This window comes from Dipodomys merriami, unplaced genomic scaffold, assembly GCF_024711535.1.
Source record: "Dipodomys merriami isolate MVZ:Mamm:240054 unplaced genomic scaffold, mDipMer1.0.p SCAF_19, whole genome shotgun sequence".
Classification (NCBI taxonomy): Eukaryota; Metazoa; Chordata; class Mammalia; order Rodentia; family Heteromyidae; genus Dipodomys; species Dipodomys merriami.
In genome coordinates this window covers 22,860,452-22,972,570 of record NW_027203270.1, presented here as the reverse complement: position 1 = coordinate 22,972,570, position 112,119 = coordinate 22,860,452, and the positions used below count along the sequence as shown (strand labels likewise).

The window sequence follows — 112,119 nt, the reverse complement described above, 5'->3', positions numbered from 1 at the left end:
GGTTCCATTCCTTAGTACCACATAAGCAGAAAAGGCTTGTAGTGGTGCTGTGGTTCAAGTGGTAGAGTGCTCTTGAGCAAAAGAAGCTGAGGGGGGCTGGGAAGGTGGCTCAGTGCCTGAGGCCCTGGGTTCGATTCTTCAGCACCACATAAGCAAAAAGAAAAAAGCCGGAAGTGGCGCTGTGGCCCAGGCCCCACGACCAGACCCCCCCCCCCAAAAAAAAGCTGAGGGACAGTGTCCAGGCCCTGAGTTCCTGCCCCAGGCCTGGCGCACACACATAAAATGCTTTAGCTACTGCCCTACTACATACTGGACAGATTCAAAGTACTTCCATATTTAAATGCCGCTTTGTAATGCATGTAAGAAGTTAGGCAATTTCAAGCACAGCCTTCTCTCAATTTCAAAGAACTGCTAGGATATTTGTAGTTTCTGCTGTAATCAACCTTGCTTTGTGAATTTACTCTTTTGCTGCTGAAGCATCTTGTTTTGAGAATGAGAAAATTTGAGGCAGTATTTTAGAATGTTAAAGCAGTAGGGAAGATCAGTGTTGTGAATAAAATAGAATGAGGTTGGTCAAGTACTGACCAATTTATAGCAAAATCCAAATAGTTTCAGCAGCCTCATTTGATCATTCCCTATTTGGATGTAGCTGAACTCCTTCCTCATCTTGGAAGCTAGGGCAGTAGAAATCTGTGTCCAAGTCAGAGCTGGAGAAAACGTTTGTTTTTTTTTAACTTGATAAATCCACTTTTGGAACTTTCATGCAAGCTGAGTAAGTCACCAAAAAAACTACTGCAACATGGTGTAGTGATGCAGACTTGTCATCACAATAAGGGTAGGCAGGAGGATGGAGGATCACAAATTTGAGGCCAGCCTAGGCTATAGAGAAAAAGATCCTAAATATTGCCATGTCTGTTGAGTTGGTATGCGTCAGTCTCTTCGACCCTTAACGATTGAGTGAGGTGTTTTGTGGTTTTGTTTTTGCGGTACCCTGGCTACCTGGGGTTGGACCCAAGGCCTTAGGCTTGCTAGACCAGCCTGCATCACTTGAGCTTTAGGCTCAGCCCTCGACCCTTTATTGAAATTTACTCTTAATTCCCTTTCTTCAGAGGGGTGGCGGCTCCGGGAACTTTTGAACCCTGTAGGCCGCAGCAGTGACAGGGAACCAGCACCCACCAAAAGAAGGAATGCCCAGGAGGAGGCTGCAATGCTTGATAAGAAATGTACTCATTGCGGGGAGGGGGGGGAAGGAATAGGATTGGGATGGGGGGGAGGGGGAAGGCTGGGAAGGGATGTGAAGGGTAAACAAAGGAGGAGGCTGCAATGCTTGATAAGAAATGTACGCATTATCCTGCCCATGTAATTGTAACTCCTCTGTACAGTATGTTCACAAATAAAATTAAATTTTAAAAAATGTACTCATTATCTTGCCCATGTAATTGTAAACCCTCTGTACAGTATGTTGACAAAAAATTAAAATTAAAATTAAAAAAAAGGAATGCTCAAAGGTAGACGCAAAGCTGAGACCGGCAACAGTAGCAGAAAACGACTCGACTCTCCCCGCAGCAGCGTCCGAAGTTCAAGGCGCCAGGTATTAGACTTGAGGCCTGCTGAGATTCTGCGCCTGCGCGAGCCAAGATGACGTCTTATCCTTAGGACCGGACAGGAGGGCGGGGTCCGCTGGTGGGTGGGGCGGAGCGTGCAGGGTCCCATCACTGCGCATGTCACGCTGCGTACGTCCCTCCCAGCAACCGGCCTGGCGGCGGCGCGGCCACAAAATTGAGGAGGCGGAGCCAAGACTGGGTCGGTACTGCTCGCTAACTCCAGCACCAGGTACCGGGTGTCGGGGCCGCCTGCTGCGCTGCGCGGATCTGTCCCTCCCGCCCCGTCGCCGTTTCCATCTCCTCAGGGGCGGGCCTTCGAGGCCATCCAGGCTCATCTTTGCCCTAGTCGGGCCCGCTTTAACTCGCGTCCTGGTTTCCCACGATGAGAGGTTGCAGCCGCCGAGGACAGGCTTGGGCCTGGCCGGGAGATACCGGAGTTCTCTTTCCCACGTCCCATTGGGGCTTCCAGATGGGGAGCCTGGGGGCCAAGGTGTCATCTTGTCCTGCTCCAGCAAAGTAGCAGCAGACCCTAGTGTCCATCTCATCCCTCTCGCCCACTGCCCTTCACCCTCATGGGCGCTGCTGAACAGGCAGAGGGGCACCCCCCCCCAAGAACCCAAGAGCGGGTGACCCCCTCAATTGCCCCAAACCTGAACATTCATGTACATGTCTCTGTGAACATATGTCTGAATTTCTCGAGGAGATAACAGGAGTAGTAGTTTTGGCTTGGTTAGGTTTGATTTGGGGTTAGTTTTTTGTTGGTTGGTGGGTTAGTGCTTTGAAGGGAGAGGAGACAGACCTACCTGCTGTGCTCCAGTTCTTACAGAAATTCATTCATTCTTTTCACTATTAGTTAAGCCTGGGGCTGGGAAGGTGGCTCAGTGGTAGAGTGCTTGCGTTGCATGCATGAGGCCCTGGGTTCGATTCCTCAGCACCATATAACAGAAAAAGCTGCAAGTGGCGCTGTGGCAGAGTGCTAGCCTTGAGCTGAAGAGCTGAGGGACAGCGTCCAGGCCCAGAGTTAAAGTCCCATGACCGACAAAAAAAAAATGTTAAACCTTAGCGTGTGTGTGTGTGTGTGTGTGTGTGTGTGTGTGTGTGTGTGTGTGTGTGTGTGTGTGTGTGTGTGTGTGTGTGTGTGTGTGTGTGTGTGTGTGTGTGTGCGCACATGAGTGCTGGTCCTGGTTGGACTTGTGGCCTGGGTGTTCTTTCCGAATTTCATTTTCATCAAGGATAGCACTCTACTACCTGAGCTCCACTCCCAGCTATTTTGGTAGTTTTATTTGGAGAATCCCAGAAACTTTACTGCCCAGGCTGGCTTTGAACCGCGATCCTCAGATCTCAGCTTCCTGAGTAGCTAGGATTACAGGCGTGAACTACCTGTGCCCCATTACCTTTATGCTTCCTAAATAGAAATTCCTTTTTATTTCTAGTTGTCTGAGAAGGGTGTTTTTCTCTGCCAGTCCTGGGGCTTGCACTAACAACCTAGACACTGTCCCTGAGCTGCTTTTGCTCAAGGCTTAACTTTCTACCACTTGAGCCACAGCACCACTTCTGGCTTTTTCTGTTGATGTGGTATTGAAGAATCAAACCCAGGGCTTCATGCATGCTAGGCAAGCACTCTGCCACTAAGTCACATTGCCAGTCTGTTTTTTTTGGGGGGGTGGGGTAGAGTGGAGAGGCAGTTGAAACAGGAAGATTATTTAGCCCAGGCTGACGTTGAATTTATGATCTTTTGCCTCAGTCTCCAAGTGTTGGGATTACAGAGAAATATGCCTGGTACTGGGATTGGATTTTGTCAGGTGCTTTTCTCTATCTTTTGAGATAACTATATTTTTTTTTCCTGTTTACTTAACAAAGATAAAATTAAATTGATTTTTTTCAATCTTGGGGCTTGAATCTAAGTCCTCACACTTGTTGGGGGTGGGAGGTGTAACTTTACCACTTGACCTATGCCTCCAGCTCCCCTTGTTATTTTGAGACAGTGTTTCACTAACATCCTTTTTGCCTGATTGGCTTCAAACAGATCCTCCTATCTGCCTGTCATCTACCTGGCCATCCATTTACTTTTAACTTTTTGTTAGCTTTTCCTAACACTCTATTTGGTAAATCTCTTGGAACATACTATTAAGCTTAGTTTACCACTAGCCTCTACCAGTGCTAAAGCTAAGGATATTATATATGACATATACAAAATATTTCTCCATTTTATTGTAGCCTTACTTATCCCCCAGCCAATATATTTATTGCTTTTTTTTTTTTCCAGTTGTGTGGCTTGAACTTGGCCTGGGCACTGCCCCTGAGCTCTTCAGGTCAAGGCAAACACTTTACCACTTGAGCCACAGTTCCACTTCCAGTTTTCTGGTGGTTAATTGCAGATAACAGTTGCACAGAGTTTCCTGAATGGTCTGGCATTGAACCACGATTCTTAGATCTCAGTCTCCTTAGTAGCTAGGATTACAGGTGTGAGCCAGTGATGCAGGCTTGTTGCATTATTGATTTATAACTTTCTTCTTTTCTTTAGCTATCAAGTTCAGGAAACCACTTTCACTGCAGAATTTTCATGTTGATCAGGGAAATTTGAGTCCAGGCTTCTGGGCCGTGGTCATTCATATTTGGCTCAGAATAAACCATTTTCTTTAAAGCATGGTTATTATTTCATATTAACAGTACCTTGGAACCTCAGCAAGAAGCAAGTGAAGCAATTATTAACTCTAGGGGGAAAATAAAGTATGCAAGAAAGGCAGTGGGCTGAGGGCAACGGTAGTTATAGCATGTGGGAAGCCACCTGGGTTACATTTGATTTGAGAGGGGGGCATTGTCCTTTTCTACTTGCCTCAGCTATGAACCATATTTGCATAGTCACAGTAATGTAAAAATGAGTTATTGATTTAACCAGACATAGCAGAACAATGTGGGGAAGGGTAGGGAAGTGATGTGGGAGCGTTTAGTCTTCATTTATCATGGTAGATAAATGTCTAAGATTAATAAGTCGTAACCATATATACATTATTCAAAAGTAATTTGTGTGTGTGTGTGTGTGTGTGTGTGCGCGCACGCGTGCGCGTGTGTTAGTTTTGGGGCTTGAACTCAGGACCTGGGCACTGTCCGTAAACTTTTTTGCTCAAGAATAGGGCTCTACCACTTGAGCCACTGCTCTACTTCTGGCTTTTTTGGTAGTTAATTGAAGATAAGAGTCTCACAGGCTTTCCTGCCTGAACTGGCTTCAAATCGGGATCCTGAGATCTCAGCTTCCTGAGTAGCCAGAATTATAGGTGTGAGCCACCAATGCATGGCTAGCAAGTTTTTTGGGTTTTTTTGTTTGTTTGTTTGTTTTTAGAAACAATAAATAGCTAGAAGAAATGAATAGCTTCTGGGAAGAACTCAGTCAGGCACTGGATCAGGAGAAATTTTAAAATTAATTTAAAGACAGCCATAAAACCAGGCATGATGCTTGGAAGGCTGAGGCCAGAGTACTGAAGGTTTGAGCTGGGAGCTGGTTGCTTACTCCAATAATCCTAGCTACTCTGGAGGCTGAGATCTGAGGATTGAGGTTTGAAGCCAGCCCAGGCAGAAAAGTCCTTGGGAGACTTTTATCTGTAGTTAAGTACTCAAAAACCAGAAGTTGAGCTGTGGCTCAAAGTGGTAAAGCCCTAGCCTTAAGCAAAAAGAGCTCAGGGACAGCACTCAGACCCTGAGTTTAAGCCCTATGACTGACAAAAAATAAAATAAAATAAAGAAGGTTTGAAACCAGTCTGGGTTACATAGCAAGATCCTGACTCAAAAAACAAAAGAAGCCAGGTACCAGTAGCTCACACCTGTAATCCTAGCTACTGAGGAGGCTGAGATCTGAGGATCCAGGTTCAAAGCCAGCCTGTGTAAGAAAGTCTTATCTCTATTTAACCACCAGAAAACTGGAAGTAGCGCTGTGGTTCAAGTGGTTCAGCCTTGAGCTGAAGAGCTGAGGGACAGCAATACTGACCCAAGAAAAAAAGGAGTATGAGGAAGACTAGGAGAAAAAGTAGAAGAAATAACAAACTTTTCTTCTTTCCTTTTTTTCTGCCTCACCCTCTGCTTTTTGTTTTTTTTGATAGAATCTTGCTAGGTAGCCCAGGCTGGCCTTGAACTTGCAATTCTCCTACCTCAGCAGGGATTATAGGTGCTTGACACCAAGCCCAGCTCCAAACTGTTCATATAGAAATTTCAGAATTTCAGCATATATTTTTGGTCTTAGCCAATGTATATATAAATCTCACTGAAAACCATAGAAATTTCAGAATTTCAGCATATATATTTGGTCTTAGCCAATGTATATATAAATCTCACTGAAAACCTGAGTACTGGTGAATCATGCTTATAATCCTAGTTACTCAGGAGATTGAGATCTGAAGATTACAGTTCAAAGCCAGCCAGGGCAGGAAAGTCTGTGAAACTCATCTCCAATTAACAATTAGAAAACTGGAAGTAGAGCTGTGGCTCAAAGTGGTACAGTGCTAGCCTTGAGCAGAAAGAGCTCAGAGACAGCACCCAGGCCCTGAGTTCAAGCCCCAGGACCAAGAATAACAAAAGAAGTTTCTCCAAACAAATATTTAGAATCTGCTCTTATAGGTCTAGTGTGGTGCTTTGAATGGTGGATCCATAATTATTTTTCAATCAAGAGCTATTTCTATAAAAGGAGATTTGACTAACTTAACCTGTTTCTATTTTACTTTTAGGTTTAAGTTTTTCACATTGAAGTAGGTCTACACATTAGGAACTCATGTCTTTTCTTGTAAGTAAACCAGAGCGAATTAGGGTGAGTGTTTTCATTCTCCTGGCTTTACTATTTTCTTTTCTAAAAAGTAAAATGTTTGTGTAGATGTTGTAGGTATTTTTTTAATGTGATACTCAAAATCATGTAGAAGTAAGGTATGTAGGAAGTAAGGCAGGTATTGTGGCCTCTACTCCTGAGGAAAAAGAGCTTGCAGGCAGAGACTGACTTGAGATCCAGAATATCCCACAAGTTAGTCTGACAGAAAGAAATGAGGACTGACTTTATAAATGAATGTTAGGCATACATTAAATGAGTTGACCCTATTCAGTGTAGATTCATAGCTGCCAATGAGCTCTCTATTTCCTATTTTTGATGGGGTTATATTTTTAAAATCTGTACCAAATTGCAATGCAAATCAAATGTAATCATTAGTATTAATTGAACAGTTTCAAAAATTAAACCTGAGGGCTGGGAATGTAGCTTAGTGGTAGAGTGCTTGCTTAGCAGGCATGAAGCCCTGGGTTTGATTCCTCCATACCACATAAGCAGAAAAAGCCGGAAGTGGTAGAATGCTAGCCTTGAGCAAAAGGAGCTCAAGAATTATGCCAAGGTCCTGAGTTCAAGCCCAAGAACTGGCAAAAAAAAAAATTAAAAACAAATATTGGACTTAGTATGTTAGCTCTCCTGGTTTCACAAAATAGTATATATTTTGTTATTAAGTATTAGTTCATAAACACAGTAGTAATTATTAGTATTTTTTAATTTATTTATTTTGCTGGTTCTAAGGTTTGAACTCAGGGCCTGCTTGGCTGGTATTCTACCACTTGAGCTATACACCCAGCCTTATTTAAAATTTTTAACAGCATATAAGTACTATGACCGGCCACTGGTGGCTCACACCTGTAATCCTAGCCACTCTGGAGGCTGAGATCTAAGGATCGTACTTCAAAGCCAACCAGGCAGAAAAGTCCCTGTGAGACTCCTAGCACCAATTAACCACCCAAAAAACAGAAGTGGTATTGTTACTCAAAGTTGTAGAGCACTAGCCTTAAGTGACAGAGCCCAGGCCCTGAGTTCAAGCCCATGACTGACAAAAAAAAGGACTATGAAACAAGTATTTACCACCCATTTCTTCAAGTATTACAGCAGGAATTCTATTTTATGGGTATAGTGCATATTAAACTTTTATATTTTTAACTTATTTTTTAATTTATATATTTTAAAAAGTTAAGTGGTAGAACCCTAGCCTTGAGCAAAAGAGCTCAGGGACAGCACCCAGGCCCTGAGTTCAAGCCCCACAACCGGCCAAAAAACAAAAAATGAAAATGAAAGACGGGGTGACATTGACCAGGAAGCATTGTACTCATAACCTGACTTATAAAACTGTACCCCTTTGTACAATTACTTAATATAACTATTTAATAAATTATAAGTTAAAAACAAAGAAAAAATTAGCCAGGCACTGGTGGCTCATGCCTATAATCCTAGCTACTCAGGAGGCTGAGATCTGAGGATCACGGTTTAAAGCCAGGCAGGAAAGTCCATGAGACTCGTATTTCTAATTAACCACCAGAAAACTGGAAGTGGCGCTGTGGCTCAGGTGGTAGAGCACTAGCCTTGAGCTGAAGAGCTCAGGGACAGCACCCAGGCCCAGAGTTTTCAAGCCCCACAACCAACAACAACAACAAATTATTATAGAAAGCACAATGATTCAATAATTCCGATTGAGAATCCATAGCCAACATTTTTTAGAATGTTCCTTAATCTTCCTTTTTCTTATATATATAAGAACAATTTATATTGTAAAGAGTAAACAGGTGTTAATTAAGATGAGAAAGTGAATCTCTTCTTAGCCTATACTCTGCTCAGCGGAAAGAATGCCTCTATGCCAAACTTTAACACTAGTCCTTAAGTGAAATACAATCCTGATTCCATTGCTTTTAAATATGAGCTACTTTCTTGTTTTAACCTAGCCTGATTCAGGTGAAACCAAACCACTGATAAGTATAATAGAAATCTAATACTCATTTGAAATAGGCTGGTAAAGAGAACCAGAGGGTTGACCTACTAATTTTGGTCGTTGTGAACTTGGTAGAAAATGTAAACAGTGATGTTTTTAGAAATTCTTTATGGATAAAAGAATATTCCACTTCTGTGTTTTTACAGACTAATGGAAGCTTATGAAAAACTGCTGTTTAATTCCTATTTTTTAAAATTCCTATAATATTTTTCACATTGGCATTAATGATCCAAGGCAGTAGCAGATTCTTTGCAAAACTTTTCCTTAGGAATATATTGTAACTGAACTGCATGATTCTGTTTTTCTGTAGTCATAGTTTTGTCTTGTCTGCCTAAAGGTTTATAGCTAATTCATTATGGCTTGGAAGACATACTAATTCTCTTTGGGGTTTTCCTCTTTAGCGGTGGGTCTCGGAAAAGTTCATTGTTGAGGGCTTAAGAGATTTGGAACTATTTGGAGGTAAGTACAATATGGCACTCAGCCATCATTCAGGATAAATATCACTCTCCCTCTGTTGACTACATCAATTTATAAAAATTAGCAATTTAAAGATCAAGTGAAAATTGCTCTTCTTCCTGTTAGAGTTGAATTCTTTTTAAATCCATTTGTTTCCCAACAATTAATGGACTAATTTAGCAGGTGTCTTTGGCCTGTCTTGATTTTTAGAAAGCCAGTGCATTGCTTACTTACAGGCACATTCACTTCTTCTAAGTATTTGTCCAGTTGAAATGCATATTGTTAAAGGGGGAAAGCTAAGTATTGAAAAAAATGTCTGCCTTTGAAGATTGCTTTAAAAAATCTCAATAGGCCAAAGATAAAGGTAGCAATATTATTATAAAAGTTCTATTTTTGTTGATCTATCTTGTTAACTCATTTTTCCATGGCAAAAATTTGAAACTTAAGAGAGCTAAGGGGAAAAAAATCTTATCAAGAAAAAACATACTAACTTCTTGTTAAATCTAAATGTCTACTTCATAAGTAAAGTAGATTGCAACTGGGTTTGCAAGGACTACAGGAACTGGTGGCCCATGCCTGTAATCCTATCTACTCAGGATGCTGAGATATAAGGATTGAGGTTTGAAACTAGCCCAGGCATGAAAGTCCAAGAGACTCTCACCTACAATGAACTGCCAGAAAACTGGAAGTGGCACTGTGGCTCAAAGTAGTAGAGCCCTAGCCTTGAACGAAAAAGCTCAAGGACAGTGCCCAGGCACTGAGTTCAAACCCCACGACCAATGACAACAGCAACAACAAAAGGCTTAGACTTTTCCTTTTTGATAGTTTTCAGTAAGGCTTTTATGGAATAATGATTTTTTTTCTTTTAAATTTGAACTCAGAGCTTTGTGCTTGCTAGGAAGGCCTTCTACACTTGATTCAGAACAAAGAAAATCCTTTCTATAAAAATTATATTAGGAGAGGAACAAAAAGGCATAATACCTAATACTTATTGAAATGAATGCCAAGAAATGGAAACAAAATTATAATAGTCAGGGGCTGAGATCTGGGAATTGAGGTTTAAGGCCAGCCTTGAATCCAAAGACAAATCCAAAAGACTCTTAGTGCCAATCATCCAGTAAAAAAACCAGAAATGGAGTTGTGGCTCAAGTGGTAGAACACCAACCTTAAACAGAATAATTAAGCAAGAATGGAAAGCCTTGAATTCAAGGCCCCTCAATATATATTCTGTTCTTTGAGTCTGAATATTGTGATACTATTAGGATTGGTTGACTGATCCATAGTGTCCCCAAACAGGCTAAATAATTGAAGTATCAAACTTGTGATATCTACTGATTTATTTTCCCTAATGCATCTCTGAGAAATGTGGAGTAGTAGCATTTATGAACTTTGTGAAGACATTTTAGACAGATGGAAAATTAGGGGAAAAATGAGTTATTTTTATCTCAGTTAGAATGGTTAAACATTAGCTTTACATAAAGATGAACAACAAAAAAGCTGTTCAGCTTCTTAGTTTCCCCATTTTTCATAGATTAAGATAGCTTGAAAGTAAGCATTGGCACTAATGGTGCAAGGACAACTTACAGTTAGCTCATTGCAAATATTTCAGTATATATGAATTGAATGAAGGATTTTGTATTTAGTATCTTGACTCTACAATCAAGATCCTATGATCTTGGCTATCTTTTGATAGGTCCTACTGTCTTATAGTAGGAGGGTTAAAAAAGTGACTATGTATTGTTAAAATTTGATGAAGTCTGTATTACCAAATTTTATACAAACTGGAATTTTAGTTTCTATTCAGGAATATTGAGTTAGATTTCCTTTAATCTGTTCACCTGACTTCTTAACCTTAGACTGTCTTAAGCAACCACTTCTGCTGTCGTTTACCAAAATGCTAATGTCTAAAAGGGGGGAAACTCCTATTTTGATAAATTAAGGCTGATTTACTCTGCAGTTGATCTTCTTTAGCAATATAGCTGAGTACTGTAATATAGCCTATAAGAAAGAATTTTCCTTAGTGGTAGACTTACACCTTTGATTTCGTATAGGCATTTCTCAGAAGTGTATAATTGCTCCGAGTCTTTATAGTTTACAATTCTTGTTGTTTTTTTTTTTCAAGCAGGTAGTACAATTCTTGTTTTTTGCTTTTGCTGTGCTAGGAATGAAATTCAAGTCATGCTAGGCAAGGCTTCTACTCTTGAACCATCTCCCTAGCTTCCAATATATGGTTCTTACCACCTTTACAAAATGAGGAAAATCAAAAGCATATAAGAGATTTGTGTGATTCATGGACAGAAATTTGTTTCAGTTGTTGTGTGATATATTCATCTTCACTGTGAGTAGCTGAATACTAAAAACCCCTTGTTCGCTGGTGGCTCATGCCTGTAATCCTAGCTACTCAGGAGGCTGAGCTCTGAGGATCTCAGTTTAAAGCCAGTCCAGGCTGTGAGACTCTTATCTCCGGTAAACCTCCAGAAAACCAGAAGTGGTGTTATGGCTCAGTCATAGAGGGCTATCCTTGAGCTGAAGAGCTGAGGGACAGCACCCAGGCCGACAAAAAATAAAAATAAATAAAAAATAAAAAAATAAAAACCCCTTGTTCATTTGCATTCAGAATAGGAAGTATCTGACTTTGAAAAAACAAATTTGGCAATGATCCCTTGTATATAAATATATAAATATATTTTTTTTGCCTTCAAGGCAAAACACTTCCTGGGAAATCGCTCACCTTATTTGTGACTTTAAAATGAATTTTAGGAGTTTGGGATATAGCTCAATAGTAGTGCTTGCCTAGTAAGTATTTGATTCCCAACACAGAATCAGGAGTAGAAGGGGAGGGATGGAAGATGAATTTTTGTTCACAAAGTATAAGACTGAAACTGGCCTATTCAAAACCTCATTGTGTGTTGTGCAAATGTCAAGTAAATGTATGAGCAGATCTGCAGCAGTTACATCATACCCTGTAAAGAAGCCCTGTAGAACAGAAGCCTGGGCTTCCTGTTTAAAACCCCATCTAGCTGCAGTGTTTTCACTGTAGGTCTCTGTGTGTGTCTGTGTTTCTGTGTAGCACTGTAGGCACTTACTGCTGTAACAACTCAAGTGGTTTCTATTAATACCTGTAGTCTGAAGTGTAATAATTACTGTTCTGAATGTGGGTGTGTCTTCTGTTAAACAACAAAATGCCAACAATCAATCTCTCTACTTCAGAGCAGCCTCCGGGTGACACTCGGAGAAAAGTAAGTGACTATGTAGGCTCTAGCACTATGGTTGTTGCATGGAGATCACTTCTTGTGGAAGTTTGTATTTTTTGTTGGCATATCATTTTATGTTTATGCTTCTCTGCCACTGAGCTTTATTTGTAGTATAATTCTGTTACTTATGGGAGTTCAGGTTTCACCCTGGAAAGACTGATGGGTAGTTTTAAAAGCCAAAAAAAAAAAAAAAAAGTTTCTGGTACTTGTTAACCCTCTTCTGGAGATTAAGGTCTCTTTCTCTTCCCAGCTCTTCTAATTACCCATTGTACTTTCTCACCACAAAATAAGTTTCACCATTCTGAAATGTGATTACCTTTTAGTATCTGGGATTTCCAATATATCTCTCTTTAGTCTATTAATAATAAATTTCAAGCTGAGAATGTGGCTTAGTGGTAGAATGCTTGCCTAGCATGAAGCCCTAGGTTCAATTCCTCAGTACCACATAAACAGAAAAAGCTGGAAGTGGTGCTGTGGTTCAAGTGGTAGAGTGCTAGCCTTAAGCAAAAGAAGCTCAGGGACAGTGCCCAGGCCCTGAGTTCAAGTCCAGGACTGACAAAAATAAATAAATTTCAGTCCACAGAGATAATATGTATCTCTGTATATGTCATAAGGCAGGACCTCAAGCTACTTTAAAAACAAAATGAAAATTTAAAAACAGATGCTAAAGGTGTGGCTCAAGTGGCAAAGTGTGCACTTGGCAAGCTTGAGACACTGAGTTCAGTCTCCAGTCAAAAAAAAAAAAAAAAAAGTAGAAAACAAAGCTGGGTGTGGTGATATATACCTGTAATCCCAGCATGCAGGAGGTAGAGCAAGGATCATAACAAATTCAAGGCCAGCCTGGGCTATAATACATTGTCTCAAAACAGCAAATAAATAAAATGAAACAGCACTTGAGAGACTGAGGCAAAGTGATTATAAACTCAAGGCCAGCCTGGGCTACATAGCTGGATCTTGTTTCAAATACCCCTTACACGCCTCCAGGAAAGCACAAAAACAGAAGATTGACATTTTCCATTGTCAGAGGCTCTAAAACTTTCTGTTTCCTCTTCTTCCAGTTTATTTTACCTAAGTAAATAGCACCAGATACACCCAGTGTGCCAAGCTATTTTGGAAAACATGAATCAGTGTCTTATAGAGAGGGAATAAGAAGATCTAAAGTAAGTAGCCCTTGCTCAGCCATGCTTTTCACAGGCAGCCCTGGGCAAGCAAAGGATGATGATGCTGATGAGGAATTTTTCTTTGAATAAAGACTTGACTGCTTATAACCTCTGCTGGTCAGGAGCATCTCTTTATCACATCAAATGTTTTCCATTTAAAGAGACCAAATACTTTCCCTATAGGATTGTGTAGATGTTTTGGTTTTTTTTCCAGAGTAAAATGCCAACTGTATACAATTTTCATATAATCACACTTATTGATGTTGTACCAGAAACTATCCTGTGTGAAACCTGTAGAAAGTTAGTTGTGTTTATCCAGTAGCATTTCGTATATATTGTCTTCATATGCTTCATTGTATTTTGTTTTAAATTCTTTTTACAAAGTTATTGTTTTTTTTTTATCATTTCTGGATGTTAATAGCTTGTGTATTTTTTCAAATGCTTCAGAATGAATAAAGTGGCTTTTCATGGCATGGGAAACTAACAAAAGACTTTAATAGAATTAGTTTCTTTGCCTGAGAAATTTGACATTATACATGATAGTAATAACATTATGGGGGGGGTCCGGTTGTGGGGCCTGAACTCTGGGCCTGTGGGCTGTCCCTCAGCTCTTCAGCTCAAGGCTAGCTCTCTACCACTTGAGCCACAGCGCCACTTCCAGCTTTTTTCTTTTTGCTTATGTGGTGCTGAGGAATCGAACCCAGGGCCTCAGGCATGCAAGGCAAGCGCTCTACCATTGAGCCACCTTCCCAGCCCCAGTAATAACATTATGTCATGCTGTGTTTAAAGAAAATAGGCTAAGCCTGGCACTAGTGGCTCATGCCTGTAATCCTAGCTACTCAGGAGGCTGAGATCTGAGGATGGCAGTTCAAAGTCAGCCTGGGCTGGGAAGTCCATGAGACTCTTATCTCTAGATAACCACCAGAAAAATGGAAGTGGTGCTGTGGCTCAAAGTGGAATACCACTAGCTTTGAGCAAAGAGCCCAGGCACAGTGCCCAGGCCCTGAGTTAAGCCTCATAACTGACAAGAAAAAAAAAAAAAAAAAAGAAAGAGAAATGGGCAAAACATTACATTCTTTCCATCTGAATTTGGACTTTCAAAGATCTGAAATAGGCTTGGTGGCTCACACCTATAATCCCAGCTACTCAGAAGGCTGAGATCTGAGGATTGTGGTTGGAAGCCAGCCCAGGCAAGAAAGTCCACAAGACTTTTTCCACCCCCATCCCCACTTTCCCCCCACATCCACCCCCCTCTCCCCCACCACCCAGTCGTGGGCCTGAACTCTGAGTCTGGGCGCTGTCCCTCAGCTCTTCAGCTCAAGGCTAGCTCTCTACCACTTGAGCCACAGTGCCACTTCCGGCTTTATCAGCTTATGTGGAGCTGAGGAATTGAACCCAGGGCCTCATGCATGCAAGGCAAGCGCTCTAACACTTAGCCACCTTCCCAGCCAGAGACTTTTTTTTTTTTTTTTTTTGCCAGTCCTGGGACTTGAACTCTGGGCCTGGGCACTGTCCCTGAGCTTCCTTTGTTCTAGGCTAGCAATCTACCACTTGAGCCACGTCCAGCTTTTTCTGTTTATATGATACTGAGGAATCAAACCCAGGGCTTCATACATACTAGGAAAACACTCTTCCACTTAGCCACATTCCCAGTTGCTCCACGATACTCTTTATCTCCAATTAACCAGCAAAAAGCAAGCTGGAAGTGGAGGTGTGACTCAGGTGGCAGAGCTTTAGCCTTGATCAATAAAACCAAAGCAAGCTTGAGGCCTTGAGTTAAATCCTGGGTATTGAAACAGAAACAAAAAAATCTGAAACAAAATAATAAACTAATCTTCTGCTTCTGTGTCAGTGTCAAATCAGACCTCTTCCTTTCACAATGATGCCTTTGTTTCCTGGCCCATTTGTTTTCCTTCCTAAGTAAAAGTTGTCCCTCTGACCTCTAAAATAGCCATAGCAAGCACTGAACTAGTCCATAGTCCATCCTGTTCCACATTGTCTAGGAGTCCATTTTCCCAATTATCAAAAGAATTTTATTTTCTAAATATTTTTTCTTTTCCTCGCCCCCTTTCTGTTGCTCCCCCTTCTGTCTCTTTCTCTTTCTCTCTCTGATAGTACTGGGATTTGAAATCAGGGCTTCCCACTTGGTAGGCAAGTATTCTACTGCTTAGCCATGCCTCCAGCCCTTCTTTTTTTTTTTTTTGTCGGTCGTGGGGCTTGAACTCTGGGCCTGGGCGCTGTCCCTCAGCTCTTCAGCTCAAGGCGAGCGCTCTACCACTTGAGCTACAGTGCCACTTCCGGTTTTTCTGGTGGTTTATTGGAGATAGGAGTCTCACGGTCTCTCCTGCCCGGGCTGGCTTTGAACCGCGATCCTCAGATCTCAGCCTCCTGAGTAGCTAGGATTACAGGCGTGAGCCACCAGCGCCAGGCTCCAGCCCTTCTTTTGGTCAGCCATGGGGCTTAAACTCAAGGCACAGGTGGTGTCCCTGAGCTGTTTTGCTCAAGGTTAGCACTCTAGCACTTTGAGCTTTAACACTACTTCTGATTTTCTGTGGTTAATTGGAGATGAGAGTCTTACAGACTTTCCTGCCCCTGCTGGCTGTGTACTACAATCCCAAGATCTCAGCCTCCTGAGTAGCGAGGCTTACAGACGTGAGCCACCAGTATCCATCTTCTCCAGCCCCTTTTTATACAAGTTGTTGTTGGTAGTGGTAGTAGTAGTAGTAGTAGAAGTAGTAGTAGTAGTAGTAGTATTTGTAGGTCATGGACTTGAACTCAGGGCCTGGGCTATGTCCTTGAGCTTTTTTGCTCAAGGCTAGCAGTCTACCACTTTGAGCCACAGCACCACTTCTGGTTTTCTGGTGGTTTAGTGGAGATAAGAGTCTCACAGACTTTCCTGCTGGGACTGGCTTTGAACGGTGATCCTCAGATCTCAGCCTTCTGAGTAGCTAGAATTACAGACATGAGCCACCAGCACCTGGCCTGTGAGACTCTTATCTCCAATTAACCACCAGGAAACTGGAAGTTGTAGTTCAAAGTGGCAGAGTACTAGCCTTGAGCAAAAAGAGCCCAAGGACAGCACCCCAGGCACTGAGTTTAAGCCCCATGGTCCAGGGAAAAAAAATTTCATAGGTTTTAACTGTCAAGTCTATTGTTAGAAAGGACAAGCAGATTGGCAGTAGTCTAGAATAGGCCCTTGTCATTCCCCCACAATTTGTAGGTATCATCAATACTTCCTCGCTCTGATGTGAGTACTGGTTCCCACATTGAACCTGTGGTGTTTTATTTCTCCATGAAGAGAGCAGGTCTTGTTTCTTTGCTACAAAGCAAGGATGTACAGATTTGTCCCGATGACATTCTCTTCATGGGTCTAAATTACCACCTCCACCGCACTCCTATCTCACCCCAAGGTTTCTTGGTTAACCTATTTTTCTTTTTCCTTAGACCAATGAGGCGAGCTCAGAGTCGATAGCATCCTTCTCCAAACAAGAGATCATGAGTAGCTTTCTGCCAGAGGGAGATTGTTATGAACTTCTCACCATTATAGGTAATGTTCAGGAACCCCTTTGCTTTTCTGTTCCAGGGGACTGCGGTAGCTTTCTCAGCTAGTTAGTAGGATCCACGGTGACAAAACTGGCTCTCTGGGTCTTCTTTGGGCTGGCTTTGAACTGTAATCCTCAGTAGCTAGGATTACAGACATAAAGCCACTGGCACCTAGCTGGGAGAATTTTTTTTTTTCTGATTTTCCTTTTGGGGCTGGCACATATGGTTCCCTGGGCATAGTCAGTTAGAATAGTTGGCTGAGAAGAAACCTATTGAAAAAAGTAAGGATGTGTCAAAAGGAAGAGTAGTAAAAATGTAACTATAATTTTTGGTTGCAGTCAAGTCCCTTTTCCTTTAAAGGAGACATGGTTTGTGGAGAGATGCAGCCAACCAGCAAAAGCATCAGATTCGGAGTTGAATCCCCATCTTGGAGGATGGGGGGGACAAAGGGGGGAGGAAGGGGAAGGGAAGGGAGACAATAAAAACCTTTGTAGCTAGCCAGGTACCAGTGGCTCACACCTGTAATCCTAGCTACTCAGAAAGCTGAGATCTGAGGATCGTGGTTCAAAGCCATCCTGGGCACGAAAGTCCATGAGATTCTTATCTCCAATAAACCACCAGAAAACTGGAAGTGGCACTGTGGCTTAAGTAGTAGAGCACTTGCTTTGAGCTGATGAGTGCAGGGACAGTGCCCAGGCCCAGAGTTCAAGCCCCACAACCGACACACACACACACACACACACACACACACACACACACACACACACACACACACACACACACACACACACACACACACACACACACACACACACACACACACACACACACACACACACACACACACACACACACCTTTGTAGCTGTTGTTCTTTTCTTTTAGGCAAAGGATTCGAGGACCTGATGACAGTGAATTTAGCAAGGTACAAACCAACGGGAGAGTATGTGACAGTACGAAGGATTAACCTAGAGGCTTGTTCCAATGAAATGGTGACGTTTTTGCAGGTAATAAAACATGACTGTAACACTTAGAGGGTGAGCTGTGGTTTCATAGTAATCGCAAAGCATCTCTTACTTTAGTCTTGTGAACATTCCTGGCAGGAAACAAAAATGGTTTAGACATCTATCATGGAAGCTTTCAATAGGAAGCCCTTAGGCATTTCACACTGAGGAGTGAGCCGTAATGCTGTACAGCACAGCATTTATTCACTTAGTATTCACTTGGTCACATGTAGCAGCAGAGGCAGAAGTGAGACCCAGGCAGCCTTGTTTGAGATGTTGGGCCACCTGCTCTGCCACTGGCTTTTAGTATCCTGTTTGTCTGAGGTTGATTTCTGTTCAGTGAGCAGAAAGCTGGTCTTTTGTTAAACTGAAAGAGCTTGAAGGTCTAGGACTCTACCAGAGGCCAGACTCCCTGTGGCTGATGCTACTTGGACTAGAACCCAGCTCTGTGTGTATTGGGTACAGTTGCTTGTGGTCCCTGTCCCTTCTTCATCTACAGTGTTTTTCTGAATGGATGCTTATCTAATGGTGCTGTAGTTCCAATTCATCTGTTTGGACTAGTGTGGATTATTTTATTTTAATTCTTAAACCAATTTTTTTTTGCGGGTCCGGTTCTGGGGCCTGAACTCTGGGCCTGGGCGCTGTCCCTCAGCTCTTCAGCTCAAGGCTAGCACTCTACCACTTGAGCCAACAGCGCCACTTCCGGCTTTTTTCTTTTTGCTTATCTGGTGTTGAGGAATCGAACCCAGGGCCTCAGGCATGCAAGGCAAGCGCTCTACCACTGAGCCACCTTCCCGGCCTCCAATTCCTAAACCAATTTCTGAGCCAACTACTGTTGTTGGCTTTTCATTGGGACTGGGATTTGAACTCAGCACTTCGTTGTTGCTAGGAAAGTGCTCTACTACTTGAATTACATCTCCAGGCCCAATTTAGAGTAGTTTGGTGGGACTGAAGATGAAGCAGAAGACCAATCCCAGCTTAATTATTTGAGGGGAAAAAAGCACATCCAAGTTTGTTCTGGATCAGGTTAGATGCTATGATTTTCTGAATTTTATTATCTGAAGCATGGACAGAAGGTACAGCCTTCTGGCTTTAGCTATATCCCAGAGCCCAGGATCCTGGAATTCTTGGGTTCTTTTATCTTTATATATATATATATATATATATATATATATTTTTTTTTTTTTTTTTTCCCCCCTCCTAGGGCTGCTTCTGAGAAAGGAATCAATCTCTCAGTTTGAGGCTGCTGGAAAAATGCCTAATAATATTTAGTAGTTGTTAGGTTTTTTCTTTTTTTTTTTTTTTTCTTGTTTTTTTGGGGGAGGGTCCGGTCGTGGGGCCTGAACTCTGGGCCTGGGCGCTGTCCCTCAGCTCTTCAGCTCAAGGCTAGCACTCTACCACTTGAGCCACACCGCCACTTCCGGCTTTTTTCTTTTTGCTTATGTGGTGCTGAGGAATCGAACCCAGGGCCGCATGCATGCAAGGCAAGCGCTCTACCACTGAGACATCTTCCCAGCCCCAAGTTATTGGGGTTTTTAAGCAATATTTTCTTCTATTATTTTTTATATCATAGAAAAATAGTTTTGTTTTTAATCCTTTAGCATCACTTAGTTTTACAAAGTGATGTCATTTTGACATGTCCATATATGTATATTCTATGTGCCTGATGAGACACTCTTTCTGTTACTCTCCCTCATCCACTGCTACCCTTTCTAAGTTATTACCCCCTTTTGGTTTGTTTTTGAGACAGTGTCACTATGTAACCCAGGTTGGCCTTGAACTTTTGATGCTCCTGCCTTAGACTCCAGAGTGGGATTATTTTCTTTTCTTTTCTTTTCTTTTGAGGGGGGGTCTGGTCGTGGGGCCTGAACTCTGGGCCTGGGTGCTGTCCCTCAGCTCTTCAGCTCAAGGCTAGCACTCTACCACTTGAACCATAGCGCCACTCCCAGCTTTTTTTTTTCTGCTTATGTGCTGAGGAATCGAACCCAGGGCCTCCTGCATGCAAGGCCAGCGCTCTACCACTGAGCCACCTTCCCAGCCCTGGGATTATTTTCTTACCTCAAAGAGTCATCCTGTACCTTGGCCTTTGAAGTTGAGCTAACCCTATAGCTTCCTGGGGCTAGTCAGCAGTTTGTTTTCCTCATCTCTGAGGTGGCAGCAGGGACCTTCCACTGTGTTGAACAGCAGTTTGTGTCTGGAGAGGGATTGTTCTTTGAGGCTTTTGAGATTGGATGGCAAGGTCACCAGTGGTCTAAGTGCACAAAGCAAGCTGGCTCCCCTAAAGGGAAACAGCCTAGTTTCTTCTTTGTTGGCTGCACCTCCTTAGACTGCTCTCAGGACTCAGAAGAACATCCAGAAAGAATTGAGTTCCCATCTTCATGTCTTCATGGTGAATGTCATTCTTCAGTGCCCCTTGATTCTGACTTCAGCTTTACCATTGCTTTCAGGGGGAGCTTCATGTCTGTAAACTATTCAACCATCCCAATATTGTGCCATATCGAGCCACCTTTATCGCAGACAATGAGCTGTGGGTCGTCACGTCATTCATGGCATATGGTGAGTAGGAAGATGTTCCTGGTAGAGGGTTTCTCACAGCCCCGTTAGCAGATTGCTTGTGTACTGTTTTCTTTTCCTTTTCTTTCTTTTTGGTGTTGTGTGTGTGTGTGTGTGTGTGCGTGTGCGTGTGTGCGCGCGCGCGCGCGCGCACATGCGCACGTGTGCGTGCAAGCCACTACTGGAGCTTGCACTCAGAGCCTGGCCACTGTCCCTGAGCTTTTTCACTCAAGACTGGCACTCTACCACTTGAGCCACAGCTCCAGCTTTTTAGTAGTTAATTGGAGAGAAGAGTCTTACAGATTTTGCTGCTCAAGCTAGTTTCAAAATGTGATCCTCAGATCTCAGTCTCCTGAGTAGCTAGGATTAGTATTACAGAAATGAGCCACCAGTGCCTGGCATTATGTGGGTTTTTCTTCCTTTTATGCTTCCTTTCCTTCAGGTTCTGCAAAGGATCTCATCGGCACACACTTCATGGATGGCATGAATGAACTGGCCATTGCTTACATCCTGCAGGGGGTGCTAAAAGCCTTGGATTATATCCACCACATGGGCTTTGTGCACAGGTACATTCTTAAGTGACTTCACCTTTTATTAGTGAGCTCTCCAGTTAATAGTTGAAGGTTGATTGGAATTATTGAAGCTAGAGTTTAAAATCTAGATCTGCCCAGGTTCCAGTAGCTCACACTTAGAATCCTAACTACGCTACTCATTAGGCTGAAACCTGGAGGATCACGGTTCAAAGCAAGTCTGGGCCGAAAAGTTGGTAAGATTCTATCTCCAAAATAACCAGCAAAAAGGAGGGCTGGAGGCATGGCACAAGTAGAAGAACACCAGCCAGGCAAGCCAACCCAATGAGAGGCCCTGAGTTGAAACCCCAGTACCACCAAAAAAAAAAAAAAAAAGAGTAAGATCTGGATTTTGATCTTGCCATAGCCTATCAGTGCTGAAGCCATGAACGTCCTCTTTATTGAGTATTTGGTCCTGAGTATTGTATGATTTGCTGTAAATAAAATGCATATGTTCATGTATTATACACCCTGGATGGTTGGGATCTGAAGGTATGTAGTGTGAGGGGCTCTTGCCGCCTATGATAACCCTTCTGGGCTCTCCACAGGAGTGTCAAAGCCAGCCACATTCTGATCTCCGTGGATGGGAAGGTCTACCTTTCTGGCTTACGCAGCAACCTCAGCATGATCAGCCATGGGCAGCGGCAGCGTGTGGTCCATGATTTCCCCAAGTATAGTATTAAGGTTCTGCCATGGCTCAGCCCTGAAGTGCTCCAGCAGGTATGTTCCCCAGGGCCTAGGCACCCCCACCTCCCACTGGTACTTCTCTACGTTTGAGTAGATGAGAGGATCATTCAAGGAGGGGTTCCTGTTGGGCAGGGGTACCTGGGCACCCACTCAGCGTGGCCATTACCCACCCACTAGGGATAGATGTGGTTTTTAACCTGCTGGGTTCTAAAACAGTGCTGGACACTATTTCAAGTCCCTTCAAGGATTCTTTTCCCCGCTATGAGTAGTGAATGTTATAGAAATACTGGGTGCTGTCTAAATCCCCATGCTGAGCAAGAGCACCAGCTCCAAACACACCTTCCTATTTATTAAATAGTGATTCTAAACATTGGTTCCTTGTCAAATAGCCGTTGATCTTCAGCAGAATGGTAAGGGGACTTGTCCGAGCTAGTCATGACCATGGGACAGGCATCCTTCTCCTCCTCTGTTTTGTTCCACCCTTCTTTTCTAAACAAAGACCAAGGCTACAAATGGAGTCATCCTTAGCTTGTTTTCTCCTGACTTAGAACCTTCAGGGTTACGATGCCAAGTCTGACATCTACAGTGTGGGGATCACAGCTTGTGAACTAGCCAATGGCCACGTCCCCTTCAAGGACATGCCTGCCACCCAGGTAAGCCTGCAGCCCAGTGTTTTCCTTCGCGCCTGCTTGCCTTCCACAAATATTTGCTGTTACTGCCACACTCAGAGACACTGGCTGTAAGATCAAAAAGTTTTAGCAAAGGATTTTAGTATAAAGGTTTAAGGTAGGGAGAAATGGAAAAAAGAAACATTTTCTGCTCCCCCACATAGAAAATGGGAGTTAAAGGCTCCCAAAGGCAGCTTTTTCTTCAAGAGCTGACCCTCCTTCAGGCCAGTGGAGGGATATTTGTAATTCTTCTCTGTGTGATAAATGCTGTGGCCACAGATCAGTGCAGGAAGTGGTGGCAGGGTGGTGGGAACAACAGTGTGGATGGAGGCCCACTGTAAAACTTGCAAATCAGGTAAGCATATTTATACATTTATCAGATATTTCCTGCCTTCTCACCTAGCTAAGAATACCTAGAAAGTCAGTTTTCAGATCAGAGTTTTGTGCTGTTGTATACTGGCCTGCACCTTTGGAACCATTCTTTTTTTTTTTTTTTTCCCCTGGTACCAAAGTTTGAACTCCTGAGTGCTATCTCTTAACTTTTTGTTCAAGGCTGACTCTCTGCCACTGGAGCCACAGCTCCACTTCTGGCTTTTTTGCTGGTTAATTAGAAGTAAGAGTCCTGAGGACTTTCCTACCCAGGCTGGCTTTGAACCTCAATCCTTAGATCTCAGCTTCCTGAGTACCTAGGATTATAGACATTAGCCAGCCACAGACACCTTGCTCCAGGAGCAGACATAGCCACCAGAGCCCAGGGCTGGAGCTTCTGTTATGCAAATTCAGCTTCTATTTCCGTCCCTGCACACACCTGCCCTTTGGCATCCCTCTGCCATCTCTCTGTCCTGGAGTAGCACAGTCTTTGCTTGGGTGGACAGATCCAGACAAAAGGCATATTCAGGCCCCATTACATTCAGGAAGTGGAATTGGGAATCATCTGGCAAAATGATGCCTCCACTGGGGTTCCAGATGTTAGGAATTTGGTCTAGAACTGGGAGAAGGCAGGTAGAGGCTCTGAATAAGCCTCTCCCTCCTGGACACAGACTGCTTGCCCTGTGTAAAGGGGGAAGCGAGGGAATGGGCAAAGGAGACATCTAGAAGAAGGGCCCAGGAAGGTTTTAGGGAAGGGCAAAAATTGGCCTATTGTTGTTTGTTTTTTTTGGGGGGGGTCCAGTCGTGGGGCCTGAACTCTGGGCCTGGGCACTGTCCCTCAGCTCTTCAGCTCAAGGCTAGCGCTCTACCACTTGAACCACAGCACCACTTCCGGCTTTTTTCTTTTTGCTTATCTGGTGCTGGGGAATGGAACCCAGGACCTCATGCATGCAAGGCAAGCGCTCTACCACTGAGCCACCTTCCCAGCCCATGGCCTATTGTTAAGGGCAAATAGTTCACAATGTGAAAAGCAGAAACAGAAGCTAACTCTAAGACCCAGGGCTAAGAAAGAATAGCATCTACCTGGCATAGTGGTTCAAGCCTGTAATCCTCACTACTTGGGAGATGGAGATCAGGGGATTAAAGTTTGAGGCCAGTCCAGGCTAAAAAGAAGTTCACAAGACTGCAACTCAGCCAATTACTATACCTGTCATCCCCAATGATTCAGGGAAGCATAAATAGGAGGATCATGGTCCAAGCTAACCTGAGCACAAAGCAAGACCCTACCTCAAAAATAACCAGAGGGCATCTGGCTCCTGTCCCCAAGCATTTGGCTAATTGCTGGAGGAGCCATCAAATCAGATGTATGCTTTTTTCAGGGTCACTGTAGTAGATGTATTGCATCTGGTAGAATAGTTAAGAGGATGTAGAAATGAGGAAATGTATCAGGAAATCTAAAAAAAGAAATTCAGCTAATGAAGAATGCTCAGGAGAGAGCTAAAAGGCTATTTATTGTGAACAAGAAATTCAGATCCAGAAGTAGCACTGTTTGTCAAAAGTCTGCAGTGCTGGAAATGAAATGTTCCCACCATGCCGTCCAACATGGCAGCCACTGGCCACCTGTGATTGAGTGTTTAAAACGTGGCCAGTGAAATCTGTACTGGTGGGTCCCTCAGGAGATGGAGATCAAGGGGATCATAGTTTGAGGCAGCACAGGAAAATGTTTGCAAGACTCCATCTCAACTAGCAGTTGGTTGGTATGTACCTGACATTCCAGCTAGCAGGAAGTATCAATAGAAGGATCGTGGCCCAGGCGAGCCTAGGAAAAATGTGAAATCTTATTCAAAAATACCTAGAGCAGGGCTGGGAAGGTGGCTTAGTGGTAGAGTGCTTGCCTCACATGCATGAGGTCCTGGGTTCAATTCCTCAGCACCACATAAACAGAAAAAGCCAGAAGTGGCGCTGTGGCTCAAGTGGTAGAGCACTAGCCTTGAGCTGAAGAGCTGAGGGACAGCGCCCAGGCCCAGAGTTCAGGCCCCATGACCGACAACAACAACAAAAATATCTATAACAAAAAGAACTGGAGATGTGGTTTGAGTAACAGAGTGCCTATCTAGCAAGTGCAAAGCTCCAGGTTCAAAACCCAGTACCCCCCAAAATTAGAGCCAGTGAGATTGAGGAACTGAATTTTAAGTGCTACGCGGTTTAAATATAGTCACACACACTAGCAAGCCCTAGGGGGATTTCCAGATTTCTGGCTTAGACAACTCTTTAGGTTCATAAGGACAGCAATTCCAGGAGCAGCGGGGCTGGTCTCCCATGCACTGAGTTTGAGAGCATTGGAAACAGTCCTGGTTTGCTACTGGACAGACTGTGACTGGGTGGCTGGATACACTGACAAACCAGGATGTGACACTGTAGGTGTGCATTGTAGACCCCAAAGTAGCACCTGGGCCTGGCAAATTGGGACTGGGCTTAAAAGATGGTGACTTGGCGGCTGCCTCCACCCTAAGGGGAGGGCTGTAGAGTTCAAAGCCTAGTAAAGGGGGAGAGGAAACAGCCCTTCCTTCCAGCCATGGAGAAGGGGTGCGTCTTAACCTCCCTCTTCTCCCTCCCCCCAAACTCCCAAGCCAGTAGCCAACATCCCTTTGGAAAAGTTACTTTGATTTCCCTTCCACCTTGGCTCCTGAAAGATGTATTTGTTGAGGAGGAAGAATGTGTCTGGGAGGAAACTCCTCCAGCTCAGGCCTGGCTCTGCCCCTGCAGATGCTTTTGGAGAAACTGAATGGCACAGTGCCCTGCTTGTTGGACACCAGCACCATCCCTGCTGAGGAGCTGACCATGAGCCCCTCGCGCTCAGGGACCAACCCTGGCCTGGGGGAGAGCCTGGCATCCAGCACCTCCCGGCCCTCCAATGGTGACTCACCTTTCCACCCCTACCACCGGACCTTCTCCCCTCACTTCCACCACTTTGTGGAGCAGTGCCTTCAGCGAAATCCTGACTCGAGGTATCTACTGACCTACAGCCAGGCTTTGGCGGTATGGGGGGAGAAGTGAGGAGTCTGGAGTTGGGCCAGGATTTGAGAGGATGAGTACCGCTAAGTACCTGGGAGGCGGAGGCATAGCAAGAGAAATCAGCTTCTTGTCTTGTGGCTCTGGCTGTGGAATTTTGGTGAGCTGGGGGAAGGTCTGGAGGGAGGGTGTCTGAGGGTGCGGCATGAGCTGCAGTGTGTGGAAAGCCAGGCACAGGCATTATGTGAGTCTCTCCCCTTCCTTTCCAGGCCCAGTGCCAGTGCCCTCCTGAGCCACTCCTTCTTCAAGCAGGTATAGTTAGGCAACCGTGGTTCTAGCTGTGGGGTTCCTCCTGTTGCACTGGAGGAAGCCTCAGGCTGTGCATCCTGCCCCATGGTGTCCTGGGACCTGAGCCTCAGGCTATAGCTCCTAACTGCTTCTCTTCCCCAGATCAAGCGGCGTGCCTCCGAGGCTTTGCCTGAGTTACTTCGTCCTGTCACCCCCATCACCAATTTTGAAGGCAGCCAGTCTCAGGATCAGAATGAAATCTTTGGCCTGGTGACCAGCCTGGAAGAGCTAGAGGTGGACGACTGGGAATTCTGAGCAGTTGTAGACTGTGCTCTAGGCCCCCGGGCCCTTCCTGAGGGCTGGATGCAGACTGGGTAGAAAGGAATTCTGCCAGTCACAGCAGAGTACTGGCTGGTTGGAGGGACATTCCAGAAGAAACCGCTGGCAGAAAGCTTCAAGCTCAGTGGACCTCAGAAGGAAGAGATGCTGCTCATACCCCGAGGCTGAAGTCCAAGCCCTGGGTTTGACTCGTGGACCAAGGGAACCGTCACCTCCTTTCTTCGCCTCCTCTTCCCACCGCTTGTTCTGCTGCCGTTCTTTTCCTTTCTCCCAAGTTCTATAGGCCAGCAAAGAGGCAAGTTACAGGGAGCCTGCCTCCTTGACCCTCAGGTCTCAGTGATTATTGAAGGGCAGGGTAATGCTGTCATCTTAAACACCAGGTTAAAAGCTGGGGCAGATCTTCCTTGCCCTCTTATCTTTTGGACACTTGACACCTGAACCCTTCCTGTAGCTCATCTGTTTAGCTTACTCCTTTCCCCAGAATCCATCTTAACCCTCCTGCCAGCTGCCTTGGTGCCTCTTCCAAGGGCCCTGTTGTCACGCCTTTCCTGAGGGCCTAAGTACCTGTGCTCTATTAGTCTTGTTTTAACAAATTAAAATTTTCAGAGACTCTGGTGGGAAATGTAGTATGTGTCAGCATGCTTCCTTATGTTTGTGCTTCTAAGAATGACCAGACAGGCTCAGACTACCCTGGGTTCTCCTACTAGAATTTTTTTCTTCCCAGTCATGGAGCTTGAACTCAGGCCCTGGGCTCTGTCCCTGAACTTCTTTTGCTCATGGCTAGTACTCTGCCACTTGAGCAACTGCACCATTACAGGCTGTTTCATGTTTATGTGGTACTGAGGAATCAAACCCAGGGCTTCATGTATGTTATGCAAGTACTCTACCACTAAACTACATTTCCAGCCCACCAAAATGTTTTGTTTTTGTTTTCTTTTGTCAGTCCTGGAGCTTGAACTCTGGGCCTGGATCTGTCCTTGAGCTCTTCAGCTCAAGGCTAGCGCTCTACCACTTGAGCCACAGCACCACTTCTGGTTTTCTGGTGGTTTATTGGAGATAAGTCTCATGGACTTTCCTGCCTGGGCTGGCTTTGAACTGTGATCCTCAGATTTCAGTCTCCTGAGTAGCTAGGATTACAGGTGTGAACCACCTGAGCGCCCGGCTCAGAATGTTTTTTTGAGACAAGGTTTCTCTGTGTAGTATAGCCTGTCTTCATAATCATTCCTCCTTGCCTCAACCGTCAAGGGCTGGAATTATAGGCATGAACCACTATGCCTGGCTTCAGACATTTTTTGCAAAACCCATAATAGTCATTTAATTATCTAAAATTTAAAGACTGTTGTATTAAATTTTTCCTGATGTCATCAAATCACTTGAAGCTGGAATGGGCTAGATGCAGGACACCAGCCACTGCACGAACAGGACCACTTTTGGGGTCATTAGGGCTTCTGTCTTCAGCAGGAAAGGATAGAGGAATTTGTCTTATGACAGGACTTGCTGAATGTCCTCACATTTGGTACCATCCTTCAAACCTGTCATCCTGGTGGTAGCCAGTGAGGTCGGAACAAAAGACCCATCTTAACCTGGGCTTCTGCCTCCAGGATCTCCTGCTCCTGCCAGGAGCTTGTGTATGCATAGCCCCAGCCTAGCCTCTTTTTTATTGTTGTTGTTGGCTGTGGGACTTGAACTCAGGGCCTAGGCACAGTCCCTGAGCTCTTTTGCTCCAGGCTAGCGCTCTCCCACTTTGAGCTACAGCTCTAATTCCAGTTTTCTGGTGATTAACTGGAGATAAGAGTTGTGGGCTTTCCTGCCTGGCCTGGCTTTGAATCAAGATCCTCAGATCTCAGCCTCCTAAGTAGCTAGGATTACAGGCCTAAAACACCGGTGGCTGGCCCAGCCTAGCCTCCTTCTGCTGCTGTGACATTCTCCAATTTGAGGGCTCTTCTCCAGTCTTCAATGCTTCATTAAGGAATCTCACCCCCATCTCCTCACTGCCTGGTGGCTGCTTAGAACATCATTTTCCATTTCCTCAGAAAGAAAATTAAAGAATCTCTCATGATGAGGTGGGGAAAGGATAGATCCCAGTTAGCCCCTATACAATTCTACAATTCTTTTGTTGTTGTTTGAGCTTTGATCATTTTCCATTTCCTCAGAAAGAAAATTAAAGAATCTCTCATGATGAGGTGGGGAAAGGATAGATCCCAGTTAGCCCCTATACAATTCTACAATTCTTTTGTTGTTGTTTGAGCTTTGATTTTTTCCCCCAATGGCTGTGTGTGTGTGTGTGTGTGTGTGTGTGTGTGTGTGTGTGTGTGTGTGTGTGTGTGTGTGTGTGTGTGTGTTGTGTAGCTTAATATATTGCTCAGGCTGGTCTTAAACTCCTGGGTTCTAGGCTAAATGGATTTTCTTCCCACAGCCTCCTGGTCAGGAGCAAGGATTATACATGTGCCCCTGCATCTTTACATCTTTTCTTTTTTCTCTTTCTTTTTCCTTGTTGTTTGCAGGGCTTGAAGTCAGGGCCTGGGTGTTGCCCCTGAGCTCTTTTGCTCAAGGTTAGTATTCTACCACTTTGAACCACAGTGCCACTTCCAGTTTTCTGGTGGTTAACTGAAGATAAGAGTCTCACAGACTTTACTGATCCTCAGCTCTCAGCCTCAGTAGTAGTTAGGATTCATATAAGCTACCAGCACCCTGTACCCTGCATTTTTTCAACAGACACTACAGAACTGGTTTTGTGAGACAGTGACTGGCTCCCTATGTTGCTCAGGCTGTCCTGGAATTTGAAATACTCTTCTTCCTTCAGAGTGCTGGGATTGAAGATGTGCACCACCAAGCTTGGCTCCATTTTCTCTCCTGCCTTTTTCCTTCCCGTCAGCCTATCCTCAACACCCAAACTGCTTACTCTGGTAACTCCCTGAAGTTCAACCTATCTATGGTCCCAGAAGGACAATGGACCTAAGATAAGGGCCTGGGACAGTGCCCGGGAGCCTGCTGCTGGTGTCCTGAAGGTGTCACTTTTTTTGCATCAGCCATCTCCTTAGGAATACGGATGACGGGTGTGCACATGTCCTCAAGAGAGCCACACAGAGCACAGATGTAGAGGACTCTCACTCAGCCCACTGCGCAGGCAAAACATTCTCTAAAAGAGAAAAGTGAGGCTCTGCGTGGGTGTGCACTGGGCCGTCAGTGAATTGGTTGGGGGTGGGGGGAGGTGCTACCTCTCCGCTCCTCTGCCAGGCAAGAGGCTTGGAGCTGTTCTGTTTCCTGACACGTGTGTGGGCCGGCTGTGGAGCCACCAGCTCTATTCCTGCCAAGTGTGGGTACAGGCTGGTGAAGGCTATGCTTTCTGAAAGTGCCTCCAGCCTGGCTTCAGGCAAAGCCAGTCACTTGCTGGGGCCCAGGAAGCCCAACCTGCAAGCAGAGGTCCAGGACAGGCCATGAACCCTCCTCCCCCCCTGCTGGGGCTCAACCCTCCAGAGTGACTGCTGGGCACTGGTGCTGTAGAAGCTGCAGGGAGCAGCCTGGTTGCACTAGGTTCCTAAACCAAATCCCTTCAGCAACCTTTTGTGGAATGAGGTTTGGGCGGACATCCTCCTCCCGAGGGCATGCCCTGGGCGTCGGCGGAGGCTGGTGATCTCTGAGTCCAGCCCAGAAACCGCCTGGGGAGGCCTAGGCAATGTGGAGCTGCAGGAGCAGCACTGGGTGGTGAGCAGGGACACAGGCCACCAGAGACATGAGGAGGGGTCCCGCCCCGCCCTCCCAGGACCCAGGCTGCTCAGCCTGGGGACCCGGTGTGGCATGGCATGACCCCGCGTGGTCTCCATCTTCCTCCGCAGGCCATGCGAGGGCCCTAGGCTGCAGGGTGACAGAACGGGGGCTTGAGCCGGTCCAGGGGACCCTCGGGTCTGCCCCCGGGTTCTCTCCAGCCGGATCGCTCTTGCTGCGGGGCCTCTACAGCATGTGGCGGGGGACAGGGACCTTTGAAACCCGAAACTACAAGGGCCAACAGGGGAAACTGAGGCAACAAAAGGCGCCAGCACCGTAACCACAACCAGAACTCGCCCCTGCACAGCGCCGGGCGGTACGGGGCGGGGGGGGGGGGGTCGGTCTCTTTCTCCGTCCCTTCCCCACGCGCCGGCGCCTGGAGCCCCTCGCCGTCGGTTCTCCCGAGGCGGCGGCGATCGAGGGGTCCGCGGGCGGCGAGGGGCCGGCGTGGGGGGCAGACAAAGGCGGGGGCCGGCGAGCGAGGGGAAGACAAAGCGCAGAGGAGGGTCGGCTGCAGCTCGGGGCCCCGGAGGCGGCTCCGGGCGCGCGGAGCCAATGGGCGGGCGCGGGGCGGGGGCCGGTGGGGGTGGCGCCGCGAGAAGGCGGTGGCGGCCGCTCGGGGACCACTGGCGGCGGCGGCGGCGGCAGCTCGCGCTCGTGCCCGCGCCCTGCTCGCACCCGAGGCTTCCCCCCTCCCTGAGACAGACCCCCGCCCCACGGCCCAGGCCGGGGCCCGGTGAGACCCTGGGGGGTGGAGGGGAGGGCCTTCTCGGGTGCTCGAAGCGAGGCGCCGCGGTGGGGGGCGCGGGCCGACCCCACCGCAGCTCGCGGGGTCCCGATGCCCGGCGGCTCCGGGTGTTGCTGTGGTCCCGGGGATCCAGAAGCTCGCGTCGGTCCTATGGGGCCGGCCCTTGGCGGGGGCCCCGCGGGTCCGGAGGCCGAGGAGCGGGGCGCGGGCTGCGGCGCGGCCGGGCGGGGCGGGAGCGGGGCGCGAGCGCTGTCCAGGGGCTGGGCGCCCGGGGCCCGCGCCGGGTCTGCGTGAGGTGCGGGTCAGGCCGGGGCAGCGGGTTCTCGCCAGGCCGCGTCCGGCCCCGCCCTCTCCTGACCTGCCCTCACCCCGGGAGGAGCCCCCCCTGCCCCCTGCAGCCGCCGCTAACTTTGTTCTTTCCCCACACAAGGCTCCACTCGGGGACCCCGGCCCCTGGGGGAGCAGCGTGAGGGCCGGCGGCGAGGGGGTGGGTGGGGGGCGGAAGTGGCAAGACCCAGAGCAACAGGAAATGACTTAGGGAAAGTCCCAACCGCAGCCCCCCAGCCCCCTGCCTGTCAACATCCCCACCCCGCAGGCTGGGGGAGGGCCTGCCGGGGGCCCCACCGACCGACTTCCCCTTGCAGAACCCAGCGGGTGCCGCGTCTCTGTCGGGGCCACCATCACCTTGGACCAGCATGTTCCAGGCTGCGGGAGCCGCCCAGACCACCCCGTCTCACGTAGGTTACCAGCGAGGGGGGAGGGGGAAGGGGAGCAGAGAGTATACTTCCCACTCTCTGTCCCCCCCCCCCCTTGAGCGCCCCTCGGATCCAGGCTGGGCCGCTCCAGGGCTGCTCCTGATCGCCCTGATCACCCCTCTTTCAGGAAGCCAAAGGCAGCGGTGGCAGCAGCACTGTGCAACGCTCCAAGGTAGGGCCCGGAGGGTGAGTGTGGGTGGAGGAACAGGTGGGTACCGGTCAGGCCCCTGGCTGAGTGCCCCCGCCCCCTCCTCTCCAGTCCTTCAGCCTGCGGGCCCAGGTGAAGGAGACCTGCTCAGCTTGTCAGAAGACAGTGTACCCCATGGAGCGGCTGGTGGCAGACAAGCTTGTTTTCCACAACTCTTGCTTCTGCTGCAAACACTGCCACACCAAGCTCAGGTGCGCCCCCGCCCCGCCCGCCCCTGCCCGCGCTTCCAGGCCTGACCCTGCCTGACCCGTGTGTTCTGCTTCTGCAGCCTGGGCAGCTACGCGGCGCTGCATGGCGAGTTTTACTGCAAACCCCACTTTCAACAGCTCTTTAAGAGCAAAGGCAACTACGATGAGGGGTTTGGCCGCAAACAGCACAAGGAGCTCTGGGCCCACAAGGAGGTGGACCTGGGCACCAAGACAGCCTGAGCCCCTTCCGCCCCTCCACTCCCTCCGTAGTAGAGGGCCTGGAGCTGGCCAGCGGGAAGAAGGGTGGGAAAGGGGTTGATCTGGGCTGGGGGGTGGGGCAGGGTGGGAAGGAGGCAAGGCTAGCTCAGGCCGAGTTCCCGGCACAGGGCTCTTTGCCCCAGAATTCCTTCCTTCCTCAGTGGGTGGGAATTTGGGAACCAGGACTGGGTTTGCTGGCCACCCTGCTTCCTGCTATCTTCAACCCACCCCCACCTTACCCGTGGCCCCCCCCCCGGGAGGCCAAGCCCAGCTTCCCTATCTAGGTGCCTTTTCTCCAGCAAGGAGTCCGCATGCTATCCCCCCTCAGGGTCCCAAGCTCCCTCACTGCCACCTGGGCCTTTTGTGGGCCCCAAGTCTACCCATCTACCTCTGCCCTTAGCCTGGTCCTGAGCCACCTGAGACTGGGAGGAGAGCAAGAGTGCCACCTGCTGGGCATCATGGGGCCACCAAGGTGGTGGGGGAGGGGATGGGGAAGTGACAAAGCAGGGCCTGCTGCTTTGGGACTCCCATGCACCACAAAGTTAAAAGCCACCAGGCTACAGCCTCAGTGACCAGCGGGGGAATTGTCCCCCAATCTTCTCCATTGTTTCTGTCATTCTGTTGTGACCGACCCTATTTTAAACATGTTTAAACAGATCCCTGACTCTGTATTGTGGCCTGATTGGGGGGGAGGGGCTGTGGAAAGATGTAAAGGCGTATGGCGAGGGGAAGGGGAACCCGGAACCCTCATGGTCCATGGTTGGGGGGGGGGTTAGTGGGTGTCAGGAAACACTGCTAGCCAGCTTGAGAAGATGGGGTGGTCCTTGGCCCAAGCATGATGCTATGCCATCGAATTGACGTCTTTATCTGAAATCCCCACTCTGTCTCTCCCTGCTCACTGTCCATACATTGACACCTCTATCCTGAGGAGTGCAAGTAAGTATAAGCATCGATGGTGCTCAGACTATCTGCTCTACAGGAGAGTGGGATGTAGGGCAGAACCCTTTGACTAAGTCCTGATTTGGCCCCTTTCTACTAGCTGCTCCCAGGTGTCCAGTTCCTTCCTGGCCCTTTGGCTCTGGAAATCTTCAATGATGGGTCCTTGCAGAGCCAGTAAGTGCTATGAAAGGTTTCAGTGACTATGGCCTTTCTTGTTCTAATTCCCTGTGTCTTCTTAAGATTTCAGGAGAGGGGAAGCCTCTCAAGTCAGGTCATCCAGGTAGAAACTGCTCCTCAGAGTCCAGGAACACAGAGGTGACGCTGGAAGCTTCCCTATACCCCACTCCTACCCAACAGAAGTCTGGGTTGTCCTGCCCCAGACCTGCTATACTGACTTCTGCAAACCATGGGATAAATAGGTGGAACAAGGGGCCTGAACTCTGGGCCTGGGCGCTGTCCCTCAGCTCTTCAGCTCAAGGTTAGCACTCTACCACTTGAGCCACAGCGCCACTTCTGGCTTTTTTTAAAAAAATCTGCTTATGTGGTACTGAGGAATCGAACCCAGGGCTTCATGCATGCAAGGCAAACACTTTACCACTGAGCCACCTTCCCAGCCCGAGAACAAACTCTTAGAGAATTTTTCCTTTTGTGTCAGTCCTGGGGCTTGAACTCAGGGCCTGAGTGCTGTCCCTGAGCTTCTTTTGGTTAAAGCTAACACTCTTAACACTTGAGCCACAGCACTACTTCAGGCTTTTTGAGAGTACTTTATTGGTGATAAGAGTCTCACAGACTTTCCTGCCTGGGCTGGCTTTGAACCTCAATTCTCACAACTCAGCCTCCTGAGTAGCTAGGATTACAGGCATGAGCCACCAATGCCTAGCTCCGAGAGGATTTTTTGGCTTTTCAACTCAAATCTTTAGCCCTGAGGGCAAATGAACCAGTGTGTCCTCAGTGTACTCAGTAAGCAGGGGTGGCAGCTAAGGCCTGAGTCCTTGAAGCACAAGAGCCCAGAGCTTCATTTGGAGTTGAACCTCAAGGAGTTCCTTGTGCCAGAGGTCTGCTGGGGACAAGAACTGTCTTTCCTATTCAGTTTAAGCAAGTGGCAGGTGGGCCAGGGAAGATGCTGGAGGGGTTACTTTTGACTGCTGTCTTGCAATGATGAGACTAAGGGATACCTCTGGGCCATTAAGTTCTAATGATCTGGCCACTGATGATGTTCCAGTTAGAATGGCCAATAGTGCCCTCTCAGTAGAGCATGGAAAAAGCAAGAGGGAGGGAGGGGAAGGAGGGACCATCTCAGAGCTAACTGGTACTCGGCCACCAGAAGGGGACCCCACTTCTTGGAGTCTATTCCAGGAGTCCAAGCTTGTTGCCAAGTGAACATTTACTCCTCCACCCACAACAACCACAAGCATGGCCACAGGACCCCTCTGGTATAAATGATCCCTTTTATTGTAAGTAATGTGTGACACTGGCCTGGCTTTGCACTGCAAGCACTCGGTCAAAGTATAGTCAGCTAACTATGGCTGCAGGTTCTTCTGCATGATCCACAATTCAGACACAGAGCTGGGTGGGCTGGAGGGGTAAAAGGGTGGCAGAATGCACACTGATCCAGCCCTGGGCCTTTTGTGTGGTGGTGGCCTGGGCAGATGCACCCCATGGAATGATAAGAAACTAGCAGAATGGCCTCTTCCCCACATCAAGCCCTAGAGCTGCTAGGAAACTGCTTTGAGTCCAGGACCTTGTAGAGCCCCACAACTTTTTATCTTGATGAGTTAATAAGAAACAATAAATTAAAATTAGGCAACAGCTTGGTCCTGAGGATGCTGAGCCATCACGTCCACAGTTTTTGGCACACACAAAAAAATCAGGGTGCTTTTGTTTTCTGGAGTGCAGGATTTGTTGGCTTTTTTGAAAATTTGGTTTTAAAACACATTTCCCTATGAGGTAAGACCCTGGGGGCGGGGCTCTGTGAGAGCCTGAAGATGGGACACACAAAGCGCAGGGTCGTCTCATCTTGTCAGTGGCACCACACTCTATTTCCTCTTGGGGAATGGGCTGAGGAGAGGCCGAGCTACCACTGGCAGCTTTGGTCGAGATGAAGGACCAGTCACCACCCTGAACAAGGGCTGAGATGGCAGGCAGGAGCAGGTGCTTGGTGAACTCTCAGGCTCACCAGCCTCAGCGGGTGATCTGATAGAGGCCCTTGGGAGAATGGGGATGGTACAAGGGCCCAGCCCCAATTGGCACTGTGCAACACACATTTCTTGTAAAAACTAGCTGCTTCCATTTTTCTCTTCTCTCTTGAGGCGTCCATCACCTGTAACAGTCTAGAATTGATATATATAAAAACCATCAAATATGATCTGAGATATAAATTAACAAGTACAAGGCCTCACATTACATGATGTGAAAAGGCTAAAAAACAGCGATAGAAACTACATTCATAAAAGTGCATCGTCAACATACAACGAAGGCTTTGGCTTGTTCTAGCCCACAGGGAAGTGGGCATGGCTGGCAATGAGCTGCCTGGTGCTAGTCTCCAGCTCCCTGGAGACGCCCATCCCTGGGCATTGACTTTTTTTTCCTTTAATGACAACTCCCAAGGAAACTGGAAGTTGGGAGGGAGGAGCTCTAGCAATAGGCACATTTTGGAAGGGAGGGGCCGGAAGAAAGGACCAGCGCCCAGGCTGAGGTAAATTCGGCCAACTCTAAGCTGCTTGGAGATACTGTTTCCCTGACCCCTGTTGCCATTCTTCCTCCAGGTAGGAAAGGGGCCAAGAACTCACTGGGAGGGGCAGAGCTAAGGAAACACAGAGCTGGTGGTATAGGACAGTTGGTGGCAGCACAGGGGCTTTCTCTTCTACCAGGTGGAGTGGGCTCTGGCCAGGCAAGATCACAACTCAGACTGCCAGAGATAATCCCTCCTGATGGGCCCAGTGGAACTCTAGGCACCTAGCTGTGCCATATGCCCTTGCAATATTGTCCACTTCTGTGCACTTGGGGAGCAGATGCCAGGCAAGGAGCACAAAGGCCATCTCATCAGCTCTTTCCAATCCAGCTCAAGGTCCAGGCCCACACAAGCACTCAGAGCCCTGAGGGTACAGTCTCCAGTTTCAAAACTGGATACAGCATAAGAGTGACTCCAAGTTGTAAAACAGAGACAATTAATTGCATTGACAAAACTGGGTCTCCCCGCTCAGTGGGGGGCAGTTCCACATCTCAGACCCCTGCTTGGGGGGACAAGGTCACAGGGGCAGGCAGGGCAGGCTCCTCCTTCCCTGAATAAGGCAGTATACATTTGCTTCATTCATCTTTGGTAAAGGACAGGACTGGCAAAGTGACCTGGGGGCTCTAAGGGTGAGGGCGGGCAGCCTGGGCCCCTGCCTTCTGTTGGTTGGAGGATGTTGGGCTTTACTTTAGGCTTGTGAGGGCTCATCCAGCCCAGAGATACCATGGTGGTCTCGACACTGGGAGAAAAAACAGTAACACTCTGAATGAAAATAACACTATTCATACCCTTGCATCAGTCCTGTGCCCCAGCATCTCCAGACTTCAGTGCTGACTGCAGGGTCAGGGCACATCCCAGGGGTGGGCAGGGCCCACGGCCATCTTGCACACTGTTCCCAGCCCTGTCCCCTCCATGTTGAACATAGGATACTGGGGATCCTGGGTCTGGCAGGCTGGGGGGGGGTTCCCAGTCCTTGAAGCTACAGTAGCCATTGCATCCTGGCTCTGAGCTCTGGCAGAAGGGGTACAGATGAACACTGGCTGGACTGCAGCTCCACCATACACAGCCTTGCCTGGGAGAAGCAGCAACTTCACTGAGCCCCACAGCAGCCCCTTGCCCACACAGTAGGAGGTGGCCGGCAGCAGTGTGGCCTTGAGAGCTCAGTACACAAGCTGTGCAAAGTGGTGTGTGAGCAGCTCCTCAGCTGAAGGTCTCTGACGAGCCTCCACAAAAATGCGCCTCAGGAAGTCCCTGCCATGTTCAGAGATGTGGGAGGGCAGCTGAGGATTGGTGGGCTGGGTGGCAATCTTAAAAATGGCGGCCATAGCTTCATACTCTGCCCAAGGTGGTTTCTCTGTCAGCATCTCCACCACAGTGCAACCTAGGCTCCTGGAGAAAGAACCTCATGTCACACCTCAGCCAGTTCTGGGCTCTCACCTGCCCACAACTCACTGTGATGAAAAGAGATCACACTGAGACAGGATGGGCCAGGCTGAGAGATGACATCACAGTACTGCTTCACTGAAAGATTTCCTGAGACTGGGGGAAAGAACTGCTGAGCACTGACAGAAAGATTTCAACAATATTGGATTACTTTCTTGTTGCTGCTACACCATACCATAAATGTAGTGGCACAATTACAATACAAACTTACTGTCTTACAGTGCAGCAGTCTAAAAATTGGCCTCTCCCTGGGCTAAAGTTAAGGTATCACAGGGATGGTGTTTGTTTTTGTTTTTTCTGGAAGCTGTTTCCTTGCTTTTCTAGCTTCTGGACATCATCTATATTTCTTCTCTTTTCTTCTCTTTTCTCTCTCTCCCTTTTTTTTTTAAAGTCAGTTGTGGGGCTTGAGCTAGCACTCTACCACTTTGAGCCACAGTTCCACTGTAGCTTCTGGTGGTTAACTGGAGATAAAAGTCTCATGGAGCAGGTGCCAGTGGTTCACACCTGTAATCCTAGCTATTCAGGAGGCTGAGATCTGAGGATCACACTTCAAAGCCAGCCCAGGGAGGAAAGTCCACGTGAGACTCTTATCTCCAATAAACCATTAGAAAACTGGAAGTGGCACTGTGGCTCAAGTGGCAGAGCACTCGCCTTGAGCTGAAGAGCTGAGGAGGGATAGCGCTCAAGTCCAGAGTTCAAGCCCCACGACCAACAACAACAACAAAAAAAGTCTCATGGACTTTCTAATCTGGGCTGGCTTCAAACTGTAATCCTCAGATTTCAGTCTCCTGAGTAGCTACGATAACAGGCATGAGCCACCAGTGCCCAGCTTTTAAATGATTTTTGTGTTTTCTGGTGCTAGGGATCAAACCCATAGAACTAAATATATGCTCTACCACTGAGCCACACCCTCAGCCACTTCTACATTTTTTTAACCTCACTTTAGCCTGGTACTTCTATTGCCACATCTCCCACTGCCCACACTGACCTCCTGCCTCCCTGATATAAGAACCACTGTGCCCCACTTAGACAAGTCTTTAGTTGCAGCTACAAAGGCCAGGTTGTCATTATTTTCAGATTCTAGGGTTTAAAATGTAGACTTTCTGTTTTTGGGTCCGGTCGTGGGGCCTGAACTCTGGGCCTGGGCACTGTCCCTCAGCTCTTCAGCTCAAGGCTAGCGCTCTAGCTCTACCACTTGAACCACAGTGCCACTTCCGGCTTTTTTCTATTTGCTTATGTGGTGCTGAGGAATCGAATCCAGGGCCTCAGGCATGCAAAGCAAGCGCTCTACCACTGAGCCACCTTCCCAGCCCCAAACAGTTCTTTTTTTTTTTTTGTTGGTCATGGGACTTGAACTCTGGGTCTGGGCGCTGTCCCTCAGTTCTTCAGCTCAAGGCTAGCACTACCACTTGAGTTACAGCACCACTTCTTTTTTTTTTTTTTTTTAAATCAGTCATGGGGCTTAAACTCAGGACCTGGGTATAGTCCCTGAGCTCTTCTGTTCAATACAAGTGCTCTACCACTTTGAGCCACAGCTCCACTTCTGATTTTCTGGTGGTTAACTGAAGATAAGAGTCTCATGGACCTTCCTTCCTGGGCTGGATTTGAACTGTGATCTTCAGATCTCAGTCTCCTGAGTAGCTAGGATTACAGGTGTGAACCACCAATGCTTGGCTAGAATACAGACATCTTTTGGGGACTGTTATTCAGCTTGACAATAACTGCCTTAGCACAGAAGTTCTCCCCACTCTTGGGTCTTTTCCACAGATAGAAAAAAGTTAAGCAGGGGCTGGGAAGGTGGCTCAGTGGTAGAGCGCTTGCCTTGCATGCCTGAGGCCCTGGGTTCAATTCTTCAGCACCACATAAGCAAAAAGAAAAAAGCCGGAAGTGGCGCTGTGGCTCAAGTGGTAGAGTGCTAGCCTTGAGCTGAAGAGCTGAGGGACAGCGCCCAGGCCCAGAGTTCAGGCCCAACGACCAGACCCCAAAAAAAAGAAAAAAAAAGAAAAATGTTAAGCAGAACATTAGAATGGGCAAAGTCTGCTTTTGTTTAGTTTATAGACAAAGGCCTTTAGAGTAGATCCTGATTTTCAAACAAGTTCAGCAAATATGAGGGATTTTTTTTTTCCCCTTTGAGTTCCCAGCACAGTTTTGTTATTTGGGGTTAAAACATACCCCATTTGTCCTGTGTGCTACTACATGCACCTTCCACCCACATGGAGTCTAAGCCCTGGGTACTCCAGCCCACAAGAGGCAGGTTTTCTGTCTCTCTGCCATACTGCAAAGTGCCTAAGATAATTTCCAACTTAGATCACCTACAGTCAGCAAATCTCAGTGCTCACCACACGTCTGCCTTCCTTCCGTAGCCCTCACCACTGATAACCTCAGGGCTCATCCAGTAGGGTGTGCCAGTGACGGAGCGCATGCCTGTTCCTGACATGCATATGGTCTGTAGGCGTTTGCTGGCTCCAAAATCCCCAAGCTTCACATTGCCAGCAGAATCTCGGAGAATATTGGCTCCTAGAATGTGAACATGCAGAGGTTACCACTTTGGATCTGCTCACGTTTTCTACCATTCCCCACTCCCAGGTCATGGATGGCTGCTGGGAAGGCAGGGGCTGCCAGTGAATTAGACATAGCTGCAAAAAGCCAACAGCACTGTGAAGGGAGGCCTCCGTGACCAACAGTGGCATCTCACTTCAGGGTGTTCTGAAATTGTTAACCAATCTTCACACCAGTACCCTGACAGGAAGGCATCTGAAATGCCACTTTTTTGAAAGTTCAGATGGTTAAGGGGCTGGCCTACCAATAATTAAATCTTGGGGGTTGGCAGCACTGGTCCCTCAAGGACTGACAGTGCCCAGCCCCTCATGGATTGGACAGGGCCTGGCCCGCCTCACCTTTGATGTCCCGGTGCACAATCATGTTGCTGTGCAGGTAGGACACGCCCTCCAGGATCTGCCGTGTGTACTTGCGGGTCACACTCTCCGTCAGGGCTCCATAGGCCTTCAGCTGGTCTTTCACTGAGCCCTAGAGACACAAGGAGTCAGAGAGATCCCCTCAGGGGTACGTGGAAGAGGAAATGAAGCTCTTTCCAACCCCTAGTACTGTAGCAAAGAATGATCCATCCCATTTGTGAAGTGTGGCTCAGCTTGCCAGGTAGCTTGGAGAAAACCATGGAGCAGTTCTTCCCTTAAGTAAATCTACACCCAAATCTAGCAATAGGGGCTATGCTTACTAGACAAGGACCAGCCCTCAGTGTCAGCCCAGGTTAGGTCAGACCTGAGACATTTCTCACTTTGCATACTCACTGCAGCCAACAGGTAGGGCTCTCCTGACCTAACTCCTGCCATTACTTTACCTGGCTCTCCAGAACCTCTGGAGCCTCACTCAGGAGGTCAGCCCTCCCCACACCCAGCCTCAGATCAAACTCTTCCGAGAGCTTCACATGCATTTAAGGCGCACATACCCCTGGCATGTACTCCATGAAGATGGTCAGAATCTTCTCAGCACGGTCTCGCAGGCAGCCGTAGTACTGCACAATGCGTTCATGCTGCAAGTTCTTCAGCAACTGGATCTCACACTCCAGAGCACTCACCTCCTAGGGAGGGGTCAGTGATCACCTGAGTGCCCAGGTCCCCAGGTCTGACCACATGGATCAGTGCAGCCTGCTCTCATCTAGGCCTCTCCGGGGTCTGTCTTGGAAATTTCTGCTGGAAACTGGGACTCAAACTGTCTGGGCCTTGGTCACAATGCTAGACAGCTCTTGACATATAGCACTTCCAGCCTGGGGGTAGGCAGACAGGGAGGAGGGACTGTGAAAGCTGAGGTAAAGTTACAACATATTTGTCCACCTAAATGGAGGTGGAAACTATATGACTCCTTCATTAGGAGTTAGACCAAGTGAGTGAACACTACAGTTTCTTCCTGGGTTGAAGGTGTCTATCGAGAGTTGGGATGGATGGTATCCTTATGGCACTGGTCATCACATGTTAGTTTGGGTGGCTTGGGACTCTGGCATGGACTCAGTGCCCCTTATCTAGCTGCTCATTGCTCTTTGGGTCATCATCCCTTCACTCATGGGCTAGGGTGAACGGCAAGGAAGCTTGCAGGGGAACTGATAGGAAGTCAACCTGTAACACCTCCAGCCATTACTCTGTGCAATAACAATAAGACAGGAATTTTGGTTGGAAGGGAAGAATTGAATTACAGGTCAGAGTATGGGGAAGGCAGGTAGTACCTTGCTTGTCTCAGGACTGTCTGGGTCGAACTGGACCTGCTTGGAAGCAAGTTCCCGTCCTGTGTCCACATCATAGCACAAATAGACCCTGCCGAAGGCACCCTGGCCCAAGAGCTTCCCTCGGCGCCAATTGATGGGGGCACTAGGAGCTAGAGAAGAACAGTAGGAAAGTATTATGCTGTGCAAATTCTTTCTGGGAACACTCCTCATGAGCTCCAGCTGGCTCAGGCTCCCCCCTTATCCAGCACCATCCCCTCTCAATAGAGAATCTCCATCACCTCTGGATCAGTCCCAATGCCCTGGTTGATAGGACCTTAAGGTCAGAATGCTAAGAAGCCAAGGACTGGCTAAAGTCACAGCGAATTGCTCAAATACCTTACTTCTAAGGCTCCTAAACATCTTAACATGGCAGGAATTGAGGGCATGCTCTAAACTTAAATATGGAAATACTAAATGGCTTGTCACACAACAGTGGAGTTTGGCCTATGGTCCAGAGCTGTCCACTGCTACGCCTCAGTGTTCCAGTGGCCCAGCTGAGCTCCTGGCCTTCAGCAAGTGGCAGTCCTTACACTTGGTTGGTACACTCCTCTCCTGCACAGAGAGAGTGTTCTCACTGTCTGCACTCCGCAGGCGCCCACGAGGGTCCAGGTATTGCACAGCCAGACCCATGTTCTCGCCATTTGTGCTCAGGGAACGGCTGGAAGGCACCAGGGTGAATAGGTTGCCTTGATGTCGCCGTATTCGGGGAAATGTTCTTCTACCTAAAAGAATGCAGCAGCCGGAGAAAACAAGGTTAAATGTGCAAGGCAGCCAGAAGGGACACCACCAGCTCCTGCCCATCCTATCTGCCGTCCCACCAGTTTCCTGCCAGGAAGGCTGTTGTTCTAAACTACCCAAGAATCAAAACAAAAGCAGAAATTAAGATGTAGCCTAGGTTCTGGTAGCCCTGGCCACAGCGAAGGAAGAGGGCTGATTCACATGCTCCTTGCAAGGCCAACCCACTGTTTAAGTCTCAATAGTTCTCAACAGTATGCTAATCCTAGCCCTGCTGCTGCTGTCCATCTGCTGCTACCACAGATGAGGGAATCAGAGAGAGGAAGAGAGACAGAGACAGAAACACAGAGAGACAGAGCACTCCATGGACTCAAAGGCAGAATTCCCAGTGGCAGTATGTTGATCCAATACCATCCTCCCTATCTGATTTGGCTACTGTCTCTCACCTCAAATGTAGATCAAAATTTCTCAGAAAAAAAGAAAGACGCCGGGAGCTGGTGGCTCACGCCTGTAATCCTAGCTTCTCAGGAGGCTGAGATCTGAGGATAGTGGTTCAAAGCCAGCCCTGGCAGGAAAGTCCGTGAAACTCTTATCTCCAATAAACCACCAGAAAACCAGAAGTGGCGCTGTAGCTCAAGTGGTAGAGCACTAGCCTTGAGCTGAAGAGCTGAGCGACAGCATTCAGGCCCAGAGTTCAAGGCCCATGACCGACAAAAAAAAAGAAAGAAAGAAAGAAAAAAAAAAAAAGACATGGAGAATACCTAATTTCCCAATACCACCATCACTCACTGGTTTTTTCACCACAAAGGGCTAAGCAGAGTCTTTCTCTAGGTAACCAGCAGAGGGCAGCATGGAGATGCACTTACCATCATTGTAGTCTTTGTGGTGCACAGACACATGATAACGCCGGGGATAGGTTCCTCCTTTGACCCCTTTGTCATAGAGCTGGGTATCACGATCTGATTAAGACAGGAGAGTTACTGGGTTCTAGGTAGGTCAATGAATAAATAAACCACACAAACCCCAGGTCTTTGGAAGCCTTAAAACAGTAGGCCCAAGCGGGTGGCTCATGCCTGTAATCCTAGCTACCCAGGAGGCTGAAATCTGAGGATTATGGTCTGAAGCCAACCCGGGTAGAAAAGTCCGCTGGAGACGTTATCTCCAATTAACTACTCAAAAAAAAAACTGGAAAGTGGCCTTGTGGCTCAGTGGTAGAGTGCTTGCCTTGCATGCATGAGGCCTTGGGTTTGATTCTTCACAGTACCACATAAGCAGAAAAGGCCAGAAGTGGTGCTGTAGCTGTGGTTGAGGGCCAACCTTGAGCTGAAGAGCTGAGGGACAGTACATAGGCCCACAGTTCAGGCCCACAACCGACAAAACAAACAAACAAAAACAACAACAACCAAAACAAAAAACAAAAAAAACTCAAGGACAGAGCCCAGGCCCTGAGTTCAAGCCTTACAACCAACCAAAAAAAGAAAAAGAAAAGAAACAAAAACAAAAAACCACACTGTAGGCCCCATAGAATTACTATACAGTTCTGGCTCCCCACAGCTGTCTGTGGCCCTACCCAGATAGCCCCTACAATGCTCACTCGGGTTCTATGAACTCACCTGAATATTCCTGTCTGTTGTCTGGGAAACTCTGGGCTCGAGACATTCGTGATTTCCGAAAGGATGGACTAGAGAAAACAAAAAGAAGTCACAAGATAGACTTCCCTGTACTTCCAGAGTAGCTGCAGGCAGAAGGCAGGACATCAGACAGTCTTCCCCTTCCAACTTCCTCCCACATCCACAAGACTGGAAAGCAGAGGTGGAGTGGTCATGGGGCTTGAACTCTGGGCCTGGGCGCTGTCCCTCAGCTCTTCAGCTCAAGGCGAGTGCTCTACCACTTGAGCCACAGCGCCACTTCTGGTTTTCTAGTGGTTTATTGGAGCTAAGAGTTTCACAGATATTTCTGCCCAGGCTGGCTTTGAACTGTGATCCTCAGATCTCAGCCTCCTGCGTAGCTAGGATTCCAGGCATGAGCCACTGGCGCCCAGCTTCATTTACCCTTTATTAGTTGGAGGCTCAAGTTTCAAAGGACCCTGAGTAGTAAACCAGACTAAACTCTACCCTGACTTGGTATCTTTTTACTTTTAGCCTTGCTTTTTCTTTATTTTTTTGTCATGGGGCTTAAACTCTGAGCCTGTGCGCTGTCCCTCAGCTCTTCAGCTCAAGGCTAGCACTCTACCATTTGAGCCACAGGGCCACTTCCAGCTTTTTCTGCTTATGTGGTGCTGAGGAATCGAACCCAGGGCCTCGTGCATGCAAGGCAAGTACTCTACCACTAAGGAACCTTCCAAGCCCCCACTTTTAGCCTTTCTTCCTCCTTTTGTTGCAGGTAAATGTCTGCTCCAAGCAGTAGTAACAATAACAACATTATAATTTGCAAAGTGCTACTTTCTTAGGTATTTTCTTAGTTATTTTCTCATTTAATCCTAACAACTCTGTAAAGAAGATAATAAAAATAATATAATAGCAGATGCCAATTACTGAACAGCTGCTGTGTTATTTATTATCAATCTTCACAGGAACCCTGTAAGTTAGGAATAAACATTCCAATTTATTTGTCTAAGGACATAGCTAGGAAGCAAGAAAGCCAAGTCTAGGTCTAGGACCCCAGTCTTTTCCTGCCATCACAACAGGCATCTTCCTCCCAAGCTAATCGTTACGATCCCCTTTAGAGATGGGGAAACTGAGGAACAAAGAAGTTAAGGAGCTTGTCTGAAGCCACTAACGTGTTTGCTGAGCTGGGATTGGGCCTAGGACTATCTTGTTCCAGGTCTGCTCTTTCTTGGATCTAAGAAAGGGACAATAGATAAGCTCTCTGAATTAAAATCAAGCCAGGTGTCAAGGAAAGCAGTCCAGATGGCTAGATTTCATTCCCCAGAAGAGAATAAAGCATTGGAGGGGTGGAGGAAACACCCGAGAATAGCAACTGGGTAAATCTAGCTGTTCTTCCTAATGACCCTTTCTGTGATGGAAGTGCCTTTTAAGAGGGCCACAGTCAGAAACTCTCAAAGCAGTGACAGTGGACTGCCCTATACTTCCTTAAGTGTAAAGAAGACCTCTTGTCTTTACTTCTTAATTCAAAGTTTAAGAGGGAGTCCAAAGCCAATTAGTTCCTACGCTGATAGAGCTCTGAGCCTGTGGAAGCATGTCCTAATACTTTTTTGTTGTTGTTTTGCCAGTCCTGGGGCTTGAACTCAGGGCTTATATCTGAGCTTTTGCTCAAGGCTAGCACTCTACCACTGGAACCACAGCAACACTTCTGGCTTTTTCCGTGTATATGGTGTTGAGGATTCAAACCCAGGGTTTCATGCATGCTAGGCAAGCACTCTACCACGAGGCTACACGCTCCCAGCCCTCTCCTAACACTTTTACCTGTGCCTTCTTGCTCCCCTGGCTGGAGAGCAAACCCAAAACAAGGCTACATTATTCAAACTGACAAGTAACAATCAGTATACCCTATACCACACAGAGGAAAGAGGGCTTATCCGTGTTCAGGTCTATTTAGAAAGACATTATACAAATTTAGCCACAGTCACAGATAATTACACACATAAACAGTTACACTAACAACAACAATAACTCCCCTCCCCCCAAAAAACCCACCTAGCTCCCTAGCTTCTCACCACAGACAAATGTGATCAAATGTGCTTTTAAATGTAGAGAGACTGATGCCTACTCCAAATGCCTTCACTAAACCAGGTGTGGTAGGATTATACATCTGCAACCCCAGCATTCAGGAAGATGAGGCAGGATTGTGATTTGAGGTCAGCCTGGACTACATAGTAAGTTCCAGGGTAATCTATGCTATATAGTGACACCCTGTCTCAAAAACAAAGAAACAAAGCCGGGCACTAGTAGCTCATGCCTGTAATCCTAGCTACTCAGGAGGCTGAGATCTGAGGATCATAGTTCAAAGCCAGTCTGGGCAGGAAAGCCTGTGAGACTTATCTCCAATTAACCACCAGGAAACAGGAAGCAGAGCTGTGGTGCAAAGCAGTACAGTGCTAGCCTTGAGCAGAAAACCTCAGAGACAGTGCTCAGGCCCTGAGTTCAAGCCCTGTGACTGACAAAAACCAATAAGCAAAACAACAGCAACAAAATACAGAAACACCATGGTAGCTCCTGGGTGAACCACAGAGCCATTTGTAAAGGTCAGTACTTGTTTTCTCCCAGAGTATAAGAACAGAATTCTACACCGAGCAAGTAGTATGGTTTGCTAAGCAGTCAACATATTCTGTTTCCTGATTTTCATACCTCAGGTTCCTATTCCATAAGAAACACTTAGAGAAAAAAAAATACAAGTAAATTCATGGGTCAGAATTCAGTTTCACCCTAAAACTTCAACAATCCCTTGCTTTTCAGTCCAAATCATAACAAAGCTAAAAAGTACAAGCACATAATATATGCCAAAAGTCAAAACATATAAACTACTAAGAACAACATTAGTTATAAATGAATTGCTATTTAAAGTTATTATTACATTTATTTTATTATATAACCAAAATATTCTTGTGGTGGTTGAGAAATTAAAAGGCATGTAAACTCATGTAAAGTCATGCAAACTCATTTTAGAAAATCAAAGTTTAAAAGGGCTTTCCTGTAAGCATCATGATTCAACCCTGGGCTTAAGGACATGTAGCTGAGTTGGAGACACAGATGAAGCAATTCTATCCCATCAGTTCCAAAAATGACTACTCCTTAACTCTGAAACCACCCAGAATCCCATACCTGTCTGCTGACCTGTCCAAGGATTGGCAGCTTCCTGACAAGGAATTCTCAGCGCTGCTCAGAGGATCCAGCATCTGTAAAGCAAGCCATACAATAAAACCAGTCCTAACACAAAATCCCAGCCAGATGACCCAGGCTTTATGAACTAATCAGGGCCATGCACATGGTCCTTTTTGTCAAAACATGGAAGGGTGCTTTTCCCATGCAGTACAAATAATGGTTAGCAAGGCACCAATCTCTTGCTTAGCTTCGAAGGAAAGTTTCCAGGAAGGAGAAAAATCCTTGGCTGGCATTCCAAGGAGCTCTGCCAGGAAAGCAAAGCAGAGATACTGCCTCTCTCCTTGGCATTTTCTTGGCTCATCAACATTGGCACCTGGTGCTGGAGATGATACTACCCTGTAGAAGCTTCCAGTGAATTTGGGTGGGATCTTCATGCTTCTGTTCATACTCCATAATTCATAGTTTACAGAGACAAGTATGAACTTATTTCACAGATGAACATTATAGGCTGAGAAAGGTTAGGACAAGTGCCTAAAGTTATAGGACTAGTTGGTTCTCATTCAGAGATAATCAGTATTTATTTAAATATTTATGTAAATATTATAAAAATATTTCTTTGCCCGCTAAAAAACCCCAGCTTAGCTTTAATTAATTCCCTGAAGGTCACCCCACTTTTATTTTCTCTGTACAGGGTCAGTATAGGGTCAGTGTAGGGATGGGAGAGGAGCCTATAATTTCAGAGTACAACTGTTCCTTCATATCCATGTGGGATCAGTTCCAGAATTCCTGCAGATATCAAAATCTGTGCATGCTGAAATCCCTTTTATAAGATAGCACGGTATTTGCATATAATCCACACATACCCTTCCTTTTTTTTTTTTTTGTCAGTCATGGGGCTTGAACTCTGGGCTTAGGCGCTGTCCCTGTGCTCTTCAGCTCAAGGCGAGTGCTCTACCGCTTGAGCCACAGCACTACTTTCTGAGACTTTTTTTTTGGGGGGGGTCTGGTCGTGGGGCCTGAACTCTGGGCCTGGGTACTGTCCCTCAGCTCTTCAGCTCAAGGCTAGAGCTCTACCACTTGAGCCACAGCGCCACTTCTGGCTTTTTAAAAATTTTTGCTTATGTGGTGCTGGGAAATCGAACCCAGGGCCTCATGTATGGAAGTCAAACGCTCTACCATTGAGCCACCTTCCCAGCCCTTTCTGAGCCTCTTATCTCCAATAAACTACTTAGAAAGCATTGAAAGTGGTGCTGTGGCTCAAGTGATAAGAGCACTAGCCTTGAGCACAGAGATTCTCAGAGTTAGAGACCAGGCTTAGAGTTCAAGCCCCCGGCAAGCAAAAAAAAAAAAAAAAAAAAAAGGCCCCCAAACCAACCTTGGCCAATCAAGGTAAATTAATTGCAAAGTAATATTATTAATCTAGAATATCTAGAATACAAGAGATCCCAAAGTAGATGAAATCACCATGAGAAAAAATTGCTCCCAATCCATCAAGTACATACTTGGCAATGTTAGATCAGTTGACAGAAACAAGAATATGGATGAGTGCAATAATAAATACAGCAGGTGTGATGATGGGAGAATACCAAAGGCTCAAGGGAGGCCTTAGGAAAAGCTGCCAAATCCCATGGATGCTTTTGCAAAACATGACCCTCATGAGAGTGCTGCAGAAATCAAAGGGGAAGTAAAGGAAGTGACACTGTGCTGGCAAAATTTCTGTAAGAAAATTAAGCCAACAAAATTAACCTGAATCATGATTTGTTCATTCTAAAAATTAGCAAATACATGCAACTATTACCTAAATCTGATTAAAGAAAAACAAATAAACTTATCTTAGTTTCACTTTTCAAGAAAGTCCCAAAGGAATATTCTTTCATGACATACTATGCTATTTTGGTCCCTTTCAAGTGGATATTTTTTTCCATTTTGGCAGTACTAAGGTTTTAACTCAGGACCTCATATTTGTTTGGCTTGCTTGCTTAGCTTACTTCCAGCCTAGATTTTTTACTGGTTAGTTGGAAATGAAGTCTCACAGACATTTTTGCCCAGGCTAGCTTTGAACCACAATCCTCTGGATCTCAACCTCCTGAATAGCCAGTATTACAGGTACCCAGTCACCAAGCTTCTGAAATGGACCTATTTTGAATGGCGTGTTTGCAGGAGTAATACTCTTCAACTAGGCAGGTGAATTAAAAGTTGGGGAGCCAGGCGCCGGTGGCTTATGCCTATAATCCTAGCTACTCAGGAGGCTGAAATCATATCTTGGTGCCCACCCCATACTCACACACTGCTCATTGGTTTCTGGGATGAATTCTCCCTCACTGTTGATGCTGGTGTAGGATCCCTGTCGGGCAATGTGCTGCTGTCGCTCAGGCACGTAGCCAGGGGGAGGTGAGCTTCGACCAGGGTTCTGGGAGCCTACAACACAATAACCAGGCTTTTAACAACAGAATCCAGAACATGTGCCCAATAGGAGCAGGTATGGAGCCAGATGTAGATACTAGCCCTAAAAGTCATAGTTACAACTCAGATGGGTCCTGCACCAAAATCTTGCATGTTCCAGAGCTTCCTGAGGCCAACAAAGTCCTTTCCCAAAAGAAAGGCTCCAGTGACAGAGCAAGCACTAGAGCATAAATGACCAAGAACGTTGGCACAAAATATAAACCAGAATAAATCCTGTAATAATAATCTGACAGACCAGTTTTTTAATTTTTATTTTTGGTATTGGTACTGGAGCTTGAACTCAGTGTCTCATGCTTTTGCTTAGCTTTTTCACTCGAGGCTGGTGCTCTACCACTTGAGCCATAAAGCACCACTTCCAGCATTTGACTGGTTAGTTGGAATCTTATGCCCAGACTGGCTTCAAACAGTGACCCTCAGATCTTCTGAGTAACTAGGATCATAGGGGTGAGCCTCTGGTGCCTGGCATTAAAAAAAATACATACACACACATATATAAATATATTTATATTTATATATAATGTTAGTTATCTTCATCTTAGAGGACCAATGTTCTTCCTATCCTAGAAAAATGATAAATATAGTAATGCTCCTATATCCTTGGGAAATATGCTCCAAGACCTCCTTAGATGCCTGAAATCCAGGTAGCAGTAAACCTTATATAAATCATGATAAGAAATATAAGAGATGAGCCAGCCAGCGCTAGCAGCTCACATCTGTAATCCTACCCAGGAGACTGAGATCCGAGGATCATGGTTCAAAACCAGCCCAGGTATGAAAGCCCCATGAGACTTCTTATCTCCAATTAACTCAAATGAGGTACATTTTATTTTTTTTATTTTTTTATTTTTTATTGTAAAGATACTTTACAGAAGGTTACAGTTACATGAGTAAGGTAATGAGTACACTTCCTATTGAGCATTGTTACCCTCTCCATTGTTTTCCCCCTACTATCCCTTCCCTCCCTACCTTCTCCGAGGTTCTTTTTTTTTTTAATTGTGATTAAGTGATTACATAATTTCCCAAATTTCACAGTATTGTGGAATAATGATGCTCATTTAAAGTCACAAGCTCATTCTAACTTTCCTGGAGCAAATTGTCTATCACGGTCTATAACATATAACAGGTTACCACATATACACCATACATGTGATCAGCAGCATGGGGATATTTAGTAGTGGTTTGACCAAATGAGTGGAAGTTCTTTGTTTCTTAAGTCCTGTTAATTTTGTCGTATCACCTAACATTTTGGATTTAACATCCACTTATCAGGGAGAACATGTACCGTTTGTCTCTTTGCTCTTGCCTTACCTCACTCAACATGATTTCTTCTAGCTCCATCCATTTCCCTGCAAATGCCATTATTTTGTCATTTCTAATGGCTGCATAATATTCCATTGTGTATAGATACCACAATTTTTGGATCCATTTATCTGTGGTGGGGCATCTGGGTTGTTTCCATATCCTAGCTATTGTGAACAGTGCTGCAATAAACATGGAGGTGCATGTGTCCTTGTATATTGGTTCCTGTTGTTCAGGGTAGATGTCTAGAAGTGGTATAACTGGGTCGTAAGGGAGGTCAATCTTTAGCTTTCTAAGGACCCTCCAGACTGCTTTCCAAAGTGGTTATATAAGTGTATATTCCCACCAGCAGTGTAATAGGGTTCCTCTTTCTCCACATTCCCTCCAGCATTTGTTGTTGGCTGATTTGTGGATGTGGGACATTCTGACTGGGGTAAGGTGGTATCTCAGGGTTGTCTTTATTTGCATTTATGAGGTACATTTTAAACTGATAAATTGGGAATGGGAAGGTGGCTTAGTGGTAGAGTGCTTGCCTTGCATGCATGAGGCCCTTGGTTCGATTCCTCAGCACCACATAAGCAGAAAAAGCCAGAAGTGGAGTTGTGGCTCAAATGGTAGAGCACTAGCCTTGAGCTGAAGAGCTGAGGGACAGAGCCCAGGCCCAGAGTTCAGGTCCCACGACCGGCAAAAAAATAAAATAAAAAATAAAAAAATAAAAATAAATAAACTGATGAATTGATTATATCTGGATTTCTCCAGTTAGTATTTCCTGACTGAACCAGGAATGGTAGCTTGTGCTTGTAATTCTAACTACTTGGGAGGCTGTGACATGAAGATTGCATAAGCCCAGTTTGGGGCCAGCCTGGACAACACAGTGTGACACTGTCTTTTAAAAAACTCTACAGGGGCTGGGAAGGTGGCTCAGTGGTAGAGCGCTTGCCTTGCATGCATGAGGCCCTGGGTTCGATTCCCCAGCACCACATAAGCAAAAAGAAAAAAGCCGGAAGTGGCGCTGTGGCTCAAGTGGTAGAGCGCTAGCCTTGAGCTGAAGAGCTGAGGGACAGCGCCCAGGCCCAGAGTTCAGGCCCCATGGCCGGACCCCCCAAAAAAAAAACAACAAAAAACAAAAACTCTACAAAACTCTACAAGGCTGGGTGCTGGTAACTCATGTCTGTAATCCTAGCTACCTAGCTACTCAGGAGGCTGAAATCTGAGGATTGTGGTTTAAAGCCAGCCCAGGCAAAAAGGCCTGTGAGACTTTTTTTTTTTTTTTTTTTTTGTCTGTTGTGGGGGCTGAACTCTGGGCCTGGGTGCTGTCCCTCAGCTCTTCAACTCAAGGCTAACGCCTTACCACTTGAGCAACAGCGCCACTTCTGGCTTTTTTCTGCCTCTGTGGTGCTGAGGAATTGAACCCAGGGCCTCAGGCATGCAAGGTAAGCACTACCATTGAGCCACCTTCCCAGCCCCGTGAGACTCTTATCTCGAAATAAACCACTAGGAAACTGGAAGTGGCACTGTGGCTCAAGTGGTAGCACTTGTCTTGAGCTGAAGAGCTCAGGGACAGTGCCTAGGCCTAGAGTTCAAGCCCCACAACTGACAAAAAAGAAAAAAAAAAGGAAAGAAAGAAAAAGAAAAAGAAGAAAACTCCACAAGATTCTGACTATAGTTGACCATGAAAAACAAAACTGCAAAGGTAAGGAGGACCCCTGTACATCAGCTTAAGCCTCTTAAGTTTTAGGAAACAGCTGGAATTCAGAGCAAGGTAACAGGATATGCCTGGGCATCTCTCTCTCTCTCTCTGCTGTTTTGTTCCTCCCTGCAGTGGCTCTCTTACTTCCTGTCTACCTGGATCTGGTAAGACTACCCAACTGACTCTGCAGCCAGCAAGAGGCTGCCTCTTCCACTGCTACCTACTTCCAAACTTCCTATTATGAGTAATATTATCTTACACATAAGTAGTACTTCACTTTTGTTGAACATAGTCCTCATCTATACAATAATCCTGAGACATACATAAGCATTTGCTTTACTTAACAGAAAAGAGACTCCACACTGGAAAGCAGGAATTTATCCCTGTTTTACAGTTAAGAGAATACAGAGCCAATATTTATGTGTATGTATGCAGATCCTGGGGCTTGAACTTAGGGCATGGGCACTGACCATGAGCTTTTTTGCTCAAAGCTAGCACTCCATTACTTGAGCCACAGCTCCACTCTTGCTTTTTGATAGTTAAGAGATAAGAGGCTGACGGATTTTCCTACTAAGGCTGATTTTGAACCACAGTCCTCAAATCTCAGCCTCCTGAGTGGCTAGGGTTGTAGGCGTGAGCCACTGGCACCTGGCCCAAATTTATTTTTATTTTCCTTTTTTTTTCTTTTTGTTTGGCAGTACTGGGATTTGAACTCGGCCTCATAGTTACTAGAAAGGTGCTTTACCTCTTGAGTCACCTCCAGCCTCTTTAATTTTTTTTCAGGTAGGCTTGCCAGCTTTTATTTGGAGGTCAATCTAACATTACAATCCTTCTACCTATAGCCTCCCATGTAGCTGGGACCATAGACACACACCACTATGCCCAGCTTCTTGATTGAGAAAGGGTCTCAATAATTTTTTGCCCTGTTCTGGCCTCTAACTGCAATCTTCAGATCCCCACCTCCTGAGTAACTGGGAATATAGGCACTGGGCCACTGCACACAGGTACAGGTAGTTTTGCCACATCAGCTTTTAAGATGGAATGGTTTATTGACTAACATCACTGAATCATACAAGCATCTAGCTAGGTATTTTAGAAATCATTAATCAATGCTTTTCTTCTCTCTCTCCTCTTCCTTCTTCCATGGGACGAGGATAGTACTCAGAGCTTCAGATATGTGAAGTAAGCATATACCACTTGAGTCACATCCCCAACTCTTATTTGTATTAAGTTTTTGCAGTAAGGTCTCTTTAACCTTTCCTGGGCTGGTCTTAACCTCCTACCTCCATCTTCAAGTCACTGGGATTAAAGGCATGAATGCCTGGTGTTAACTAATGCTTTTCTGCTTTTTATTTGTTTTGTGTGTGTCAGTTTCTGGGGCTTGAACTCAGAGCCTAGGCATTGTCCCTGAGCTTCTTTTGCTCAAAGCTAGTGCTCTACTATTTGAGCCACAGTTCCACTTCCAGCTTTTTTTGGGGGGGGGGGGAGGAAGGGAAAAGGGTATTTTATTGGAGATAAGAATCTCACAGACTTTCCTGCCCAGACTGGCTTCCAACAATGATCTTTAGACCTTGGCCTCTTGAGTACCTAGGATTGTAAGTAGGAGCCACCAGTGCCTGGAACCAATTTTTTCTGTAAGGGATTCTGAATATGTGAAATCAGATTTCCAACCTAGCTTTTCCTGACTGACTGTTACTTTCAATAATCAGAGGAAGAAACAAAACAAAGTTGGAAGCCAACTTCTCCCCTTCTTTCTTTCTTCCTTTTTTTTTTTTTTTGGTCGGCCATGGGGCTTGAACTCTGGGCTTGGGCGCTATCCCTCAGCTCTTCAGCTCAAGGCAAGCTTGAGCCACAGCATCTGTCACTTCTGGCTTTATCTATTTATGTGGTGCTGAGAAATCAAACCCAGGGCCTCATGCATGCAAGGCAAGCACTCTATCACTGAGCTACCTTCCCAGTCCCCACTTTTTCCCCTTTCTAACCTTACCAGACAAACCAACTTGGGGGCGGGGGAGGGTGGAGAATAGGGGGGGATAAGTTAGACAAAAGATGTAATCACTACCTTATGTAACTATAACCCCTCTTTGGCTCAAAGCTAGCACTCTACCTCTTGAGTCACAGCACCACTTCCAGTTTTCAGGTGTTTTATTCGAGATAAGAGTCTCACAGACTTTCCTGCCTGGGCTGGCTTTGAACCGCAATCCTCAGATCTCAGCCTCCTGAGTAGCTAGGATTACAGGCGTGAGCCATTGATGCCCAGCTCTTTAAAAGCTTTGACAACATCTCTGCACAAATATTTCTAGTGTTTTCAACACATAAATATCCTGAGCCCTTTCCCCATCCTAATATCATGCAGAAAAACAGAAACATGAGAGTCCTCTACTCCCTTACCTTATACTCCTCAGAGCTCCTCCACAACCCAGAAATCCCCAAACTCTGGAAACAGCAAAGTACCGTCCCTCAATAAAATAAGCTACTTTGCTCACTGGCTGTTTCTCCAGATTAGTCCGGGATGTAGTATTAGGTTTCCTGAAATGGAACTGCAGGAAAGATGCCCTATGGGGATGTGAAAGGAAGGAAGAGAAAGGAGAAGGTGGAGGAGGAAGAGAAGAGGATGGGGAAGGGAGGAAGGGTGGAAAAGGAAAGAAGGGAGAAAAGAAGGACAAAAGGAGAGAGAGCGAGAGAGAGGTAAGGAGGGAGGGAGAGAGAGAAAACAAGTTTGATAGCTAGAGATTTCTGCCAATATCAACTCCATTCTTTCTTGACAGAAACCAGTTTTGGGAGGATAATTTGGGATACAGTTTTAGTTTGTATATATATCAATCAGACTGTGTGTTGGAAGAAGTGGTGTAACTACTGCACAGGCTGCTGATGGGCCCAGCTGAGGCTCTTTGAACACCTGGAGAAGTTGGGAACGAACTGTTGGGGCTCAACAAAACTCCCTTAATCATGGAGGTTTCTCTCAAGGACCAGACAAGGAAAGAAAAATGCTAAATTGGAGAAAAAGAAAAAAAGAAAAAGAATCCTGCAAAGGGTTGCTCTTTAAAAGACACCTCCTAGGGAGTATATACTACTATTTTTAATATCCTTCAAGAAACTGAAGTCACAGGAAGTCAGTGGGCTTCTTTGGTTATGCAAAAGACATTCGAACACTTCCAATCACTTCACAGAGGCATCAACTCAAGGACATGCTATGTGAGAAGACTCACATGGGCCTCTCAGAAGTAGAGCTTCCCCACCTGACTTGCAAAGATAGCACAGAATAAATTGACTCTGAAAATAGGCACAGAATTTTGTGTATTTTCTGCTTAAACATCTCATTCACATGGTAGAGGTTCTCAATTCTAAGGTAAATCAGTACCTAAGTAATGCTAAAAGACCTCAAACAGCCTGCAGAAGAAAGTTCAAGTGTGGAACTCTTCCCTGGCAGTAACTGAAGCTACTCTGAGTATAAATTTAGGGATACTGTGCTGTTGACTAATAGAACAAACAAATCAGTAATGGTGATTTTTCTTCCTTCTTTCTCCTTTCCTTTCTCTGCTGTGTGTCCAGACAAAAAATCTTGTTTCTCTCACTAGCCCAATGGTTCCAGAAGCCAGAATTGTACATTAAATCTCTTCTTTCTGAGGGGCTGGGAAGGTAGCTCAGTGGTAGAGCGCTTGCCTTGCATGCCTGAGGCCCTGGGTTCGATTCCTCAGCACCACATAAGCAAAAAGAAAAAAGCTGGAAGTGGTGCTGTGGCTCAAGTGGTAGAGCGCTAGCCTTGAGCTGAAGAGCTGAGGGACAGCGCCCAGGCCCAGAGTTCAGGCCCCACGACCAGATCCCCCCCCCAAAAAAAAATAAAAATAAAAAAATAAATCTCTTCTTCCTGAAATGAATCAGAGTAGGTTCTCTTCTGTGCAACTGAACTTTGATCAATCAATATGCTCTGGAGTAAAAAGGTATTACAAATTTTACTAGAATAAACTTAAAAACTTTTTACTTAGTGAAGTATGACACTGGTCCAAAGTATTTCTAGATGGAATAAATTGCTCTCATTGATTACACAGTGTCTGGGGTGAGACCTCCCTGGGGTGAAACATTCATGGCTCTCCTGGCACCTGTGGCTTCTGTCACTAGTTCCACTAAACTCTCCTCTGGAGCTGGGAAGGTGGCTTAGTGGTAGAGCACTTGCCTTGCATGCTCGAGGCCCTGGGTTCGATTCCTCAGCACCACATAAGAAAAAAGCCGGAAGTGGCGCTGTGGCTCAAGTGGTAGAGCACTAGCCTTGAGCTGAAGAGCTGAGGGACAGCGCCCAGGCCCAGAGTTCAGGCCCCATGACCGGACCCAAAAATAAAAAAAATAAAAAAAAAAAATAAACTCTCCTGTTTTGCTGGTGGAATGGGACTAACTCCTGTGAAGCCAAAGCTATAGACACAGAAGAGCCTAGTGGAAAATAGCAAAGGTTGTCTGAGCTTTTATTTCCAGCCAGAGACTTTCACTTTTTCCAATCCACACTATGTCCTACCCAGAGCCAGCCTTGTTATCTGATGGGAAACTTGCCAGCTGCTATTGTGCACAGGCCCACGGCCTGGAGCAGGAAAGGGAAGTCTCCCCAAACCAATGGCTATCAGAGGAAGCGAATGGAAAAATCAGGAGTTGGCAAAACTGCTCTGGGGTATTTTCAGTTTTGTTTTTATCTTTATTTCAGAAACTGGGAGCCAATGAGAGCCATATTAGCAGATGAGAACAAGTGAGGGAGGGGGGAAGATGAACAGGCCATGTTACCGGAATATAAGACTCTAAGGATCACATATTTAAATGCTAGCAATGACAGCAGTGAGTCACACAGCACAAAGCTATGCTATGCAAACATAGCTATTCTGTATATCTCAAGAGACAGGCTTTATCAGGGGGTGGAGGTGTGGGATTCCTTGGGACACTTGTTCTAGGCATTTTAGCTTGATTTTAATGTCCTAGCCTCATCAGGTCTGTGTACTAAGAGACACATCTTAGCACCACCTGATAGAAGACTACATAGTGTTCAGAATGGTCTGGAGCTGAAGGCATTCCACACTTAAGAAGCAACCCAGGGTTTTGCTGTGGGCTGTCCAAATTCCTCCCAAAGTGTTATTCTCTGCTAGCTTCCTTAACCAAGAGAAGCTGAGTTAGAGATCAACTCTCTTCCCTAGAAAAACAGTTGATTCATTTGCTCAGATGCTGACTCAAAGTTGTAATGGGAGTGAATAAGCTGCATGTTGCAGTCTCTTACAAAACCGTCACAGATATGTTTATGGCGATAGCCATGGAGGACAAGAAGAAACAGCAGGTGGGAGGTTGAATTGCTAAGGCTTATTAATCAGTGAACTCCCCTTGACCCCATATCTACTTCTAGGACTCATCCCTTGTTCTTTATGCTGTGTGTGTGTGTGTGTGTGTGTGTGTGTGTGTGTGCGCGCGCGCGCGCATATGCACACAAGTGCTTGCTTGGCTCAGGCTTGCTTGCCTGGCTGGTACTTGACCCATACTTGTCTCCAGCCTTGCTTTTTTGTTGGTTATTTTGGAGCTAGTCTTGTACACTTTTCTGCAGAGGCTGGCTTCAAACCTTGATTTTCCAGATGTCAGCCTCTTGAGTAGCTAAGATTATAGTCATAAGCTCCCAGAAGGAGCTTTTTATTTAAGTGGGTTAAACTGTAAGGCAAATAGGATGGGCACAGGGAGGGAAGGGATAGTGGGAGAACAACAAGGGAGGGGGTAACAATGCTTGACAAGAAATGTATTCGTTGCCTTACTCATTAACTGTAACCCCTCTTTACAGCATCTTTACAATAAAATAAAATTTAAAAAAATCTTAACAACAACAAAAAGGATGGACATCTTTCCTTGCCCCTCAAACAGTATTGCAGAGACAACCTTGTAACAAGATAGGTTAACAAGAAAGAAACCTAACTTTTTTTTTTTTTTTTTTTTGTTAGTCATGGGGCTTGAATTCTGGGCTTGGGCACTGTCCCTCAGATCTTCAGCTCAAGACTAGTGCTTGAGCCACAGCACCATTTCCAGTTTTCTGGTGGTTTATTGGAGATAAGAGTCTCAAGGAGTTCCCTGCCTGGGCTAGCTTTGAACTATGATCCTCAGATCTCAGCCTCCTTAGTAGCTAGGATTACAGGCATGAGCCACCAGCGCCCGGCTCCTAACACTTTTATTTAACCAAATTTTACATGATACAAGAGCTTCCAGGATGAAGAACCAAAGGCCCAGTGAGAAATGCCAATCTTTATGCAGAGTTGAAATGTGATAAGACAAAAATAGAGTTTTATGAATAGGCTGAGAGAGAAAACACAACCACCTAAGTGTTTGGAGTCTTCCAAGCCTGTCTGTGTGACATTCTTTTCTCCTAGATATACAGCAGCACTTTTCTTATCAGACAAGATAGTCCAGACAAGAGAATTTCATTATGGCTAGCTCTTTTACAAAAAGATAGAGGAAGGCCAGAGAAATGCTTTCAGGTTTTATTGCTGGTTTTATGAGTTTTCTTGGGGAAGACAGAATTCTACATTTTATGGTCTGCCTTTGGGGAAGAAAGTCAGAGACTATGCTGCTTAGGCCTGCCCTTCCAATGTCCTTCAGTGATAAGTACATGTGAAAGAACCAGACTTAAGGATATTATTTTCTGAGGTATAACAATGTTGATATTTACTGTATAAGAAATTAAAGCCCAGATATAAAATACAATAAATAATATACAAGCATATATGCCATTAGCCACAGGAGAGATGGTATACCACCAACACAAAATCTCTGAAAAACTCCACTGTGCTAGGGAGAGAATGAATGTCAGATCTTAGTGTGACTATGAAGACTATGAGACCGATTGGAATATACAGTAAACATGTAGCAATGTAACAGTGAAATTCGTGTGTGTGTGTGTGTGTGTGTGTGTGTGTGTGTGTGTGTGTGTGTGTGTGTGTGTGTGTGTGTGTGTGTGTGTGTGTGTGTGTGTGTGTCCTGGGGTTTTAACTCATGTGCTTTTTTTTTAACACAGCTTTTTTGCTCAAGTTTTGTGCTCTATCACTTGAGCCACAGTTCCACAAAAAAGCACTGCAGATTTTTTCATGTTTAATTGGAGTAAGAGTCTCATGGACTTCTCTGCCCATGTTGACTTTGAACCATCATTCTCTCAGCCTCCTGAGTAGCTAGATTACATGTGTAAGCCACCAGTGCCTGGCTTGAAATCCCCTCTGCACAACTAACATGGAAAAAAAATGGAAAAAAAAATATATATATATTCGTCAGTTGTAGGGCCTGCCTCTGGGCTTGAGCGCTGTCCCTCAGCTCTTTAGCTCAAGGCTAGCACTCTACCACTTGAGCCACAGCACCACTTCCGGCTTTTTCTGCTTATGTGGTGCTGAGGAATCGAACCCAGGGCCTCATGTATTCAAGGCAAGCACTCTACCACTGAGCCACCTTCCCAGCCCTGGAAAAAAATTTAAGGCAATAAAGAAAAGAAACTGAGTGCATAGACGCCCTCAAAGAATCTCAAGGATTCTTTACAGTCTCCAGGCTCACACTTTCAAACCACTACAATTCTGTTTTACTTCTATATGCCTCAAATCCACCTGTTCCTTCTTCATTGCTATCATCAGCCTATTCCAAGCTTCTGTTTATTCTTTTCTTCTTTTTACTGTCAGTCTTGGGGCTTGAACTCTGGGCCTGGGCATTGTCCCTGAGCTCACTGTCCTTGAGCTCTTCAGCTCAAGTTCAGTCCTCTACCACTTGAGCCACAGCGCCACTCCTTGTTTTCTGGTGGTTAATTGGAGAGAAGAATCTCATGGACTTTCCTTTCTGGGCTGGCTTTGAACCATGATCCCCCAGATCTCAGCCTCCAGAGTAGCTAGGATTACAGGTGTGAGCCACCGCGCCTGGCTTCTCTAATTGTTTTTTGATTTTAGTTTCTCAAACAGGGCCTCATACTTTTGCCTGGGATAGCCTGGGACCATAATCTTCCTATATCTGCTTCCAAAATGGCTGAGATTATAAGCATGAGATAAATAATTCAACTTTACGCTTTCAACATAAGGATTAAAAATAAAATCGTTACCATGGACCGTAAGACCATATCCCCTTCTCTACTCTAATTCTACCTTTCTTTCCTCTGATCCCAGATTTCCAGCTGGATTGCTTTCTGTTTATCAAACAGTCCATTATCTCCTACCCTTAGGCCCATGCACATGCTATTTAATACTTCTTTGTCTGGTTCCCTTCTGGGCTCTAGGTGGTAGCCTAAAGCTTTCCTGGCCCTGAGATCAGGTCCCATTCCCTGTTAATACACTTGCAGCAGCATCCATCCTTCAGTCACTTCATAACAAGGATGTGACCTTGCTTCCAAAGTTTCTGGTATACTGTAGATACTTAGTAATGAGAGAACAAAAAAAAATACAATTTGATAGAGGATAACACTAAGATAAAAGATAGCAAGATAAGCTTCTCTTCCTACATTACGCACTCACCACTTATCTAATTTCTCCAGACTCCACAAAGGCTCTAGGTGGTATCTGGTATAATGTAGAGGACTGATGTATTAGACTCCTTTCCTGGGGAGGCCTGGCAACAGCTACACAGACTTCTTGCTAATTAGACATACTATGTTACTATTTTATCTTTCCAAGACAACTTAGTTTGACTTCCCAAGAGTTTCACTGGCCAGTGTTTTCCTCAAAATACTTCCTCAAATACTTCTCAGGAATAATAAGCAAGAAGTTCAAGGCCAAATTCAAACTTAAACCTAATTTCCTAACTTGATTCTGTCCTTTGGAGAAAAGAATAGTCAAAAATAAGAATGGTCAAAAATAAGTTGGTGGCTTATACCTGTAATCCTAGCTACTCTGAAAACTGAGATCTGAAAATTGAAGTTCAAAGCCAGCCCACATAGACAAATCTAAGAGATTATTATATCCAATTAACCAGCAAAAAATCTGGAAGTAAAAGTGTGGGCTAAAGTGGTAAGGGGCCAGCCCTGAGGAAAAAAGCCCCAGTACTGGCATCCAACAAACATACAACAAATAAATGAAGACTCCACTGGAATTCTCCAAACAGATAATTTTGAGATAATTTTCTCTAGGCTGCTTAAAAGAACTATAATCATGCCATTATACTATATTGTAAGGTACTTGAGAGTCCCGATACCATCCCAGCTGCTTCTTTATAGTCTCCTCTGCCCAAATAAAGGCATAGAGAATTACTCTGCAGAGTAGCAGTCAATACACAATGTTTGTTTAACAAATACCTATTAAAATTTTAAGATATAGTCAGATAAAATAGGGTGGGCGGGGTAGAAATACTCACTGACAGAGAGGTGCCTGCTTCTGGGCTCAGGGGGTTGATAGATGGTATTTATGTCCCCTGCAGATTGAGAAGCCTTGATCCGAACCTGTTTGGACACCCCAGAGTGGGAAGAGGAACTGGTCTGTAAGAGAAGAGGAAAAAGGCTAAGGTAGATCTTCATATAGGTAGGCCTATAAAGGTTTCCTGGCTTTCTCTTAGGATTTGCCACACTTTCAGCTACCTTCATTTATTGAATTCATGAGCTACTTGGCTTCCCTCCAAATCTCACACCCCAAAATGTCTTGGCAAATCACTATTTGCTTGATAGAGTTTTACAGCTTCAGTGATATATGACTAACAAAACCTAGTGTCCCAGTTTAATAATAATGACCCAGATATGGAGGAATAACAGGCATTCCTGTAAAGATCTGCCAAATAAGAGAGAAAGCCGTAAATACCCTCTCCTAAAACTCTCTAGAGAACTTAGAAAGAATAGCAGGAAATTATTTCAGCAGAACGATCACCTGCTGTGACAAGGACACAAAACGATGGCAATTTCTCTGCCCTATAAAATTTTGGTTGCTAAAAACATGTTTTATTTTAGTATTAGTCCTGGGACGAACTCGTGGCTTAGATGCTGTCCTTGAGCTTTTATGCCCAAGGTTAATACTCTTATCACTTGATTCAGAGCTCTACTTCTGGCTTTTCCGCTGCTTAACTGGAGATAAGAGTTTCACAAGACTTTTTTGCCCCAGGTGGCTTTGAACAATGATCCTCAGATCTCAGCCTCTTGGATAGCTAGGATTACAGGCATAAACCATTAGTGCCCAGCTTTATTTTTTTCGGACATAGTCTCTACTTAGCCCATGCTGGCCTCAGATTTTCGATCTTCTTGCTTCAGCCTTCTTAGTGCTATATACCACAGCTTAGCTGGCTAATTTTTTTTTTTTCCAGTGTGGGGCTTGTACTCAGGGCCTGGGCCCTCTCCCTAAGCTTTTCTGCTCAAGGCTAGCATTCTAACACTTGAGTCACAGCACTATTTCCAGCTTTCTGTTTATGTGGTACTAGCTCTTGCATTCTACCACTTTGAGCTACAGCTCCACTTCGTTTTCTGGTGGTTAACTGGAGGTAACACTCTCATGGACTTTCCTGCCCATGATGGCTTTGAACTGTGATCCTTGATTGAGAAAGGCTAGGATTACAAGCAAGAGCCACTAGCACCCATCTAAATATGTGTTTTAAAAAATAGTTCCTGGAGCTGGGTGCCGGTGGCTCACATCTGTAATCCTAGCTACTCAGGAGACTGAGATCTGAGGATTGTGGTTCAAAGCCAGCCTGGTCAGGAACATCCATGAGTAGAAAACTGGAAATGGTGCTGTGGCTCAAGATGTAGAGCGCTAACCTTGAGCTAAACAGCTGACGGACAGCTTTCAGGCCCAGAGTTCAAGCCCCATTACTGACAAAAAAAAAAAAAAAATTCCAGAGAGCAGGTAACAATGGCTTATGCTTGCTATTCTAGTTAACTTGGGAGACAGGTCTGGAGAATTGATGTTCAAGGCCAGCCTCGGCAGAAAGATCCATGAGACTACATCTCCAAAATAACCAGCAAAAAGCAGGGCTAAACGCATGGCTCATGTGGTAGAGCCAGCTGAGTAAAGCAAGTCAAGCAAGTGTGAGGCCCCAAGGTCAAACCCCAGTAATGCCAAAAAAGAGAAAAAAATTAACTCTATATGCTGTTTCTTACCCAACCATAATCACTCCCTAAAATTTATCTAAGATCTCCATTGCTTAAAATATCAGGATTTACATGAAATGATTCAAGTTCTGATAAAATTATGTAAATTATGACCTCAGGATCATGCTCAACGGGAAAAGCTATCATAGGCAGGTAAGGTCCACCCTGGGAAGGCGGGGCAGACTCCTCCCTCCTCTTGGCTAAGTCTCTGCCCAGTACCTGTGTCACCTAGGTAACTGGCACACCTGGAGGAAGTTACCTCCCATCCTCCATAGTCACATCTTGGGTTCCCCCACATCCCACCGGGAGGGTCCCAGGCCCTGAGGTCACATCCCACATCTGTGTGGCCACACTTTCTCTCACCTGGCCGCACCTTCTCCCCGCCCCCCTTCCCTACTTAAACCCAGACCGAACATCAGCCCGCCCCTTTTGGCCATGCCTCTCCACCATGCACGGAGGTGGCAAATTTATATTAGGTAAATTAAATAGGTAGGTTTAATTAGGTAGCCAATAAACAGAACACACAGTACTCAGGCAGGAAGAGAAGTTTATTTTGCCAAACTGCTTGCCCCTACTCCATGCATGGTGGATGTGATCTCAGGGCTTGGGACCCTCCCACAGTCCAATGGGAGGCGGGTGTGTGTGTGTGGGGGGGGGGGGGGAGGTGACTTCCTCCAGGTGTTCCAGTTTCCAAGGTGACACTGGGCGGAGACTTAGCCAGGAGGAGGGAGGAGTCTGCCCCGCCTTCAGGGCAGACCTTACTGGCACCATTATGCTGGAGGTCAAGGACCTCAGCATTAGATCATTGCCATCCTAGTCCACCCCCGCCTACCCCCTTGCACCAGCCCACTCAAACCAGCAGGTAAAAAGTCAAAGTAACAAAGGGGCGCTGGGGGCAGGGGAGAAAGGCTTTGCACCAAGAAAAGTTTAAAACTGAACACTGGAGGAGAGCAAGTGATGCCAAGATGTGATTACAAATAAGTAGAGAATGATAGAGATTGGGAATGGGAGCTCAGGATTTATCAGTAATTTGGGTCAAAGTTTCTACTTCTTTAACTCTTCTACCCTCCTCTTGGGGGGGGGGGTCCCATCTAAACAATCTCTATATCCTGTCCTTCAGGAAAAGGCATCCTGCTCCCAGGGGTAAGTGCAGATGCCAAGCAGCCTTCTCTAGTTTCCCTATGCCACATTTTTATCATGTGTAGGGCTGTCTTGACAAACTCTTGCTCTAACAGGAAGTCAAAACCAAGGGGAAGTAAATGTTCATGCTGAAGCCTCTGATATATAATAGTTCTCTGCTGAGAGTCAAAAAGGAAAAAACAGCCAAAGCAACACACTGGGAAACAGGCTTAAAGAAGAGCCAGAGCGCTGCACTTTAGAACACTGATGAGTTCCCAAGAAAACCTATTCAGATTCAGGGCCTCTTACATGGTGGGTGGTAAATTCATGGTGGTGTGACCTGATCTCCTTCTCCCTCTCCCTCTCCCTGCCCCTCCTCCTCCTGAGGCATGTCTAACTATAGTCCAGGGTAGTCTCACAAACTCTTCATCTTCTGGACCTCAGCCTCCCTGCATTGAGATTACAGGCATGTAATACCACATCCAGCTAGTAGCATTCATTTGAAATGTAACAATGAACATATACTGCAAACCTTTACTTTTTTTTTCAAAATGAACTGGCTTTTTAAAAATTTTAATCCCTTAGTTTTAAAATCTAAAAGCTGAGACAGGAAAACAGGTTTAACAGCCAGTACAATCTTAAATTTGTAAAAGGGAAGTCTGAAGTTGTAGCAATAGGTGGAAAGCAGGTAAACAGAATGACTGATGGTTTCAGAACAGAGCTTCTCACTTTTTTGGGGGGGGGAGGGGGAGAGAAGGGAGTAGTCTTGGGCCTGAGCTCAAGGCCTGAGTGCTTACCATGAGGTGTTTTTTTATTTTTATTTTTTTGCTCAAGGCTAGTGTTCTCCCGCTGAAGTCATAGCTCCACTTCTGCTTTTTGATGGTTAACTGGAGATGAGTCTCTTGGACTTTCCTTATTGGATTGGATTCAAACCAAAATCCTCAGATCTCAGCCTCCTGGAAAGCTAGAATTAGAGACATGCTCCCAGCTCTTTTCCTTTTTCTGGGGGGTGAGGAGGTGGGAGTGGGGGGAAGATGGGCATAGTTTCATTATATTAACCAGGCTAACCTTGAACTTGGAATCCTCTTGCCTCACTCTCCCAAATGCTGGGATTACAGCCATTCATCACTGTGCCCAGCTCAGTGCCTGCATTTCTAACAAACTCTCAGGTAATGCTCATGCTGCTGGTCCACCGGCTATATTCTAAATAGTAAGCTCTTCTGAGGTGAGGCATGCTTCAGTTTCAGGTAGTGATTCTCCAACCTAACTGCTATTAGAACTGCCTGTGGAGCTTATGACATCTCAGACCAAATACAACAGGATCTCTGGGGATAGGGCTCAAAGAATAAATTTTTTATTTAAGAGGACAAAGAGGAATGACATGGCAAACACAAATGACTCATGGAACCCTGACTAGGACTCAGAAATAGGAGAGAAATTTTTAGACCTCAAAAATAAAAGAATTAAAGTAGTTTTAGAATGACAGGAGTCATTGAGCAACTCATAGTGAGTGGTATCTGCCTATTCCATGAGTACCTCAAGGACTCTGTGGGTAGCAGTGTGCTGTGATTGACACAAATAATATGAAAATTTCCCATGGAACCACATACATAAAGATCTGCAGTGACTGGAAGACAAGAGGTCAGCAGAAAAATATGTTACAAAAGTCAACTCAGGTCAGGTGCCGGTGGCTCATGACTGTAATCCTAGCTACTCAGGAGGCTGAGATCTGAGGATTGTGGTTCAAAGCCAGCCCAGGCAGGAAAGTCTGTGAAACTCTTATCGATATACCACCAGAAAACCGGAAGTGGCACTGTGGCTCAAGTGGTAAAGAACTTGCCTTAAGCTGAAGAGAGACAGCACCCAGGCCTAGAGTCAAGCCCCATGGCTGACCAAAAAAAAAAGTCAACTCACAAATGATCTTAATAAAAGACTTGGTGATTGGTGACAGGATACAAAAGGAATAAATAAATTCAATTATTCAAGAGAAAAAGGAGGAGAAAATTGCTTTAGTCTCATATGTAAGGATTTAAGGTAAAGAAAGACAAATAGGAGCTCTCCAACAGCATCCTACTCAGCTTTAATGGTGGTACCAAGAAATATTTGCACATAAGACCATGAGAATTACCAAAGGTGTGGAAATACCTGTTAATGAAATTTACAGATTTATCACCCATAAATTCATTTATATACTTTTTTAAAGTTATGAAGCTGTTATGAAGCTACACAATTTCAGAATAATAGAGCCATGCTTATAACCTATTATAAAAGATTTCTACTTCTTTGTTCTACAAGAATCCTCAGTATTCAAGGGCTCATCCAAACTTAAAACAGATGAATAAATCTTGTTTTCATTATCTTTATTTATTTATTTTTTTGCCAATCCTGGGGCTTGAACTCAGGGCCTGGGCACTGTCCCTCAGCCACTCAGTGCTCAAGGCTAGCATTCTACCACTTGAGCCACAATGCTACTTCCCACCTTTTCTATTTATGTGGTACTGGGGAATCGAACCATGGGCTTCATGCATGCTAGGCAAGCACTCTACCACTGAGCTACATTCCCAGCCCTATTTGTATTCTTTAATGCTTTAAACACTATATATAATATGCTTATTGTCTTTCCTAACTAAAGAGCTTCAAGCTTTTTACGCTACTCACATAAACCTGTGATCTCAGCTCCTTGAAATTTTTGTCTTCTCCACACCTTTTACTAGCTTATCTTTTCTTGGTTATTTTCTGAGCTGTGCAAAACATGGCTCAATTCTTACATTTGGACAACAAGCTTTCTGTTCTGCTTCTAATAATGGTGCTGGGGCCCAAAGACTATAGTAATGTTAAGATCCTTAATTGATAACTAGTGGACTCACTACAAGTCAGAAGATCTGGATTCTAGACCAGCTCTCTCATTATTTAATGTCTTACCTGGGAAAGTTACTCTAAGTCTCAATTTTCCTAAGTTGTACAATGGAGAAATGTCTGCTCTGGACTGCTCAAAGTTAAACTAAATGAAATGAAAGCACATTTTACCATATGGTATTACTACTTTTAAATAGGGGGCCAATAAGCTGGGCACCGGTGGCTCATGCCTATAATCCTAGCTACTCAGGAGGCTGAGATCTGAGGATCATGGTTCAAAAGCTAGCCGGGGCAGGAAAAGTCTGAGACTCTTATCTCAGTAAACCACCAGAAAACCAGAAGTGGCGCTGTGGCTCAAGTGGTAGAGTACTAGTCTTGAGCTGAAGAGCTGAGGGACAATGCCCAGACCCAGAGTTCAAGCCCCATGACTGACATAAAATAAGATAAAATAGGGGACCAGAAAGAAGCAACTCTACTCAACCAGTGGAAAGGAGGTAAACAGAATGACTGATGGTTTCAGAACAGAGCTTCTCATTTTTAGAATTGGAAATAATTACCCTGTAGGTTATCCTTAACATTTTCAACTTAAATAGTAGGAAGACAGTAATAAAAATTATTGACAGGAAACTAGAGAAATGGGCAATATTTAGATGTAAAGATTAGAAGTTTACTTTTTTGTCAGAACCAGAGGGAACAAAACAAAGTGACTTTTTTTTTTTTGGTCGGTCGTGGGGCTTGAACTCTTCAGCTCTTCAGCTCAAGGCGAGTGCTCTACCACTTGAGCCACAGCACCACTTCCGGTTTTCTAGTGGTTTACTGGAGATAAGAGTCTCACGGACTTTTCTGCCTGGGCTGGCTTTGAATCGCAATCCTCAGATCTCAGCCTCCTGAGTAGCCAGGATTACAGGCGTGAGCCTCCAGCACCTGGTTACTATTTTCGTTTTATTGTATTCAAATAAGTCTAAGATTACTATATTATGATAATGGAAAAAGGAGACAATAAAGTATCTTAAAAAGACAGTGGATCTGGGCATTGGTATAATCCTAGAGAATCCTGTTTTGAAGCCCTAGATCTGGGGCTTGAATTCAAGGCCTGTGTACTGGCCCTGAGCTTTGTTCTCAAGGCTAGTGCTCTACCACTTGAGCCACAGCTCCACTTTTGCCCTTTTTTGGTGGTTAATTGGAGAAAAGAGCCTCATGGACTTTCCTGCCTATGCTGGCTTCAAACCACGATCCTTAGATCTCAGCCTCCAGAGAAGCTAGGATTACAGATTTGAGCCACTGGTGCATGGCCCAAAGAAGTTCTTAAAGAAAGATTTCATCACCATCATTATTAAGGTTAGTTTTTGTTGTTTAATTTATTGTTATTATAAAAATGACATAGAGAGGGATTATAATGAGTACATTTCCTTTCCTACAGTGTCTTCTGTTCCCTCATTCTCTCCCAGTTACTCCCTCCCATCTCTACCCACTAGGTGTATAGTAGTACCCTCTCATCAGTGTTCGGTGAGCTCCACTACTGTACTTTTTCATTCTTTTTCCCTCAAGTTCTCCTCCCTCCCACCCTCCTGAAGATATACATGTGAGTACACCATACAAAAAGAAAAGACAGAATAATAAAAAAAAATTAAAACGAAAAAAGAAAAAGAAAAATCTCATTTCCATATCTTAGAATTTATTTATTTATTTATTTATTTTAGAATTTTATTTAATTTTTGGGTCTGGTCGTGGGGGTCTGAACTCTGGGCCTGGGCACTGTCCCTCAGCTCTTCAGCTCAAGGCAAGTGCTCTACCACTTGAGCCACAGCGCCACTTCCGGCTTTTTTTTTCTTTTATGTGGTGTTGAGGAATTGAACCCAGGGCCTCATGCATGCAAGGCAAGGGCTCTACCACTGAGCCACCTTCCCAGCCCCTTAGAGTTCATTTAATATACATATTATTTTATATAAATATGAAGAGATGCAAACGCATTGTGCCTTTGTGTTTCTCTCCTAAGAGTATCCTCTATTGGTTGTTTTTGTTTTTTTATGTTGGTTGTGGGGCCTGATCTCTGGGCCTGGGCACTGTCCCTCAGCTCTTCAGCTTAACGCTAGTGCTCTACCACTTGAGCCACAGCGCCACTTCCGGCTTTTTTTTTTTTTTTTTCTTATGTGGTGCTACAAAATTGAACCCAGGGCCTCATACATGCAAGGCAAGCACTCTACCACTGAGCCACTTTCCCAGCCCCTGTTTTCATTTTTTGAGACAGGGTTTTGCTATGTAGCCCAGGCAGGCTTTGAAAGCTATCCTCCTGCTTCAGCTCCCAAGTGATATTCCCATTAGCATGCACCACTACACTCAATCCACTGTTAAGTCTGAATGCAAATCTCTATAAATGCAATACTCAGGGGCAGCTTAAGTTTCTTAACAATAGCAAAAAATAGTTTATATAATTATGGGATATTTATTCAGAGGCCTTATGTATAAGTTATAATTATGACAGATATCAGAAAAATATTCATGACAATACACATGCAATGAATATCATGAAAACATTTACATAAAGTATATATACTTAAAATCAAAGACTGAAGAGGAGTATGTAAAAATAAATCAAGTGTTATGGGTAATAGGATTATGTAAAATAGTTATTTTTAAGGTTTATAAAAACTTACACTGACTATTATTATAATTTTTTTTTAATGGGACTGGGGAATGTGGCTTAATGGTAGAGTGCTTGCCTAGCATGCATGAAGCCCTAGGTTTGATTCCTCAGTACCACATAAACAGAAAAAGCCTGAAGTGGCGCTGTGGCTCAAGTGGTAGCATGCTAGCCTTGAGCAAAAGAAGCTCAAGGATAGTTCCCAGGACCTGAGTTCAAGCCTCAGGACTGGCAACACACACACACACACACACACACACACACGCACACACGCACACACACGCACACACACATGCACACACACACGCACACACACACGCACACACACACACACGAAAAAATTTTAATTTACGAAGAAAGGCCTTGGTGTGGCATTTATCCTTTCATTACTATGTCAGAGCTCATGTGGTCATCTTTCCAATAGCTCTGGTACTGCAGCTTTAGCTGCAACCAAGTGAACTCTCAGGAATGGGAATGCAGGTGTATAAAGAACCAGTTGCCTGTAACTTTATGTCAGGGGATCAGAGGAATGTAGGGATCATATACTTTAACAGAAAAACATAAACTTCTGTTAGTATAAACAGTTTTTCCTTCCTTCCCAATATTAGCCAAATAACCTTTAGTTATAAATTTGATCATGATAATCTATCTGGTTGTAAGTGAAATCAAATCCAGAATGCTCACTGGCCACAAAGACAGAGGTTGGGCTTTGCTTATGATCTGGCTTTGACATTAGTTGAGGAATACCAACATCTGTCAAGGAAGCAAGGTGCAAGATTGAAGGAGTAAAAGCAGCTGGGACACAACAAGGGCTACTTACATGATTTCTGTCCTGGGACAGTAGCAATATCCTAAGGCTTTTCATGCTTGAGCTTCTATCCAAAATGTCAATTGCTTTATCAAGATCATCTTGGTTTTTCAGCAGGATTGAGAGCTAAGACATGGATAAAGGAAAAGGAAATCATAAAAAAAAAATCGACTTCAGTTTGCCAAAATAAACAAAACAAACAAAAACTAAAAATAAGTCTGGCATGGCTGGGGGGGGCATGGCTCAGGTAATAGCACATTGTTTAGCGAGGGTGAGACCTGAGTTTAACCCCAATGCCATCGAAAACCTAATGTCACCAACAGAGAAAATCCCTAAAGCAAAACAAATGAATAAACAAATCAAATCAAACAAGTAAACAAAAAACATCAGTATCTATAGATTTTAGCCCGAAACTATAGATAATTTTTTTTTTTGCTAGTCCTGAGGCTTTAACGCTGGGCCTAGGCACTGTTCCTGAGCTTCTTTTGCTAAAGTCTAGCACTCTCCCACTTGAGCCACAGTGCCACTTCAGGCCTTTTCTATTTATGTGGTACTGAGGAATCAAACCAGGGCTTCTTGCTTGCTAAGAAGCACTCTACCATTAAGCCACATTCCCAGCCCTGATCATTTTTTTAAATTTTTATTTTTTCAGCAGTATTATGGTTTAAACTCAGGGCCTCAGACTTGCTAGGTAGTGCTTTATTACCTGAATCACATCCTCAGCCCTTTTTACTTATTATTATTATTATATAGAAATTTTCAATGACAGGCCTTGGCTTGGCAATCTTCCTACCCATACCTCCCATGTAGATGGCATCACAGTGAGTACCACCAAGTCTGGTTTATTTGTTGAGATGAAGTCTAGTTAAATTTTTTTTTTGGTCAGTCGTGAAGCCTGAACTCTGGGCCTGGGCGCTATCCCTCAGCTCTTCAGCTCAAGGCTAACACTCCACCACTTGAGCCACAGCACCACATGCATGCAAGGCAAGCACTTTACCACTGAGCCACCTTCCCAGCCCAAGTCTTGTTAATTTTTTTGCCTGAACTAGCCTCAAATCAAGATCCTCCTGATTCCTGAGTCCCAAATTGAGTTGATGGGATTACAGATGTGATCCACTACGTAATTTTTCATCCAATAAAATAAATCTACATATACAGTGAAGGGACTGGGGGAGTGGCTCAGTATACTAAGCATATACAAGGATTTAGTTTCAATCCCCAGTACTGTAAAAACACACAAAATTTTATACTGTGAGGATCTAACTGTCAAAGAGCTGTGATGTGCTTAGTTTTCATGTCTTGTTCCCCAACTCTTCCCTTGGGTTAAATACTTTTTTCTTCCTCTTCTTTTTTTCTTTTTGTAGTGCTAAGGATTGAACCTAGGACCTTGAGCACAACTGTTCTACTAGAGTCATACCTCTACTCTTCCTGCCTTTACACTTTTTGAGATAGAGTCTTAAGCTAACTGTCTAAGACTGGTCTCAGATTTAGCTCCTCCTACCTATAGACCATCTGAGTAGCTAGAACTATAGTATATACTACAAAGACTGGCTTTTGTTGCTGCTGCTGTTGTTATTGTTTTATTTTGCTTTTTGTGCTTGCACTGGTGCCTAAACTCAGAGCCTTGACTCTTTGGCTTTTTGTGCTCTTATTGGCTTATTTGCTCAAGGCTAGGACTCTACTACCTGAGCCATTCCTCCACTTACAGCTTTTCTAGTGATTATCTGAAGATAAGAGTCTCATGGACTTTCCTGCTGGGCTAGTCTCCAACAGTGATCTTCCCATCTCTACCTCCCAAATAGCTGGGATTACAGGTATGCACCATAACTATGCTCAGCCTGAAATACATGTTCTTTACTATGTACAAATATACACCAGCCCAAGAAAATTTAGCTTTTAGTGCATTCTTGGAGCTGGGATAATAGAGAAGAATTGACATTCAAAAGAATCTCTTGGCTGGGAATGTGGCTCAGTGGTAGAGTGTTTGTCTTGCATGCATGAAGCCCTGAGTTCCATTCCTTAGTACCACATACACAGGAAGTGGTGCTGGGTCCCATTCCTCAGTACCACATACAAATGGAAGTGGTGCTGTAACTCAAGTGGTAGAGCACTAGCCTTGAGCAAAAAGAAGCTCAAGGACAGTACCCAGGCCCAGAGTTCAAGCCCCAGGACTGGCAAAAGAAGGAAGGAAGGAAGGAAGGAAGGAAGAAAGAAAGAAAGAATGAATGAACAAAAGAAAGAGAGAAAGAAAGAAAGAAAGAAAGAAAGAAAGAAAGAAAGAAAGAAAGAAAGAAAGAAAGAAAGAAAGAAAAAGGAAAGAAAGAAAAGATGGGGCTGGGAAGGTGGCTCAGTGGTAGAGCGCTCGCCTTGCATGCATGAGGCCCTGGGTTCAATTCCTCAGCACCACATAAGCAAAAAGAAAAAAGCCGGAAGTGGCGTTGTGGCTCAAGTGGTAGAGCGCTAGCCTTGAGCTGAAGAGCTGAGGGACAGTGCCCAGGCCCAGAGTTCAGGCCCCACAACCGGACCCTCTCCCCCCCAAAAAAACAAAGAAAGAAGAAAGAATTTCTTCCTGGATGAAGTTCAAAGCAGGAATAAATAAGGACTGTTGGAGTAGGGTAAGGAGTGGTTAAATAAATCAATGGATAGATACTAACTAATGAAATAAATAAGCTATAATCAGATATTAAACTCTGAGAGAATAATCTAGCATTTACGACTATAATCATACCTCCCCAACCCTGGCTGAATTTTCTGCATCTTGTTCAAGCTGTGCTAGAAAGACACTACTAAAAATGTAAGATAAACAAAAATAAGCTGTGGTCTTGGTAGCCAAACATATTCCACAATGGAATTTTAGAACTACCTGTACTGAAGAAGTAAGGGGAGGGAAATAGCTGTATAATCTCCAATGTAGAAAAACAAAAACAAGGACTGGTGCAGGTGACTTATGCCTGTAATCCTAGTCTGTGACTTTTTTTTTTTTGCCAGCCCTGGAGCTGTCTCTGAGTTCTTGAGCCATAGCTTCACTTGTATGGGTTTTTTGGGAACTTTCCAGCCCTGGCTGGCTTAGAACTATGATGCTCAGCCTCCTGAGTAGCTAGGATTATAAGCAGGAGCCATTGGTGCTAGCTATGAGACTCTTATCTCCAATAAACTACTCAGAAAAAACTGGAAGTGCACTGTGGCTACAGCACTCAGGGACAGAGCCTAGGGCATGAGTTCAAGCCCCAAAATGCCCCCCCCCCTCCAGCAAATAAACACCAAAAATTTCAGTTGTTGAAATTTACAAAAGGGGTTTCAGCAGGAGGACATTAAAGAAACAAATTAGAAAATGCTCAGTTAAACAGAGAGGAAAAGGCAGGCAACTGTCCCCACACTATGTCTTTCTCACCTCATTGTTCATGTAATGTAGATCCAGAGGTTGCCCAAATACTGTAGTCACCTTGTGCTCCACATCTTCATACCTCACAGGCCGGCTGAATGCTATAATTCTGAAAGGGAACAGGAAGACTGGTTAACTACATATTTAAAATTTAGGATTTAGGGCTGGGATGTAGTGGCAAAATGCTTGCTCATCAAGTGCAATGTCCTGGGTTCAACCCCCAGTACCAAAAAAGAAAAGATAAAAGCAAATTTAGAGTTTAGAAAGTAATGGGCTAAATATATTTTCCTTTTCTTCTCAATGTAAGATTTTCTTTTTTGCTTTCATTCAGTTTACCTTTTTGTCTATGGTTCCTCTCTCTCTCTCTTTCTCTCTCTCTCCCTGGACATTGTCCTTTAGTTAATGTCCTGTGTCTCCCTCCCCCCCACCCTTCAAATTGTTATAAAAGTAACAATTAAATTAGTAGTGTATGATTTTCATATTATAAAATTATACACAATTATAATTCGTTGACTAATTTTCAATTAATACTTTATTATTTATTCAGTCAGGATACTTAAAAAAGGAAGGAATAATTTAGTTGCTAATAATTGGTAATAATTTCTAGGTTTTTGCTGGTTAGTTGGAGATATGAGTGTCACAGTCTTTCCTGCCCAGGCTGCCTTTAAATCTCAATCCTAACAGACTCCTGAGTAGCTAGAATTACAGGCATGAGCACCAGCACCTGGCTTTCTTTTTCTTATCTAACTTCTCATGTTTTCCCTGGGCATCTCAGGTTTGAGATTAACTCTCACAGGCATTACTCAATCCCAACCAATTGTTTTATTCCATTAGGTAGGGCCTTTATGTCAATGTGAGTATCATAGCAGACTACTGAACTTAAAAACCGTTCCACATACTCTTGTTAGGAATCAAGCTAGAAAGCCTGGAGATCAAAGCAATTTGATAACATACATAGATAGATTACATTTTGAAAATATAGTCTAAAATCCTAAGTGACTCAATTCCAATACTTAAAAGGTCTTTTCTGTTTTTCACTTTTGAGATGTCACAGGAATTTCAATACTGATTATCCTTGAAATTGAGATTTCCTACTACCTTGAGATGTGAAAATACATATAAAAACCTTTATCTCAGTATACTCAGGCAGGACAAATCTAGTGGAGGAAGGGCAGCACTCAGTATAGTATGGACTTGAAACTTCTTTCCCTCCTCTATGCTTCCAGAAAGAAGTATATGGTCTTTCACATCTTCTTCCTTGCTCCTACAGACTAGGAAGTGGTGTAACTAGCTACTCAGAAGGCCTAGAGCTGAAGGATCTCAGTTCAAAACCACCCTGGACAGAAGAGTCTAAGAGACTCCATTTCTAATTCACCAGCAAAATGCTATACTAGAGGCATTGTCTCTGGTGATAGAGTGCCAGATGTGAACAAGAAAGCTGACTAAGAGTGTCAAGCTCATTGAAGGGCATTTGGACTGATTCTATATCTTGGCTATGGCTCTTGCTGGGTCATAGGGTAGTGCTGTTTAGGCTTTTGAGGAACCTCCATATTTCTTTCCAGAGTTTTTGAATAAGCTTACCAACAAACAGTATATTTGCGTTCCCTTTGGCTACATCCTTGCCAGCATTTGTTGTGTGTTTTCTTGATAATGGCCATTCTAACTGGGGTGAGGTGCAATCTCAGTGTTGATTTGACTTGAATTTCCTTTATGGCCAGATGCCATAAAGGAATGGCATCAAGAAAATATGGTATATATACATAATAGAATTTACTCATCCATTAGAAAGAATGATATTTGTATCATTCATAAGGAAATGGGAAGACTTGGGAAAAAATTATACTTAAGTAAAGTAGCTAGACCCAGAGGAACAAGGTGGTAGTAAATCTATAAGTAAACATGTTGGGTGATATGCAGATGGCTACAAATGAATTAACTGAAGTGTAATAGACTCAAAGGAGAGCTCAAATAGTATAATTTTTTTTTTTTTTTTTTAGAAAGACTAGGTCAAGCCAGGTACCAGTGGCTCACGCCTATAATCCTAGCTACTCAGGAGGCTGAGATCTGAGGATCATGGTTCAGAGCCAGCCGGGGCAGGAAAGTCCGAGAGACTCTTATTTCCAATTAACCACCAGAAAATGGGAAGTGATGCTGTGGCTCAAGTGGTAGAGCGCTCACCTTGAGCTGAAAAGCTCAGGGACAGCACCCAGACCCAGAGTTCAAGCCCCACAACTGACCAAAAAAAAAAAAAGAAGAAGAAAGAAAGACTAGGTCAGAACTCAAGAAAATCAGCACCAGGGCAGGGGCAGGGACAAGGAAGAGAGGTAGAAAAATGAACAGGGAAAGTGGGGAAGATGCAATTAAAAATCCACTGCAATACCACAACATGAAGAAGAGCAAAGGAAGGGGATGGGTGGAAGTGGGGTGAGAATGTTGAAGGAGGTGACACTGATCAAAATGTATTGTACTTATAAACTACTAGTTAAATGGAACCTCCTTTTTTTTTTGGCCAGTCTTGGAGCTTGAACTCAGGGCCTGGGCACTGTCCCTGAGCTTCTTTTACTCAAGGCTAGCACTTTACCACTTGAGCCACAACACCACTTCTGGCTTTTTCTGTTTATGTGGTGCTAAGGAATCGAACCCAGGGCTTCATGCATGCTAGGCCAAGCACTCTTACCACTAAAGCACATTCCCAGTCCCTTATTTTTATTTTCTTCTCAAATCAACTATTTCAAGCAGTTGGTACTGTTAGGGGATATCTAGATGCTTTATGGATGGGTTATCTATGGAGATATTTTCTGGAGCCTTTGGAGAGAAGAATTTTCTCTTAATTCTGAGTAGCAAATCATATCCCTCACATTAGAACCTTAATAACAATTCAAAAGGGGCCAAGCCTTTCTGGAAAAAAATACCAAAGTGTTCTCAGATGTCCTTACTACAGTACTAGAAAAGGATCATACTCAGAGATGAAATTCTACTACACTGGCCTGGCAATGAGCTATTCTGAACCCCTAAAAGCAGCCTGCATCTGGTCAAGATTAGGAACCATGATTTCCAGATTTAGTAAGATCTGAACTTCCATCATTACCAGCCTCCCTATCAGTGTTCTGCCAATAAGGTTTTCAAAGGGAAAGAGATCCTATCTATAGTCCTCCTTTTTGTCAACCAAGAGCTAAGAGAAAGGAGGCTCAAGAGTTTGTCCTCCAAGTCGGGCGCCAGTGACTCACACCTGTAATCCTAGCTACTCAGGAGGCTGAGATCTGAAGATTGCAGTTCAAAGCCAGCCTGGGCAGGAAAATCCGTGAAACTCTTATCTCCAATAAACCACCAGAAAACCGGAAGTGGCGCTGTAGCTCAAGTGGTAGAATGCTAGCCTTGAGCTGAAGAGCTGAGGGACAGTGCTCAGACCCAGAATTCAAGCCCCACGATCAACAACAACAAAAAGAAATATACTACCCATGGTCCCCATAAAATGAGAAGCCTATAATGACATCCTCAACAAAAAAAAAAACCCTCAAGATCTGAAGTTAGAGCTGTATGGTATTAAGAAGCTTATATTTGGCTTCTCTGTATGAGCTCTCTAAAGTGCTCAATTCTGGACATAGTACACATTGAAACACCATGGTTCCTGAAAACAGCTCCATAAAAAGAGAATGCACTGTTTTTAAAACCTTGATAACAACATGTTACTTAGTGCTTCAGAATGCCATTCCTGCCTGACCACCTTAAATATTTGTGGTTTCAATCTGGCAGCTTCTCTGAAATCAAACACATACACTTTCTTTAGTGTAAGTCTATTCACTGCAACAGCATATCATTTTGGGAACAGGGAATTCAGAAAACCATAACTGCATAACTAAATTCCAAAAAAAACCCAAAACAAAACAATTGAGCTTTTGATTCCATACCTACTTCTGAAGAATCTCTGCTGCTCCATTTTGGCCATCCAAAACCAAGTCAGGTAGAAAAAGTGGGAAAAGCAGCAACAATGAAATAGCAATTTAACTGCTGGCAAGAGCAATAGAAAAAGCTGAGAACAGAGCTTAGACCTTTGATTCTTCAGGTCTGGAACAGCCCTAGAACCCATGTGGGAGCAAGAGGTTCTTGCATTGTAGACTACACTTTTCTCCATGTTTCTATTAGTAGCCTCTGACAATTTTATAGCCTTGTGAATGGATCTTTTTAAGGGAGAAAAGCAACCATTCATCTCCTCTGGAGTTAAGTTTCAAAGCGGGTTGAAGCTGGGCACTGGTGGCTCATACCTGTAATCCTAGCTACTCACGAGACTGAGATCTGAGGATTGCAGTTCAAAGCCAGCCTGGGCAGGAAAGTCTATGAGAACCTTATCTCTACTTAACCATAGTGTGCACACATGCAAACACAAACACAAACACACACACACCTAGAAATGGAGATGTAGCTCAAGTAGTACAGCATTAGTCTTGAGTACAAAAGCTAAGGGACAGTGCCCAGGCACACACACACACAGACACAGACACACACAGACAGACAGACACACACACACACACACACACACACACACACACACACACAGAGAGTTGAAAGGTGACAGCTGGCAGAGAACTCCTCAAAAAAAAGAATGTGTAGAGTTACTGAGTTTCCTTAGTGAGACTCTTAAGTAGAAAGACATTCTTATAGGCATACATTGTACCTCTGTAAACACACAAAACAAAAGGAAAAAGAACAGTAATGGGAGGGAGAGAAAGGCAAAGAGTAGGAGACAAATATTGAAAGTCACACATGCCTACAGCACACACTAATAGACATACGTAATAGTCCATGTTCAGAGAAATTAAGAGTCATATTTTTCTCTGCTCAGAACTTCTAGCTTGGCTTTCCATAATAAATAAAATATCAGCAATGAAGAGTTTTGTAACATTACTCTGACTCCTCTAACAAGGAAAAACTCAGTATATAGAATGAAAAATTTTCTATGTCCTCAAAGAAACTTTAAAAATCGATGGACTTGGTATCACCTCCCAGGACCTAGAGACATCACAAAGAAATGTCCAACTCATTAACCTGGCTCCTGATATGGGCAAAAACTCTATAGGGGATAGCAGTGGGACCATGTCACTGGAGACCCCTGACTTCCTTTTAATGCCCACAGGTTGCACAACATTGCTTGTATGGAATCCATGACTCTGATAGAGCTCGAACCTCCCGTAGTAAAATGGCAAGACCACACAGTAGCAGAACACAGCAGAATGGTAAAATATCAGCAGTTGAAATGGCTTCCAGTTCTAAGACCAGAAACAAGGTTCAACTTGTAGGCCAAGTAAAACTTTCCCAGGTATGACCATACTCCAGCAAGTGGCCCTACAAGGATCATGACAGGGACATAGTTACCCAAGCTCCATGCTTTCTAAAGACTTCAGCACACGAGAGAAAACTACTGAATGGGAGACAACTTACCGCCTTTCCCCATTGTGCTCAAACTTGATTCTGACGTCACTCTGCCAAAAGGAATGACAGACAGGTTAGAGGGTTCTTGGGCACAAGTTATTCCAGTCATTTGCACATTCGTCTTGGGAAGTCCTTTGGTGACACTGGGTAAGCATCACCACTAGGCAAACACTTGATGGTTTCTGGTGCAGTTCCTCCACAGAGAAGTGTTCTCTTTTCATTGACTTATAACTTCCATTTTAAACTTTGAGCAACAGAACTCTTGGGGCAAGACTCCAAGAAGATTGCTACAGCCCAGTTGTTATGCTTTTACATGGCAACTTTCTGACCTCATATATTCTCCATTTCTACAACTGTCTCTGGAATTGCTCCTACCATATCACCTCCTGAGCAGGATACCTTTCTTTCTTCCTCAGCTTTATCCAAAAGTGACCACTCTAAGTAAAATCTGGAAGGTCAAAGATTATGTTTATCCTCTTGTATATCCCTAGTACTAAGCAAAGAATATGATATGTAATATTTTGTTAAATGGCTGAATGAATTGGAGAACAGAACTATAGTAAATGTTTAAATTAAGGGGAAATAAGCAGAATGCAGTGCCTTGAACCTGTAGTCCCAGATCCAGGAGGCTGAAACAGGAGGATAGCTAGAGCTCAGGAGTTTGAGGTCAGTTTGGCAACACAGCAAGATCAATCTCTTTTTTTTTTTTTTTTTTTTGTCGGTCGTGGGGCTTGAACTCTGGGCCTGGGCGCTGTCCCTCAGCTCTTCAGCTCAAGGCAAGCGCTCTACCACTTGAGCTACAGCGCCACTTCCGGTTTTCTGGTGGTTTTATTGGAGATAGGAGTCTCACGGTCTTTCCTGCCCGGGCTGGCTTTGAACTGCGATCCTCAGATCTCAGCCTCCTGAGTAGCTAGGATTACAGGCGTGAGCCACCAGCGCCCGGCTTGATCAATCTCTTTTTGAGAAGAGAGAAAGAGAGAGACAGAGACAGAGAAAGAGACAGAGACAGAGAAAGAAGAGAACAGAAGAGAAGAGAAGCTGGAACTCAGGATGTAGCTCATTACTACAGCACTTGCTTAGCATTCATGAGACCCTGGGTTGATCCCCAGCACTATAAAAAAATTTTAAAAAGAAAAAAAGAAAAAGAAGGAGAAATAGAACTGTTAGATTTTTCTTAATGAAAGAGATATTATTAAAGATTAAATGAGCAACCTGAGAGGGCTTAAGAAAATGACAAGAGTTGTTTTTTATTTTGGGGGGAGGGGTCCGGTCGTGGGGCTTGAACTCTGGGCCTGGGTACTGTCCCTCAGCTCTTCAGCTCAAGGCTAGTGCTCTACCACTTGAGCCACAGCGCCACTTTCGGCTTTTTTCTTTTTGCTTATGTGGTGCTGAGGAATCGAACCCAGGGCCTCAGGCATACAAGGCAAGCGCTCTACCACTGAGCCACCTTCCCAGCCCAAGAGTTGGTTGTTGATGGATCACACCTGTAACCCTAGCTACTTGGAAGGCTAAGAGCAGATGAATCTCAACTTAAGGCCAGACTGGGTAGAAAAATTCCTAAGACCCATCTCAAAAATAACCAGCAAACATAGGGTTGGCAGAGTAGCTCAAGTGGTAGAGCCTCAGCAAACAAAAAAGCCCTGAGCTCAAACTCCAGTACTACCACCAAAGAAAAGAAAATGAGAAGAGAGGGAAAGAGATATTGCTGGAGAAAAGAACAGTCATAGAGGAAAAGAAAAGACTGCTAAGAAACTTGCAAATACTAGCTGAAGGAAACAAAGTTCATAGTTGATTAATGAAAATTACACTGAGAGGGGGAAGAGATGACATTGTCCAAAAAGAAATGTGCTCATTACCTCATTTATGTAATTGTAACCCTTCTGTACATCACCTTTGAAATAATAAAAAAAAAAGAAAATTATACTGAGAAAAATAAATTAATAGTCTATGGCTGGAGAGAAAGAAAAGTGCTTCAGATTATCTAACCATAAGAAAAACAGCAGTCAGAGAATGACAGAAAAAAGGAGAGTTTAAAAGGAAGGAAGGGTGTATGAAAGACTTCCTTTTCTCAAGGGATTAAGGATAGAGAATTCTCTTCCAACCCACTGAATTACAACAGTGGCTATAATTTAGTTCTAAACATTATTGAGGATCCCAGTGAGATTTCATTTATGTAAATATTTTTTTTTTTTTGGTACTGGGGATCGAACCCAGGATGTTGCACTTGCTAGGCAAGTGCTTTGCCACTGAGCTACATCCCAGCCCTCATTTATGTGAATTATAACTATTAAGATTTACTACATGACCTGAGCACAACAAATAGCTGGGCGCAGTTGTGCACAACTGTCACCCCAAGCTGTAAGAGAGAATGAGATTAGAAAAACCAAGATTTTAAGGCAACCAGTGCAGAAATGTCCAGAGACTTGTCTCCATGGAGGGAAGATAGACACAGTAGTATGCCTGTAGTCTCAACAATGACAGGAAGCCTAAAGTAGACTGAGAGGTTCAGGTTGGCCAGGTGGAAAGAGAGAGCCTATCTGAAAAATCATCAGCAAAAAACTGGTCTAGACGCTTGGCTCCATAATATCATGCCAATTTAGCAATCACAACACTCCAGTAGCTAGGATTACAGGCATGAACCACCAGCACCTACCTCTTATTGACTGATTGGTCCTGGGCCTGGGCCTGGGCTTCTCTGTGCTCAAGGTTAGCACTCTAACACAGCGTCACTTCCCGCTTTTTCTATGTGGTATTGAAGAATTGAACCCAGGACTTCATGCATGGTAGGCAAGCACTCTACTACTAAGCCACATTCTCAGCCCTCATATTTATTTTCATTTAAAAATAGCAATAATGCCGGGCACCAGTGGCTCACATCATAATCCTAGCTACTCAGGAGGCTGAGATCTGAGGATCATGGTTCGAAGCCAGTCCTGGCAGAAAAGTCTGTGAGGCTTGAAGTAGAGCTATGGCTCAAGTGGTAAAGTGCAAGCCTTAAGCTAAAAAGCTCAGAGACAGCACTGAGGCCCTGAGTTCAAGTCCCAAGACACACACACACAGACACACACACACACAGACACACACACACACACAGACACACACACAGACACACACACACAGACACACACACACAGACACACACACACACACACACACACACACACACACACACACACACACACACACACACACACACACACACACACACACACACACACACACACACACACACACACACACACACACACACACACACACCACAATAAAGCTTGCCCTGATAGTAAATATCAGTAATCCTAGCTCTTCAAAGATTGATAAACTCAAGGCCATACAAGTTCATGAAATAAGCAAGACCCTCTCTCATAAAACCAAAAGCATACCATCACATGTTAATATAAATTTTTCATCGAAATAATTATACTTTCAAAAAATAGGCATTTTAAATCTCTTTAATGTATGGTTTAAGACAACTGGATTCTTGTGCCTTCTTGTTTTCAATCTACTGTAATAGCATGCATCAGTAGCCTCTGGAAAAGAGGGTGAAAAGGTATTATGTACTCCCAGCTTCCATTAAAGTGCCTTACAGAATATCCTAGGGTTTTCCTAGATCATACTCTGAGAACCATTGAACTAAAATGTAAGAATATCATGTATTTATTCATTCATTCATTCTTTATTGTGCCTGTCCTAGAACTTGAATTCAGGGCCCGAGCACTGTCTCTGAGGGTTATTGGTTTTTTGTTTTGTTTTTGTTTTTTAGCCAGTCCTGGGGCTTGAACTCAGGATGTGGGCTCTGTCCCTGAGCATCTTTTGCTCAGGGCTAGCACTCTACCACTAAGCCACATTCTCAGCCTCCCTGAGCTTTTTCACTCAAGGCTAACACTCTATCCCATGAATCACAGCTCCATTTCCAGATTTTTTTTTTTTTTTTTTTGTAATTTAGTGAAGATAAGGTTCTCATGGACTTTCCTGCCTAGGTTAACTACAAACTAATCCTCAGATCTTGGGCACACACACACATATACACACACACACTTAACCTCATTGTAATTCAGCTTCTTCTGGAAGAGCTAGGATTTAGATCCTGGAAGCCTCACTCTTAATTATCAAGTTGTACTACAAATTAGTGTCACACAAGCAAATGAGGTTTATTTCACTTACACACACACACACACACACACACACACACACACACACACACACAGCCTTCAAAAGAAACATTGGCAAGGAAGTCTATGAGACTATTATCTCCAATAAACTCAGAAAAAGCTGGAAGTGGTGTTGAGGCTCAAAGAGTGCTAGACTTGAGCACAAAGAGGCTCAGAGACAGCACCCTAGCCCTGATTTCAAGCCCCAAAGACCAGCAAAAAAAAGAAAAGGAAAGGAAAAGAAACACTGGAAGAAACTTTATATGGCTTGACTTACATGAACTGACTTTTTGGAACTCATGAAGAAATGGCAAGTTCCTACATCTGGGGTAACAGTGGCATCAGAACCAGGAGATTGGGGTACCAATCATGCAGCAAGCTGGGGAACCAGAGAGGGATCCTTTGGCTAAGATTGTGGGTAGATGGAAGCAAGAAACCAAGAAGGCAGAAAGTTCTTGTGTGATCTGCATTCTAGACACACAGGCAAATGGGAGGGTGGATCCAGCTGTGATGTAGAAGAAACTATTAAATCCAGTCAAGTTTTATTTGAGTGACAGAAGTTTTTTCACTGGCTTCTTTTTTTCCTTCCCCCAAAATGCTATACAGTGATAGAGCCCTCCAAGGCATGGTTCTTGAGACATGCTGCCACACTCTGACATACCACCTCCAGTTTCCCACACACTCTATTCCCACTTACGGCTCTGGAGTATCCTAAGTGCTTAGCAAATGTATAGTCCTGTCTACCCCTACAAGGTAGATTACCACATCTTTTCAGTGCTCCTGCCTATAGCCCAGCACAGTTAGTATAGTTCTCATTATTATTTTTTTTAATTGAGTAACTATAACAAAGCTCCAATAGACTCTTCTCCCTCTCAAACAAGTCTTTCCCTGTTACTAACATTACATTAGTAAAGTATACTTCCTTCTGTTACAATTAATCAACATTGATAAGTTAACTGAAGTCTGTAATTTATTCAATTTCTCAGTTTTTTGGTGTTAAATTTTATTTTTGCTTTTAAAAAAATTGTGGTAGACTGAGGGCATAGCTTAGGAGCAGAGTTTGCTGGGGCAAGCTCAAAACTCTTGAGTTCAATCCTCAGTACAAGTATAGAAAAGGAAAAAAAGGTTAAAAAATAACAGATCTCATTCTCTACCTATCTCTGTCTCTTGCTTTTTGCTTTTTTTTTTTTTTTTTGGAGACAGGGTCTCATATGTAGTCCAAATCTTGGTTTGAACTGCTTAAAATTCTTCTGCCTCAGTCTCTCAAATACTTGGGATTACAGGCATTCACCACCACAACTAGCAAAAGCTCTCATTCTTTAACTGGGACATTGTATTTAGATAAACCTATTAAGGAGCCTCCCAAGTCCCTTGATATGACTGAAGGAACTCAATTTTATTTTATTTTATTCAATTTTATTTCTTAATGGATCATAACCCCGACACTCTACATGAAATTAGTCAAGGGGTTGGGAAGGTGGCTCAGTGGTAGAGAGTTTGCCTTGCATGCATGAGGCCCTGGGTTCGATTCCTCAGCACCACATAAGCAAAAAGAAAAAAGCCAGAAGTGGCATTGTGGCTCAAGCGGTAGAGCACTAGCCTTGAGCTGAAGAGCTGAGGGACAGCGCCCAGGCCCAGAGTTCAGGCCCCATGACCGGACCTCCCTCCAGCCACCCCCCCCCAAAAAAAAGAAAAGAAATTAGTCAAAAAGGCAATTGAACTTTTACTTCATTCTACTCAAGCCTGACCAAACCCATGACAAGTAATCAGTGTAAACAAAGATGCTTTCTCTGCTGCCATGACAACTGTCCCTGAGCAGGATGCAGGCCTCCATGGTATATCCAAACCTGCCAAGTTCTGAAATCTGAGACTCTTCTCTTGGGCTGACAATAACAAGCCATAAATAAGGGAGGTTCAGATAAAGATAATTTGTTCAATTTCTTCTCAGCAACCACTTTCCTTGACCTCTCTGAGACATTCTGCTCTAGTAGCCAAGTCCTTCTTTTACTTTTGTGGCTTTGTTCCAATCCACAGAACCTGTTGCAACTACAGCCACTTCTGCTTCTTTGCTGATTCCTCTTTTTTTTAATGTCCTTTCCCATCCCTCCTCCCACAAGACTACAGGTGTGTGTGTGTGTGTGTGTCTGTCTGTCTCTGTGTGTGTGTGTGTGTGTGTGTGTGTGTGTCTGTCTGTCTGTCCTAGGGCTGATTCCTCTTTTTTTTAATGTCCTTTCCCATCCCTCCTCCCACAAGACTATAGGTGTGTGTGTGTGTGTGTGTGTGTGTCTGTCCTAGGGCTTAATTCAACTTAGTGCCTGTCTGTGTGTGTGTCTGTCCTAGGGCTGATTCCTCTTTTTTTTAATGTCCTTTCCCATCCCTCCTCCCACAAGACTATGGTGTGTGTGTGTGTGTGTGTGTGTGTGTGTGTGTGTGTGTGTGTGTGTGTGTGTGTGTGTGTGTGTGTGTGTGTGTGTGTGTGTGTGTGTGTGTGTGTGTGTGTGTGTGTGTGTGTGTGTGTGTGTGTGTGTGTGTGTGTGTGTGTGTGTGTGTCTGTCCTAGGGCTTAATTCAACTTAGTGCCTGGACACTGTCTCTGAAGTTTTGGGGTTTTTTTTGGGGGGGGGTCCAGTTGTGGGGCCTGAACTCTGGGCCTGGGCGCTGTCCCTCAGCTCTTCAGCTCAAGGCTAGCGCTCTACCACTTGAGCCACAGCGCCACTTCCGGCTTTTTTCTTTTTTGCTTATGTGGTGCTGAGGAATCGAACCCAGGGCCTCAGGCATGCAAGGCTAGCACTCTACCACTTGAGCCACAGTGCCACATCCGGCCTTTTCTGCTTATGTGGAGCTGAGGAACCAGGGCCTCAGGCATGCATGCATGCAAGGCAAGCACTCTACCACTGAGTCACCTTCCCGGCCCCCTTCTCTGAGGATTTTTGCTCAAAGCTAGTGCTCTACCACTTGAGCCACTTCAGACTTTTTTGGTGCTTAATTGGAGATAGTCTCATGGACTTTTCTGCTTGGGCTGGTTTTGAACTGCAATCCTCAGGTCTCAGCCTCCTGAGTAGCTAGGATTAGAGGCGTGGGCCACCATACCATAGCTCTGACTACAGACTTTTGACTTCTGGTTTCCTTCCCTTCTCTGGACTATTATTGAGCAATTACTTAATTAGCCACTTAATTAATACGCAGTTCTTGGTTTGAGATCATCCCTGTATAAAAGAAGACCCTATCTCAAAAATAACTAAAGTAAAATGGGCTGGAGGTATGGCTCAAGTCACAGAGTGCTTGCCTACCAAGCACAAAGCTCTGAATTCAAAACTCACTATCACCAAAATAATACCAAAAAAAGAAAAAAAAAGATAATAAAGGTTCATCATCTTTTAGCCAAAAGTGTTTTGTTTAGGATCAAAAGTGTTTAAAATGCACATTTAGGACTGAGAGATAACATCTGCATCTTCTATAGATTGCATGATGTCGCCTTACTCAGTGAGGGCAGAATGCTCACAAGCATTTCGTGTGCTCTTCTACATTTCCGAAAGTTAGTCTGGGCCTTTGTGCCCAGTTCTTATCAAGAGCCGGGGAGGGAATTAAGCTCTATACTCTTCCCTGGTAGTTGCATGCCTCAAGATAGTAGTGTTTCCCTCAACACAGGTTAGTAACTTGTGAAAAAGTCTGCCCTCTCTTCATATTGAATATAATGTGTTAAGTCACTGAGACCTGTGGTTTATTTGTTAACATAGTACAAAGTTAGTTTTGTTGCTAAACTGATTTGGCAACAAAACAATTTGCCACGTCAGTTTCCTGTGTAGTTTGTAGTACTGGACTGAACCTAGAGTCTCACACATGGAAGACAAGCACTCTACCAATAGGTTATATACACAACCCCTAAATATTTATTTATTAGTGTGACTCAGGAAAAACACCTTAGTTCAATGTAAGAGACAAATGAAATCAACCTTTTTTTTTTTTCTGGCCAGTCCTGGGGCTTGAACTCAGGGCCTGGGCACTATCCCTGAGCTTCCTTTGCTCAAGGTTAGAACTCTAACACTTGAGCCACAATGTCACTTCCAGCTTTTTCTGTTTATGTGGTACTGAGGAATTGAACCCAGGATTTCATGCATACGAGGCAAGCACTCTACCACTAAGCCACATTCCCAGCCCATGAACCAACATTCTTAAAAAAAAAAAAAAATCCTAGAGCTGAACAGCAGTGGCTCATGCCTGTAATTATAGCTACTCCAGGAGGTTGAGGTTTGAAGGATATGATAGCCTGGGCAGAAAACTCCAAGAGATTACATCTCCAAATAATCAGAAAAAAAAAAAAAACAGGCTGTTCATGTGATACAGCTGAGCAAATGTAAGGTCCTGAGTTCAAACTTTAGTACTGGCAAAATGATGATGATGATGATAGGCTATGTGTCATGATTTCTAATTTTCAAACTGGCCAGCCTGTCTTATCAATAGCCTTTGAAAGAGAAGGAAAGACCTAGAATGATTCACAGTAAAAGCAAAAGGCAGTCTCAATCACTGACCATGCAAGAAGTGTTAGCTCCTAGAATTCTCTTCCTCTAGAACTGATAGCCAAGGCCCGGGCCTGCTTGTGCTCTGCCATGAAGAAAGCATATTTTCCATTATGAACATGCATTAGTGAACATCTAGGGAGTCAGTTCCAGCCCTTGGGTGCTATGTAAGTATCTACCTGCCATTCTGATAAAATTCAAAGAAAAATAAGGAATTCTTTCTCTCTCCACTGAGATTTTTCAGAAATAAGGCTGAATCCCAAAGTTTGCAGAAAAACATCAAAAATATCATGGCTGAAATGGTAGCTGTGAGTTAAAAAAACAAAAAACAAGTGAAAGCATGTCCTTAGTTCAAGTCCCAGTATCAGCACAGAAAAACCCACCTTCAATCAGATAGTCAATTATGACACTCCACTAAAGACAGAAAAACTTTACCCTTTTAATTCCACTACACAATATAAACATAATTCTGGTTAAAAAAATTAAAAGTTTTCCCAAAGCTCACACTCACAGTGACAGACCACAATAGAAGTGATATAATCACTACAACTTCACATTCGTACTTTTTGTTGTTGTTTAGGGGGCTTGAACTCAGGGCATGGGTACTGTTCCTGGGCTTATTTTGCTGAAGGTTAGCCACTCTACTACTTTGAGCCACAGCTTCACCTCCAGTTTTTGGGTGGTTAATTAGAGGTAAGAGTTTCACAGACTTTCCTGCCCAACCTGGCTTCAAACTGTGATCCTTAGGCCTCAGCCTTCTGAGTAGCTAGGATTATAGGCATGAGCCACTACCTGGCTTCATTTGTACATTATTTTACAATGTACAAAATACTTTATATACTATTTATGATTTTACAACAAAGGGGTAGACATAGAGGGTACTAACTGTGCCTATGTTTCAGCTGGAAAAACAGGTTCAGAAAGGTTATCTGAGTCATACTTCATAAAATTATTGTGACTAGGTATCAGATCTGGATCTACTACCTGGCTCCACTCAATACCCTGTGTAAAAACTCTGTGAACTTCAAAATATTAAACACATGCTTATGGTTGTCGATGTTGTTTAACTATTATTGTAGAAAGCACACTGTAAATTGTAAAATCTCATGTCAGTAGGTTAACCAATAATTCTATGATACCAACTCCCTACCCTGCCCCACTCCCCACCCTGCCCCTGTACTCTTTTGACCAACCTAAGCTGTCAGCCCTAATAAAAAACTAGCACCCACTGATAAAGCATTGTGACTTATGAATGCTGAAGGGATGTTGCACATCATGCCTGCAAAAGCCATCCACAGGCCCAGCCACACCTAGGATGTGACATAAACCAAAGATAGTCAGTCAGTTATATGTTATTATATGTTTCTAGGGACCAAAAGGACAGAAAGGAGGAAAAAAAAAAAAAGCACAGAACCTACCTCCTGAAAACAGTTCATAGCTGAGTACCTCATTGCCTGCTCAGAATGCTTACTTACTGCTTACTTGTTCTCAAATGCACTCATTCTTTCAATTAGTTACCAAGTTCATTTACTTAGGGAAGAGAATGTCTAAAGTATCAGTAAGCAGATTTAAGTTAGGTTCACTAGTTCTTCTAGGCCTCATCTCTAAAGAAATCAATGAACCCAGACCCCCTGACTTTCCTTGTTGTGCCAAGCTTGAGCCCTATGAGGCTGTGCCAATCTTAATTCAGCCTTGCAGCCAATATTGCCATTCTCTCACTGAAGAGCTGTTTGTCTCTGCCAACACCATTCCACCACTGAATAAACAACAGTTTCCACCAGCCAGAATAACTGGCTGCCTTCAACCGTGACTATGCAATTTGAATCTTAGTCAAATTTGACATTTCTTAGCCCAATTTGGCATCTCTTAGCCATTTAAGTTCGATTTTGTTTTCCTTAAAAAAAAATTTTTTTCTTTTGGTTCTGGGGTTTGAACATGGCCTCACACTCTTAATTCAGCTTACCTGTTCAGCTGTCCCTTTACTACTTAAGCCATGCCTCCAACTCAGCTAGATTTTGATATTTTATTCCTCTTTCCTCCTAAGTATGGATCTCTTGTCATAAATTGGTTTCATCCAATGTCAAACTTAACAATAAAAACCACAATAAGCCAGACACTGGTGGCTCATGCCTGTAATCAGTGGCTGAGATATGAGGATCACGGTTCAAAGCCAGCTTGCACAGGAAAGTCTATGACTTATCTCCAATTAAGCACCAGAAAACCAGAAGTGAAGCTGTAGCTCAAAATGGTAGAGCACTAGCTTTGAGCGAAAGAGCTCAGGGATGGTGCCCACCCCCAGAATTCAAGCCCAAAGACAAGCATTTCTCTCCCCGTAAGATCCCCCAAAAACCAAAAATCCAGATTCAGATTCATATGTGCCTGGGTAGGTACATATTAGACGATACAGAAACTCTGTGATGGACAAGTTTTTAGACAGCATTGAAAGAGGCTGCTAAATAGTATTGTGAGAAACTAACCAGGGGCCCAGAACACAGTTAATAAGTAACTAGTGAGCTACAAATCCACTAAAACAACTTATCTGGGAAATGAATTCTATTTGTCCAGCATGAGTAGCAAACTGAAAAGCTATAACAGGTAATTTGGGTCCTTACCAAAAATTTCTTTTTCTCACTGGCCCCTGCACATGAGCTTGTTGTTACTGTGGGCATGTTCAGAAGGGCTGAGCTGCTGGTGGTGTGTTTTTTCTTTAAAAACAAAAAAACTAATGTTAATAATTTGTATTCTCCATGCAACAGAAAAATGTGTGATGTTATTCACATAAACTGTGGGTCCTAAGGACCACACGCCAGTAAGCCTAGCTACTCAGGAAGCTGAAATCTAAGGATCAGGAAAGTCTATAAGACTCTTATCTCCAATTAATCACAGAAAAAGCTGGAGGTGGTGCTGTGGCTAAAGTGGTAGAGTGCTAATCTTGAGCAAAAAGTTGCTCAGGGACAGAGCCAAAGCCCAGAGTTCAAGCCCTTGGACTGGCAAAACAAACGGCAAACAAAACAACACCCCACAGGACTTTAGGATTTTTCTCTTTTTTTTTTTTGTCAGTTGTGGGGTTTGAACTCTGGGTCTTGGCTCTGTCCCTGAGCTTCTGTGCTCAAGGCTAACACTCTACCACTTTGAGCCACAGTGCTACTTCCAGTTTTCTGGTGGTTAATTGGACATAAGGGTGTCACGGACTTTCTTGCTTGGCTGACTTGAACTGAGATCCTCAGATCTCAGCCTCTTGAGTAGCTAGGATTACAGGTATGAGCCACCAGCATGCTGCTGAAGTTTTCTCTTAACTTTTAGCTGTAAACAGAAAGATTCCTAAAAGATAATCTCCCTTTATGGAATGACTAAGGACTACCTCTACTCCTCTTTTTTCCAGACTGGTCTCTTTGGCCCTTCCAATTAAAGAAAGCTTCTTTTTTTCATTACTAACTGCTATCCATTCTAATAGTTCAGTTTGGAGAGAGATCAGCTAACTAGTGCAGTGTTAGCAAGCACACTACACATAGGAAGACAGGAAGGAAAGTGAGGTCAATAGACTTAAGTGTGGGGGAGGGGACTCATTTCTGGCAAAATACTCCTTCCCAAAGTAACTTTGACTACAAGTTACCAGCAAGGGACAACCCTCACAATTACAAAGAAAAATATATCAAAGTGGGACAAGAATGGGTCCCACACTGTTCCCCCAATTCTATAAGATAATTTTAACAACAACAAAAAAAAGCAGTTTTCTAATCTTTCTATTATAACATAGAACAAAAGACACCCCCCCCCCTCACCACCAGTGTTCCATGAATAGAAAACGTTCTAAAGACTTGGTAGACAGGATACAAATGAGGAGCGAGACTAGCTAATAAGACAGAACTACAGGGAAAAAAATCATGGACAAACTTTCATCAAACATGTCCAAAAACAGCCATCAGATATAGCACTGGGTACCCGCTGGGTAAGAGAGCTTCTTATCTACTCACTCTTCTCTACAGGCTAAAATACCCAGGTAACAGGGTATAATAAATAACAATGGAGGTGAAGACTCAGCAGAACACAAGTTTCTATATTAACAAAAATAAGAAAAGAGGCTCATGCCTATAATTTTAGCTACTCAGGGGGTTGAGATCTGAAGATTGTGGTTTGGGCCTGGGCAGACAAATCTGTGACATTCTTATCTCCAATTAACCCTCAAAAAGCCAGAAGTAGAGTTGTGTGTGGCTCAAGTGGTAGAGCAATGGCCCCTGAACTGGCATAAAGAGAGAAAAGGGGAGAGGGAGAGAGATGAGAAGGGGAGAGAAAGGGAAAATGCAAGGAGGGGAAGAGAGGTAGAAAGAAAGAGAAAGGAAAAGAAAAGAAAAAGGTTTTTTCCTAAAGATGTACATGGTATTCATTTTCTCTCTGCAGGTGAAATGCTACACTTAAGGCTTTGGGACTCCAGATTATAAACACACATAATAATTGGGTCCATATATCACTTACCATCTAACAGAATACAAAAGGAACCACTAGCATTCAAGCCTGCTACTAGACTAGCTTTAACTTCTCACATTTTTCTCTTCTTGAAATCCTCTCTACCACAAATTTAGTTAAGCTGTGCCAGAGACACACATACCTGCCTATTTGGGTGACCCGTGTCCTTGTTCTTCATGGTCTCATATCCAGATACCCGGGGACGTCGACTCATCTGGAGGGCCACCAGATCCTTCATGATTGAGTCCAATGCCTCCTGTTCATCTATATTGAAAGAGAGCATATAGACTAAGATATTGAAATACAGACTAGCAAAGTACTTCTACACATTACCCACTAATATTTAGGAAGTTATACTCAGGTATAATGGTAGCCACATATGATGCCATTATGTCTCCAAAATGTCAGATTACTTCAATTTATTTTTTATTTTTTATTTTTTGCTGGTCCTGGGGCTTCAACTCAGGGCCTAGACTCTGTCCCTGAGCCTCTCTGTGCTCAAGGCTAGTGCTCTACCACTTAAGCTACAGAGCCACTTCAGGCCTTTTCTGTTTATGTGGCACTGAGGAATTAAACCCAGGGCTTCATGCATGCTAGGCACTAGTATGCTACCTCTAAGCCATATTCCCAGTCCTTTAATGCACTCTTAACAGCCCTCCATCACATTCCTGGAAGCAATATTTAATAACTGACTGCAACTGAGGGAAGTATTCAAGCAGAGCAGCTTCCCTAGTGCCAGAGAAACATAATCAAGAAAAAAACAGAAGCAAAGTTCCAATGAAGAACAACACAGCATAGGGTACTGAAGGGTATTGAATCAAAAGACAAATTCAGAGAGTGCTGATTATTGGACACAGTCTCAAACCTATTCTCCTCTCCCTTTGGTGGTACTAGGGATTGAACCTAGGGACTTATATTCTACCATTTTAGCCATAAAAGTGCACTCCCAGAACTTTTGTTTTTATTTTCGAGGTACGATCTGGCTAGGTTTGCCATGTTTTCCTCTAACTTGTGAGTCTCTTGCCTCAGCCTCCAGAGTCACTAGGATTATAATAAGCATGAACCACCATACTGGCTTTCTGTTGTTGTTAAAAACAGAGGCTCACTATTATAACTGGCCTCAAACTCAAAATCCTCCCACCTCAGTTCCTCAGCGCTCACATAGCAGGTGGGTACAACTACACCCAGCCAGATCTATTCTTAAACAATCATGTGTAGGAAAGTACATCTTTAAAGTAGCAAACAAGGCCTTCAGTAGCTGTTTTGAACAGAAATTGTTTTACAAGCCAAGCCTTTGAATGTGTGCCCCCTCCCAAAAAAAAATTCTTTACAAGTTTATGGCCTTCTATTTCCCATAGGGATGTCAAAGGGCAGCTCTGTTGTCTTCTCTCCTATCTGATCAAGCAAGCATTGTCTCTATCTCATTGGCTTTACTTTTAATCCCCACCTCTTGAAATAGCGTGGAGTAGTAGTGTTCTCAAGCACTGAAGACAACTGACCAAAACACAGCCCAATTCCATGTTTTAGAATTTTCTCCTAGGTCTTTAAGAGATTCTTGTCCCTTCAAATAACATTAAAGGACTGAAAAGAAGTAAATCTGCTGATATGGAAGGAAACCCAAGGGATGAGTTGTTACACTTGCTTCCAAGACTTGTGAGTCACTTGGGGACCTAGGACACACCTTTAGAAGAAAGGAACATAAAAGACTCCACCTAAAGAGAGTGCCTGTCTTCCATCTTTTATCTTTGTCTCTTGGAAATATTCTAATACTTGGTGGAGAGAAAAGAAGAAACAGCTCTTTACTTTTTTTTGCCTTTGCCCTCTTTCTAGACCCATCTGCTCAGATGTCTATCATGTGCCCTGAAGAGGTAGAGGAAAGGGACAAAAGTACCTACAAAGACTATTTTGGGAGGATGAGATGTGGCTCAAGTGGTAGACCACCTGCCTATTAAGCTCAAGGCTCTGAATTCAACAACAACAACAATATATATGTATATGGTGTGTATATATATATACATATATATATACACACATATATATATGTGTGTATGTGTATATATATATATATATATATATATATATATATATATATATATATATATATATATATATATATATATATATATATTACACACTGGGAACTGGTGGCTCACACCTGTAATTCTAGCCACCCAGAAGGCTGAGATCTAAGGATCTCAGTTTGAAGCCAGCCTGGGCAGGAAAGTCCATGAGACTCTCATCTCCAATTAACTACTAGGAAAGCAGAAGCGGCACTGTGGCTAAAAGTGGTAGAGTGCTAACCTTGAGCAAAAAAGCTCAGAAACAGCATCCAAGCCCTGAGTTCAAGCCCCATGAAGGGGGGAAAAAAAAAAAAGCTTTACCTAGCTCAGGCTGACCATTTCCCTTAATGTGTACTTTCTTTTTCTCTATTAAACTCCTTGCTTTGCCACTCAAAAAAAAAATCCCACTTTTGCCTGCTTGGAAAAGTAAAATTAGATTTAAAAGCTGCAAGAAAAACATCAGTAATAGCTACCCATATGATTCCACTTTAAAATATATACAAAAATATTAACCTTGTGAGGTGGGCATGTGTATAATTGCAGCTCTAGAGTGGCTGAAGCAGGAGGATTATGAGTTTGAGGCCAGCCTGTGCTATATATCAAGGCCCTGTTTCAAAACAAAAAAAAGTATATATAAGGCAAAAGAATTCAGAAAAGAGGACAACAAATAAATTGGAAGTGAGTATCTCCAAAAAGATATCAGTCAAATCTAAAATACATAATTTCCTTTAATTATTTTATACTTCCTAGCAATTTCTCTATAGGTTCCTATTTAAAGAGAAAGAAATTGTAGCTCAGAGATAATATTGGGAGGAAGAACTTGCTCGCTTGTTTTTCAATCCTGACAACCAAGATTTTAAATCTAGAGCATAGGACTGAGGGTGTAGCTCAGAGGCAGAAATGCTTGCCTCGTAAGGCCTTGGGTTTGATCCTCAGCACCATGATAAAAACAAAACAAAATAAAAACTAGACTATAACATCTAAGCTAGGAAAGTTGACAGATGCTTATATTTAGGTGGGTGCTGGTGGCCCACGCCTATAACCCTAGCTACTCAGAAGTCTGAGATGTGAGGATTAAGGGTCAACGCCAGCCCATGCAGACAAATCTACAAGACTCTTATCTTTAAGTAACTAGAAAGTGGAATATTCAAGTATAATCCACAAGTGTAACTTGAGAAACATTCAAGTTCTGAATAAGATGATGCTATTATAAGAGCCAGTTTATCAGGCTGACAAATTCTGTTTCCAGGAAGCTAACCAATTCCTGGCCTTACTTAATGAGTGAACTTGTTTGGTAGTTCTAGCAGCAAGAACACACTAGGGGAATGGTCTGGCACTGTTGCCTGAAATCTAGGACAACTGATACACAAGTAAAGCATGATTTGAGTCTGATTTTAGAGCCAAACATATTACAACAAACAGACAAGTTTGTCAACTGATACTTCAAAATGAGAACATAGATAAAGAAAGGAAGTAGATCAAGTAGCTTTTAGGCATTTCCTCCTGGAGATTTTTAACTAAATTATCAGCACTCCTTCAGTGTGGTATTCCTTAACAAATAAACAAAACTTCAAAGAAACAGTTTTCTTAGAATGCAGCAGTTACTAGTAACATAAACTTTGAATCTGAAAGACATAAATTTAAGGAGGCTTTAAGTGCTGGTTGCAGGTGGCTCACACCTGTAATCCTAACTCCTCACAGGGCTGAGATCTGAAGGCCAGCCCAGGTGGGAAAGTCTATGGGATGCTTTATCTTCAATTAGCCAGTAAAAAGCCAGAAATGGAGGTATGGCTCAAGTGGTAAAGCATCAGCCTTAGGTGAAAAAGCCAAGGAAGAGCGCACGCACGCACGCACGCGCGCACACACACACACACACACACACACACACACGCGCGCGTTTTTAAGCAAATGACTTATTCTTCTTAAACCAGAGAATTGCTCTGAAAGTGAGAGAATTGACAAACTGAAGTATGGGAAGCAGGAAAGGAAAGGAAAAGAAGACTTACAAATTACTTATGGTACCCAACATTTAGTAATGCTAAAAAAAATGCTGGTTTTTATTATCATCAATAGGAAAAAGGTCAATGGAAAAAGACTAGAGGCTAATCCACCCTAGTACTTACTTTTGTTCCTGGATTTTTATTAATCATTACCATTTACTATCATGTATTATACATTAGAAAGTTTTAAAAAGCTATATCCAGGTGTTCAAACTTTAGAGGTAAAAGGATAAACACTATACATATATATATTTATATATATATATATATATATATATATATTTTTTTTTTTTTTTTTTTTTGGTTATGGGGCTTGAACTCAGGTCCTGGGTGCTGTCCCTGAGCTTTTTCACTCAAGGATACTGCTCTACCACTTTGAGCCACAGCACCACTTCTGGTTTTCTTGCCTGGGCTGGCTTTGAACTGTGATCCTCAGATCTCACCCTCTGAGTAGCTAGGATTATAGGCGTAAGCCACCAGCACCCAGCTTAATGATATTTTTAAAAAGTGGACTGAATTAGATAATATACAAACCAGTGTATATAAACACAAATGTATAAAGAACATTTTTCAAAATATGAGTTGAAACAAGTTACACAGATGAGCTTACAAGATTATAAATAATATAAAGATTCAGTAAAGCTGAGTCAGAGAATTGAAAAGAAGGAAATGAAGAAAAAGCAAGGAGGAAATAGATGGGGAGAAAAGAGTAACAGGGACTAATCAGTGAATACCCAAGTAGAGTGGGAAGTAGGAAAGCTAGAAAACAATCCTATTGGATGGGAACTTCTCATCCATGTAGGCTGGAGATGCTCAGCGTCATTTGGTACATGAAGAGAAAGACATGTATACTTACATTGTTCTCCATGGTTGCCTGTAGCCTTCTGCCTTTATTTATAATTTTAAGGCCTGAAAATGTGTGTACATATATGTTATACATACACGTGTGTGTGTGTGTGTGTGTGTGTGTGTGTGTGTGTGTGTGTGTGTATCTCCAAAGGCCCTTGGCAGAAAAAAGGTCCTTGAAAAGATATAAAACAGCCAGGTGCCAGTGGCTCACGCCTGTAATCCTAGCTACTCAGGAGGCTGAAATCTGAGGAACACGGTTCAAAGCCAGCCCGGGCGCAGGAAAATCTGTGAGGCTTTTATCTCCAATAAACCACTAGAAAACCAGAAGTGGTGCTGTGGCTCAAGCAGCAGAGCGCTTGCCTTGAGCTGAAGAGCGCAGGGACAGCGCCCAAGCCCAGAGTTCAAGCCTCACGACCGACAAAAAAAAAAAAAGAAAAGAAAAGAAATAAAACCAAGAATGACATTATAGAGACCAAGACCAATTAAAGGTAGTGCAGGCATAGGCCAGGTCCAATAGAATGGCAGAGATAAAACAAAATTTAAAGGGAACCAAGAAGCATTAAAAGAAAATTGGAAGTAGTAGAAATGAACTGCTCATCTGTGAAGTTATCATGTGGACAAGTTGAAGTAGGGACAGAAATTAGTGTGTTACAGCTGGGCACTAGCAGCTCACACCTGTAATCCTAGCTACGGGGAGGCAGAGACTGGGAGCATCCCTTTGAGGCAAGCTCTAGGAAAAAAAAAAAACCTCCTCCATACACCCCATCTCAGCTTGTCATCCCAGCTACTCAGGAGGCTGAGGTAAGCCTCAGCAAGAAAGTAGTATAGCACTAGCCTAGTAAATATGAAGCCCTGAGTACACACACACACACACACACACACACACACACACACACACACACACACACACACACACACACACACACACACACACACACAATTAGTGTGTAACATAACCTTGAAAAGATTTCCCAAGGATAGAAGTAGTCTAATAGACTCACAAGTTATCAGAGGCCAGGTGTCAGTAGCTCATGTCTGTAATCTTTACTCAGAAAGCCGAGATTTGAGGATCCTGATTTGATGCTAGCCTAGGCAGACAAACCTGACTTTTTTTTTTTTTTTTTGCCAGTCCTGCGGCTTGAACTCAGGACCTATGCACTGCCCCTGAGCTTCTTTTGCTCAAGGCTAGCATTCTACCACTTGAGCCACAGCGCTACTTCTGGCTTTTTATGTGTATATGGTACTGAGGAATCAAACCCAGGGCTTTATGCATGCTAGGCAAGCACTCTACCATTATGCCACATTCTCAGCACCCTTAGAGACCTTTTTTTTTCTTTTCTTTTTGGTCGGTCGTGGGGCTTGAACTCTGGGCCTGGGCGCTATCCCTCAGCTCTTCAGCTCAAGGCGAGCGCTCTACCACTTGAGCTACAGCGCCACTTCCAGTTTTCTGGTGGTTTGTTGGAGATAAGAGTCTCACCGGCTCTCTTGCCCTGGCTGGCTTTGAACCACGATCCTCAGATCTCAGCCTCCTGAGTAGCTAGGATTACAGGCGTGAGCCACCAGCTCCCAGCAAACCCTTAGAGACTTTTATCTTCAATTAACCAGCAAAAAGTGACTCAATATCTTGCCCATGTAATTGTAATTCCTCTATACAGTATTTTCACAATTAAAAAAAAAAAGTGACGGGGCTGGGGGTTTAGCCCAGCGGAAGTGCGCCCGCCTGGCGCGCCCAAGGCCCTGGGTTCGGTTCTCAGCCCTGGTTAAAAAAAAAAAAAAAAAAAAAAAAAAGACATATAAAAAAAAAAGTGACTTAAGCGATAAAGCACTAGCCTTAAGTAGGAGGAAGAAAAATGCTACTAAAAACAACAAAGCAAAATAAGTTAATTCTAGAGATTAAAAGGCCAGTGCTGGTGGCGCATGTCTGTAAATTCTATCTACTCTGAAACCTGAAACTCCTTGCCTGAAACCAGCCTAAGAAGAAAAGTCTGTGAGACCCTTATCTCCAACTGGCCAGCAAAAAGCTGGAAGTAGAGGTATGGCTCAAGTGACAGAGCACCAGCTTTGAGTAAACAAAGCCAAACAAAAGCCCTGAGTTCAAGCCCCAGTATTGGCACAAAGCAAATCAAAACAAACAAAAATCTAGGAAGGAGAGGAGCAGAAAATGGAAAACAGAAAGGGTGGGATCTATGAAACAATGATTAGCATTCATACTTAAAAAGAAGAAGCTTGCCAGGCACTGGTGGCTCACGCCTGTAATCCTAGTTACTCAGGGGCTGAGATCTGAGGACCGTGGTTCAAAGCCAGCCCAGGCAGGAAAGTCTGTGAGACTCCAATTAATCTCCAATAAACCACTCAGAAAACCGGAAGTGGCGCTGTGGCTCAAGTGGTAGAGTGCTAGCCTTGAGGGACAGTGACCAGGCCCAGAGTTCAAGCCCCACGACGAAGGAAGGAAGGAAGGAAGGAAGGAAGGAAGGAAAGAAGGAAGGAAGGAAGGAAGGGATCTGAGGATCTCAGTTCAAAGCCAGTCTAGGCAGGAAGGTCTGTGAGACTCTTATCTCCAATTATTCACCAAAAAAAGCCAGAAATGGGGCTGTGCTCAAGTGATAGAAAGCTAGCCTTGGACAAAAATGTCAGGACAGGGGCTGGGAAGGTAGATCAGTGGTAGAGTGATTGCCTTGTATGCATGAGGCCCTGGGTCAGCACCCCATAAGCAGAAAAAGCTGGAAGTGGCGCTGTGGCTCAAGTGGTAGAGTGCTAGCCTTGAGCTGAAGAACTGAGGGACAGCGTCGTCCAGGTTGAGTTCAGGCCCCATGACCGACCCCCCCCCCCCAAAAAAAGCTCAAGGACAGTGCCCAGGTAACAAGTTTAAGCCCCAGGACTAGTACACACACAAAAAAAGCAGAAGCTCTTTATGTGGCGTTCACCCCTGTAATCCTAGCTACTCAGGAGGCTGAGATCAGGAAGATCATGGATCAAAGTAATCAGGGAAAGTTTGTTAAACCCAAATCTCAACAGAAAAGGGTAGGCATGGTGGTATACTCTCATCATTCCTGTTTAAAGTAGGAACTGTTGCCAGGTGCTGGTGGCTCATGCCTAGCTACTCAGGAGGCTGACATCTGAGGTTCATGGTTCAAAGCCAGCCTGGGCAGGAAAGTCTGTGAGGCTCTTTTTTTTTTTTTGGCCTGGTCGTGGGGCCTGAACTCTGGGCCTGGGCGCTGTCCCTCAGCTCTTCAGCTCAAGGCTAGCGCTCTACCACTTGAGCCACAGCACCACTTCCGGCTTTTTTCTTTTTGCTTATGTGGTGCTGAGGAATCGAACCCAGGGCCTCAGGCATGCAAAGCAAGCGCTCTACCACTGAGCCACCTTCCCAGCCCCTGTGAGGTTCTTATCTCTAATTAACCACCAGAAAAGCAGAAGTGGAGCTGTGGCTCAAAGGGGAAGACTGCTAGCTTTGAGCAAAAGGAGTTCAGGGACAGCTCCTAGGCCCCAAGTTCAAGTCTTACGAGCAGCCAAAAAAAAAAAAAAAAAGAAAAGAAAAGAAAATAAGAAAAAAGTAGTACCACAAATTAAAGGCTGTGGTACAAGCCAGCCTGGGGGAAAAACAAAAACAAAAACTGACTATTTGAAAAATGACCAAAGCATGGCTGAAGTTGTAGAGTATCTCCCTAGTAGGTACAAAGACCTCATTCAAACCCCAGTACTACCCCCAAGAAAGTGAAAACTTCTGAGTAGGTTTTTTAAAAAAATTTTAAGGAGATACTAAGGTTTAAACTCAAGACTTCATGCTTATTTGGCTTGCTTGCTCAGCTGGAACTCTACCACTAGAGTTACATCTCCAGCCTGGCTTTTTGCTGAGAGTGTCTCATGGACTTTTCTACCTGGGCTGGCCTCAAACCACATAATCCTCAAATCTCAGCCTCTTGAATAACTACAATTATAGATATGGCTGGCAACTGGGCTCTTAAATAGTTTTAAATGGGTCAGTTACCTCTATAGTCAAAACTATTAAAACCCAAAGTAAGGAATTGAAGAAGGTAACAGAAAATGGAAAGCTCTCCTATGTTCATAGATAAGCACAAATATTATAAAAATGGCCATACTGTCAAGGGTAATCTACAATTTCAACTCAATACCCATTAAAATACCAATGTTGTGGCGCTGTAGCTCAAGTGGTAGAGCGCTCGCCTTGAGCTGAAGAACTGAGGGACAACGCCCAGGCCCAGAGTTCAAGCCCCACGACCGACAAAAAAAAAAAAAAAAAAAAAACCAACAACAACAAAAAACTATATAGAGTTGGGCTGGGAAGGTGGCTCAGTGGTAGAGCGCTTGCCTTGCATGCCTGAGGCCCTGGGTTCGATTCCTCAGCACCACATAAGCAAAAAGAAAAAAAAAGCCGGAAGTGGCGCTGTGGCTCAAGTGGTAGAGCGCTAGCCTTGAGCTGAAGAGCTGAGGGACAGCACCCAGGCCCAGAGTTCAAGCCCCATGACCGGACCCCACCCCCCCCCCAAAAAAAACCAATGTTGTTTTTCATTAATATAGAGAAACAATCCAAAAATTTATAAGGAACAATAAAAGATCCCAAATAGCCAAAGCAATCTTAGGTATAAAAAACAGTGCTGGAAGGGCTGGGAAGGTGGCTCAGTGGTAGAGCCTTGCATGCCTGAGGCCCTGGGTTCAATTCCTCAGCACCACATAAGCAAAAAGAAAAAAGCCAGAAGTGGCGTTGTGGCTCAAGTGGTAGAGTGCTAGCCTTGAGCTGAAGAGCTGAGGGACAGTGCCCAGGCCCAGAGTTCAGGCTCCAAGACTGGACCCAAAAAAAAAAACAGTACTGGAAGTATCACAATTCCAAGCTTCAAACTTTACTATACAGCTATAAGAACAAAGACAGCTGGATATTGGCATAAAAATAGGCCTGAAGATCAATGGAACAGACTAGAAGACCCATATACTTATAGTCATCAGATATTTGACAAGGAAGCCAAAAATATACATTGGAAAAAGAGACAGCCTCATCAATAATTGGTGTTGGGAAAACTGGATGTCCATATGTAAAAAACTAAAATTGGATCCCTGTTTGTCACCTTGTACCAATATCAACTCAAAATGGATCACAGACCTCAACATCACACATGAACCTTTGAAAGTACTACAACATGGAGTAGAAGAAACATTAGAATTTTCTGAAGAGAATCCAGGGACATAGCAAATAGGAGAGAGACTTGACAAATGAAATTATATAAAAATAAGAAGTTTCTGCACAGAAAAGAACATAGTTACTAAACTAAAAAGACAGTCAACAGACTGGGAGAAGATCCATCCAAAAGGGTCTAATATCCAAAACATACAAACAGCTAAAGAAACTAACCCCCCCAATTAATAACCCAACCAATAAATGGGCAAAGGAGTTAAACAGAGACTTCACAAAAGAAGAATGGCCAATAAATACATTAGGAAAGGCTTGCCATCCCTAGCCATAAAGGAAATGCAAATCAAAACCTTGTGATTCCATCTCACCCCAATAAGATTGGCCAAAATCAAGAATTCAAACAACAAATGCTAGCCGGGATGTAGGGAAAAAGTACACTATTGGTGGGAATGTAACTAGTACAACCACTCTGGAAGTCTGGAGGTTCCTCAAAAAATTAAACATAGTATATCGAAAAACGAACTTTACAACTTTGGTGGGGGGGGGGGATGGAGGGGGAGGGGGGGATACGAAGGTATGGGAAGGGGAAACAAAGGAGGAGGCTACAATGCTTGATAAGAAATGTACTTATTATCTTGCCCATGTAATGGTAACCCCTCTGCACAGTATTTTCACACACACAAAAAAGATAATAATAAAAAAAAAACTAAACATAGGATCTGGGAATGTGGCTTAGTGGTACAATGCTTGCCTAGCATTCATGAAGTCCTGGGTTCGATTCTTCAGCACCATATAAGCAGGAAAAGAAAAAGCCAGAAGTGGTGCTGTGGCTCAAGTGGCAGAGTACTAGCTTTGAACAAAAAGAAGCTCAGGGACAGTGCTCAGGCTGAGTTCAAGCCCCAGGATTGACAAAAACAAACAAAAAACAACAAAAACAAAAACCTCACTAAACATAGAACATCCCTATTATCCAATTATACCACTATTGGGAATCTATCCAGAACATCACAAGTCAGAGTGTGATAATGACATTTGTACATCCATGTTTATTGCTGCTGTATTCACAATAGCCAAGTTATGGTAACAGCCTAGATGCGCTACAACAAATGAGTGGATCAAGAAAATGTGGTACACAATGGAATTTTACTGTTAGAATAATATTTTGTCATTTGCAGGGAAATGAAGAGACCTAGAACAAATCATGTTAAGTGAAGTAAGTCAGGTTCTGAGAGACAAAAGGTACAAGTTTCTCTCATATGTAGAAGCCAGATCTCTAAAATACAACTAGGCATGATAATATATACAGGGCTCAACACATTTACACGCAAACAAATTGACTAAAGGAGGACAAACTTAAGGGGAGAAATCCAAAGGAGTAACTCTGAACAACTATTATACTGTTTATCAAAACAAATACCAGGAAGTAGAAACATGTTTTGAGGGGAGGACAAAGAGAGGACACAGGAAGGGTGAGCAAATGTAGTCATTATATTCAATGTATATTATTTTAAAAAAAACTATGTAACTTGAAGATAGGGATGAGAGGGTAAAATCAAGGGAGAACAAAGGTAGGGGTGACACTGACTAAGAAACATTGTACTCAGAAAGCTGGGCGCTGGTGGCTCACGCCTATAATCCTAGCCACTCAGGAGGCTGAGATCTGAGAATCATGGTTCAAAGCCAGCCCGGGCAGGAAAGTCTGTGAGACTCTTATCTCCAATAAAACCACTAGAAAATCGGAAGTGGCGCTGTGACTCAAGCGGTAGAATGCTTGCCTTGAGCTGAAGAGCTGAGGGACAGCGCCCAGACCCAGAGTTCAAGCCCCACGACCAAAAAAAAAGAAAGAAAGAAAGAAAGAAAGAAAGAAACATTATACTCAGAACCTTATGGAATTGTAACCTCTCTGGTACAACTATATCATCTACATCATCTACATCATCATCATCATCAATCATCATCATCATCATCACCACAATCAAAAGAAGGGTTGAGTTGAAACACTTCCCATTTATGAGTTCCCCTGGCTAAACCCAGAAAAGATGCCAGAAACAACACCATGTCCTCCCATAAACATAGCCATATTGCAAAATGTCTGTTTACTATACCATACACCTTTTCTTTTCCATATATACAAACTTCCAAAGTAACATTTTAATGTTTGTTTTTACTTAACTAATAATATTATTTCTTGTCAAGGCTTTATCCAGTTTTACCAGATTGTCTGATCACACTCTTCACCCAGAAGAGTCTGTGCTTCATTGTACCCCTGAGTCAGATTTTACTTTCTCTCCATGACATTTCACATGCTTTCACTGCCTCCACCCTGACCATGTCCAGGAAAAAAAGTTATTTTACAAGAAATATGTGTAATAAGGCCTAATCCTCAATTTACTAGATCTTTTCTTTCTTTTCTTTTTTTTGTCGGTCGTGGGGCTTGAACTCTGGGCCTGGGCGCTGTCCCTCAGCTCTTCAGCTCAAGGCGAGCGCTCTACCACTTGAGCTACAGCGCCACTTCCGGTTTTCTGGTGATTTATTGCAGATAGGAGTCTCATGGTCTCTCCTGCCCGGGCTGGCTTTGAACTATGATCCTCAGATCTCAGCCTCCTGAGTAGCTAGGATTACAGGCGTGAGCCACCAGCGCCCGGCGATCTTTTTTTTCTTCATCAAAAACAGAAGTGAGCCAGGCATCGTTGGCTCATGTCTGTAACCCTAGCTACTCAGGAGGCTGAGAGCTGAGGATCACAGTTCAAAGCCAGCCGGGATAGGAAAGTCTGTGAGACTCTTATCTCCAATAAACCACTAGAAAACCAGAAGTACTGCTGTGGCTCAATTGGTAGAGTGCTTCCTTGAGCTGAAGAGCACAGGGACAGCGCTCAAGCCCAGAGTTCAAGCCCCATGATCCACTAAATAAATAAATAAATAAATAAATAAATAAAATTTAAAAATACATGATTGAAGCCTGGCGCCAGTGGCTCATGCCTAGCTACTCAGGAAGCTGAGATCTGAGGATTGAGGTTTGAAACCAGCCCAGGCAGGAAAGTAGGTGAGGTTCTTATCTCCAGTAAACTACTCAGAAAGTGCAGAAGTGTTGCTGTGGCTCAAGTTGGTAGAGTGCTAGCCTTGAGCACAAAGAAGCTCAGGGACAGTGCCTAGGTCCTGAGTTCAAGCCCAGGACTGACAAAAAAAAAAAAAAAAAAACAGGTTGAAATAGCTAGGTGTAGCCAGTGGCTCATGCCTTTAGTCCCAGCTTCAGGAGATTGAGGTTCAAAGACAGATAAAGCAGAAAAGTCTGCAAGACTTCATATCCTACTGGATATGAAAAAAAAACAACACTGGGCTAGAGGCATGACTCAAGTGGAAAAGTACCAGCTATGAGAGCAAAAAAGCTAAGCAATGGGGGGAGGGGGGAGGCTGGGAAGGGAGGTGAAGGGTAAACAAAGGAGGAGGCTGCAATGCTTGGTAAGAAATGTATGCATTATCCTGCCAATGTAATTGTAACCCCTCTGTACAGTATGTTCTCAAATAAAATAAAATAAAATTTAAAAAAAAAAAAAAGCTAAGCAAGCAGAGTTCAAGCCTTTATACTAACAACAACAACAACAAAAACAGTGGGTGTGGTGGTATAGGCTTGTAATCCCAGTATTTGGGAGAAAGAGGCGGCAATTCCAAATTCAAGTCCAGCTTGCACTAATATAGCAAGGCTTGATCTCAAAACACAAAACTAAACAAAACAATATAGACATATACAACTCAAAAAGCATGGATGAAACTGTAGATTATGTGTATTAATCCATACATTACAGTACTATTCTCTTCTTCCTGTGTCTTGTTACATATTTATCAGAGTACCTACAATCAATCCCTTGTTGCTCTTACTATTTGAACATCCCTAATGTGAAAATCCAAACTCAGAAACAGACTAGGGATGCTTAACCAGTAAAGTCTATACAAATATTTAGGACTCAAACACGCAAAACAAAACAGAACAAATAATAACTCCCTCCCCACAAAAACCCTCCATATGTTGAAACACTTCTAATCCCAAGCATTCTAGATAAAGAATACTAAACTTGTATTTGCTTTACTAGTTTCTACTTCACCTTACTTCTTCAAACAGGACAACAATACATATTAAGTACTTGGCAAACGAGTAAAGAATGGATAACTCACATAGAACCAGGAAAGCTACTTTTTTTCTTTTTTCTTTTTTTTTTTGGTCATTTGTGGGGGCTGGGCACTGTCCCTCAGCTCTTTAGCTCAAGGCTAGCGCTCTACCACTTGAGCCACAGTGCCACTTCAACTTTTTTCTGCTAATGTGGTGTTGAGGAATCGAACCTAGGGCCTCATGCATGCAAGGCAAGACCACTGCTCCAACTTCCCAGCCCCTAGAACCAGGAAAGCTGCTTTTTATCCTCCATATATTCCACTATGTAACACTCAGTTGGATGAATATTTGCTTTTTACAAATGCCTGAAATTCAGTCTTAAAAATCCAACTGTTAGCCAGGTGCCAGTGGTTCACACCTGTAATCCTAGCTACTCAGGAGGCTGAGATCTGAGGACCACAGTTCAAAGCCAGCCTGGGCAGGAAAGTCCATGAGACTCTTATCTCCAATAAACCACTAGAAAACTGGAAGTGGTGCTGTGGCTCAAGCAGTAGAGCACTCACCTTGAGCTGAAGAGTGCAGGGACAGCGCCCAAGCCCAGAGTTCAAACCCCATGACCAACCAAAAAAAAAAAAAATCCACCTGATATTTTTAAAAATATTAAAAAAAAAATCTACTCACAGCTGGGCACTGGTGGCTCGCCCCTACAATCCTAGCTAAGCTATTCAGGAGGCTGAGATCTGGAGGATAATGTTTCAACATAAACCTGAGCAGAAAAGTCCATAATATTGTAGTTCCAAAATAACCAGTAAAAAGCTGGGCTGGAGGTATGGTTCAAGTGGGAAAGTGCCAGTTAAGCAAACAATCATGAGGCCCTGAGTTCAAACCCTGGTACTACGGTATGTAGGGGAGGGGGGAGAATCAACTCATGATAGAGGGACATAATAATTTATTATAATTCTAGTTTGAATCAAAAGTTACTATTCTGGGTCTACACAGATTATCACATTCTAGCAAAACTGAACTGAGACTGCTCTTACAAAGAACTCCTAAGCACTCTGGAATCCTAGAAACAAGACTCCTTTCTCTGTAAATCATGATTGTCACTTTAAACCAAGTTGTCAATCCAGAACCAGACTATCTTAAATTCTGTACTCAGGTCACTGAAGATTCCTATAACTTTTCCAAATTGTTATATACTTTTCAGAAATACATCCCATGAAATTTCAGATTACATTTATAAAAACAAAAAATACCAAATAAACATTAACAAATTAGTCTCCAGTATTATTGAAAGCATTAGCCACTATAATTACTAAAACTGGGAAGGAACTCTCTAGTGACCAAGAAAAAGCAACCAGTTAATCCCAATTTTAATATCAACATACTACTGAAGCCAAAAAACAAAATATTTCCTATTATTTACAGGGATAAGTGTAGTTTCCACTAGAAATTTACTGAAGCTAACAGCCAATATAAAATTGGATCTGTTCTTATTAACAACCCAGGTTGGGGGCTGGGAATGTGGTTTAGTGATGGGGTGCTTGCCTAGTATGCATGAAGCCATGGGTTTGATTCCTCAATACCACATACAAGCATAAAAAGCAGGAAGTGGTGGTGTGGCTCAAGTGGTAGTGCTAGCCTTGTGCAAAAAAGACGCTCAGGGACAGTGTTTAGGCCCTAAGTTCAAGCCCCAGGACTGGCAAAGAAAAAAACAACAAAAACAAAACAAACAAACAAAAATCAACACAAGTTGTCAAACAGGCTTGAATCTAGGGCATAGAACAGCTCAGGAAAATATGACTATTAACCAGAGAACCTGAAGGGCAGGAACTCAAACTAGTTTTAGTCCTTTCCTCACTGGGCTGGAGTTGTGTCAAACCCTTGAAAGTTTGTTTGCTTATTAAGTGCTGGGAATTGACCTCAGAGTCTTGTGCTTGCTAGTTGAATTTACTTAGAGCTACAACAACCAAAGAAACTAAAGTGGTGATAAGAATTTCCATCATTTACAACACCAAAATGTAACAAGTATTTCAGAGATAGTCTATGGTGTCAATATATCTATACTGCACTCTATAAAACATACATTAAATTAAAATAACCAAGTTTCTAGGAAAATCATTAAGAATTACCAACAACTATCAATATTAGCTTTAATTCAGTGTCAAGACCATCTACAGAAAAGAGAAGAAAATGGCATGGGGAGAAAATTCTAAAAGAAAGCCAAGGTGATGGTTCTTAAATTAGCTTACCTAACAATTTTGCAGTCACCAGTCGTTTATTCCCCTCTCACTGTCTCAGTCCTTTCATGTGTAAGTGACATGAGGACAAATAAGATACTGAGTTTTTAGTCTATTCTATCTGGGATTCTAGATCTACCTGTATAATTCATTTCCTCCCCAGCACTGCCTCTATATACTCACATACCCAGACTTCTCAAAAACACCTTGAAAGGTGAAAACAGGCTCACATCTATATTCACTGTATATAAGAGGTATGTAGTCCTCATATCTGGGTACTCTCAATTGGTTTTGCAGTCCCGGGTTGAAGTGGGAGGTCTGAATACACTCAAGTATTTCACACCCCAATCTGAGACTTAAGACTACCTCCACAGGACTGGTGGAAAGACTTATGTGTCCATAATTCAAACAAGCTTTAGTGCAAATTCTGTAACACAGGATAAATGTTTGTAGGTTAAGGGGAAAAAAGATTTGTGCCCCATTTACAGTAAATATTCAATACCTATTTGTTGGAAATACTTAAAAACCTTACTAGATTCCTTTTGTATCTAATTCTCATCAGAGAGCTTCTCCATAAAACATTTCTGAAGTACAGCAGGGAAAGGAAACAGCCTAGCAAATGAATAAATCCTTCCCACCCTGTGTGAGGAACACAATGCATGAAATAGAACAAGGCAATGTCTTTAAAGTCACAAAATGTGGAGACGGGCCATAAATATCTGGCCAATGTGACAAAGCACACACTTAATCTCCTACAAAAATGACTTGAAGGCTGGTTCCCGTAGCTCACGCCTGTAATCCTAGCTACTCCGGAAGCTGGATCTAAGGATCATGGTTCAAAGTCAGCTAGGGCAGGGAAGTCGGAGAGACTCTTATCTCCAACTAACCACCAGAAAACCGGAAGTGGTGTTGTGGCTCAAGTTGGTAGAGCGCTAGCCTTGAGCAGAAGAGTTCAGGACAGCGCCCAGCCCCAGAGCTCACGCTCCATGACCGACATTTAAAAAAAAAAAAGACTTGACTTTGCTACAGGCCAAAGCAAACATTAATGTTCCCTCTTCATGTGGGGGCATTCACAGAAGCAATGGATGTTTTCACAAAAGATCTTTTTTTTTTTCCCACTGAAGTTTCAACATTTTTATTTAGGTCAATACTAGATAATTTGCAAAACGAGATCAGGGAGCACAGCATCACAACATCTGCCCCCAACAGAAGAAGCAGGGTACATTTAGTATGTTACTTGCTATTACTTCAGTCCAGTAGTCATTTACTAAAGTATCCAAAAGAATGCGAAATATAATTCGGTTCCAATGCAGCGTAAGGAAGACATTAAAAGCTCTTCTTAGATTACATCTTCACGGCAGAAGTTGAAAATATTGACAAAAATGATATCATAGAGAGTCATGGGTAGCGAGTTTCTTTCAAAAGTTACATAATTAAAGGGATACCGTCAGATAAACATAGTGCAAATAAAATTACTGAGATTGCACTTTTCAAACGGTTGGATGGAAAGCACCCGCAGCACCCAGTCATTCCTGACGTCCAGCCACGGCGTGAGACACAGCACGCATTTCCCCAGCACGCGGGCGATAACTGAGATTTGCATCTGCAGCCGCAGATCCCCGCACGCCCTCCCCCCTGCCCTGGGACGCGCACAGAGCTCGAGAGCTTTGCAAGCCCCGGGAACTCTCACAGGCCGGCCTGTGTGAGCAAAGGGAAGGAAATGACACAGGCAGGAAAAAAAAAAAAAAAAAAAGCAAATCAAGGAAAAGACACAACAGCAGCTGGGCCTGCACCAGGCTCCAGCCCAGGCCCCATACTGAGCTCGCCCTCCCCCGCCCCCGCCCTCGAGTTCCAGGGCCGGCTCTCGCGGGCTGCAGCCGGCGGCCCGGCCAAGCACGGGCACCCGGTCCCGCGGCCTCCCCCTCTGGAGTCGAACGCCGCGCCGCTCGGAAAGAAGGCTGCCGTGTGGGTTCGGCCTTCAGGGCCGCCCCAAGAGCCCGGGGAACCCAAACCCCCCGCCCGGGCCGCGGCGCCCCGACCAAACTGACGGGCTGGCAGCCTGCGGTCCTCAGCCCCGGGCCGGGCGGATGGTCCATGCCTGTCAGGCGGTGGCCCACGGTTCTCCTCCCCTCATCCAGGGGCGGGGCATCGCGAGGCAGCGCGGGCACAGGCCGGGGCGGTGGCGACACTCACCCATGGTGGCGATGGCGGCGGCGGCGGCGGGGACCCAGAAATGTCACCTCCGCAGCCGGAGCTGCATGCCGGGGGCCGGGGCGGCGGGGACGGCGGCGGGCCTGGCTCCGCGCGGGGGCCGCGGGCTGCGCTGGCTGCGCTCGGGGCCCCCGCCGCCTCCCCACGCTCCGGCTCCGGCTCCGGCTCCGGCCGCAGCCGGACGCTGTGGCATGGGCAGGGTGGCCCGCTACATCCCCGGGACTCCCGGGCTCTCGGCGGCGCCCTTCGGCCCGCCCGCCCGCCAGTCTCTCAGTCTCGAACTTGCTCCGACGGGCCACCGTTCTCCACCTCAGGAACGCTCAGAAAAACAAACCGCTGGTTGCACAGCTCCTCTCCCTGTCTGTCACTCACTCCATCATCCGCGAATTACAGGCCGCCGCTGGACCTTCATCCCGCCCCCACCTCAGTTCACCAGCCAATAACCAGGATGATGCCGGCTACCCCTCACCGCCCCCCTCCAAATCCCCTCCAACAGCCTCCCAGCCCCCGACGAACCAATCCCGCCTACTCTCGGAGTTTACCAATAGGCGAATTC

The 112,119-nt window shown here is 44.3% G+C and overlaps 3 protein-coding genes across 13 annotated transcripts; 2 read left to right on the top strand and 1 right to left on the bottom strand.

Moving 5' to 3' along the window:
- Positions 1-1,704: 1,704 nt before the first annotated feature.
- Positions 1,705-26,903, top strand: Strada (STE20 related adaptor alpha). Of its 8 annotated transcripts, none has more exons than XM_070027738.1 (13): positions 1,705-1,833; positions 6,320-6,399; positions 8,779-8,836; positions 12,044-12,072; positions 16,692-16,794; positions 17,674-17,795; positions 20,240-20,348; positions 20,788-20,911; positions 21,463-21,634; positions 22,150-22,254; positions 25,405-25,646; positions 25,920-25,962; positions 26,101-26,903. In XM_070027738.1, exons 2-13 carry the CDS (start codon positions 6,364-6,366, stop codon positions 26,251-26,253), a joined length of 1,296 nt encoding a protein of 431 aa, XP_069883839.1. In that variant the 5' UTR covers positions 1,705-1,833; positions 6,320-6,363; the 3' UTR covers positions 26,254-26,903. The 8 variants fall into 8 exon arrangements, with proteins under 8 accessions (XP_069883839.1, XP_069883844.1, XP_069883841.1 ...); XM_070027740.1 differs by having other exon boundaries at positions 1,724-1,833; positions 6,320-6,375; XM_070027741.1 differs by having other exon boundaries at positions 1,731-1,803; positions 6,320-6,375.
- Positions 26,904-30,664: 3,761 nt separating this feature from the next.
- On the top strand, positions 30,665-32,856 carry Limd2 (LIM domain containing 2). The gene is made up of 5 exons (XM_070027737.1): positions 30,665-30,778; positions 31,435-31,527; positions 31,673-31,717; positions 31,805-31,944; positions 32,022-32,856. The coding sequence occupies exons 2-5, from the start codon at positions 31,486-31,488 to the stop codon at positions 32,179-32,181; spliced, it is 387 nt and encodes a 128-aa protein (XP_069883838.1). The 5' UTR covers positions 30,665-30,778; positions 31,435-31,485; the 3' UTR covers positions 32,182-32,856.
- A 1,716-nt stretch (positions 32,857-34,572) lies between these two features.
- Map3k3 (mitogen-activated protein kinase kinase kinase 3) lies at positions 34,573-111,909 on the bottom strand. Of its 4 annotated transcripts, none has more exons than XM_070027734.1 (17): positions 111,546-111,909; positions 93,095-93,216; positions 91,101-91,193; positions 79,834-79,874; positions 74,407-74,506; positions 71,028-71,141; positions 61,878-61,998; positions 49,389-49,522; positions 47,117-47,178; positions 43,937-44,004; positions 43,190-43,282; positions 42,119-42,310; positions 41,550-41,698; positions 40,779-40,910; positions 40,210-40,339; positions 39,652-39,829; positions 34,573-37,258 (listed from the first exon to the last, which is right to left on the bottom strand). In XM_070027734.1, the coding sequence occupies exons 1-17, from the start codon at positions 111,547-111,549 to the stop codon at positions 37,030-37,032; spliced, it is 1,962 nt and encodes a 653-aa protein (XP_069883835.1). In that variant the 5' UTR covers positions 111,550-111,909; the 3' UTR covers positions 34,573-37,029. The 4 variants fall into 4 exon arrangements, with proteins under 4 accessions (XP_069883835.1, XP_069883834.1, XP_069883836.1 ...); XM_070027733.1 differs by having other exon boundaries at positions 47,105-47,178; positions 111,546-111,908; XM_070027735.1 differs by lacking the exon at positions 91,101-91,193 and having other exon boundaries at positions 47,105-47,178; positions 111,546-111,908.
- Positions 111,910-112,119: the final 210 nt, after the last annotated feature.

Coding starts and splice junctions, on each gene's coding strand:
- Strada (XM_070027738.1), top strand. CDS start 6,364: ATGTCTTTTCTTGTAAGTAAACCAGAGCGAATTAGG. Junction 6,400..8,778: donor GTAAACCAGAGCGAATTAGG/GTGAGTGTTTTC, acceptor TTTCCTCTTTAG/CGGTGGGTCTCGGAAAAGTT. Junction 16,795..17,673: donor TGAACTTCTCACCATTATAG/GTAATGTTCAGG, acceptor CTTTTCTTTTAG/GCAAAGGATTCGAGGACCTG.
- Limd2 (XM_070027737.1), top strand. CDS start 31,486: ATGTTCCAGGCTGCGGGAGCCGCCCAGACCACCCCGTCTCAC. Junction 31,528..31,672: donor CCCAGACCACCCCGTCTCAC/GTAGGTTACCAG, acceptor CCCCTCTTTCAG/GAAGCCAAAGGCAGCGGTGG. Junction 31,718..31,804: donor GCACTGTGCAACGCTCCAAG/GTAGGGCCCGGA, acceptor CCTCCTCTCCAG/TCCTTCAGCCTGCGGGCCCA.
- Map3k3 (XM_070027733.1), bottom strand. Junction 42,311..43,189: donor CCACAAAGACTACAATGATG/GTAAGTGCATCT, acceptor GCATTCTTTTAG/GTAGAAGAACATTTCCCCGA. Junction 37,259..39,651: donor GGAAGGAAGGCAGACGTGTG/GTGAGCACTGAG, acceptor TTCTTTCTCCAG/GAGCCTAGGTTGCACTGTGG.